The sequence below is a fragment of the Typha angustifolia genome, chromosome 10 (genome assembly GCF_048772165.1).
Source record: "Typha angustifolia cultivar Huaian chromosome 10, ASM4877216v1, whole genome shotgun sequence".
Classification (NCBI taxonomy): Eukaryota; Viridiplantae; Streptophyta; class Magnoliopsida; order Poales; family Typhaceae; genus Typha; species Typha angustifolia.
In genome coordinates this window covers 7,582,419-7,704,314 of record NC_133248.1, presented here as the reverse complement: position 1 = coordinate 7,704,314, position 121,896 = coordinate 7,582,419, and the positions used below count along the sequence as shown (strand labels likewise).

Genomic DNA, 121,896 nt, shown 5'->3' with positions numbered 1-121,896 from the left:
TTGAAAGTCCTAATACCACCTTAGAACCAAAATCACTTTACCATCCTAAAATTTATTGAGAATCACTACCCATTCATGCACTTTTAACTAAATTATAAATATAAACACCGCTTCTTTTATGTATGCAAAGGAAAAGTTCAAATTGACTTACTGAAACAAAACAATAAAATAAAATAAAAAGATAAAGTGCTTTTTTGTTCAAACCAGTAACTAATTTGTTTCACTATACTTCACTACATTTTGATTAAGTTGCAGCTCTTAGATTCTTTTCTACTTTGACCAAAAGTTTGGTTAAATGTATTCACACTCCAGTACTTTGGCATCTGTTTCTTAACTCTTTATACTTCTGACTGAAGTAAAATTATTTAACTTCCGTGCGAAATAATACTGCGAACAACTTTGAGCAAAAAATAGTTGACCAGCAATATTTCCACCATTTCTTTAACTTGATGGACTAAAATACCCGTCTATCATCTCACATAAACTAGAGAATAAGTTAAAATTCCACCTCTAATTAAGTGTAAAAGAAGAAGGAAAAGGTGTTGTTATTTAAATAGATTATAGTCTATCAAAAATAATGGGGTATTTCAATAATTTCAAATTCTCTATCAAAGGTGTCATCTTTACTTTAGTCATAACTTAAATATAGAAAAATAAGTATAGGAAGATAAAAAGATTTTATGCCAAAACACACAGAGTAAAATGTATTTAACCCTTTTTATTATCTTCCCTATTATTTTGTTCTCTTACTAGAATAGCATGTAAGCTTAAACTGGTAATGTAATTTAATAGGATCAGATGGGCTGTCATGGATCTACTGTAGATAATTAAGCTGACAAAAAACAAGCGCAAGATCCAAGAATAAGATGAAAAGATTTTAGCCAGATGAACTCATGGAAAGATTCCTCTCAAGAAAATATAGAAGTCATGAGAAGATTTCTCACCAAAAAATAAAAAAAGTCAAAGTTGGCATTACTTTCAGTTTCCATTTTTGGAGTCATAGTTCAGCATCAAACTCAGTGCCAATCTATACAAGTGGGTGCCACTAGCATCTACTGAATGCCATGTTGAGATCTTTGTTTACTCTGAAGTCTGAAGATACCATTGCCTGAAGAGGACAAATCTACTTGCTAAAAAAGGAATCGAGTGGTTAGTAAAGTTAAATTGGCAGAAGATCATGGCCATTTTTGTTGCAGTAGGGCCATTGCTTAGTATGTCCGTTTGCTTGTCATCTTGAGCATGGATGAGTTTGATGTGTTAACTTTCAAATTGCAGTCTGACATCAAGAGAGCTAATTAACAATGCATGATGGAGTGACCTTATGACATGATAGAGTTCTCAGAGGATGTCATTGTTGGTAGTCTATGAGTGATTACACATCAGCTGAAAATATTAGTCTAAATTAGTCTTTCAAATTTATCTATGCTAGAAGGGTCGTATAAGAACCACAATTTGATAAAATTTCAGATGATTAATTCTGATGCAGTGCAGACGGAATCACAGGAAAAACGATAGGAAGAATATAAAAGCAGAGATCTTTACATAAATGAACTTGAGAAAACTGGGGGGTCACAATAGCTTCCTACTGGTGATAAAACAGTTTGAAGGTTAGAAAAATAAAAAATTGAAACTACTTGCCTTTCAAGACTAACCTGCTATAATTTGCTTCCTAAGCTTGCAAACTTGTGCTTCTATACTACGAAAACCATAGAACTGAGCTTGCTTCTTTGGACAGCAAACAATGCTGCAAGGATGTGTTCTAAAAGCAGACAGACAAAATTTTGATCATGAATCATCATTAGCTCCATGCATTGCTTTTGCCCAAATTCTGTGCAAGGAGAATGTACCGCATCAGTTCTGATAGAAGGAATAGTATACAAATGAGGAACATGATCCTGTAAAACTACTAATTAGACTGCATGCGTTAATTATAAATATACATGTCAGGCAAATACAACCCAAAGCATGAGGCATGAAATCTGAAAACAGATTACAGTGTCATATGCAGAAAACTTATCTTCTATTTTTTAATCATCTAGTGCTTGAACAAGAATTTCACATAACATGACATGTGACAAAATTAGCAGTTCACATGATAAAATATAGTGATTAAGAAGCTAATAAGAAAGACAATTTATAGATAAAAATAGGACCATAATATATAGTAAGTTAGCAACTAAAGTTGCAGGATATAAAACAGAAATTCAAGAGGTACATCAGACTCCAAAAGTAGGAAGCAAAGGCAAGAAAGCTATCAAAGTCAAGAAAGGTAGTAGATAGAACATAAATTTTTAGGGCTTGTTTGATTTGAGGCTAAACTCCGAACTTAATTAGTTGATCTTATTTCTTAGTCTTTAACTTTTTAAAGAGTGAACTTAGTTAGGTATAAAATAAAAATAAAAAAAATAAAAAAATTTGATTACTGAACTAGGTTAGGGATCCTGAACGAATTCAAAGACTCCCTGAACTCAAACCAAACGGGGCCTAAGTATCTTGTACACAAAAGACTTGAGAAAAAAGCTGAGGCTGCAAGAACTAAAGTATCAATGATCATTTATCTGATATCAACAGAAAAATAAAACAAAATAAGTATATTAACACGAAATTGTAGCTAAGAAGAAGCTAAAAGTCTAAAAGTTTTCAAGTGAAAATAACTGTGGTGTCATCACTGAACTAACTTGTATAAAAGGCCACAAAAAATATCTAGAAGAGCATCTGTCCATTTTTGCTATTAGTAAGAACTCAATATTATGATATTATCAGAATTATAGCTTTCAAGATCTGGTTAAACTGCTTAACTGGTTGGCAAACATCCTGAACCATAAAGAATAAAGTTATTATTAATTTGATCCAAATCTAATATTGGGTCAAGTAATGGGTGGCAAAAGGTATAGCCTACAGCTTAAGATCTTAAACTTCAACAAACCTCATGCTAATACCTATTCAGTTACAGATAGAATAACTCCACAAAATGAGTGCATGCTTGGCAGTTGAATTCAATTGCTTCAAACCCAAGGTAAAACTTTTGCAATGACAGAAAGAACACTTACAAGACATCACCAATTTTGAGGCCTAAAGCTCTTGCTATATTAGGCTTATTAGCTTTAAGGAATACTAATGATTGCAAAAACAGATATGTGAAATTCCACTTTCTAATAATAAAACTCCAACCTAACACATTTAGAACACTTCTGAAGTTGGATATCAATGAATATTAACTCCCCTCAAATAATGCTTACCTTCCACAGAATGTGTATTCCAGTATTTAGCCCAATGCAAATGCATACTGCATCATGAGTAACTTGGTCTTCTTCTGGACAAATGGGAAGCCTCCATATGTATTAGACCATCCTTAGGTGGTCTCAGGGAGCACAAATCTATAGATGAGTATTTATTGTACTCACTGACTCTATGATGTATAGCATGAGTCTAACCCAAACTACCACGACTGGTAGTATTATCATTAGCAAATAGCAACAACTTACTGTCAAGCTCTAAAAGTACATGCCTAGAGCATTTCATAACAGTAATGGTTAACCGATGGAAGTTCTATCTTTCCACAAGAGGCAAAAGGAATTTACTGAAAGAGATCTCACTAAATTACATATGACTGATATCCATCAATCTTGGAATAGACAATGCCCTAGGCAGAGGGAGATCAGAACAACAGGGTATACACATAGATATTTAAGCTAAAGGCAGTCTTGGTGGACTGTAGGCACTTAGAAGTGATGACACTCATGAAGAGGTAACAAGAAAAAACTCAGGATTCGGGGAATTTGCATCAGTTCAAAGTAAGGAAAAAGATGAACACAGCAGTAACATGAAGGCAGAACCCAAATACAGGAGCTCATGATTAGAGATTCACAAATACTTCGTCTATGAGTAATTACAATTTACACTATAAAAGCAGCTATGGATATCTTTTCCATGTCATTAATCATCAATCCCATCCATGCAGATATGCAGAAATATTACCTATACAGATCATACTGTTATGTAATAGCATAGAATTAGGGGGAAAAAAGAGAGGTAAATATCCTTTCAAAACATGAGATTAAGTTACAATATTAAAAGTTGTCAGTAGTATTGTGTGATCAAAAGTCAAGCAAGTACTAAGAGACTTTACAGTTTATAGCACAAAAGGAAGTAAAGGTAAAAGAAAGGTTGTCACTAAATCAGGATAAATGACTACCATTATGTGTAGACAAACTTATTGGAAAAATAGAGACCGAAGTACAAAATGATCTTCTTACAACCTCTTTAAATTTAATCGGAGAGGAAGATCACCTCCACAACTCATCAGCAGAACTTATAGTCTGGCTTGGATTGAGAAAAAAAAAATTGCCACAAGATAAGCCAGCAGCTTTGGCTAGTTACGCAGATTCTTTCTAAAACTATGCTTCAACTCTATCAATTGAGTGGATTTCCTCCTCTTCGATTTCCTTGACTGCTGCTATCAGGCTGCGGGTTATTCCCTTAAGGTACAACCCACTCTCTTTCATCTCCTCCAAAAGCTTCTCTGATGTGTGCCAGTCCATAGCCTTGAGGCAGAGAGACTGTATAAGATTGTTATACTCATTTGTATTTGGCTGTAATCCATCTTCTTTCATCTCCTTCAAGCATTCAAGGGCCTTTTGAAACTCCTCCAACTTGCAGTAACCACGAATGAGTATGTGGTAAGTAACAGGACTAAGCTTCGGATGTCTCTTTTTAGCTTCACGAAAGATTTCATAGGCTTCATCCATTAGACCACCCTTTGCAAAACCACTCATAATCACACTATAAGTATAAACATCTGCCCTCAATCCTCTGCTCTCCATTACTTTAATTAAAGATTTAGCATCCTCCATTTCCCCTTCTTTAGAGAATGCAGTGATGACATAGTTGAACACTGCATTACCAGGAGCCGGCCCTAAATTTACCATTCTCAACAGCAACTTCTTTGCCTCCTTCAAGTCTTTGATCCTGCACAAACCATGAACAACTGAACCAAAAGAGTTATTTGCATACTTTAGAGCCTCCCCTTGATAGTCTTCGAGCAACTCTAAAGCAGCATGGATGGTTTCATCATTTCTAGATAGCGCACCCACCAGAAAATCCAATACTGACCGTGGTACAGAGATCTTCTTCTCCATTGCCATTAAATAAACCAAATGGGCCTCTTTCACCTTCTTACCTTTGCAGAAGAAAGAAATGATCTTACCAGTCTTCTCACCATCAGGAAGGCACCCTGAATTAAGCATCTTCTCACAAATAGCCCAAGCAGCATCAATCATAGATCGCTTCCCAAGAGCTTCGATTGTGAAACAGTAAGTATCCCCATCAGGACTACACCCAAACTCATCAAACTTGTCAAAAACCTCAAGGCCAGCCTTGGCTTTCCCCAGATTACAGAACATGGAGATCAACTTGTTAAGTGTATCAGTATTAACCAATCCTTTCTCACTCCCTATCTCCTTAATAAAATCCCACAACATGTAAGCTTCCTTCTTGGTGAGCTCCGCTGAATTACTAACCGCACTGACAAGATCTCCCACGGTCCTTGGCGTTTTTACAGATTCATAAGTTGAGGAGACTAATCGGAAGAAAGGAACCAATTTTTCACTTGAACAAACTGTAGTCTGAAGCACTTTCGAAAGGACCTCCTCATTAAAATTAAACAACAGCTTAGTGAAGTTTCTTTCAAAATCTGTTCCAGGGCATTCAAGTGTCTCCCTAATAGACTCAACTTCTTCATCAACGTTGATCTCATCTGCTGCTCCTTTCACTTCTTTCTCCGCAGCGAAGATCTTCTCGGGATCATCCGCATTAACACTCTCTTCCCACAAGGAGCTAAGATTGTCCGGGTCGCCCTTAACAGGACTAGGGTTTTCGCCGCCATCCTCAAATGTAACAGGAGAAGCATGGGACTCTTCAAGATTCAAACTTTGGGTTTCGCCAGCTCCAGAATCGTCAACGGTCGAGCTAGGGTTCTTCCCATCGTCATCTAGAGAGAGGGATTCGTTGGTGGAGGAGAAGAACTTGGGGTTGTGGAAGCGGGTGGGGTTGGAGAAACCACGTCGGGATGCGTGTGGAGGTGGAGGAGGGACTAAGGTTAGCGTTTTGGAAGGTACCTGAGATGGGATCTGAGATAACCTCGGAATCGAGGAACGGAGAAGGAAAGCTCTGGTTTTGGACCTCCACATCTTCTCTCTCTCTCTCTCTCTCTCTCTCTCTCTCTCTCTTCTCTCTCGGCGTCTTTGGAGGCGGAGAGTAAAGCAGGGGTTTTAGGGTTTATGGTGCTGTTAGACGAGTGCAGGCTGAGTCGACCCCTCGAGGCCTCGAGTCTAAGAAAACGAGAAGACAAGCCCTTCGTTTCTTTTCCATAATGACCCAAAATATTAGAAATATATCACTTAAGACCTTCCGTAACGAATCATTATACAGTAAAAAAGAAGCTTAAGTGTTATTATATACTAAAAAAAATTAAGGAGTTATTATAGAAAATAATCATAGTTCCAAAATGAAAGAAACTTATTCAACAGAAATTAGAGGAGTTTTTGGGTTATGTGCAATGTCATTCGTCTAATTTTTATAGGTTCTGTAATTGTTCATGATATGGCAATTTTTGCCGCAATGCCAACAATCATCTCTTTCGGTAGATTTGGACTTACTTCTTCACGATTTAGATCTTCCATGGTTAATTGATCTCTCCATTGATCTGTCTCTACTCTCCATATTGTGAGTCGTCCTTGTTACTTCATTGGATGTCTTCTCCAGATCTCCTCATTTAGTAGAATGCTAACTACATCATCATACTTCAAAGTAGATGATCACCGGGAGTTGCTTAGGTTATAACTAGTATTTCCAACTCTCTTGTAGGGACAACAAAATCAATAATGAACAAATCTCGTAGTTGAACTTAATATAGTTTGAGTTTAATTGATTGGTGGTATGATACTACTAGAGTTAGATCAAGTTGTATCAAAATGAATAAATTTACTTGAGAAATAAAGCTTTCTATCAGAGTGTATTCGAATGCCTATACGCGTTCGTAAAGACAGAGAACGGATTTTACATATTCGAACAGACTCGGTGCGTTCGAACACGCTACGGTGAGAATGCTTTTAGGGATTTATTTAGTTATTTGGGTCAAAAAGATAACCTCTAAGTATTGTGGAGTGCACCTTAATTGGATTAGTTTTGGAATGGATCTTCTTACCCCTTACCTCTCTTTATCTATTTTCCTTCTCATGCCCTAACCTTCCCGTCAACCCCTAGCCGACCTTGGTTAGATCCTTCCCCCCTCGTCTGTCGCTGCCATACTTCTTCTAAGAGCGACCCCTTCTCCCTCCTCATTCTATTTCTCTCCTATCCGCTCACATCCCCATCTTCACATTCATCCCACTTTCATCTCCTTCCACCATCATTAAAGAGCTACCTTCAATCCAAATACCCAACCTAATACCCTCATTAGTCTGGTTCGTAATTGTGGTATCAGAGCCATCAATTCTCTAACCATGACTAACACAAGGTCGATGGTGAGGTGGGGGAGGATGGATGTCAACTCGGACCCAGACCCGAGCGCACTAGCGACCATGAGCGGCACCAACAATGCTAGCACTGGCGCCATGCCAAGTGCGTCTCTTTCCATGCCATTCGATCCTAATGTTGCAGCGGTTATCTAGCAAATGATGGATTAACAATAAATGATGATGAACCAACAGTAGTGAATGCCAGATGCCCTTATGCAATCCCTATGCAAGGAGATCCGAATGATATCATGCAGAGGATTGACGCCGGAGGAAGTCGTCGTAACTACACCAATAGCCAACCCAATTCCACCAACAACAAGAGCTTTCCTGGGGCAAACAGATGTGTTGCTGTCTAACCCTCCTAGGCTAAGGATGTCATACCAGGCTCCATCGGGGGTGAACCATAGCATAGATTGAGGAAAAATTGAGTACCATGAAGGTAGAGGCGAACCGAAAGCAGCGTGGCCATATGATGATGAACATGAAGCTGCTCACAAGGAAGAAGATAGGAGGCGTCATGGTTCGGAGATTCACATCCTTCATTCGCCAGTAGTGAGGATGAATTTTCTAATAGACAATGGATGCGATTATGGCATCTGCGTCAAATGACCCGCTCAGTTGGAATTTCCAAAATTTAAAGGAGGTAATCTTATTGATTGGATTTTTTTTATGCCGAATAATACTTTTTATGTCAAGGCACGTCAGAAGAAGCTAAGGTACCTATTGTGAGCTTTCAGTTAGAAGATGCGGTCTTACATTGGTACCAATCGGTACATGCCCACCAACCGTTTGACAATTGAACGACATTCACTTTTGCATTAGCTCGACTGTTTGGGACTATTGGATACAAAGATTATGGGGCTACACTCTCCAACTTGACACAAAAAACTACTGTGCCAGCATATCAAGAAGATTTTGAGTGCCTTAGTAGTCATTGCTCTCCAAGATGGCCGCAAGAAGCATTGAAGAGCACATTTTTGGGGGAGCTGTGCGAGGAGATAAAAGCCGACGTCCATGCCATGCAACCATGAACTTTGATGGAGGCCTTCAAAATTGCCATAAAGATCAAATAAAAGTATATTGCTTTGAAAGGGGCTATAAGGACAAGTTAGACATCGAAAGACAGCCGATATATGCCACGGATGACGTCCTTAATCGGCAGCTCCAATTCCATAGCGAGACCACCGACCCCCGCCCAACCTTGGGACAGCGAGGTATCCTGAGACCGACGACTGACTTCAGAGGAGGAGGGAAGCAACCTAAAGGCAAGTCCTTGGCACAAGTGTAGATGGATGAAAAACGAGTCAAGGGCTTGTGTTTTTGGTGCGACAAGTGCTACACTCTAGAGCATCGATGCACCAAGGCTACGAGCAGTGTCATGTTGATTGATGGCTATGATGATGATGCTAAGGGAAATGTTATAGAGGAGGTAGTCAAAGAGGAGTTTGAGAAGATAGTGGATGAGGATATGTAGGCCGAGATCTTGATGCATGCATATTTCGGTACTAGCGTTCCAAAGATCTTACGGGTGGATGAGCTCGTCCAAAAGCAATGTATACACATCTTCATTAACACGGGGAACACACAACTTTTCGGATAAGAGATTTGTACGAAGTATAGGAATTGGGGCCGAGCCCATTATCGGATTTGATGTGACCATCGACGATGACACCCACTTTAAAGCTGACAATATTTGTCGAGAAGTGGTGGTATGGGTACATGGATATAGTTTCACTTTGGACTTGTATTTACTAGTACTTTGAGGGGCGAACATTGTGCTAGGCACTTAGTGGATGCAGAATCTTGATCCTGTCACATTTGATTTTTCACAAATAAAACTCACATTTTGAAGAGATGGGCGTGTAGTATGACTAGAGGGAGTTCTCACACAGATGAGCCCTTTCTTATGGTTGTTAGTAAGAGTTCCACGGATAGGCGAGATTGCCTACTTCTTTTAGCTAATGCCAATGGAGCTTGAGATCGTCTCTGACTTAGGTATTCGCATCGATTTTGATTGCTTATTAGCTAACTTTTCTAAACTTTTTGAGACCCTACGAAAATTGTCGCTTGTTAGGCATGCCAATCATAGGATCGAGATTGTATTGGAGGCCGAACCGATAAATGTGGAGCCCAACCATTATCCACATGTCTAGAAGGAGGAGATTTCGAGCCTGATTGCGGAGATGTTGGAGCATGGCATTATCCAACTAAGTTAGAGTTCTTATTCCTCACCGAATTTGTTAGTGAGGAAGAATGGAAGTTGGCGTTTCTGCGTAGACTACCATGCGATAAACGCCATAACCGTCAAGGACAGATATCAAATACCCGTTATAGATGAGCTATTGGACAAGCTAATAGAGGCTTCATACTTTAGCAAACTCGATCTTCGTTCGAGGTATCACCAGATCCAAGTGCGTGAGGAGGACGTTCACAAAATAGCACTCCGATCTCATGGCGGGCATTATGAGTTTCAAGTAATGCCATTTTGGTTGACCAACGCGCCAGCAACATTCTAAAGACTAATGAACAATATATTATGTCCACTCCTACGACGGTATGTGTTAGTATTATTCGATGATATTTTAATCTACAGCAAAACTTAGGAGGAGCACTTTATTCACCTACATTCCATGCTAGCGCTCTTGATGGACCACTCTCTCAAGGTGAAGTGGAGTAAATGTCTACGGGGCAAGCAACGAGTGGAGAATTTGAAACATATCATTTCGGCCAACCCGAGCAATGTGGCATGTATGCTCAGTTGCACGAAACTAAGGACAGTGCGGGAGTTGCACAATTTCCTTGGCTTGACAAGTTATTATTGCATATTTGTGGCCGGTTATGAGAAGATCGTCACACCACTGATAGGTTTGTTGAAGAAGGATGTCTTTGAATGGACTGATGCAGCGACAAAGGTATTCGAGGAGCTGAAGCTGACAATGGTGACCGCTCAAGTGTTGGCACTAACCGACTTCACCAAGTAGTTGGTGATTGAGTGTGACGCATCGGGCGCAAGCATATGGACTATATTGTTGCAGTCTAAGAGACCTATTGCTCATCTTAGCAAAGCTTTGACATGGAGATCACAGTAGTTGTCCACCTATGAGCGAGAGATACTCGCTATTTTGCATGTAGTGACGAGGTGGATACTATATTTGATTGGGAGACGATTTGTGATCCAGACAAATCATTGGAGCTTAGCTTATTTTATAGGGAGCAAATTCACACGCTTGCGCAGTGAATTCACCAAGCTATTGGAATATGACTACGAGCTACAATACAAAAAAGTAGCGAAGAACAAGACAATGGATGCGCTATCCCAATAGCCCTAACTAGCCGAACTAACGACCTTGACCATACTTGTCTTTCCCTTCTTGGATGATATACAAGAAGTAGGTGCTACTGATCCGAATATCTTGAGGATCTTGCAAGAGATAGAGGATGGATTGCTATTGGACCATGGGCGTGTCTGAATACCAACGAACGTGGGCCTCCGGCAAAAAGTAGTGAAGCATTTTAATTCCGCTCCTGAGGCAAGACACGAGGGACTCATACGGACTTGCAAAAGACTACGTCAGAGTTGTACATGACCTAGGGTACGATAGGAGCTGAGGGCATTTGTGTGTACTTGCGAGGTGTGCCAACAGGCAAAGACCGACTCCTTGAGGCCAACAGGATTGCTCCAGTCTTTGCCCATGCTGGAAAGGATTTGGGAGGACATCTCCATGAATTTCATTGAAGGCTTATCTTCCGTGAAGGGGTACTCAATCATATTGGCAAGTTACTCTACATCCGGTATGCAACCCTAAGTTAGCGCATCAATATTTTGTGCCATTCCGTGTATTAGAACAAGTGAAACTAGTGGCATACAGATTGGAGTTGCCGAAGGGATCTCGAGTTCATCCTGTATTTCTTGTATTGCTACTACGGGCGAGAGTAGAGGCGGATTAGGTGATGGGCACACATATATCCGATCCAATTGAGGAGATATAGGTATTCGAGCAAGTACAAGTGTTGGCAAGACGGAGGCAACGCTGCGAGGGGTGACTGGAGATAAAGATATTAGTGGAGTAGCTCAGATGGCATTTTGACGAGGCAACATGGGAGTTTGAGGATGACATTGTGGAATGCTTCCCGGACTTCTCACCTTGAGGTCAAGGTAACGGAGTTATGGTGGATTGATATAACTAGAACTGGATCAAGTTGTATCAAAAGGAATAAGTTTGCTTGAGAAATAAAGCTTTTTGTTAGGGTGTGTTCAAACGCTAGAGACTCGCGTTTGAACGCATCATTCGAACGCCTACACCTATTCGCAAAGATAGAGAACGAGATATGCGCGTTCTCAAAGACTGAGAATGGGTTTTGCGCGTTCAAATGGCCTCAGGCGTGTTCGAACATGACGTGGCAATAATGCTTAGTTTTTAGAAATTTATTTTAGTTGTTTGGATCAAAATGGTAGCCTCTAAGTACTGTGGAGTACACCCTAGTTGGATTAGTTTTGAAATGAATCTTCTTACCCCTTATCTCTTTTCATCTCTCTTCTTCCTTGTGTCCTAACCTTCTCATCGACACCTAGCCAATGATCGTTGCCCTATTTCTTCTAGGAGCGGACCCTTCTCTTTCCTCATCCTATTTCTTACCTATCCGCTCTCATCCCCATCTCTACATTCATCCCACCTTCGTCTCCTTCCATTATCATTAAAGAGCTACCTTCAATCTAAATATCTAACCTAATACCTTGTTTCTTGTACATCTTACCCAATATAGTCATCAAAGAAGAAGTTGTTATCTGTAAAGCCAGCAATGTCACTAGAGAGAAGCGCACCATTCTATATGCTTTTCGATATAGAACCTTCCTATCCAACTTGCACATGTCCTTTGTCTTTTTGTCTTTCCTATTACTGGTGTATAAAATTTTCTCAAATTAGGATAATTTTCAATCTGCATCTTTCAAAATCCAAATGTCCCATTGAACTTCTTAATTCTCAACTTTCCATTCTCCACACAGTTCTAGAGCATTTATAACCTTGCTATGATATTATTTATTAAGAATAACATAGGAGTTAAGGTGAAACGAGTATAGAGAAAAGCACAAATCAATTGCATAAGAGACACAAAACTTTTTGCACGGTTCACCTAATATTTGCTATGTCTTTGTCGATTCACTATGTAAATTATAAGAAAAGAAATACGATGGAAGAAATCACTCTCAATCTTAACCAAGAACTCACATTCTTTCTCTTCTTCTCTCTCTACAAAATTCACACATTTCTATGTTTGCACCTGAGCCCTCTACTTAGACATGATCAAATGGCCCAGCCCGCCCATGCCCGGCCCGGTTTGGACCGGGCTAAGCCCGGCCCGGACCCGGTTTAGGCCCGGCCCGGCCCGAGCCCGAACTACCCATGGGCGGCACGGGCCAGCCCTTTGCCCGCCCGACCCGGCCCGAAAGCCCGCCCGTTTAGCCCGCAACTAAGCCCGCCCGTCTGCTACAGTGCTTTGCCCGTTTTGCTACAGTAATTTACCATTGCTGCAGTAAAAAAATATTTTAGTATTATACCATTTTGCATTATTTTAAGCAGACTTTTCAAAAATTTTAATTTTTTTAATTTTTTTTAAAATAGAGGAATATAAATATTTAAAAAAAATAAACTAATAGTTAAAAAAATTCTAAAAATAGCTGAAATATGGGTTGGGCCGAGTGATTGATGGGTTGGACTGGCCCGGCTCGATCTCTCACGGGCCAACGGGCGATAACGGGCTAGACTATTCTAGCCCGGCCCGAGTGATTAATGGGTCGGGCCGTGAACAAAGACTTAAGCCCGCTTGGCCCGAAAAGCCCGGCCCGAACCCGGCCCGGCCCGCCTCCGAAAAAGAATTCTAAATAAATTAGGATTTTCAAATATTCTTAAAGCCTCTAGAAATTAGTGCAATAACTTTGTAAAGATCCAAGTCTAACTAGGTCTCTATCTCATAACAATTTATTGTTGATATAAGCTTGAACAATAAGCATAAAAATAATTCAGCTTTTCCATAGTTATCAAAGTCTTCTTATTAAAAGTGTTTATATATATGGAAGAAAAAAAATGTCTATTATCTTAAAGAATGTTCTAATTTTTAAAAAATTGTATAATAAAAAGCATTTATATCAAAAAGATGTTATTTGCAAATTTATGTATGAGATATATATGTTGGAGATTGTGTATATAAGTTTCTGTGAAGTGAAAATAAGTTCCTGAGTCTCTAAATTTATTTATGCCAATTGGTGATTCCTAGTCTCCGAAGACAATGCTAGACGTGATCATCGGGCGGGCCGGCCGAGTTCGGGCCGAGCTTTTTGGGCCAACCGGATTTAAATATTTATTCACGGCTCGACCTACCAATCACTCGGGCCGGGCTAGAATATTCTAGTCTGTTACCGTCCACTAGCCCATTACACTTGGGCTTGGGTTGGGTATAATGGCTCTAGCATAATACGTTAAATATAAAAATTATTTATATTTTATTGGGTCGAGTTTAATGGGCTTATATGAAGATATTTTAGTTATCTTTCATGGAAACATATATATATATTGATATATAGTTTACTAAATATCTAATGTGGGACTAAAATAATTATATAAATATGTATATATTATGGGTTAGGCTATAGATGAGAGTAGTGGATCGGGCTTTCGGGCCGGGCCGGACGGGCAAAGGCTTAGCCCATGCCACCCACTACCATATCGGGCTCGGGTCGGACCGGGCCTAAATCGAGCTTAGTCCGGTTAAAACCGAGCGGGTTCGGGCCGAGTTTGGATAAGTCGAGCCTAATGATCATATCTAAACACTGCTTATCCTATTGGTAGATAGAGGGGTCAAATTGAATCAAACTACTATTTCTATTTCTATGAAGTTAGTAGGCATGGAAATTTTATTAACTCCGTTTACTTTATAAATAAGACCAAATTTTAAATAAATATTTTTCTTTATTATTATTAAAATAAAATTTTTATTCTAAAATTAGCTATTTTTATGTTTGGCATATATTTTAAGAATGTAATCATTACTATTGATAAAGTAAATTACATGAATGTCCGTTAATTTAATATTGATGGGATAAATTATAAAAATAATATAAGATATAATTTTAATAAATAGTATTTATATTCTAGAATTAAATAACGATATCCACCCGATACACTTGCCGCACGCAATGAGCGAGTTACGGTACTCGTTGGCCGGTGAAAAAGACACGCGTGGCCGTGCATCCTTTGATCTTACTCTGCCTCAAAAATATGTACCAAATATCGTTCATCCAGCCAGCGATTTGTATTTATCTGAACAATTATCTGAGATGCACTAGTTACCTAGGGTCCCACCGCACAATCCTACGTGGTGCCTACGTGTCAGAAGTCAGATATATATTTGCAACTCGTCCATTTGGGGTAGTTTTTGGTGCCCAGATCTACGCAAGTTGGAGAGTCTGAAGTATAAGAAAAGCTTCCCAAGGATAACTATAACTTCACGCTCCATCGTTTGTCCGCAGAGTGTCTGCAATCGTGTATGCGTGAAGTTCCTACGATCGGCTACTTCGCGCTCTATCGGGGATCGGGCCGTTCCGCCAACTAAGGGATGTATTAATTTCTCACATCCATGTTTGCATACGGTCGCGTTTAGCTACTCCTAGATTCCCTTCGACAGTGGTATAATACCACCCATAGAGCATATATATATATATAGAGAGAGAGAGAGAGAGAGAGAGAGCGAGGAAGAAAGAGGGGAAGAGAGCGCGGTAGAGAGATCAATGTCGAAGGCTTCCGTTAAAATCCTGACTCTCTTCTCCCTCTTCCACTTCGTCTTCTTCCTTTGCGTCTCCTTGCTCTCGCCATTAGAAGCTTCGGGGCAAAGAGAGTTCGATTACTTCGTGCTGGCTCTGCAATGGCCCGGGACTCTCTGCAGGACAACCCACTACTGCTGCCCCTCCAATGCCTGCTGCCGGTATTCTCTTGCACAAATTTTCCATCTAATCCTTGTGGTGGTGTTCTGGATTCTGTTTAATTTGCTTGATTTCTGAGGAATTCTGGTGATTTCCTGAATTGGGGTTATCTTGATTTATTCTCAAATCGGTTCTTTGTTAGTTTGCTTTTGATCGCTGGCGTTTGCTTTAATTTAATGTGGGAGCTTTTTTTTTTATTTTTGTTAATTTAATTTTTTTTATATATAAAAAGAGGATCATTTGATGCTCGGATAAGATGAGAATGAGGATGGCCCCTTGAGATGAAATGCAAGTTGGATTAACTGGTTATATAACCAGTTGACCTAAAAGCTTAAGCTGATACATAACATACCTAACAATGTGTATCATGTCTTTAATATGCTCCTTGCGTGCAGCCCTTAGTATTGCACGTGGAGAGAAGATAGATAGTAGAATGTGCAGCCTACTTATAACGCAATACTAAGATTTAGGAAATAAAAGCGGACTATTGAGATTTGAAAACATTACCTCTAGAAAAAGTAGCTATCATGCCATGTTAGATAACCAATTAATCCAAAATCTTAAGTTGTTAAGTAATGTACTAACGATATATTTTATGCTTATTACAGAGCAGAGAACGGAATATATTATAATTTTTGGTTATAAAAGTGTTTTTTCTTTGCAAGGTTTAACATAAAGTTCGTCGTCTAGCCCTATAAAATATAAATATTATTATGTTAAAATTTTGACAAAACTGTTAACATATTTTTGACCATTGATTGCACATTGGATTTTGAAAAGCTAATCAAATGTTGGACAAAAAGTGGTGTCACAAGAGACTTGGTCTCTAAGAAGAGAATATCAGGATCATGACTCTTCGGGGTGAATTAATTTACTTAATTGAACTTATTCCAGATGAATCTGGATGAACTTATCGACCATATTTGATCTCTTTTGGATTCTTTTCTGATTGTGTTTTTCCTATTAGAGGTCACCTTAATTTACACTACTGGATGGACAGGATATGTGCATTGTTCTCAGAGTTTTGTGAATAGGATTGATTTCTTTTTTCTATCTTGAGCTGTTACAGATACCAGATCTTTCAAATGTCATTCTACGTCTTATATTTTTTTCCATAGTGAATTATTTCTTATGTTAATGTATTACAATTCCCTGTTGGATAGAGGGAAATCTTTTACTTTGCACTCTTGGAACCAATTACTTTTATTTCAGCTTTCAATTTTCGTTAGCCACCTCTATCCTCAGTCTTTTTTCTTGTTACTTTGCAGGTCAGAGCCTGTCACATGGTTCACAATTCGTAAGTATATATTTTAGTTGGTAACGTTACTTCTTGTGCACAGGAGATATCTTTAGTTAGTCTCCTCAGGGACATACTATGAATTTTCTTCATGATTATTTGCAACTTTACTATGAAATTCTGGCAAGTCTTGCTGGCATCAAATTAATTGAACAGGAGCAAGAATCTTTTGTTTGTCCAAGTTGACTAATTAAGTAATTATACAAGTTTTTCCTCTTTTTATTACAATTTAATAATTTATGTTTACCAGATAAGGTTCTAACTTTTTTCCTTGATAAAGTTTTGCCTGATCATGTTTAGAAAATGAGATAAAGCAAACGCTTGATAAATTATTTTGAACTTTTAATTCCAGCTTTAAGATAGTAAAATGCTATATATAGCTAGTTGTGGTACGTTCTTATAATACGATTGAGGACCTTAATAATATCTGGTCGAAACTTAAATGATGCATCTGTGAAATAAAAGTAATTTGTCCAACATGATCTTCAATATCTAAGTGCACAGAATGTGATATTCATGTAGAGAAGAACAAGGAGTTCAGTGAGGATATGCCCTTGTGAACCAGTTTATAACTTGGAAGGGCTATTATAAGATTATTTCAAGTTATGTTAAAACTGCTTTAGGTGGGAAGTGGGAACTAATTCATTGATAAAACCTTTTGTATTAGATGGACTCTGGGCAGATTATGATGATGGGAGCTGGCCAGCATGCTGCACTCATTCTGAATTTGACATAAAAAAGGTATAGAGTTCCATCAATTCTTGAGATCAAAAGTTTTAAATTCAATAATTTCCTTTTCTCCTTATCCCACATACAAGTAGCTCAAATTTTGTTATTGATTTGATCTCTCTTCTTTTATCTGTGCATAGATCTCATCTTTGATGCCAGTACTTGAGAAATACTGGCCTTCCTTATACTGTAGCTCTCCATCACGTTGCTTTGGCGGAAAGGGGCCATTTTGGGCACATGAGGTAATATTTGAAGTATTAATTATTTGATTGTTCTTTTCACTAAATCATGATGTAACTTACAAGTTCTGTGTTCTTGTGCATATGCTGGTTGGCTACCGGATCTTGGCAGTGGGGTAATGTTACTCCTTAATTTTCCCAATTAAGTGTTTTTTTCTTTCATTAGTTAGTTATAGATTAAAGTTCTGCAAACTAATACTTTCTGCTATTAAATTGTTTAGATATCTGAATGTTATGGTATACTATAGAAACTATTACTCTATTAGGATTGCAATGCAAAAAATGAAAACAAAGGTTCTCAAATACATGAGGACCTGGCAAATGAAGGGCGCGAAAATAACAAGATGTATGCAACCTTACCTTCATTATTTGAGAGGTTGTTTTGACACCCATCAAAACTTGGGTACAAGGAGGCGAGCCTTACCATCGCTGCAAGAAATGAATTACTAAAATAGTTTGAAACTTTGAATGCACCTATATTTCCATTGTTTAATAAATGTACATGATAACAATCACACTAAAGCATTAGTTAACTTTGGCTCAAGATTGCCCTCATTACGAGCTTGAATACCATTCAAGGCAGCCAAAGCACATAACATAGCGGAAGTGTTCAAAACCTCTTGTGAATGCAGCAGCCATGGCCTAAGTGCCTAACAACTATATGTACTTACATGAAGAAACCAATCAAGGCTGAACTTGTTTGAATGCTATTTTAAGGAATTGTTATTAGCTAGGTCTCTAGTGCCAACATAAACTTTAGCAGGTGTCAAAGAATTTGCGCATTCTAGTGATGCGTGCCAATGAACAGGTAAAACCTGAAAGGAGCTGACTGAGCAGGATTTCTTCTTAGGCACCTACAATTCATGTGATTTGTTAAGTTCAGACAAAAATGCACTTTACATCACATCTGCAATTAATCTAGACGTTATGGTTATCATTGACGAAAGAAGGAATAAGTATCCCTGTGAAGTATGGCAAACATGATCCCTAAGCATTGCCTCATTTCGTCCAATTGTTTCTTAACAGGGTTAGGGTGGATTAAGTATATAGTTCAAACTGTTCAATTATTGTGTTCACTTTCTACTTAACCTTTCTGTTGTGGTTGCTGCAGAAAAGCATGGGACATGCTCCTACCCTGTAATACAGGATGAGTACAGCTACTTTAGTACAACCCTTGATCTGTACTCCAAACATAATGTTACGGTAAGTATGGATTTGGAGCACTTGATTTTTCTCTATAGCTGTAGCTGTTCATAATGTTATTAAAGATTTTAAGGTTGGTATGAGAAAGATTCTCTTTCTAAAGATTAAATCATTTTTCGTACGACTTGAGTGCCACCTTGTTATTTCACGTTATTGTTGAGATTCTCACTAGTACAAAATAATAAATTATTTAGACGTATTAAATGCTTAACCAATGGAATCAGTGGCTCATGTTTCCATTTATTCATTTCCAAATGCCTGAGAATTTCTTGCCATTTTTCTCTTCTTTAGTCCTCCTGTAGTTTGATTCTTTTTTCTTTTTAATATATTTAGATAACATATAATCATTCATATTAGCTTGGAGTTTGCTCCCAACAATATAACCTTCCCTATCCTATCGCATTGATCGCGTGAGCCTCTTATTCATTTTCATTTGATCACATTAGGGGAGCAAGTAAAAATAGAAAAACTCACATTGGGTAATCATACTCAAACTATATTGCCTAAGAAGACATTGGCCCGATACTTACTACACCATACTTTACTAGCAGTTGACAAGTGCCATCATTCTTATATCATAAATATTTTGGCCACTATATTCATCTTACATCTCTTATTTCATTCAACTAAAATTTCAAAATTTGTTTGAACTAGAGGTTTGATTTAAGGTATCGATCGGATCGGTCAGATCAGCCATATCAATCACCCAGATAAGATCAGACTTTTTTTAATTAAGCAAAATTCTAAATATTATTTAAAAATGCAGAAAATTTTAAAAAATTTAGAAAATATGACAAAAGAATAATAAAATAAGAATTATTCATATATGAACCCAAAAAATAAAAAAACCTACTAATTTATCAAATGTCAAAACTTCAGTAAGTACCGAGCTAATTTTTGTAAATCTTTGTAACTGTTGTTATCATAATTATCATAAGTTTGTAAATAATAATGTCTAAGACCTGGTGCTCCAAAGAGTGATTACATCATATCATGATGCTCCAAAGAAAAAGAAAGAGAAAAAGAGAAAGAGAGAGAGTTCTGGGGACATCAACAGATTATGCCCCTGTGTTGGATCTAGGACAGATTCATAATGGACTTGGCCCGATTTAACCAAAACCCATCGATCCCGATCTAGATCGGGATAGGCCAATCCGGCAAAAATTGGTTCGATAATCATTTCACATTAGCAGTAGAAAACTAGTTCAAAGTGGCAAAATATAATTAAATTATTCACCTGGATAATGCTTTAATACATAGATATACCCATTCTTGTGGATGCTACTCTACAACTCTATATGGTATCAAATCTGCCAAATTTTCTAGGGTTTTGTTTTTACTAACATATATTCCATTTGCAGAGAATTTTGGACAGTGCAGGAATTCTGGCCACAAATAGTGAGAAATATCCATTAGAAGAATTTGTTGCAACTATTAGAAATGCTTTTGGGGCATCACCATTGCTGGTTTGCAAGCATGGCTCAGTGGAGGAGCTTAGATTATGCTTCTACAAGGATTTTAAGGTGAGCACTTACTTTTTCACCCATAAACTGCTTCTAATTTGTCATCATCCGTGTGCATATTAATTGTATATACCAACAAACATGTAGCATATTGAGCTTTGACAGGTCATCTGCCAAAACTAAGGTGTTCCTCTAAATGTTTCTGTTTGATCAATCAGAGTAGGATATGCCAGTGTTTTAGTGATTGTTCACAAAAGTACTGTTTTGCAGTTTGCATTATATCCAAGTTAATGGAAACAAAAGCATGTCTTTTGTTCCAAAGATTCTTTAGATAGCTAGGGAATTTTCCTTGTATTATCTCTGTCGAATTGCTTTCAGAAAATCCACAGTTTTGACCAAAGTAGTGAGATCTTATATCACATTCGACACTATAAAAGTTAGCATTGCTTTCACTATAACACATGACGTGAACAGTCAAGTGGGCTTAATTCTGCTTGGTGAATTTGTGTCAATGTTTGACCAACTATGGGGTCTACTTATCTATTTCCTCATATTTGGAGGCATAGCGTCGAGTCCATGACTTAACAAACCTGAGAGTTTCAGAAAGGTGCTATGACAGATATATGGTGTCAGCCACTGGTAATGGGATGTTCCAAAAATTCCATAATGGTACTTTGCTCATTGGTCATTCCTAGTTGTACATATCTCTGCTGGAAGCCATAAGAAATTTGATTATGCATTGGGATCTTGTGCATCCGTAAGTTCTTCCAATGTTCTTTTTCTTAATGTCTATGTTGATCTGGGAGTTTTTTAGTATTCAAAGTTGTTTGAATTAATAATTATTTTGTTGGTCTCCAATTATTATCCAATGAACATCCTTTGTTGCTGTATCAAGGCTGATCCAATTCATCACTGGTTGAGTGCAGTGCCATCTTGTTATTTACAATGTTGTTGAGGAAGTAAAGCTTAACTATAGTGGTATTACTCATCTTTTTTCAGCCTCGTGACTGCGTAATGGGATATAATATGCTTGACGACATGTCCAACTCAAGAAGCTCTTGCCCTAGATATATCAGCTTGCCAACTTATAAACCTGCCTGTGAGTTCCTTTATTTCTGCACTTGTTATATATTAATTGATGGTTATTTACCTTATTCATCATCTTAAATATCTAGTAAGAAATACAAATTGTTGACCATTTTCAAGCCTCTTGTTGATGCTCGAATTTATGACCCATCACCATTTTATTAGCACTTAAACCTTCCTCTGTTTCATTCGTGTGAAAGATAGGCCTCCACTAATCTTACTGTTTCATTACAATTTCAGCAATAGGAGAAATCACCAGGCCAGATGATGTTGAAACTTTCAGATCTCTCAGTGCAGCTTAAATGGAACAGCTCATTTGGAACCTTCTGAACTGGAGACACGCTGACACCTGTTTAACACTGTTAGGACATATAATCCCAAGGTGTGACCTGTGTCAGTGTTTATCTTACACATGAAACGATGTGCAAGCATTTCGTAATATCTTGAAAATAAGTAAATCTGTAGATACTTTTATGACACCACACTCTGTGCAGCTACAAACTTTCCAGTTGCGTATCTTGTTTGAAACATAGGTCTTCACGGAGGACAACTGATCCAAGTGAAAGACCACTAAGAATATTGAGTCATCAATGGAATGTTTAAAGATTTCTATTTTAGAGTGGATCACAGTTAGTGAGGAATATTAAGTGTATATACAGTATGGAACAAGAAATAGAACTTCCAAATAACTCCAGTAGTGTTCCCATCCAGTCATGTTCTCGGTGATAGTTCCTCTTTTTTTTGGATAAAAGTTAAGATGAATTTTATAGCTTCGATTCTGACGGCTACTTCTGAAGGATTTAGTAGCAATAAACAGCTATATTTGGCAGCATATAGTATGATCAGCCATACCTGCAGAATTTCTGCAATTCCAAATGCACTCAGCCGCCCAGCCCTTGTCATGGGAACGAAGTAGCAACACAATCGATAGATATCTTCCTACGAACTTGATAGCTGCATCCTTTGATTATAAGTTACACCAAAATTTCCTATTTTTATCCAAGAAAAACTATGGCAGCATATAGTATTATACTATTATTCTGCCTCAGTATGACTTTTTCGGTCTACAGAAAGTTTGATTGATTCCAATTGAAACATTAGGAACGATCAAAGTTTTAGGCATCGAGAACTAGAATTCTTTTTACCAATAAAAAAAAGAAAAGAAAACCAGATTCCAGGAAAATACTGCCCCTAACTCTAGCCAAGTCCCATCAACCAAATCAGAATTCTCAGTCGTTTCGATTTGATAAACGAGCAACATTTCAGGAAGCATGTCAGATTCCTAAGAAGCTGTCAAATAGAATTCTGGAAGAAAAATTACATTTATCCAGAAGTACACCAAACCATAGACGCAACAGCTATCAGAAGAAAAGAGTATCACCTAGATCCTGCAAATGCTTGACAGCGGCGGCTCCAAAATAGAAATACCAGGAGCTCAACAATGAAGCAACTTCTTTCTCCACAGACACAAAAAATAAATAAAGAAGCACCATCACAAGCTTTATAAACTTACAAGATTGTAACAAGAATAAAATAGTCCTTATTACAAAAGGTTAGTTTGTGAATGATGGGGCATCTGTTCCCGTTCATATGATTCTTTAATAATGATAGCACAGGACCTTCAAAAGTGCAGAAGCTTACAGGACATGAGGCCCAGAGAGGCACCAAGGAAGCATTGAATCCAAATGATGCGGCTTTAAATGAATCAAATGCCAATAAGTGTCAGCCCTCAAATATAACTGGGTTCAACCCTTTCTTCTAAAAAAACAACAATGTCAGCCCTCACATTGTTCTCTCACTTAATTCTCTTGAAATGGTGCAGAAGCTCTCACGGTGAAGCAACAAGGCTTGTCATTGCTCACCAAGATCAGAAAGTCCCATATAGTCAGCTCAGCTCATCTCAGCATCTATCCAGCCTCAGATATGCTGAATACATCAATCTGCATCAAGAAATCAGAAAAATAGGATGTACTTTTAGCAAGCTAACAACCTAATATCACATATTGTTATCAACTAGTCATCCAAATAAATACTGTTTAAATCATGCATTGTTATAGAGCCCATTAATCTGAGTCCTTCTAGTTAGTCGTCAGAAATTGCTAAAAGACAAGTCTTACCAACTGCATCAGATTTACTCAATTCTCACTATCTCTTCCAGAACAAGGTAGACTAGTGAGACAAATTTACCATGTGCAATGAACTTGGGTCTTGTTAATACAAGCTATTACCAAACTTCACAAATATGTTGTCTTTATAAATCATTCTTTCTCAACCAATGAAACTTGCATTGGAATATTTTATCATGCAATGAAGTATTCTGCTACAGGGTAAATTGTATCCAACCATTCATTGTAATAACCGGAAAAAGGAAGAAGATAATAACGATAAGGATGATAATGCACTTATCCTTAACCCATATCGAACTCCTATTAGAAAATAGAAAAGAAACTAAACCCATATCTCTTTAGGATTTATCTCCTCATATATAGATATATAAGCACTAGGGTAATGAAAAAATATACATATACATATATATATATATATATGTATGTATAAGAGAAACCTTAAACATTGTAGAAAGAGAAGGTGCGACTCGGTGGCGGACTTTGGCAAAGTATAACAGCAGTTATAGTACTAGAAGAAAGAAAGAAAGAAAGAAAGAAAGTATGCTGCTATAGTATGCTTGGTCTATAGCAGCAGCAGGAAGGGTGAAAAGGAGGGTAGAAGAAAAAAGAAAAAGACCGAATTGGCAACTGTACCTTTTAAAATAATTTTGAAAATCAGATTTTTACGATAAGTGTGAGGCAAGTTTTCTTGCTTATTGCTTATCAATTCAAAAAAATTAATAGTAATGTTCTTTTATTAGATAAAATTTGTTAAAAGATGCTTGAATATTCATAATCTCTTTTGATAATATCTTTTGTATGTAAATTTTATTGGTTTTACAAAAACGGTGATATCATGACCTTTATATCAAATACTTTATTTGCTATTAGTATTCATGATTAAGACTGGAATTTTAATATTAGGATGATCTCTTTCAGATAATTAGACAAATCCAATTATTAGATATTTATCTCATTTTATTTTCAGCAAATAAGATATAAAAGTTTATCATGATATTAGAGTATTTTATAAGTTCAAAATTATTTGATTCAAAACAAATTGACGTCTAAGCATTATTTTTGTTTATGCATAATGAATTCTTTGATAAAAATAAAGAATCTAGATGTAAGTGATCATGATTTGATTTGGATTGACTCAATATGAATTGCACTGATGAAAAAAATATTTGGAACTCAATTTGAGAGATAAGTCTAGAGAAAAGATTTTTGCATTGTATTGTTATAACGTACTACCAAGTGACTGGCGAAATTAGAAAAAAGATTCTCAAATTTTTATCTGTGGTGACTCTAATTTTACTTAACAACCAATAGAAAAATTAGTATGGCATTGCAGAGGTACCTACTATGACCCTAAACAACTCGATTATTTAGAAAAGTCATGAACGTCATTCTAATGGTGATTGATAGTGCAATGTCGCCATATGTTAGAATATCCATTAAAGAGACTATAACATTTTGTCAGTTTGTTGGATATCTAAGATATTAATTTTGATAGATATAAATTCTGTTTTCAGAGTGATTTATTTAAAAATACAAGTTATTGCATTATTCATAATTTATGCATTTTGGGAAAATTCCAAAAAATGTATTCATTTTGAAAAAAATGTTATATATGAGTTATGATCCCTTGTGCATTATATTATAAATTTATCACTTGCTGATTTTTCTATCCTTAAACATATTTGTAGACAGAGTGGAATTACTTGTCGAGCGTCGAGCTCATTAGGCATCTATATTTTTTTGAGTAGGTCAAAATATTTTAAAGTTGGACTCTGGAGACCAAGCTCGAGATTGAAATCCTCTACATAGGAATCTATGGATTAGTCTTAGTTATTTAAAATTTAATTATGTTAGATTAGTAGTTTTGAATCTTATGAATTATTTCGGTATTAATTTAGTTAGATTAATTTTTAAATTAAAATTGTTTGACTTTATTTTAGTTATAATAAATTTTCTTATCACTGGCTTCATATCTCTTGGGATTATTTTTTCAAGTTACATGGTATATCATGTCTCTAAGCAGGGTGTAACATTCACACTCTAGCTATATTACATACTCTTGTCTATTTATCAATTTGAAATTATCAATTTATCATATATCAACCAAATGACTAGTTTCATCCGAGTGCGACCTCTTACATATTGGAGGATAATTGATTCTCATAAGATTTTAAGATTTTTAGGAGAATTATGGTGAAGAAAACCATAACATGAGCAATTACAGCTCTCGTCCTATAGAGGAGCTCAGTGTTTGAATCTCCATGTTAGCATTATTACGTGATGTAATGCTTTGTGTAGTAGTTCTAGCAGTTCTTTAGTCCCACATCAAGAAAAGGGCTGTCAAGCTCAATGAGCGGCTCCGGCTCGGCTCAGCTGAAGCTCAAGTTTGGCTCGGCTCGATCAGAGCTGAACTAAGCACAAGCTGCTAAAATCGTCTCGAAATTAATATCGAGCTGAGCCTAAGTTGGAGCCGAGCCTAAGCTACACCCTTATTGCCCAATACCTAATCTATTTCTTATTCAAACAGACAATGTTAGTAATTTTAAAGTTTCTTCTGACCAGAGACAAATTTAAGCAAGTTCCTTATTCAGCCTTTACTTCTTTCAGGATTTGTTCGCCTAAAAATTAAAAAGCTTAAGTAGAACATCCAAGGAAAATTGTGAAGTTGTCAAAACTATTAAACTAATCTTAGATTATCCATATATGAGTGCCAAGAACCAATTTAATCTTCCAAAGGGAATGATAACTTAAATGATAAATAAAAGTAGTGTTGCATGACCATAAACCCTCTAAGTTCCAGTAATTGATATCTTATAATGAAGCTCCTTACAGAAGATATTTGACAAATATGAAAAAATGGTTAAGAGGTAACTTCTAATGTGGCAAACTTTCATACAGTTATGCCATTTTCTATTATTGCTGCTTTTTTTTTTTGGTTAAACAAGATAAAAACTTAATAGCTTCTAAACCCCAAGGGTGTGATTCGAACTCGTAATAGTATTTAAACTTACTCAAAAGTCAAAACCACCTTATGTAGTTGTGTTCAACTACAGAAATTGATTGCATGACCTATAACTTCAAAATAATACTAAAAATGATTCATCATATGCATATATTGAAAATGAAATGCATGGCGAACTGATTCATAAGAAAATAACAGTAAGTGGGGCAGAAATCCTGCAAAATAATTCAAACCTTCAAATTTAATAGAGTAAAGGCTTGCATATGAAACGTAGCAGTCGGGAATAACAGCAATTATGAGTTCATCTTTCATGTCCAACTGACCTGAGAACAAAGAAGGTAAGAGAATTCAACACAATACGCATATTATTTAAATTATCTTCAAACATAATACAAAAAGGGAAAAGCCTGGAGAAAAGACAACAGCAACTGACCAGTCATGTCTGCATGTGTGCCAGAAAGAGAAGTTCAAATGCTGACTTTCAGCATCATAAGAAACAAAAAGATGGTCTTATAGTCTGACATAAGACCTCATGTTGAAATGGGAACTATCACTGCAAGCAAACCCACTTCATCCATGTTCTGAAGCAGTGGATGGAAAGATGCTCTGGTATGTCTGCCTGCTTGACAGATAGCAAAAAATCAGAAATAGAAAATGGGAATTAATTGTAACACCTTTCTTAGCTATATTTCCGTTAAATCTAATAAATATGGTTTACTGTTATTCACATATTTGAACCATTTTTCCAAGTGACGAAAAAGTTCTCCTAACATAGATAATGTAGTCACATTATAAAATTCACTTAACAAGTCAAGGAAGCTAATACTGATGCTTTTCAAGAATAAACCATACAGCTAGGAAGCATAGATACTTCCAAACTATAGGTGTATCTGAATCAGACACTGCATCAGATTGGATACTACCTTCAAGTATCTTATTTATTCAATAAGTAATCGTTTGCCCTCATGCACTTCTAATAAGCTACTCATAGTACACTCAAATTAAATATCAGTATGAAAGTACCATACATGTTAGCATATGATATTTTCTTAATTTTTTGCAAAAAGATAACTTTTAGTACTAATTTTGACTAGATTGACTTGTAGGGATTATCATGCCTACAATTCTATGATTAAATGATAGCATATTACTTCATTGACTTGGTGCATGTGGAAGAGGCAGCATCAATATTAAACAAAACTTGCTAGAACCTTATATTATATCTAATTTTTCTTTTACATATTCAAGAGCAGCTTCAGCTTCATTGTTAAGGACTTAAGGGGCATCCATTACTGTTCATAATACAATTTTATGTGAGAAAAAAGGCCCATATAATCAAGACATCAGAAAACTGTCTCTTTTAGTGCTCACTATATTCCCTGTGTTCCACAACTCAATACCTCCAGTACTATGCTCATTTAGCAGCAGGATCCTTGCTTATCTCCCTTTTTTCATTCCATTTCTTCTTGTTGTATTTCTTGTTTCCTTTCACAAACCAACAAATCTCTCCCTCTCCCAAACTATTTTGACCAGGCATGACCTACACGGGCTCTTGGATGTAAACTAAAGCTTAAATCTCCATGTACTTCATGCACACATACTATCAATGAGATTTTCTATACTAACCTTTGCCTCATTATCTTTGTGTGTATGACTAACATTTTGGGTTCAGAAAACAGAATTTTATCTTCAGGATTACATTCAAAATACAAAATTCGAGGACCTTGGATTAGGTTATTATTATTTTGCTACCTGTGTCAACTTTAGATTCAGACAAAAGTCAATCAGATCTAATTAACTGAACCTGCATCACTCTGCAAAAGCTTGCAGAAAGCATCTTCAAAGCCTGATTTGGTGTAAGATAACAAAGAGAATTTTTTTTGAAGAATTCCTAAAAAGACCTCTAAAAACTTATTAAAGAAAGCACATAAGATTATAAAACAATGAATGCAACAGAACAATAAGTATTCACAAGAGTGAGATCATCAAGCAACACAACTTCAGTTTTTCCTACTTTGTACTCAAATAAGGAAAGAAAATCTAAGATATCAAAACAAAAGAAAATAAGGAAGTGGAACATCAGCTTCTTCCTCAACTTAAATGAAAAAAGGGGCAAATTTACTGCAAGGAATCATTCACTGCTTTAACTCCAAATGCTTTAGTCATTTTGCCCCTACTACTCATTGATTCGATTTAATTGGCCATGCTTACAGATGGTACATATCTCAAGTGGGTTGTGCCAATAAAGGCAAAGCCTCATTACCCCCACAAAATGCTAGTAAACAAATAGTGATAATACTTACCAAATAAGACAAAAGAATGGACAAGAATAATGCAGTAAAATTAATGAGTCCAAGAAGATGAGAAAGGAGATAACGTACTATATTCCATACAGAAGAAAAACCATCTGTTGAAAGCCGCCAACTTCTCCCTCGTGGTTGCAAGCCTCTCGATCCATTTGAACTTTCAAAATCCACCAGCTGATCAGGACCACCTTCATCATGGTCATACTTCTTTCTCTTTTTTTTCCTGTCCCTTTTTCTCTTCCTATGAATGCTTCTAGTCAGGTCTTCATTATCAGTATCTGAATGGCCTCCAGATTGTATTATTGTGTAATCATCAGCCATACGGAAACCTATTCTGTTTTCAGCAAACAAAGATTCACACAATTCTAAGGTTTTGTAGTCTTTTGACAAGTGGTAGTAAAGTATCCAAGACTGAAGACCAATGCATTTAATTGCCTCCCGCTTCTTCATCTCGACACATTCTTTCATAAGAGCCCAATGATCAGAATCATTAAAATCCATGGCACTTCTTAAAAGTTCTTCGATGATTCCCTTTTCTTCCTCATGCTCTTCATCACTCATGAGGCGTAACAGCTGTCTACCCTTGGCAATGATGGCATTTAATAGGAGAAGTTCATCAACAGAAGTACAGCCATTATGTGTTGACAAAAGAATTTCAAGCCAACAACATGAGAATCTATACTCCTCGCACTGTGAATTTGGCCGAATACATTCAGTGAGTGACTTAAGGAAAGAAAGAAGCCTCTGTTCATCAAGAAGAATAAGGAGATGCTGAGAAAGAGATGAGAATTTCTCCTCCATCAAAAAATCTTTGATGATTACCCATATATCTTCACATTTCTCTTCATACATCAGACGTACAAATTGATCCACAAAATATTTTGTATCAATGCGCAAAATTTCACCATCTTTCACAGATTCAGCAAGCTCATCTGAAGACCAAAAATCTGGGACATATTCAAGAAAATTTTCCACCGTCTGTAGAACATCAAGATCATAAAAATAATGAGGCTTTGTGGCAACAACTGCTGGGGATTGCCCATGCTTCCCCTTCCAAACAAGCTCCTCCCAACAGATGTCACGATTCACAAATGCAAATTGGGATATAGCTCTAGCTCCCTTTTTATGTCCTGATTCACCTGGAGCAGCAAAATTATCAAACCATTGCATAATGCGCCTCGTGTTTCCTGTGATTCATAAAGAAATATATAAGCAATCTAAATTTAAGTCATCATGATTAGCCTTCTAGCATGGAAGAAGCCACTAAATGACATCAGCATCGGACCAGAAAATACCAAAAAACAATAATTGTTTTATTAGTTGCTGAAGAAACTCCAAATATACTAGAAAGAATTCCCCAACAGTATTACAAAGGTAACCAAAATAAAGCCAAACTAAACAATTTGTTATTTTGCTGTAGAAGCTCAAAATCATGTTGATAATTTAACTACTAAATCAATGTCCTTTGATGAATTCTAATTTTATCTGACTAAGATGATACCTCTTAAAGTAAAAGATGCCTCCAGCATGAAGCTCAAAGATACATCCTATCAGTACCAGAAATAAACATTACATAAAACAGCAAAACAAGTTGGAAATAGAACATAAAATACAATTAAAAAGAGAAAAATTATAATAGTTCTTTGGCTAAAGGTATGCCCTTGTGCAAAAAGCCTTCAAATGTCCCATCTCCTTAGGGCACTTACATATTTTGTGTTACTTTGTAATAGAAATATGCAGTATAGATTTAATAGCATATTGAAATTGATCTATCAATTGGGAAAGAAGCTAACTCACCTTCAAAAAACTTCTCAAGCAGGTAGCACTTCTTTGCAATAATAGCCCCAACCTTCTCTGGTCTTTTCTCGATAATCATTTGTAGCAAATGAACAGAAACATCTTTCTTTGAACTCTTGGACTCCAATAGGTCAATGAACAATTCACGCTGATCACGTGGAGTAATAGAATGGATGCATGAGATGGTGTTGCATAGCCATAAGCGAGCCTCGTATCGACCACCCGACTTTATCACTGACCAGATAAGAGACTCCACTTTCTGCAGAAGAGAGATCCTCTCTTTTACAGCATTTACATCGCCACTGACAGTCTCTGGTTTGTGCAAGAACAGAAGAACCATCTCCTACTTATGTACTAATCCAACCTGTTATCTAGATAAAGGGAAAAGAAATGAACTAGACAATATAAACGAGGGGAAAAAATCAGAAAAAGAAAAAGAAAAGGAGGATGAAGGAAGCATCCAAAAGACATTAATACAAGCATGCTTACCAAGTCGATAATAATATTCTCATAGTGAATCAGATGATTAATTTACAACCATTAAACATATCCTACAATGCAATCAGACTATAAACAAATGACTCCAGAAAATATTATAAATTTGACCATCGAAGAAAGTACCTCAGAATCACACAGAACAGTTAGAACAAACTATCTTAGTTTCAAACCCCACCAACCCCAAACACACACACACACAAAAACACACACACACACAACGATTGTCGATCAAGAATTTGGGCTTGGAATCAACTAGAACAGATATTATGCAAATTTCACCGGCCAAATCGCTTCCGTTGCTCTTCTTCTCTATCTAAATTACTGAAGAAAATATCAAAGAACGGGTCGGAATCACTTACCTCAAGTGCTTAAAAGGTATTTTTTTGGGAGGAATCGGAGGATTCGGAGCAAGGAGAACGATTTGTAATCCGGAAGCATTACGATTTACGACCGGTTTCTTCTCAAAACCCCCCTTATGCCTCGATTGGGTTGCTCCAACTTTAGATGGGCTACAGCTGGGAGAACTGGCCCAACCCAAGAAGAATTCCTTTTTCTCTACGCATATTATAATTTGGTCACTTCTACATAGATTCCATTTTAGAAGTGTTAATAGAAAATATCAAATCACCCTTTTATCCTTAGCTTTTCTCTTATTTTTATTCTCTAAAAAAATAGTAAAATAATCCGTAATAAATGTGACAATCGTATATTATTTTTGAATGAAAAAAAATCTAATTTTGAAATTTTTTTCATATTTAAAAGTGTCAATGTGTCAAAAAAAAAAAGGTTTATATAAAAATAAACTACAAATCAAGGGGTCTAGATATAATTGTCTCTTATTTTATTTTATTTAAATTGAATTCAAAGACGTAGAGGGAGACTTCTTAATTTTAAGTATATTGGAAAAAAAAAAAATATATATATATATATGGGTTCATAATTATGTGTTTACCTACAACACGAAGATAATCTCATAATTATACGAACCAGTGATGCGACTCGGTCTATATTAGCTCCACTCGCAATATTATCTAGTTGAGTTTCAGGGGGTGTTCGAACATAGGGACCGTGTTCGAACGGGTATGCGAATGTCTGCATGTGTTCACAAAAATATAGAACGCAAATTGTGCGTTCTAACGGAATCAGGTCATTCGAACGCGATCGTTCAAACGCATGCACACGTTCGATCGTTCAAATGCCTACACATGCACTGTGGTGAAAGTTGTTTGTTTGTTAGGATTTTTTTAATTTAGTTGATGGGTCCCTAGGGTGAGCCTCTACAAATATATGGAGGAAACCCTAATTGGAGTTTAGTTGATAATTACAATTGGCATTGTGTCTTTATCTCCTTCTTAATTGTCTCTAGCCATTGCACCCTTTTCCCCCTCCCTTCTTCTACCGCCTAAGTCTTTGGTCGGTTTTTTGTAACTCCTAATCCCCCTCTTCTACACTAACTTCTCCCCTTCACACCAAGGATTTAACCTAGTATCTATTTAGCCATTGAAGGGCAATCAAGCTAGCGTTTAATTGACCTTCGACTAGTGTTCGGTCGATATCTCAAGATCTAACTGTTCAAATCATATGATCTAAGATTCGTTGGAAAGATCTTTTCTAGAGCGACAACATATCCAAAATTCAAGAATATCCATCAGTTAAATTATTCGCAAATCCCCTCGAAAGTTATGAGCCTAATCGAATCCAAACTATTCCGGATTGGATTAGGTCGGTACGTGAAAGGAAGAAGAAAAGAAAGAAAGAAAGGAAGAAAGAAAGAAATAAAGGAAGGAAGAAAGAAAGGAGGAAGAAGAAGAAGAGAAGAGAAAGAGGAGGGAAGTGCGGACCCGAGTTGGCGAAGAGGACATCGGTCGCTGCTGGCCGGCCTCTTACCGATGGCTCGGCTTTGGCAAGCCTGAGCTTGGGTATGTGTGTGAGAGAGAGAGAGAAAGAGAGAGGGATAGGAACTCACCGACGCTTGCGGAGGTGGCAGCGGTGGGTTCCAAAGACGACGACGACGACGGCGGTAGAGTTGGCAAGAGAGAGAGACTGAAAGGGAGAGAGAAAGAGAGATTTAGAAGGAGAGAGATAGGGAGAAAGAGAGGAGGAGGGAAGAGGCTCACTAGCATCAGTGGAGGTGACGATGACGGCGTTAGAGAGAGAGTGTGTGTTGTTTGGGAGAGAGAGAAGAGAGAGAGACCGAAAGAGAGAGGAGAGAAGAAGAAAAAAAAGAGGTAGTGGGGAGGGAGGTCGCCGTGGCAGCGACGAGGCACATGGCACCCTCCACGGAAGCTACTCATGCAGTTGCAATAGTCAGCCACATCGTGCCATAAAATTTAGGGTCAAATTTTTATGACTTTTATCCTTGAAAAGCCTAACCCTGGCTAGGTGGTGGATTTTTTATTCAATCTCTCTCTATAACATGGCCTATCACATTTTAGCTAAGATTCTAGCCTATAGAATCAAGCATTTCCTACCTAGGGTTATTACTTTTGAGCAATCAACCTTCATAGTGTTATGAACCGGACTGCAGAGAGGTCTAGATTGGGTATTTAGATTGAAAAAGGCTCTTAAATGGTGGTGGAAGGAATGAAGGTGGAATGAAAAATAGGGATAGGGATACATGCAATTAGAGAAGGGATCAGGCGAGGGGGAGAAAGGGGTTGCTCCTAGAATAAGTATGATAGCGACAGATTAGGGGAAGGATCTAACTGATATCGGCTAGGGGTCGATGTGAATATTAGGGAAAAGGAGGAAGAGAGAGGAAGGAGATAGGGAGCAAGAAGATTTATTCATAACTAATCCAACTAGGGTGCACTCTACAATAATTGGAGGCTACTCTGTCAACCCAAACAACAAAAATAAATCCCTAAAATGAAATATTCTTGCCGCGACACGTTCAAACCCGCCCGAGCCCGTTCGAACATGCAAAATCCGTTCTCTATATTTACGAACGCATGCAAGCGTCCGAATGGGCACGCTCGAACACGAGTCCTTGGTGTTCAAACGCCTCTTCGACAGAAAGTCTTATTTCTCAAGCAAATTTATTTCTTCTAATACAACTTGATTCAGCTCTAGTTGTATCACATAGCTGGGAGATATATCCATGATAATATCTTTATTGCTCTAGAATTCGTTCATTCAGTGCATAAGTTCCCTAGTTATGTTGATTATATTATCCTCAAGATTGATAAAAGGCATATATAAGAATTTCACGGAATGTTATTCTAAATGTCCTTAATCGTATGAACTTTTCTTTTGAAATTTATTAACTGGAGTAGGGCTTATATGTCCTCGGTCTCTTATGCGGTCATGGTTAATGGGTTCCTCTCTCAATATTTCATTGACCACAAGGGCATTCATCATGGGGACCCTTTATCCCCATATCTCATTATTATTGTTACTCAATTACTTACTGTTTTACCTAATTTTATGGTTGACTAGTAAAATGTATCCTTTTAAGCTTGGAAATTTTACTTTTAGTCATCTAATATATGTTGATAATCTCATGGTTATTATTAGAGCTGATCCTACCTCCTATTTTTCGCTTATGAAGGTCTTTAAGCAGTATGATCTTTTCACTAGTCTTAAAATTAATATGTCTAAATCTGAGGTTTTCTACCTCCTAACTTAGACTCCTCCACTTCTAATCATATCCTAAATATTTTGGCCATGCTTATGGGTTCTACCCTTTTATATACCTTAGTACCATGAATTTGTTTGTGGCCAAGAGATGAAGGAAAGATGGCTAGCGCTATAGGTAGGGGTGAAAACGGGTCGGATTAACTCCGACCAACCCGCTATCCGATCCGACTCGGATCGGATTCGGATAAAAAATTTCTATCCGACTCGGATTCGGATACGGATAGAATTTTTGAAAAAAATTCGGATACGGATTCGGATATGGGTCGGATAAATTTTTCGGATTCGGATACGAATATCGGATATCCATTTACCCGCATATTTTTTTAAATGATTTACAATTTTTAGTTTGCTTATTTAAATAGTAAGTATTAATATTATTACTAATAATACATTATATATTATTTATAGAGATTAATTTCTCTAATTTTATATATTTGACATACAAAAAAATTATTTGTTGGAAAACTTTTAATAATTTTGTGTTAATTATATTTAAATAAAATATTATAATTATTTTAAATTTAATCAATATCCGTTTAAGATCCGATCCTTTATCCGAAAATTATCCGTATCCGTTTAGTTAGGATATGGTTTTAAATTTTGCTATCCATCTAATATCCGTATCCGAATCCGTATCCGAACTAAAAATACGAATCCGGATATGGATTGAGCACTATCCGATCCGTTTTCACCCCTAGCTATAGGGCTAGTGTCCCTTGGCCAGGTTGATCTTGGTTGAAGAAAGAGGTGGTATGAGTGATGTTTTCATATGGATCTAGGGTGACATGTGAGAGAGGGAAGTCGACAAATAGATGATAATCAAGGGAAGAAAGGAGGAGAGTCTAATGTGGTAGGGCTCTCACTTGATGATGGTTGGCGGACAAGGGGGTGACCTTGTGAATAGATGGTCAATAACGATAATGGGCTGATATAGCTAGAGAAAGAAAGTCATGTAGAAGGTATGAGAGGGATAAGGAGGGAGGATTTCATCATGATTTTGCGCTAGATAGAGTTTGAATATGTAAAATATATGAATGCAAAACAATTTATAAAAGAATTGAGCTTAAATTAAACTTGGACCCTGCTAAGTGAATTTACAAAAAAAGTGAGAGAGAGTACCAAAAATCAACTCATCCTTTTCCTGATTTAGACATCAATGTAGGAATCTTATTTTTTCACCAACCCGAGCTCTACCACGGTATAACCTTTCTTCCCTTATGCAAGGTTTTTCTCTTCCTCTCCCCTTCCCTAGCTTAAGTGCTAAGGGAGGGGAGGACTTCTCATCCCACTCTCGACACGGTTTCTTTCCCCTCTCCTATTATCCCCATCACCTTCTGTACCCCTCTTTTACTTGGCTTTCTCAATTTTTGTCTTCTCCTCTATGTGCCCAAGTTGTGGTTCCCTCTTAAAATTTCTCACCACCTTCCATCGGGTTTGCCTTCTCCAATTGATCCATGCTCGACTGCCTCCTAGTGGATTGTTCCTTGTTAGATTTAAAGCCAATGGAGACTCCTTGCTACCTCCACCGCATGGCTTGTAAGTTTTTTCTTTTGTTTCTGCTATTTTCTTCTTTCTGATTCTTTCACTTTCTATTAGAGGGGGCCGCAGCGATAGGCAAAGACTGAACATTATCTAATCCAAGTACTATTCTTTGATCATTATCTAATTCGACTATTATTCTTTCTCTATTTTCGTTTGTTTATTATGGTGTTGTGTACCAGAGCTATGTAGTTTTATTATACTCTTGTGCTTAATATCTTATATCTCTTTGTTGTAAATAGTATTTAATCCGACTATTTTTATTTGTTTATTATGGGATTGTGTATCGGAGGTGTGCATGTATCCCATCGTCCATCATCACTTCTTCATTGCTGCGTGGCCGTGGACGTTAGCTTCTTTGTTCCTGGGCTAATCTAAGTAATTTTTCGTTTCTGTGTTTCGTAAGTTACTTTGTATAAGTTGAGGATAATTTTCTAGTCTCTTGTCAATTAATAGAGCTATGTATCTCTTGATAATGGAAGGCCATCTTATTCGAATGAAATATAAGAATAAATATGCATAAATATTTATGCGGCCGATATTTTTCTATATAAGCATAAATATGCATAATATATACAGTGTTGTTCTGTAATACAACTTATATTATGGGGTTGTATCTGGAAAAGAACTCATTAAAAGAAAAGTTTCGTCACCAGTAGAGTAGGACAAGAACCGAAGAACGTGAGGCGGGGAAGCGCTCACCAACGCTCTAGAGGAGCCACACGACCCCATCTATGATCACCAGCGCCACATCCGGATCTCCTATTGGCGGTCCGGAGCCATTCAATCGGATAATCCTCTCCTAGGAACAAAACCCATGTCCCACTTATTAGATCATCTTCCCAATTCAAGAGGCACGAGACAAGTCACAATTCCCACTCCTTCCACTCTAAGATGAAGGTTTCCTGGCCTCAAAGGTCCGAATTCTAGACACTCAATTGAAGAAATGCTATGATGGTGGCACCTTGGCTTCGATTTCCTTGGTGGGTCCTTTTGGGTTTGTGAGATCGAGTTGTTTTTGGCCAAAAGATGTCAATTTGATTGTAAAGTTTGACGAGAATGCTGCCCGTTTGCTCTGCCGCACCGAGCTGTTCTTTACTCTCTTCGGTAAAGAACTCTTATTTAGTTCCTGTTTCATGAGTGGCAGTGTACTATGTGGTCTCTTCTGGCACTTATTTTGATTAAAAGGGCTTGTGTTGATATGCTTAGAACCAGAAACAGTTCTCTACTTTAGTTTCAATGTCATATGTCTCTTACAGTTCCCTCTTCTTGTTAAAACAATTTATCCAAAGTATTACTTTTTGTCATCTCTTGACCATCAACTTCTACGCTTTTTAATCAATTATATTGTGTATTGTACAATTACTATGCAGTATTGTGAAACATTACTGAAATTGGGTTATTCAGGCATTTGGCTAAATGAGTGTACCTTACTCTATGTTCTGTAATATCAAAAAGGATAACAGGTGTATGATGGTTATTTGCATAGATCCTGTCATCTACTCCTGATATCATAGAAGAACAACGAGTGTTTTTCTTTTTTTTGCAAAGATTGTGCATGCTTGAAAATGGTATAACAGCACAACATCTCATTGTTATCTAAAACCTCTTATGTACAGGTATCCAATCATGTAGGAGTGAGATTTTTTTACCCCCTGAGGAAGAGTATAGATGATAGATCCATCATTGAGGATAGACACTTCTTTTGCATGCAGCATGGTCTTTTTTCCCATGACATATCCTTTAGAGCAAATGCTGCCAATTCTGTGCCCTCTCTTATTGCAGAAAGAACGAACAAATCAGGATCTGTGGATTCCTCAATATTCTCTCCTTACCCAAACGAATCTGATGACATAGTACGTGGTTTTCCAAATGGATATTTTGACAGTGAAACCGAGGACTCCTTTTACTCAGCACGAGAAATTGATGAATACATAGAGAGTCCAAATCAACCTGAGCCCGAAGTGCTACACAGTGCATATGGCAATGATATGACAGATGAGATAAGTGGTACCAATGTTACAGCTGAACCACTGGCACAAATTTTGGATCAACAATCTACAAACCCTCCTAGTGGAGATGATATTACAAATATACCTAATTCTCTTGATCAAAGTGCAAATGCTATATTTGAGTCCACATCTGCTGGTTCTCCATTGGCCTCAGATGCTTCACAAAGTTCAATCTCTGAGAGTTCAGTTCCAGTTTCTGCTACTCTTGAGGGAGCTAATAAAGAAGTGTTAAATTTCAAAGATAATATTGAACATTCTATATCTCAAGTTATTGAATCTATACACACATCAACTGATAGAGCAGAAGAAACTTTGAAGAGCACATATGATGAACTTACACTATCAGTTACTGATGCAGTTAAAAATGTGACAAAATCATTTGATAGTGCAGTAAGTGGTTTATTTTCTTCGGTTGATATCTCCAAGAAAGAAGCTGTGGGTGAGTTGTCAGACTTTTCAAGTTCATTACAAGAAAAACTCCATGGAGCAGGTTATGTGTCTATCAACATTCTCAGACGGACAATTTTTGCTGTGGAGGATTCTTTGGCAAATACCGCAAAAGTCGTTATTAATTCTTACGGAGCAGCAAAATCTTTGCTTCCACCAAATGTTAAGGATGTCTTGAACTTATCTGAGGAGAAAGCTACACAAATCCTGAGTCCTGTTGGATCTGCTTTTCAGAAGGTAATCTGAAACACTACTTTAACTTTTATCATTTTATGCCCAATACAAAATTTGTACTCATGACATGATGCAGGTATATGTCATCATTGAAGGATTTGAAAAGAATCTTGGTTTGGATCCTAATGATCCTATCATTCCGTTCATACTTTTTTTAGGAAGTTCAGCTACTATAGGGTAAATCAATAGTACCTTTTTTTCCCCTTCATGCGTAATTTAGTTATTCCCAAGTCTTTGCTTTTGCAGATGTATTTTACCCTTAAGATGCTTTTCCAGGATATCTTACTGGGTGTTTACATATGGCGGTTATTCTGGTGATTTGTCACCTGAATTAACACTGGAGCTACTGAAAAATGATGAGAATGCAGTACTTATCGATGTTCGGCCTGAGGCAAGAGATTGTAAATTTCACAAGCCTTTTCTTTCCTTGTATCATGTCCTTTATGAGATTTTTTTCCTTAGGCAGTTTCTCTTCAATGGTTCTTCTTGATTCGTATTTGCCTTTTCTGAAATCTTCCTGTATAATACAAACTACTTAAGCTCAACATTCCCGGTTCAATGCATGAACTACTACTAATATGGATATAAATCCTTAACAAGGTAAATATAGCCTTTTAGATGATACATATCAAGTTTCTATAGAGACACTAGTCAAGTTCTTATAGCTGTGAGCTTTCCTCACACTTCATTATCCAATTGATTATCTTTAATTACATCAGTTGATTGTCATTTATTGCTATGTAGGATCTGAGGGAAAGAGACGGTGTTCCCGATCTTCGTCGAGCAGCTAGGTCTAAATATGCGAGCGTGACTCTTCCTGAGGTTTGCTACTCTACTTTTGTTTAGGTGGTCAGAGTTATCATGCAATAAATGTCCCATTGATTTCTTATTTTCTTCTAAATATCTGGCAAGTTTATTTTTGTGGTTTGAGTAAAGTGACCCTCAAATTTCTCTCTCTTCTAGGACTTGGCAAAGAAGTTGTTCATAATTCCTTTGAGAAATAGAACCTAGTCAAGACTGGTTGGAGATCTCATAGTTCTAAATTTCGGCCAATTCCAAGTGGGATTGGCCGAAATGGACGGGATTGGTGATCCATGGCCAATGACTGGTTTCGGCCAGGTATTGGTGGGATTGGCCGATCCCACCCGATACGGGCTTTCCCTCTCTTCTCTCACTCCATCTCTCTTCTCTCTCTATTTTTTTTTCATTTCTTCTCTCACCAATGCCCCATCTCTCTCATTTCTCTCTAGTCTCTCCCTCTAGTGTCTCTCTCTTCTTTTTCCTCTCTTTCTTTTCTCCACTCTCTCATTTAATCTCTGAAATCTGTTACAGTAACAGAGAGTAAGATAGAGAGGCAAGAGAGAGAGTGGAGAGAGAGAGATTGAGAGGGAAAAAGAGGAAATGAAAAAAATAAGAGAAAAAAATTACCTTGTTAAAGTAAGAGAGAGGGAGGAAGAGAGAGATTGAGAGAGAAAGAGAGAGAAATAAAATTTACCTTGTGGCAATAAGAGAGAAAAAACGAAAGAATATTAGAAGAAAATAAATTTGCTTTGGCAATAATAGAGAAAGGGAGGAAAAGAGAGAGAAGGGAAAAGTGAAGGGAGAGCCAACTCGGTATTCATCGTTGAATAAGTTAATGTAAATTTTAGTTTTTAGACTTCATATGTTAATAATTATTATTTTCTTATCATTTTTCTAAATTTTTAGAAACTTTTCTATATTTTTAAATAATATTTAGAATTTATATGATTAAAAGATAGTCCGATATGTATCGTTTTTTCAGATGGCTGATTTCGATCCCAATACTGAGTTTTGGAACCTTGGGAAATCCCAAATTTCTTTTTATTTGCTTTTGCTATGTATTAGTCAATAGGAACAATATTTTCAAGCATAAGACAGCATTGCTAGATTCTTCCTTTCAACTAGATGAATCTTTTCATTATATCTTTTAGTGGTGTAGAATGGTTTAAATGATAGTCCATTGCTTTTATGGACATCTTCAGCTAGATGGTTCGGTAAAAGGAAAGCTAAAAGGTGGAAGACATATTGATGATGCTTTAATTGCAGTTGTCATCCGCAATTTGAAAATTGTTAAGGTATGAAAAATTATTTCTCTCCTATGCATCTGTCTCATCGGATTAGTTCTAATTGATATTTACCTCTCATTTTCTCAATTTTCCAGAACAAGTCAAAGGTCATTATTATTGATGCTAGTGGTGCTCAATCTAAAGAAATTGCAAGATTCTTAAAGAGACTCGGTGTGAAGGCAAAGTTTCAAACCTTCTAGTTTATGGATATGTTTCAATGCTTCTTTATTTAACTCACTTCTCAACTCGATTTGTTATCTTTTCCATCTAATGTCCCAATTTGCACTACAGAGATCTTATTTGGTTAAAGGTGGCTTCCAGTCTTGGGTAAACAAGAATCTCCGTGTCAAGGAACTTAAACTGGAAACCGCATTGACTGTCTTGAATGAGGTAATATGAAGAAAAATCAGCATATAGATTGCAAATATGCTTTCTACTATGATAGTTTTTTTGTTGTTTGCCTCCTAGATTCGGAAACTTGCAATAAACCTTGCACATGCAAGATAATAGTTAGGTTACATGTTCCTCAATCTCTATAAATAGTGATATATATCTTTTATTTCTGGACTTCCCAGATGCCAGAGATATTATAGTTTTCTAGGAAATAGGAGAATGTCCCCATTAGATGTGAAATCATGTTTCATTTGGATCTACATTAACTGTACCTTAGACAGGAAGGCAAATCTATAATTTGTAAGTTATCATCTTTCTTCCTTATCTAGAGGACTTGGAGAGATTATTACTGGTTTGTGTGAGCCTAAACTACAAGACATAAAGTGCTTTCCTACATGTGTCAACTTGCCTTGTAGTTCCTATACCAAGACTGTCGTTTGATTTTTCTCTGTCCAGTACTTTGGAGTTGTTAGAGGTATGATATATGTTATGGTCCATTACTTAATAGCTTAAGATTTTGGGTCAACTGGTTAGCTAATATGGTATCATAGCATGATTTCTAGAAGTTTGGAGTTTAAAACTCGTCCAACTCCATTAAATCCCTATTTCTATTATTTATTCCTTTGAGATATAGAGAGTCACAGTTTCTATTATTTTTCATCTATTCACATATAGTATGTAAGAGTCGGACATAAGAAGGTGCGCTAAAGATATAATATATTATTATTACCTAACAACTTAAACTTTTTGGTCATCTGGTAATCTATAAAAAACTGATCTTAGGTTTATAGCCAACTATAGAAATCTGTCGGTTCTTTTGGAGTCTTCTCATTTGTGACTGCTGCTTTGACCTACCCATTTTGTTTGGAGTAGGCTTTGATAATTGGATGATTACGGTGATGCTGTACGGAAATTTGCAGGGACTCGTACAACTACTAATGCTATTTTGTGGATGTATCGCATCTGATATATTGACATGGCTACTTTGGATTATGCAGGAAGCAGAGGCAATCCTTGAGGATATTAAGCCTACTCCAGCACTTGTTGCCGGATATGCTTTGGTGTGCCACCCTGTTCTTTTACTACAGTACATATGTACTTGTGATTAATGCAGTTTATTCTACCATAAAGATTGGTGATCATAAGTTCAGTTTAAGTATAATCACAGCTCGTAGTTTGTTGGTACACATTGATTCAAATGCTTTAGACTTCATCCACCAAAAAGTATTACTGATTATGGGTGCTTCTGGCAGGGCATTGCCACAGCCATCTATGCTTTACTAGGTGAGCACTTATTTAAGAAACAATATTGGAATATATCTTATTGTGTGAAAAAGGTTCAGGTAGATGATCTGGTTATAGTTTGTCCATACAAATTAGACAAAAAATTGGTGTTACAATGAATATGACTTCCTTAGTTATCCAGCTATTTGTTGATATGGTCTCATCCAAAAAGAGCATACATATAACTCCTCAAATACATAACTTTGAACATTGTTTGTGCACTTGGTTTTATTAATTAATCATATGTACTCTATATACTGAAGACATTTGTTTTCCAGTTCACAATTTCACATATTTATCTACCATTGAATTTCAACTATGAGAACATTATCATATTCAATAAATTACACTTCCAAGGATGCATGCATCACAAGGCTGCATGCATGTCAGGTCATATTGAGCTTCAGATTACATATATTTGACAATGTTGTTGAGGACTTCAGGTCAATCAATAGCATCTCATCTGAGCCTTTGTAGAGATTGCAATGCTGCATAAATTCCATCAGCTATCCCAAATGGATCCCTCTTTATTAACTTTTATTCTAGGGTTTGGAAGAAATGAACTAGCAAAACTCTGTCTAGAGATAATAATATATGTTGTAGCTAGAGAAACCATGTTTAACATGGACTTCAATTTTCTTCGTTTGACTGCAGAATGGGAGAAGACACTGCAAGTGATTGGTATCGTGGGTCTTGGGCAGGTAAGTGATTGTCTATCTTAAAATTATAAAGAACCATCATTTTTCTGGAGCCTAAAAATATTATGAAAAGGGTCCAAGAAAATGAAGTTATTTCTCAGATATCTTGTACTGTTGGTTTTGAGCCTTTTGACTTTCTCAAAGATTTAAGAATGTTATACAATCGTGATTTGTGAACAATTCAAAAAACAAGATGAATGTAAAATTCTAAATCAGATGGTGAACACAAATTCTACTTGTAGAAAATCAAGCTCAATTACATTGTTCATTAATAATTTAATATCATAGCTGCTATTAATATGAAGCCAGGTGTTGTTTGATAGATTTTGAAAGACTTCTGCCATTCCTTTTCTACAATAATTGTTTTCTAATGGTCTTAGAGAAACTTTAGTGTTTTAAGAAGTTTACTAGGAGTTCTATCATATGTTTTCCTTCCTAAGACAAATGGATTTCACATGATGATTAATCTGAGTCTTTGACCCAAGGAAACTATTCTCATTGACTTATTCCCTTGAAAAGGACTTCAATTGCCCCTTACCAGTTCTCAGAAATTTCATTACTCCATCCTGATAGATGTCCTTAACAGCTTAATGGATGGTGTGTTTGTCAAAAGCCTAAGAAGCCGCTACACTTGCGCTGCCTAGCAAAGCATTTGGTAAATGTGCCATATGTATGAGTGATCAAGAGAACCTATCAAACTGTAAGTTTATGTCCAAAACCCTCAACCAGACAAAACCATGAGGCAGCAGGTAGATCCCTGCATAACAAACTGTGGTACACTGATTGCAGTCTAGGCTTCTACGTAGATCAATCCTTATCTGAGGCTTACCTTCTCTAATTCCTGCAGTGTCAATAAAATTTATATTGCATGCCTAACATGTAGAAAATCCGACACACCCCCAGCATTGTGATCTTGGACTGATGCTGGAAAGCTTTGGTATGTATATAGTTGGTATGTGTTGTACCAAGCTAGAATGTTGACTGAATAGTTTTGATATATCAAAAAACAATCTCTTAACCTTTCTAGGGTCAAAATTAAAGTCCAACACTATATATTAGTGTAACATATTCAATGAGATTCTAATCTCATGGTTTTCCTAATTTTTCTTGGATCCTCTTTGTTGGGGCAAATAACTTAGGAAAAACTGAAATTGTTCTTTGACTTCTAAAATTTGAAGTATAACTTATATAGATCAAGTATCAGAAGACCAAGAGGTATCAAAGAGACCCAATTAGATTTCTTTAGACCAAGATATGCTCAATTCTAATTGCGCATATCTATGAGTAGCATGAATGGGTATCAAGATACTCTGCTTGTATTGGTGCTGATAATATATGTATTAACTCATGCCGATTGTGCCGACCAGCACAACAATCCACGCTTTCCCATGATGCTGCCTAATAGTCTCACCATACAACTCCTTAGGAGACCTTTTTGTGGACACTGGAAAATGGATATCTTGAACTTCCAGCAAGTTGTTTGATGCCAGAAAAGGTCAAGTAGTGTGTTTAGTTGCGGTGGCAAATCCTTGTTTAGCTTCTTTATTTTCTGTGATGATTGATCTGCTCAACTCTTTCAAAATCTTATCCTCACTATTCTGTCCCAACATTTGTAGAAATTATTAACTTGAAAAATATAATTGGTACCAAAATATAGTCAGCAGTGAAACATGACATGATGGTGTTCCTGATTTTTAAACTTCAGTTACACTTCAATGTCTGGAGCATTATATTCATCAACAATATTTTCTATCGTAACATATGCCAGAATGGTGTCTAGTTGAAAGATGTTTTAGCTATGTGACCATTCTGTTTTACCTATCACCATGTGCTAATGGGCAGTACTTCCAAATATTTGCCAGACTCTCTATCGACGACTGGCAACATATGAGGATGCAGAAGATTTGAAGCAAGATGTGAGGTAAGTCTCCTTTTATAATGACATTATCTGGGAAAGAATACTATATTGTTGTTTTCTTTTGAATGTTGTGATTTCGCCTGCATAAGTCCTTGTCTAAACAAAATTTTCAAGAAGCTGATTCCTCTTGTCACCACGGTAGGGTTTCTCAGTAATTACACTGCATGGTGGTTGAACTATTGTCAACAAAATATAGTACGACTGCTTTTTATTTATACTGATTTTTGTGAGTGTTAAAATAACTCCAGATTATATTTCCAACTTCTGCTGCTTTGTATCCATGAGCAAACTCCATCTGGCCACTGATGCTACCGAGACTGCTTCTGTCTTATCTTTACTCTCACATTAGTTTGTTATGCTCATCCTCATCCATTCCTACATATGTTTGTAATGATGATCTTTTCTCTTCTTTTTATCTTTTCCCTTTTGCAGGTTGTTGCTTGCACCTGTGAGATTGGGGGCACAAGCATTTTCATGGGCTGCTGGAAAATTAGAACCAAATAAGATTGGGCTACCAACATCACCCTCGACTACAGCTGTTCGCGATCGGGTTGTACAAGCCGCTGCGAAGCATGAGTCTCAACCATCAGATGCCGAAGAAAACCAAGAGCTGCCAGGTGAACCATCTGGGCAGGCAAACATCACAGAAGCATGAAACTAGGGGTGAAGCAATTGTACATTGGCACTACTCTTACTATTTGCTATGTGAGTGATAAAATAGAATGAACTCTGAGTTGGAGGGAAATAAGTCTGCTTAGAGATTTCAATTGTTGCATATAAGGTTTTAATTGCCCATATACTCGCATTACTGCTATAATGTGTACTGTCAGGATTGGATTCCAACTTCAGAGGGTAAAATGAATAACAAATTTGCACCTTTACTTACTGAGCCGTTGCCCTGCTCTTTAGAATAAATTCAAGATTTTTAGACACGTTAAGTAATTCAAAAAAAAAAAATTTCAATTGAAAAGGTTCTTTTTATCTTTTTCAAGTTTTCTCAAGTTCCTAATTGATAGGAATCACACGTATGCCAACAAGCAGTCTACTTCCAAAAGGAAAGAGAAAAAAAGGTTAGAAACGAAAAGCATTTCTTTCAAGAAGTCAACTTAGTTTAAGAATTAAAAAAAAAAAAAAACGCTTACCAAATATAATTTGCATCGGGTACCAACCAATAATTCTTTCACTGCTGGCTCAATTCAACAACTTAATTAGATTAGCAGAACATAACATTCCTGACATTAGTTTCATTGCCACAATAATACCGTCTCCATATTTTCTCATGCATAAGTTTGGTAATCGAACCGGCTTGTCCTAGTGACAATCGAATTAGAAGAGAAAAGGACAGTCGAATATGCCTGTCGAAAAGTGCACTAACAGTGAACCAGTAAAAGATAATAATTGTACTATTTTGAAAGTCCTAATCAATCTGTAGAGTCTTTTATCATTGTGACCTCTTTTAGCATTATTTATTAACTACAGCTGCATACCTCAAAAACAGCAATTCTTTACAGTATCTCATCAGGTCCTAAATTTCACTCTTACTACACAAGGTCTTCTATATTTCTCCTCAACATATAGGTCCTTTTCAAATAGGCATTCAGTAGACACCTATTAATCATGTTCAACTATGTACAAAAGAAAGCAGCTATTAGTATCTCTTTAGCTGCAAGCAAAGATCCTGGGCCTTCTCGTCCCATGTCAACCAATGTATAACTCTTTTTACAGGGCAATAGCAACTGCTGATAATACACCAACAATTCACTTTAGCTGTATGAGAGCTCTCGCATGCAGTTGTATGTTGATTGAAGTATCCCATCCTACCAGAATATATTTGGAGCTCAATGTAAAATTCTCTACCCCATTGGATAAACTGAGATTGCTTTGAAATAAGATCCATGAGTAGACCCTTTTACTCCAAGTGCCACTACTTATATATGCGGGAATGATTTGAACTGTAATTTACGCAATTTCTATCTGTCATTAGCAATATTCTTCTGGTTTCTGAGCCTGTGGTTTGTTTCCGTCAATTAGGAAGTTGCTTCGTAGAGACTTTTGCTTTTGGTCTCTGAACTACCTTCAATTTCTTCATTTTGAACATCACCTCTCATTCATGGACCATCTAGCAAGGTGATTTCATTCTTTCTCAGCTATGACAACAAAAATGTCCCTGGATGACCACCTTCGCGGTACACCCTTGCCTGGAGGATTGATGATGGCACGCTCAGCATTTTCAAGACGGTACCCAATTACAATCTCTTTCCTTTGTCTAGCACGTAAAATAATTTCAAAGAAGTTCATCTCTTCCTCCTCCTGAAGGTAGAGATCAGCAGACCGTATCTGCATTTCATTTCCCTGCTAAGTGAAGTGGTTAGTCACAGAGTACTAATCAAATTTAGTCCAATAGCTGAGTATAAATTGAATTAAAGGTTAAAAGCTTAGACTAAACTTAAAAGTGTTCTTCTGTTTGTGTCTAGTTTTCTTGCAGACAAATCTCTTGGTTAGTTATATGAAGGAAAGAATGATTCTAGAAGGAAAGCTAGTCAGTACCTCTTTTAGTAGCAGTATTGCTCAATATGTAATGCAACTAATTTACTACATGTCAACCACCTTCCCCTTATTTCATCAGTCATGTACTATAAAATATGAATCAAACTTTCACCATACTATAGCATCGCAAAACTTCCCTGGTAAAAGAATAGGGAGATGGGATTTAAGGATTACGTGTTAAAGAAGTTCAAGTTTAGTTTCAATTAAAATGTTTACATGATGCAGTGCTCACTGCATACGTGGCAGATGAGCATAATGATGGCTGACCATATAAGTATGGTGAAAGTACACAATTAGAATTCCTTGTATGCAATCTGGTTTCTAATGGAAGAAATTAAACAATGTATATAACTGCTGAGTTATCATGAATTTGTATGTTTAAAACTTTAAATTAACAAATTAGGATCACACTAGTCATCAAAGAGGTGATAATAAGTCTGAATATACTTAATTTATCTCATAATTTCTTGTGCTTAAATTTGTACATAAGAATAATATGTATGCACTATAAAGAAGGATGATGTTTCTACTTTCTACCATCTTGATTTTGTGGCAAACACCTTTCTTCTCCATAACTCAACTAATTACAGCACATTACATTCTTTGAAATCATTGTGCGCTATGGCCAATAATTGTCAATACTAACTCATAATTGCTTAAGAGAAGACAATATATCAAAAGCTCAACCATAATAATGGAAATGTCATTGAATAAATCATTCTTAGTTTGAGGTGAAGGGTCAAGACAAAATTATCATAGTAAGATAATACTTCCTGAAACAAGATATCCCGAAAACAATGATGCACTTATGCAGCTGAATATACTATTTAATGGCACATTCTGCTATTGACACATCACATATCATGTCTGACTAGCAAATGGAGCTACCAGGCAAATCAGCGAAAAGAAGAGTAAAACAAGCTACTGATGATTACTCTTTAACTTGCAATTTTCAGTTCAAGATTCATGACTTACTTTTGCCCTGCAAGCCATAACTTGACTGATCTACAAGATAATTACTTGGCAAATAATTATTGGTAGTACCACCATGAGGACTTCTTACTACTTCCTAGTTCCTAAGAGGCTAGGAGCATATGACTACCATGACAGAAGGTCTATCCTTTTTTCCTTTCATTCCCTTTGAATATTTAACATCCTTGTCAAGCTAATGTATGTACTGGTAAGCATTAGTTTTAGTATTCTGCGCCACAATTCATGCCAAACATTATGTACTGTTTTCTATGCCAGCATGGGTCATACCACTTAAATCCTTGCTGGTAAGAGCACATGCATGCATACATATCTTTGAACTTTTATGCACACAAACTGAGAGTTTTTGATCAAACTAGCCCTCTCCCAAACTGTATTTATCAAACTAGACCACATCCCAAATTTAATACCAAAATGAGTATGTATTACTATGGCCGTCAGTAAAACGCTGATAAATTTAGCGTTTTAATTTTAAATGAACTCAACGTCTTATCCTCTAAATAAAACGTTGAACTTATCAGCATTTTCTTTTTAAATACAAATGTTGAAAAGTTTCGCGTTTTACTTTTTTTTAAAATGCTAAACTATTCGTCATTTTTCTCAACAAAAGATTGAACAAAAAATTTTAAAATAAAATTGGAGGAGCCATCATTCTTATTTTGAGATTTTGAGCGCTGCCAGCTACAGTCGCAATGCTATTCCAACACAGATGTTTTCCATATCTTCATAACGATATATTTTAGAAACCAAGATGGATAACTGAACAGAAAATTATAATGATCTAAAATTTTTTTTTCTAATATTTTTATCTATATTTTTCTCATTTGAGGTCCAATTAAGCTATGATTAACTCTTTCATCTTCTTAATGATATATTATATGTCCAAAATAAACTATTATTTAAATTATGCCCTAAAATTAACTAAGTAGTTGACCTTTTAAATTATTTTTTCTTTGATAAACACTGAACTGTTGAGCATTTTATATTTTCATAAAATGCTGAACTTTTAAGCATTTTATGTAAACATAAAATGCTCAAAAATTCAGAATTTTATTTAGAAAAAGATAAAATAAAATTTCATAAACACTGAAATAATTCAGCATTTTTCAGGTGAACTTATTACCGATATTATTTTTTTAAGTAGAACGCTGATTAAATCCCTTTTGATATAATTTGGGGTGAGATCTAATTAGGTATATAAAGTTCTGAAAGGGCTATATTGGTAAAAAAAAACTCCACAAAATGAATGCTACAATGAGGTGGCTTTTTTTTAAAACTTTTAGGTCTCGTTCACATCTAGAATAAGATTGAAATAGGAATAGCGATTGTTATTTGTTATTACCAAAGCCCATTCACTTCAAGAATAATTATCTATAATGTGATATAAAGTGAAGATAGAGAAGGAAAAATTACTAAAGTAGATTGATGGGATAGATGAAAATTAAATTGCTATACTCTATATATGCAATGCTATGGTGGGGCGCTAGGTGTGCAATGCTAAGGCAAGGTGCTAGGTATGCAATGCAAGGCCAGGGCGCTAGGTATGCAATGCTACGGCATTATATGCTATTAGGTATAAAATGCTACGATGCTTGGTATATAAAACTAGGGCGATAGGAATGCAATGCAAGGAGGGTGTGGATAGCATATGCAATGCTAGGGCGAGGCACTAGGTATGTATTGCTTTATATTTTATCAGTACATATGCAATGGCTATATATAAAAAATATTATAAAAAGTATTATATTTTATAGTCGATAAGAACAAAATTTTATTCTACATGGAAAACATGTTTTTCATTTTATCTAAAATCATGAGATTATTAATATTTACACTTTTATATATTTATAGGCGAAGGGAAGATTTGATTAGGTTAATACATAATTTAAGTAGTTAATGTATTATTTTATCTTTGAATAAATAATTAGCACGATAACATATTGCTTTATTACTATTAGACTTTTAATATTATTAGTACATATTAAAAAAATTTAATAATAATAGAATTGATAATTACATTTTTATTATATCAAATTAGACTATATATTATTAAGAATTTTTTAATATTTATATTTATATTTTAGTATGCAGATATTCAAAACTAATATTTAATAATAATAAATAATATAAAATGTACTTATTTTCACATAATATTAAATTATTGATATTTATACTTTTTAAGTTGAATTTTATTTATTTAGTGTAAAAGAAAATCATTATAAACATCAAATTATAAATATATTTTTATTTTGTCCAACTAAATATTATATTATTAAGCAATTTTGTAATATATACTTAATTTTAAGAATTTACTATTAAAAATAGTTTTAATAACAACAATAATAATACTTAATATTATTATTATATGATGTGATGTGATATTATATAGGGTTAAATACATTCACTATATGCGCAAAATCACGTTATCCCTCTATAATTTAAAAAGTCTAAAATTAGTCCTTATACTTATGAGTAAAGTGAGACAGTTAATATTTTTGTCAAATTTAACTGAGCATCATGACTATTTTGCTCATTCAACGTCATTATCTCAAAAATCTATATGTCTTGTCTAAAAAGCATGATAGGGGTATTTTAGTTATTTTAACATCGTTCAATTAAATTTAATAGAAAAATTAACAGTCTCATTTTAATCATAAGTACGATGACTGATTTAAGGCTTTTTAAAATATAGGAGGGTAAAGTAATTTTAGGTATAAATATAGGGTGGTAAAATATATGTAACCATATTATGTATTATAAGTGTTTAAGAGAGATAAAGTGATGAATTATGATAAGATGTTTAGAGAGAAGAGAGAATAGTAATAAATTATGATAAGACATTTGAGAGAATTTATAGTCAAATTAAAAGTAAATTAGTAATTGCGTTAGTGTGTGGTATAAAATATAATTTTGATAAATAGTATTTGTATTCTAGAATAGGGTTATGATATTTAGCTGTTATTCCGGAATAAGAACTTGTATTATGAAATTAGGAAACAAGATATTCTAAAAGTGAATGGGAGCTTAGAAATTATGATCAAATTGGAGAACAAACAACTTTCTTGGCAACTTCACACAATTTAACTTTTTGTTGTTATAAGCTTATAATAGTATCTTAAAGATAGAAAGCCTTATTATCTAAGTACAATAATGTTAAGAAGAAATATTGTACCTCTTCTGCAAATAGTTCCTCCAATACATCATTTATTTGGCGGTCTTCTGCAACCATTGCTAGCGCCATGCTCACCAGTTCATTTGATAAAACATAATCACTGATCTTTGACATGGACAATAAATTCTTTGTCCTGGGATCCAGAATTTCACTAATTATGACAGATTTAACAGATGCTTGCTGCATTTCCCCAATCCAAGAAACTTGGGAGAAGCTTCCTCTATGAAGGTGTGAGACCACAGGAAGTCGCTTTGCCTGCCATTAGACTTCTTAGGAAATTTTCAACTTCAATAATAAGCATATCTGACATCAGTAACCACAAATGTATTCTTTCTTCACAAGATTACCTAGCAGTATTTCGTTCCATCAATAAACATTTCAAATAAAGAACTAGGCCAAAGTAAGGAACTTAATTCTCTTCAGTCAGCAACCTAATAACTAAAACCAGGAAATTTTATCAGATAAAAGGGCCAGATGCATATGAATGACTAAATTTCAACTAAGAGAGCTACATAGCTAATGTTATATATGATATTAGACCATGCTTTAATGTAGTTCTCTATTTCTCAGTTTCTGTTCATTTAAGAAATAAAGAAGGAACGGCACTGTCAAATTGCAGAAAGACTTCAACTTAATCAAGTTAAAATATTCTAGATGGTAACTTTTACACTTCGGTGAAATTATATCCATATAATATCTATAATGTTCCCTGGGCATAACAAACAGGGTCATGCACTCACCCCCGTTACATGAAGGGCAGGACTTTGAACATGTAAATGACCACTTGATCTATCTGTTTAAGCACTCTTCTGTTTGTTTTGTGCCTTCTTTAAGTTTATCCTTTGATTACTGCCTTGCCTGGCCTCATCTTCTTTATGCATCAGCTTTTTTTTTAAAAAAAAAAACACATTTAAATATAGCTTCTCTCTTTTAGTCTTTTTAACTAGAATCTTCTTATTAGTTGCTACAAATGACCATGTGGGAACAGAAAGGAAGGGATGAGGGTGAAGTGGTAAACAGCCTCCATGAATTATGAGGGAGAAGACAACAAAATATCAGCCTCATAATGGTTACATTAGCAATGATAAATTGAGAACACCTTCAGCAATCACACAAATAGTTATCAGAATATACAGCAATGCGAGTGTCCTCCTAGTGACCTTGATAACATGAAGAACTTATAAATTATAATAAAAATACCATGTGAAGAAACACTAACAAATGACGTGTAGAAAAGAAAATAGATTTTCTTAGATGAACCTGAATATCTCTGATGAGCAGTAAGGTTGCAAGAGACCTTGAATCAGCCTGTATTGCTGAGTCTTCAACAGATTCATCAGCCAAAATCAAAATCTGCAAGTATTTTCCATCAATAAGCTCAATAATGAATGCTGCAGTATTATTAAAGTAATGAGCCGTCCATATTATATATGACTGACTTAGAAGTTTAAGGTATTAAATAGTATAGGAGTTTCATTTAAAGTAACTTACTGAATTAAATGATTCTAGGGGAAGACTCTCTAAATTCCGACGAATGACTGCATTTCCCTCCCGGTTGACCAAAGTTATATTTTCAAGGCGACTTAAGTCCAGACCGCCAGCTGCTAGCTTTCCAGCCCTCTCATTCTCAGGTACATCATTAAACATCCACAACTCTGATCCTGGTGCTAGAAAAGCATCCAACACCTGAGGAATACATTTAACGACCTAAATTTTCTCAAATTTCTGAGGACTTCAAAAACCATATGCAACAACGGAAAAATGCAGAGACCATTAATACCCTGATCCATTTAACCTAACTTCATTTGTTAGTAGCTAAATTTCAGCATATAAGAACAAGAACTTTGTTTGAGAAATAATTATGCAGCTTTACAAGGAAAACTATCTTACATAAGGTATTTCTGGTGTATAAGGTCTCTGCCTTATGGTCCATCAGCATTAATGACAGTCTGCTAAGGGACCTCAAAGACCTAGTGAAAAGTTTTCTAAGGAGCCTCACAACCAAAATGCATTGAAAATGGGTTGAGAATTTGTCTAAAAGAACTATTTGTATACATGGTGGTACAAGCAATGTAAGGCAGACATGGTATGGGGAAAGCCAAGGTACCACATAGCAAGGATGGTTGTGCCACAGACACGGCACGGCACCGCACGACACATGCCGCAAGAGAGGGAGAGAAAAAGATAAGGATAAAAAGAGACTACTCACCTTCACCCTTCACCGCTCGCCATCGACTTTGTCATCGTCCTCATCATTGCCGCTCGCCGCCGCCCGAGCTTGCACTGCTTGCACCCAACACAGCTACGACCAGCGAGCAGCAAGAGACGACGAGCTCAATGGCGAGCAGTGAAGCTGCTAGGAGGGATGTCGTGCAGCATCTCTCGTGTACGCAACTAATATAGTAAGTGTTGACTAGAATCAGCACGGCTATCATTGCCACTATCACATAGTGCCTATTCAGTAAGTGTGTGTGCATCACGAATGCAATCCATCATAAATATAACCACAATAATTTAGTGTTGTGATCCGGACTTGATGTGGGTGGTGGAAAGGGCTTGGCGATGGTGAAACCGGTTCAGGGTTGAGACATATTTTAGGCAAAACTTTAAAATTCGATTTTAGACGATGTAGCCATTGGATAGACCTAAAATTTGGGTATGTTGTCTCTCTTAAAGAGAGATTTCCAATAAACCCAAGATCGTGAAAATCAAATGGGTAGATAGTGAGATATTGATCAAACAGTGGACGTTCGTCGGAGATGGCAGACCAACTTGAGCTAATCTCTAAAGTTCTTTGGAGACTTCGTGGGTGGAGGTAGTAGAAGGTAGGTTTAGAAAAGAAAGGAGGAGGAAGAAGGGGGAGATGGGGTCCGATCCTCAAAGGGGGGAGGGGGCTTAGAATGACGAGGAGGAAGGGCGGCGCCTCGGTGGTGGCTGGCAGTAGCAGCTAGGATAAAGGAGGGGTAAGAGAGAAAGGGGTTTAGAAAGCTAACTAGTAAAAGCTAAGTTTGGGTAATTCTCCAATATCCCCAATATGGGTGCTCATCACACTATTTGATGGCTACCCTAGACCTAAGTCAGGTGGGCCCATGACTAGGGAGTCTAATTATATAGTGCAAAATTTAACATAACTCAACCTAACCAAATATCTCATAACTCAACCCAGCCTAATGCAGAAAATAACAATGCACGAAATAAGATAAAAAGGACTCGATCTAACTAACTAGTCCCTCCAAGTCAGCTTATAACATTTAAATATAATAAAATGTGAAAACATATGATAAAAAAAAGTAAAACACACAATAATCAAGAAAGAGAAAAAGTAAAAGACAACTTCTGAAGACTTATTTAGGTTTTCTGCAGAACATCATAGCATAGTAAAGATCCCTTCGGAACTTCCAGTAAGCTAATACAAGAAACAAAATTTGAATTGCATAAGAATGGATAATAAAATATGCACACACACACACAGGAGACACCAGTGCCCAAGTGTCTTATGTCACTACTCATTGACATATCACACTTAACGGATTTATAACTAATTATAAGTTATAAAACAGAGTAGGCAGCTTGCTTATCATTAGGCAGTTAAGGGGCTGCATCAGCATAATCAGCTGCATGTTGGTACAAATAGATAAGATGTCCTTTATATCATTATTTCCTTTCAAACAGTGCAGGAAATGAAGAAAAAAAAAAGTACAATGACTGGAAATCTGCAGCTAAAGGATACCATAAAATTTAACAAAGTGCAGATATATTAAAGGACAGAAGAATTCCCAAATCCACTACAGCTAACTTACATAAGATAACTAGAAATGGCTATATAAGAATATAAGATAATATGCAATTATGAGGAAGTCGAAGGGATTTTTTTCTTCTACTTGGTGAATCCTTCTCAAAAAATGGGATTTCAACTTCGTGAGAGCATCAAAGAACTATAATTACAATCTTTTCAATGCAACACAAGATCTGCCTCATGATGAAGAAAATCCCCTACCATATAATTTCCCAAGAACCTTTGACCACAGAACTTAAAATAAAGGAATTTTTCTCATTTTGCACCCCACATTATGTGTTTCTTGAGGTTTATACCCTATCTTTCACTATTTTTATTTGATCCCTGCATTTTCCATAATATACCAGTAAAAGAACCCCTCAGCACCCCTCATATTGGTCAATAAATTTTCAAAACACACCCATAGTAGGGTGTTTTCTGTGATTTAACTAAAAAAATGTAGGGGTGGAAGGTAAAATTAACCATAGTGAAAAAGACAAGGCCTAAATCACAATAAACACATAAAGGATGAAAAATGAAACATTTCCTGAAATAAAAACAGTGCAAGTTCCTGAAATAAAAACAGTGCAAGTTCCTGAAACAGAAACAGTGCAAGCATCACTCTAGATCATCATAAAGTTACCATAATCATATCTTCCATATCTCTGCGCCAACCACAAAATAGTATAGTTTCTGGAGATTTTGGAAGAACAAAATCTTTGGGAAGATAGCCTCTCCCGACCTGCAGAATAGATGCAAAAGAAAATGGAATCAGGGGTTCTGAAGATAGAACTTACCACTATCATATCATCTATATCCCGCCGCCATCCACAAAGTAGAATCATCTGTGGCTGTCTTGCAGGGTGAATAATGTCTATGTAAACTGCCTCTTTGACCTGAATGATAAAATTATTTTTGCTTCCATAAGGTTTAATTATCTTAAGTTACACGTTTTGCAGATTCTGTGGGATTAAACTGACGTGGAAAAAACAAGATCTCCTTGCCAATAAGCCAAATTGCTTTCCTTTTCTTTGTTAGCAAAGCTCAAATATTATACAGAATAATTTTTCTCTGGCACTTATATTTCCATGTTAAGATACAAAGATTATTCTCACATCCACTTATCTGAAAAACATATCTTAAATTTTAATGTCAACTTCACATAGAAAGGGAAGCTCCATGCGTGAGGCTATCACCAATTTAGGAAGTTAAACTAAAAAGGCACTAAAACATTGTACAACATAAGTTCTAATAAGATTAAATTTACGAGGAACTATATCTAACTTACTGGTTCTTGTATTTCCTAATTTACTACAATACTTTAAAGAAGTATTGTAGGAAACTTATCTGACAATGGACTTGAGTCTGACATAGATCAGCATATTCTAATTTGAGGAAATTGAAAAATGGACCCTTATTAAGGTTTTTATGATACTTAATTCCTGGTTTGTTCCTTATAAATGTTACTAATTTCTCAATCAATTTTACACAGATAGTCCAATAAGAAGCTGATATTGTTGAGGTGGGAGGCACAATTTGATTAACATGATAAACATGAAAGCATGGATTTCATGTGCCAAATGGCATGTTATTTGACAGCACCACAATCTTGACATTACACAAGGCATGCCAGACCACGCCTAGAATTCTGTCAGCATGGTACCATGCTTCCTGGCACATAACACACATAAAACCTTGCATGAAAATAATCGAATGTTAACGTGTTAACTTGAAAACCTTATTGCATGTTCCACTGCACATTCTTTCACAAACTAAGTGAATGTGCCAGGGAATCCAAAGATCACCTGAACATTCTTGAAATGTGAGAGCACTGCTAAGTACTAAAAGCCTGCAGCTTATAGAAAATGTATACTATATGTATCTAAGAATCACTTGATAAAGGAAGTTGGATAAAAGTGCCCGCAATATGATTGTGAGTCTTGTGACTAGGTGTCATAAATGAAAGTTGAAATCCTTTTAAAGCACCCTTTCTTTCAGATGCATTCCCAGTGAAATAATAGAACATGAATTAAAACAATTCCAAGATGAAAATTTTGTACAACCAAGTCATAGTCAATTTGTGACCTTTTTGTAAACTGCAATACAGTTGATAGCAGTCTTCAGCTCTGAAATTTAAAATTTCAACCAACTTTAAAAAAATTCAACAGAAATGTATGTGTTTTAAGTAATATCAAGCAATCTGAATTATCCAACTTAAAGTGTTCTGGTCAGAGCTTTGGCAAGTCTGTTTTGTTCCAGCGAAAATTAAAGAAGATCAGGTTGAAAGTTGAAACCATTTTTAAAGCTAGACCTAACTGACAAACAAGAATTATACAAGCATAAACTACAATGATATAAATTAATAGATCTACGTATCAAACTGAGTCAACTGACAATCTTGGTATCATCCAATAAAAGACCTAAAGATATTAAAGTTTCCAGACCTCGGTTTCTACAAGATTTTATATTGTAGTTGTCTAAAAAAATTATTTTTTTAAAGCACCATGATATTATGATAACTTGATAAGGCACGTCTGATGACATGAATCAGAACATAAGTAGGCAAAACTAGATATGCACGAAAGAGATTTAGTTGTGGCTCTAGTTCTCCTAGCAGAAGATAAAGAAAAAGAAAGTAGATAAATAAGAAAATGACAAGAAATAAATAACAAACAAATACAAAAAGAGGGAGAATAGTCTTTGTATGATCATGGCAAAACGTATATGATGAATATAGCTCTTGAAATAAGAGAAAGCACTACCCAATATTTGGATAATTTAACTTTCAGTAAACCTCCAGGGAGATACAGAAAATAAGAGTCCTAATAACTGATAGTACTGACCAATTGGACAAATTCACTAATGATATTGATTTTCTAAAATAAAGATATCACCTTAGGCAATGTTGTTGGTGCATAGGTATCATCATCTTCAGCAATTACTAGTATCTCATCCCCCTCTTGTAGAACATAGGAATCATCAGGATTTAAAATGATCTTTCCACCATAAGATGCCACCTTTATACCACAGGGAATGGCATCAGGAAAACTGATTAGTACATCTTCAAAGCGCATTCCATCCAATTGGGGCCATCTTTTGATGTAGAATTCACAGTTTTCAAACCCAAGTATATCCTCCCATATCTGTCCAAGACCATTTACATGTTTAAATAACAACGCAAAGCTACAAGGAAGCAAGCATGAGAAAAGGATCTACATAAGAACAAAACTTAGGGCCTCAAAAGAAGCTATCAAAACTTTGACAACAAAATCACGTACTTTGAGTATAAATGTTCGATCAATAATTTTAGATCCTTTTTCACAAAAATACGAGTTGGCTTATTGCTTTTCACAAAAACAGCCCACTTTTACTAATTTGCATATCTTTGCTGGATGAAACTATTCTTATTTTTCTTTTTACAAAATTGACGTCAATCCTTCCTCACTTTTCTTCTCCTCCTCCTTTCTTCCACCTCTTCTCTTGGCATGGTGTCCACTTTAATTGGCAGAGCCCTCCCTCCCCTCTTCTCCTTCTTTCCACCTTTCTCTCTCTTCTTCCCTTCTCTTCCCCTTCCTCCTCTCCCTTTTTTCCTCTTCCAACATCTCTTTCATTGTTGTTGCATCAGTGGCACGACGACTACCATGAGGACAGTATGACAGGCACTAAAGCACAAGACAACGACTATAGTAGCAGGACACCTCTACATCCAACTGCTATGAATCCATTGCAGTGTGGCACCCTGGAAGCAGCCATTGTTCTGCCCCTTCTATTGCAGAGGCAACAATGGGAGAGAAAGAAGTCAAAGAAATGAGAGGAGAAAGCTGAACAGAAGACAAGAGTAAGGAACCCATGATGGAGGAGGGAGAAATCCACACATCTACGGCCGTCCTCGTCGGCTCTACACTCTTTGTAAGAAATGGAAAAAACAATTAAAAGGTGGTTGCAAGTTTTTTAGTCAAATCCACATTGAAATCATAATTCGATCTCTCTCTATAAATAAAAACCCTAATTTTACCTTCTTCCCTATCTACAGCCTCCCTCTATCTCCTCCTCCCTCCTCTCATCTTCTTCTTCTTCTTTTATTTACCATCAAGACCACTTGTGGGATCAAACCATCGAAGCACCATCAGAGCACTGCCGGAATCGGAGTCCACCACTCTTCTCTTTGGTTAGTTCTCTCACACTCCTTAAAGTTAATTAAAGTTTAATAGGTTAACTTACAAAATTGGAGTTGCGACTTCACCGATGAATCATGCCGCCGCCCAATGGCTTCGAGTCGAAGTCGCTTCGCCACTGAAAGCTTCACGTCATTGGTCTCGTACTAAAGGTGTTCTCCTTTGGAGCCCTCGTGGCTTGAGTCGCCGTCGAACATGGATGGGAGGCCTTCCACCGCCAATCACCTTGATCGATCTACCCTCTCCTCGTTCAGGTCATCGAGACCGCGAGGAAGGCGTTGGTGCGGTCAGTGGACTGTCGACGACAGAGATCATCGGTGACCTCTTTTAACTTCCTCTTCTTTTCTCTCTTTCCCCCTTTCCTCTCGTCGATCTCCTCAAGGAAGACGATGTGGTCAGGCTCGGGCTCAACCCAAGCCGACCTAATTAGATTTTGGATTCGGGTCTAGATTTCAGATCTAGAAGGCTTGACCCAAAACCTAATAAGTCATGAATTGCATGCTAAGCCCATAAATAATAGTGGGTTTGGACCTTAAGCCCAAACTATTTAGTGGGTTTTGGTAGGCTGCGGGCCAACCACAGCCTAGCCAAACCCTTTGGGCTAAAATTATTCTATCTTAGCCATTTAATTAGTTTTAAATTTTAGAAATTATGATATTGATTAAATTAAAATATGTTATTTGTTTATTATTAAAGGTGGTGATTTTTTCTAGCACGTGAACTAGATATTTCAGTTATTTGACCTAAACTCAGGTGAGTGGATTCACTCAAATATTTATTCATCTTTTACTTTGTCTTTTTTATCAAATTGTGTATTTCTCTATGCAAATTAGATATCAGATTCCTGCATGCAATTTAGTTGTAATATTTATGTGTGCAAAATATATGACTCAATGCATTGTTATACTTCGTGCAAAATAGCAATTTTAATAACCAAAAATATTAGTGCAAAAACATAATTGATATTTTGTATAACTTAGAAAATAGTCTTAGCATAGATCGCTTGTGACTTTTCGTGGTTACTCAAGTCTACTTAAAAGTCCAAAGAAAAGTCCTATTTTAGATCACTACAGTGATTTTCTTAGGTAACTCTGGTGGGGTTAGGAAACAGTCTAAAGTTAGATAAAAAGACTTCCTACGATAACTCTAATTTCTCTCAATGATTAGAGGAAGAGACAAAGTGAGTATATCACATAGTAACACCTCCTAGGGACCCTTAAGTGAAGAGACAAGGTGCATTTATCACATAGTGTCACCTCCTAGTGACCCTTAAGTGAAGAGACAATGTGTATTTATAACATAGTGTCACCTCCTAGTGATCCAAACTGGATCAACTATGAGGAAAACACCCGAACGTCATCTCAAGATGAATTTTAATTGATGTGGATCCATATGGTATTGACCAAATTAAGACATGATTAATATTGAGAGAAATTCGGCATATTGACTTGAAGCATGTTATGAGTTATGATTTACGCTATTATTACCTATGTTGTTATTATTATTGTCGTTATGAACATGCTTAGTAAAATTGTCATTTTATATTGCTGAATTTGAATTTATTTAAAATAATCCATTTTGAATTTATTTGGTTTTTAAATAGATTCTACTCACTAAGCTATAATTGTTAGCTCATGGAATCTCACTTCTAACATTTTAAGTATTGGTCAGTGTGGCGACTAAGCGAGATGCACCAGGACTCCACCTCCATTCTCTAGCCCTTTTTATATTTCAGTTCTATTAGTCTTTATGTTTTAAATTATCTGTTAATTCAGTTTAATTAGAGACACATTGGTAGTGATATTGATTATTTTCATTATTATCGGATTACGTTTAGTGTAGTCAGTTATTCATATCAAATTCTGTCATTCTGGACTTGGCGAAATTATTTATTAAGGTTTTGCGTATCTCAAGTGTATTGAGGTATGTAGCCGATCATGATTTTAAAATCGGATCACAACAATTCTTGGTATAATACATATCTCCCCTCTTTCATTTCGTGTATAAGTCTTGTAATCACTAGATCTTGAATTTCTAAATTAGCTTTAAGGTTTTCTCCTAAGAAAAATGATGCAGGTGAATGAGTAGAAGTATTTGCTATTGAGCATACTCAAGCTGGATATAAAATTAATGCTATGACATGCTACTTTACTAGATAATGTAATATATCCTTCATTTGAATGTGTCACTACCTTTATTTTCTTATTAAGCACATTCTCCATAAAAGAATAAACAAATGAAATATATAAAGTCTTGGCTTTTTTTCTCCATAATAATAAATAGAAGTAGTAGTGTATCATCAGAAAATTACCTGAGCAAGACCTGGTTGACGAGCACATTGTATCATCAGTCGACCAATAACATCGTGTGCAACAACAGTTTCAATAAGATCCCCACCTACAAGTTTAACTAATACCTCATTATCAAGATCACTAAGTTCCACCACTATATGTCCTCTTAGCCCTTCTTTAACCCCAATTAAGCTCAAAACAGTTCGTAAAGCTCGTGCATCACTCTGAAAATAAACCATGCAAAGGAATGATCAGGAAAATGGCTATCAAAAGTCTGATATATTCAATTTCCGAGAGGACTACCTGGTCAGCATTTCCATCCTCAGCTAAAACTACAATTGCACGAGCCTTAGAAACAGACACCTTTCGTACAAAATGCCAATTTAGTAGGAATGAACATTTGCAGAAAAAAGAATATCATGATCACAAGTATGATCCAGCTGAGAAATATTTTTGATGCTCAAAGAGATATAAAAAAATAGAAGGAACCATAACTAGTTCACAAGTTCTATTAAGCACACCTTTTTCAGGTCAGCAAGAATTAGAGGGCTTCCACTTCTGCAAATTACAGATGTCCCCTTAAAGTCGAATTCCATTTTGGCAATATCTGATTCCATTTGCTCCTTGTCTCTCTCAGCCATCACTACCACAATGCCACCACTCAAACTCTCATTGGCTATAGCAAGTTGATTCAGTAAAGACCCCTGTTTCCGAATAACAAAATTTAAATCATGTTCTAAATTTAGATAAATATATGCATGATATGATACTTCAGATGTGTTCAGCACACAAGTTGCGGTGTCTATTAAACAAACTCAGTCTGGTACTCTGGTCATTACATTGTTCAGGATCAAGCCTGGTTGGAGTTATGTTGGCCTGGCCTCATAAAGGCTTTGGGTCGAGGCTCTTGCCAAGCCTGAGATATGTATATTTGGCCTCACCCAGGTCCGGAACTTTTCCCAATCATATATCATGCCATAATCTAGACATAATAAAAGTGAAAGAAGAGGGCAAACCAGAGAATGAAAATAAGCATTATCATCTATACGTTAATATCATCAATTTAACAGTGGTGGGAAAGGTGCTACGGTCATAAAAAGATACTGCATTGGGAGTTTTGCCTGACTCATGAACTTGGATGAGCATCAAATTGTTAGAAAGGAATGGTGAGGAACAGGAAACCTGCCTGTGAATAGGCATTTAAGGTTGCTCAGCTAAAGATGTGCATCTTGATATGACGACAGACACAAGCAAGAAAACAAACATATCCAGGCAGTATAAAGTATATTATATATGTGCATATTTGATTTGTCTATGAATGTGTGCATCTTTGGGAGGAAAGAATGGCATCTTATAACATCCAATAAAATGGCGTCCACTAGGCATGCTGAACCTGGGTAGCTCTAGTAGTTCTTATTGTTTGATATGGATGGTAAATATTTATATATAATGATTAGCTAGATGAAAATTAGAGACAGTCTAGGAAAATAAATTGGCGACACTGTCCCTCTTCACTTATTATGACAAGTTCATGCTCTCTATAAACTTTAGCATTGGAGTAAATAAAATCAACGATGGCACGTGGCACGGACCATGCCAATCACCGACCGGCACGGCGCGGCATATGCCCCGGTATTTGCCCGTCGTACTGTAAGAGAGGGAGATAAAAAGGTAAGAGACTACTCATATTTGTCACCATTGCCGTCGCCGCTCGCCCAAGCTCGCACCCCCGTCGGGTGCGCCCCTCTCTCTCTCTCCCTCAGGCTAGGCCACCTAATGGGGGTGCGAGCTTGGACAAGTGACGATCGGCAACGGCAAGCTCTACGACAAGGTCGATGGTGAGCGGCAAAGTTACTAAGAGGGGTGCCATGCAGCACCCCTCGTGCTACGTGCTGGTACATCGCCGGCACGGCCATCCATAAATAAAATCACATAGTTTTTAGATAAAATGAACAAAATGACGAACAATATAGTTGAATATAAGATCAACAAGTGAAAACATAGAAAAATTGGAATTCTCCTTATAATCAAAGGAAATACTGCATGAGGAATATAACACCATAGGTTTCAAAATTACCAGCTTGTCACTCCAACCAAGGATTAGTGTGTGATTCTTTTCTACCACTTCACTTTTTCCCTTCCTTAACGAGTCAAACTTCTCAGAAATTGCATCAGAGACAAGCCCAAGCATCATGGCAAATATCAACATTCCACCAAAACTTATGCTGATTGAAACTAACTTAGGACCAACACCAACAGAATTTGCATGATTACCAGAATCAGCTACATAAGTCCAAGACAGCCACAAACAGTCTGCAAAGCTATGATCTGTTGCACCAAAAAGTGCCAAACCACCAAGACATATCAGCAACAGAGTTGCAAATAGTAGAGCCAAAGGCTTCGCATATGGATGGACTGATAAAAATACATCCACACGATAAGCTAACTGCTTGTTTAGGGGAACTTCTTCAGACTCTGCTGACTTCCTTAACATTGACAAGCAATCAATATACTTGATAATAACTAGTGGGATGGACAGCATAGCAAGTGACAACACTATAGAAGAATTCTTTAGACTTTTGTACATGTAACTGCTCTCATGTGATACAATCTCATCAATATCCAAGTATGAATCTACAAGACGCGACTGTAGTCTTGATTTGATGACGACAAGCTGGTCCTGCCAAAGAAAATGTCTCCAGTAAAACTATTTGGATAAAGCTAAATAATATCATCCTAAATTTATATATTTCTGCTCAATACTGCATAACCAAAAAGTTCTGCTGGAATTTCAAATCTAGAGACTCCTGATTGCAATTATTCCCCAAAAATGTATCCTTTCCTCCTGATAGAATGTTATAACATATCTGAATGTTTACAAGAGATATTTGCTCTTAATGAATCAGCATATTACAAGAAATCAGAATTTTTTTGTGTATCAATTATTTCCATTTAAAAGACCCCTCCCACCTCCTTGCTGTTTGAAGGTTCTCAAGTCTCAACCATAGCGACAATACAATCAAGACATAATAGTTGCTATAAAACCAAAAAACCTAGAATGGAACGTATAGAAAAAAATTGCAACATAATGGAGTTAGCAAACCTATATCATGGTAATGAAGAAGCTACATTCCTAGATCACTGTGCTGACAGTAAGATCTCATCTACCATCTCAATCTTAGTAGTTTGGAAACAAGACAAATCTGACAAATGGAAATAAATAAACATAGGAGATAGAAAATGTTCATTTACCTGTAAATCTATAACCTGGTTCTGTAATGAGAAGTTCTTGTGCAGAAGTGAAGCAAAGCACATGATAATGAGCTGCAATCATAAATTCAGTGTAAAATAACAAAACAAATTACTAAAGTTAAAGTTGAGTTAACATATAACTGCCTGGAAAGAAGAACAAACTATGATAAATGCAGTTGGCATCAGTTCATATAATTCAGGCACAGATTACAAAAGAAAATCCATAAGTTGACCAATGAACTATTATCCTGTCCTCAGTAAGTATCTGCCATCAACAAGATTCTGGAAAACCATATATAGGCAAATATTGAATTTATTTCAGAGATTCCATATAGACACTAACATTCACAAAGAATAACTTTATGTGAAAAAAATAAATGATTTTCTTCAGTTTTATGATTTAATAACAATCAACCAGTTAGATAACGAGTGCTTGAAACTAATAGATAACAATAGATTGTATGTATAAAACATACCACCTTAACTTTGCATCTAAGCTCTATTGATTAGATTAATGGTCTACCAAGACTTGAATGAATTGAAACTAATTTCTCTCCATCTATGGACATTATTCCTACATATGGAAAAAGAAAAAGTCACTAGTAACGACAAAATAGGAGTCTGGCGTAACAAAAGGAACCTATTTGGAAACATGAAGAACACAAATTATTGCTCATAAAATCTCCCAGATGGCATGTGATGCAGAAATAAAGAAGTCTACCCCTATGAAACGCCGATATGGCATTTAACCTCCCGTACACATAACTGATACATTTCGGATATGATTCACGTACATCTCCGGCCCATATTGGATACAGCTACTGAGAATCCAAATTTTAAAAAAAAAATTACTGGATACTGTGAGGACTGAGAATACAGCTTAATACACTGGGATACGATAGAGGGATATAATAATGTAAAGGTTCATCCATTACCTATTTCATGTGTTATATTTTGAAGGTGTAGTCTGATGTTGGAAAGGCAAACCTATATCAGCATTATAATATTGGTGTAGCGGGTGAGCACCATTATCCATGTTATCTTTATCAAGTCACAACATCCATGTAGAAAGGTAGGGCTCCGCATCACTTCAGCCCTACAACCGTGAATGTAGGAAATTTCTACAGTAATGATACTCGGCATTCTATTATTAGCTACAAATTACTAAAACATCTGATATCCAACACTTGGCTGCGAAGTGCTTCACTGCAGAAATCTGCTTGTTTTATTTATGTCAAAAGTAGCAAGTTAAAAGCTCCACAAAAATATAGATAGAACAAGAATTAATAGTGGTTGTAAATGGGATAAAAATATTTTTATTGATTTATTATAGGTGTATCCTTGTAGTATCCATATTTTCTTTTTTAAATTTGTCGTATTCTTGTATCATTGTATCTCCATAACATATCCATGCTTCACAGGTCTGCCCTTAAAAGGAAATCCTAGAAGTCTCCAGTTACTCGCACTAATGGAACATCCACTCTCATGTATTCATTGGACCTATAAGTAAGCCCAGATGAGGAAGTATAGGAAACACTTAAAACATTATGGATAAAGCACGCATGTGCCTTTTCTCCTTTTATCTCTACCAAGAAAAAAGCAGACAGTCACTAATAGTATCTGAAATGTTTAATATTCATAATCACAACTCCAACAGAGCAAGGTAGATCAAGGCAGCAGTAACAAGGTTACAAACTAATAATTAATAAATACATGGATATATGATATCAGCCATATCTGACTAAAATGAATATAGAAAAATGATATAGTTGTATGTGTCAATGTACTTGGACCAACTTGCCATCACATCCCATGTCTATCTTTATTCAAGCAATTAAACCACTTTAAACTTACAAAAGTAGGAATCATTATGTATCAGATTAAAACTCAATCGACAGGAGGCAACAACAATTCAGTATAGCTCAATATTAAAAGAATGCAACAGCTAAGAAGCCTTGCATTTTCCATATGCCTTTTGCAACTCTACAGAATAGGTTTCTTTGTGATCCACCATCATAAGAAATGTGCTAATCTTTTCAATAATACCATGAAATACCAAAATCCAACAGCCTCTGCTTCACAGCAGGAACCAGTATCAGAATACTTGCAAAGCTAAAACTAGTCACTCTTCGAATAATTTTCCTGAAGTATCATGATGTGTAAAGAACCCTACAAGACTAACTTGATGATCAAGACCACATTAACCTAAAACAATCAGTAAAAAACTATATGCGCTTGGTCCGGATAAGAAATAGCACTTCTGTAATATTACTGCAGATAATATCTGACAAGCTAGGTACCAAGTATGCATGGGGTATGAGCTACTTATTACCTTCTCATTACTTCTTATCAAAGCTGCAACAGTACAATCTCCTCAAATAGCTTTGTGTTGGCTTTCTAAGTGCCCAAATTTGAGATTTCCATATTCTAGAGTTTGTTCTCGACCTTTCAAAAGTAAAATGTATTTTGAAATTCTCGTCTATAGAAGACATGCTTAAACAATTGAATTCAGCTTTGGGCTGGATCACTCGATTGCCTAGCAAATTTAATCGGCTCTTGTACCAAACTTGATAAAGAAACTTTAAATCAAATAATCCTCCTCTCCTTCCTCTTCAATCTAATGCACTACACCAGTCAAATCACACTTCCCATCACCACTTCAACTAAAAAATAGAGTAAAAATCTGACATCGTGGCCCGTTAATAAGCTGAGAGGACAAAAAAGGCAATTAAACCATATAACATTGCAAAGGGTGAAGCAAAAATCTTATTGGAGAATCATCCAACTGGTTTTACATAATTGCCCTTGACAACCTGTTTAAGTTTCATAATTGTGACAATATTCTTTAGAATATCATAATTGATATTGAAATCATAGGACTCTTTCAGAAAATGTCATTATGGCCCATTTTGAAGTAGCATTTATGGAATATTCTAAATGAGTGATTGTTAAAGTTCGCATATGTAGGATAACCAAAATACCCTTCTTTTTGAAGTTTAAAATGCTTAATATCTCTCATTAGGAATAAAGAGATATCAGCATAGTTGGATCTTGATTCAGATCCTCATGTACTATAATACAGGTATCATAGATAGTTTTGGACAGGTTTCAAACAATCTTTAAAGGAATAAATAATATATTTCTCATCTCGATTAAGTTTTAACTGTTGTTAGTAAGAATAAACTGACAGAAGAGCATTTTTAAGGAATCCAAATATTTTAATGGCAATTATGATACTTGATAAGCTTGCAACTATGAAAAAAAAAAATCCCCCAAACTGCAGCCTAGTTTCACGTGTTTGACTGACTAGCAAAATGACCTTACTCGATTCAAAAGTTTGCAACTCGCAACCGTTGCTAAAATAGAAACCGACAAATTAATAACTATGACAAAACCGAAAAAGAAAGACAACTTTTATTTTCCTCGATAATTAAGAGAATTCTAACAAATATCTAAAAAATTTCACTAACCGCCGTGGAGACCGCCGCAGGCCATCCGATCTTCCCCGCTCCTAACTTCACACCCGTCGAATTATGCTCCATTGCGCTCTTCCCAGAGTCCGATCTCGTCTTCTCATCCTTTTTCAAAGTGACATCGAAGCAAACCTTGCGGCGGACCCCAGCATACCTCTGATCCCTCCGAGGTATCGACGGCGGTGGAGGCGGCTGGGATGACGAGAAAGATCCAGACGATAATCCCGAGGCTGACCTCGCCGGCAGTGGCGGCGCCGCCGGAGGCCGCTGCGACCTGGAATCGCGGAGGTAGTGCTTGGAAGCCCTTCTGGTGGAGGGGAAAAGGGAGGGCTTTCTAGGCTTTGTTAGTGTTCGGAGAGGGGAGAGATAAGGCGGGGCGGAGGGGAAGAACCAGTCTCGGTGGAGAGGAGGCGGCGGCGATGGCTCCGAGTCGAAGGAGGACATGGAGGGAGTTAGGGAGAAAGATGATGAGAAGGCGGCCAAAACTTTGGCTAATTTTGACTTAATACTGGTCTTTGTCTGAAGTCAAAGAAAAACAAAACAAAACAAAACAAAAATAGATTTATTACTGTATTAAGTTTGGGGTGGTCTTTTTCGCTAAATAGTTTAAGAGAGGGCTAGTTTGGTAAACAAATTCCACTTCCAAGTTCCATGTGGGCCACGAAGGAAAGAAATAGCGCGCGAAGAGCCCCATCCGAAAGCGCGGGAAAGATCTCAGCGCGCGAAGCGGAAGCGGAAGCGGAAGCGGAAGCGGAGGAGAGCGAAATGGAGATGGAGATACAGAAAGAGGAGATCGAAAGAGTTAGGAAGGAGGAGGACGAGGAGAGATGGGAAGGAGGCGGCGCTGCATCGGTGCTTAATCTCGCCTCAGGTTCCTCGATCTCCGTTAGCTACCACCCTAGCTTCGGATCTCACGACGATCTGCTCCTAATCGAAGTGGACGACAAGGTCCTCCCCTATGTGCTCGGCGGACGGTAATCTCTATCCCATAAAACCGTACTTCTTTTTTCTCTTCCAATTTCGTATGTCTGCGGATTCTACGACATGGATTTTCTACGATGGTCATTTCTTCGAATAGTTGATGTGCAAAGATTGTAACTTTAGGTTGATTACGGAAGGATATCTTATGAATCTTCCTAAAGATAAGATATTTTAGCTTGATTTCAGTATACATGGTGTGCATTGTACGCGTGATGGGTGTAGAATTCTCTTTTAATATTACGAGAGAAGGATTTATTATGTGACCGAGGCAAATTCCATATAATAATTCCCAGTAACTTCTCTTCGAAAAAAAAAAAATAAACCACTAGTGAAATGGACCACATTTTACTTCTGTTTTGGAAGCTTGGGTTAGTTATGGAAGAATGCCTTACTTGATCTTCATTTCAGTACATGCATACTAGACTTTCATCATCTGATGTTCTTATAGTTTTTCTGTTCTACATTATTTAGAGTATGATTTCTTTTGTGAAATACAATGCCAAATAGGAACTTTGAGTACCCTATTAATTGCAACAAGTTACTCCAAAGAAAATTTGGGTTAGGCTATTAAGTAGCATTTTTAGAAACAGAAAATAATAATTTGAGGCTTGATTTCAGTTTTGAAATGCTTAAACACATATTAAACTTATGTTTTGCACATGTGGACAAGTAACCGACTGCCAGGTCCATGTGAGAATTGTGGTTTAGTTTTCTTCCTATTACATAATTTACTGAGAGGAGATAAATGAAATATATGTATGTTTATTTCACAGTTGTTATTCTCTTCACTGATTAATTTGCTATTTTGAAGTCAAGGAGAATCTAGGTGAATGCAGACATTTCTTTTTGGGTGGGATTAACCTATTAAGAATTTAAATTGTTCCCCCAGATAGAAATCCAATTCATCAGCTAGGCTATCAGGTCTCACCTAAAACCCTCTTCTCCAATGTAAGTATGACTGGAGCGGAAAAGAAAAATTATTATTGCGATAACAATATCCTTCTCTGCTAATATTTTATAACCTTGGGAAGGAATCTATTAGCAACCTTGAAAGTGTCAATAAGATCGGATGACATGAAACATCGTCAAGTCAAATTATTGGATTAGGAGCTGTACACAAATTGGGACAATCAATGTCAATTTGCAATCCTGAAACATCATCAAGTGTTGAGAGGTTTTTCTTTGTTTGCTCGTAAACATACCTCTTTAAGAGTTCTCTTATGTTTCTCCTTCCAAGTTACAAAACTGGTACTTGCTAAAACAGATACCCTATGTACCTTCCCTCCTCAGACCTCAAACAGCAAGAAGGCTCTTGCACTAAGATGTCTTATTTATACTTTGATAATACCGAGAACATTTTTCTGTTAAGTTATATATCATGATTCTTGATGTATTATTGTGTTTTCCATCTATTAGGGTGACCGTTCGAGGGCAGCCTGATGAGGAAGCTGTTCTCTGCACACCTTGTGCAACTTATGCTATGAAGTTCGTTGGCACATCCAATTCTGTATTTCTGGTACCGCCTGGAGAGCCAGATCCTCCGACTGTAAAATATGATTGCAATGAAAGTGTGGCAAATGATGTAGCAATGCCTGATGCTGTGGCATCTGTCCTTAAGGTGGCAAAAGGGAATATTGAATTGGTCCAAGCTGCTCCAAGGCTTGACAAACTGAAATCCCTTCTTAACAAGAGGCCTTACAGATTAGATGAAGAACCAAATGATGATCACTTGGACAAGAATTGCCTGTATACATGGGAGGATCTTCTTGAACAGATTCAGGCTAGTGAAGAGGAGTTGAGAGATGGATTGAGGTCCCTTGCAGCTGTTGAGGTCGATGGTTTCTTGAGGATAGTCGAAGCTAAATCCTTATATGAAGTACTAAAGATGATATTGCACAACTCTGTTTTGCATGAATGGCCTTTAAATGCGCTCCCTGAAGATGATGTAGCACAAGTGTTAGAATCTGATAAGTACCCTCCAAGAATTGTTCTCCACTGTCTCAAAATGTTTGGTAACAGGGTGGAGGGAAGCAATTTGTGGAGCCTAGATGAGAAGCGAGTTTGTTTGCAATTTGCAAAACAAATCCTGGTTGGAGGAAAGATGAAGCTGGAGAATTTCATGGAAATATGGATGCGAAGCATTCCTTCAGGAATGTGTGCAGACCTCAAAATGCTCGAGGCCGAAGTGTTATTCGAAAAGCTTGGAGTTGAAACATGGATACGTTCTTTCAGCGTTGGAGTTCTCCCATCTAATCCAACTGAGCGTTTTGCTGCATTGTTTAAAGAGCGACCAAAGTGGGAATGGAAAGAGTTGGAGCCTTACATCAGGTTTTTGTGCCAATCCTTCTTAGATCGTTCCTTTCTTTCTTTTCCTACTATGAACTCTTCTTGTTCTTGAACTGTACTTCAAATTTACATCGCCTTATTTTTTCCTCCTTTATTCTAGGGACTTGCGCGTGCCTGGTCTCTCTTCAGAAGGTTTACTTATAAAGTACACTCGAAGAACACAATCAAGTGCAGATGTTGAACCCATTTTCAGCGCAAGATAGCTGTTTTTCAATTGCACTTACTTTCACCTCTGATTTCCCACAAATATTCCTGTCAAGTTTGCAGGCATAATTAAGATGCATTAGCGCTCTATCTTCCATTTTGCATCTTATTATTGCAGTGACAAGGGTAAACAATTCATCATTCTTTTCTATCTTTTGAAAGCTAAAAGGTATCTGTGTGCTAGAGCTGCTTGAATAGACGGAGAGAGGTGATGATATATCTTGTTCGAAGTATCAGCAACTGATAGAGAGCAGCTTTTGAACAATTGCTGTGGTTTAATAGTACTTCAAACTAATCTGCTTGCAATCAATATCAGTGGTTAATAGAACTTCATAGAAAGGCAGAGGAATTCGAAGCTTTACCCCTCAGAGTTAGCAGTGGAAACAAGCATAATTGCAGAAGCTGGCGAATGTTGTAAGAGAAGTAGTGGTTAGCATAGAACGCAAATTGGTCTTCCTTTTGGCTCAAAGAAAAACGATGAGGAAATAGTCTGGCAATGTTAGCCTGATTGGGTTCAGGTCAGGGTAATGTAAGCACAAACGCAATTTGTTTAGTAAATACGAAATATGTTACTCGAGTTATAAACAGATTATTGTCTAATACATTTTGTTTGAATATTTTTGTTTTATAAACAAACTATTCAGGTGATAATAAATTATTTAGATCATAATAATCGGATTATTATGTTATAAATAGATTAAACAAGTTAAGGTAATAAATATGAATTGAATATGTTCGATCATTAAATTAGGTAGATCAATTCCTAATTTAAATATATTAAATTCAAACCCATTTAAGCTTGATAGAAGAATGTTACAACTTAGAGGAAATTTTACAAATTACACCTTACATTAAGACGGGATTTTAATAATTCGATTACTACTTTTTTTTTATAATTTTATTTAATACTTTCTGCTAATTTAAATGATACTAGCAAAGAAATATTTCGTTATAATATATGAAATAATTTGTAAATACATAAATTACCCAGGAGTAGAAAGGAGGAAAAATAGTACTGAGAATATTTTAGTAATTTAATCGATATCAATTAAATTATAAAGAAAAATGAGGGGTCGAATTATAAAATCATCAAAGATGAGATATGAATCATAAAATAGGTAAAATATAGAGTGTGATTTGTAAAATGCCCTAACTTAGAAGTCTAGAAAATTCAATGCACAAAACACTAGGGCTTATTACAACTAACTTGTATTATTTTCATATATTAGAAAAGACCTCAAGTATTCAAATGAATACCATGGGTATCGTTATGTGAAAGATACGTAAGGCCAAAGGGCACAAAATTGTCCCACAAAGAAGAAAAAATTATGAGCTATCGAGATTGCCTAATCAACTAGTTGCTTGGTTAGCCTCCCAATAGCAGTGACCAATCAAAACACAAAACATAAGAGAAAGAATTTAGAAGGTGTAGAATGTCCAAAAAGGTGTGATGCCAACGCTAAAGAGGAGCTTGCTTGCCGTTCAAAATGGAGATAAAAGAGCTAGACAATCCTCCTTAATGGAGAGATTAGTGAAATTTCTTTGTTTGATTTTGATAAGGGTTATTTAATGGCCTCCACCTCAAGAAGATATTCTCTTGATAATTCTTAACCAAAAATTCAATACTTATTGTGTGCCCACTAGGCTTAAAAGCACCATCAAAATTTAGTTTAAAGAGTCTTTAGGAGGTGCAATCCATATAAAGTATTCTTAGCTGCCAACATAGGATAGTTGGTAAAAGATATTCTAAACCAATATTCACAACACACATAATGGACTATTATATAATTTGACAAGACTCACAAATGTTACGACAAACTATCAAGATACAACTAAAACAACTAATACACGAATATAATATAATTTGACTTGTATTGTACAAATTATTGTCTAATATAATGGAATACAAATATATCCAATAATATAACTCAATTTCTATATAAAATTTTCTATATCTTTTCAATCCTAACTCATCTTATCTTAAGTTTAAAATGTATATTTAAGATACTTACCTTATGCAGAATGTGATATTAAAAAAAGAGTAAATTATTTACTAGATAATTTGAATAAAAAAATAGCATCATGTCATGAATAAATATATAATAAATATCAAGTTATGACTGATCAAATATATAATTTTTGTCAATATATACATAAATCTTCAGTCATATTATTATCATAGTTCTCTTAAATATAATATATATGATGCATGCCGATTATAACCATGCTACGATATCAAATTCAACCATAATGATATATCATCACCACTCGAAAATTATGTATATAAGATGATAATAGAATCATATGTATTTCTCAATATCTCAATCATCAACGTTATCTCTGAATGATATTATCATATTATACCACTGTGCACGGTCCACAGTACCCAGTCTCATTATCGTGCTCGAAGACTCAAAAGCTTACTCTCCCATTCATTAAAGATATTTTAGTCATAATCATATTTTGTCATTTGCTAAAAGTACCAACATCCATTCAGACCGAGCACCTATTTAGTCGATATACTCATATATAAGGATAACTCACCACATATCTCGGCTCAATAATTCTTTTGAGCCCAATATTTTTTAGAGCTTGAGCCGAACTTGAGGTGGGCTTTTTAACGAGCCGAGCTCGGCCTCACAAGGTGACGAAATCTCTTGACATTCTAGATGAGAGCACTAGAATTTCGCTACACTGCCACTCCACTGGTGGAGACCTGTGATTTTTTTAATCCTCTTTACTTGGACGTTTTCAGATGCCATCAAGGAATAAGATAACAGCACCTTCTTTCACGGCATCCAACAAAAGCTCATTATTCAAAGCAATATTGTTATACATCAGAAGACTAAAAACCCCCAAAACTATTTATTGTTGCACCACAAACGTCACGTAAATTTTTTCCTAACACTTCACTGGAAACTCCAAACATTTCAATGGAGAATAAACTACAATTAAACACCACACCTCTCACTTAATTCAAACCTTTTTTAAATTATACATCAATCAATCACAATGCAAACCACACTCAACGCCATACACGGTCACTGGAACGCAATCTATACTACTTGCAGCGCCTCCACCCCGCCCCAACCGGCAACGACAGAGTCGAGTCCACGCTTCCAATCGAGAGCGTCGACCGATGCCTCGCCCCCACCACCGACGACCGACTCGTGTCCTCCTTCCCCCTGCTCCACCCGAGGCCGAAGGAGAAGCGCTTCGGCTTCTCCTCGTGGTGGTAATGGAGATGGGTCTTGACCTTGGCCTTGGCGGATGCGGTGGGGGTCATGTAGTTGGGGACCGCGAAGGGCGGGCAGCTCGTGAGGCTCTCGTCGTCGCGGAGGGTGGTGGGCTTTGGTCTGGATTTGAGTTTGTTGGGCTTGGGTTTGGGCTTGGTGGAGGTGGAGGTGGCGGGGCGACGAGTGGGGGTGTCGATTTGGGTGGGGCTAGGTTGGTGTTCGACCAAAGTCCACCACCAGGGGAAGCCATTGGAGAGGACGCCGTGGGCCGACTTGGGCGTCGTTGCAGAGTTCAGCAGCTGTGAGGGGGACAAGCACACAGATTAAAGACAAAAAAAACAAAGTAATCCTTCCGTTAAAGATGCGATTCTATTTTTGCACTGCTTTTAATTCTTTGAAGGAATAAAGTATATAGGCGTGAAAGGCAAATCATTTTGCTACCCTTAACAAAACTGCTTTAGATTGTTAGTTTGGTCGTAACATAGGCTCCTTTTTAGTGAACAAAATGGAAATGTAGTCTGATGGATTGAATTCCATCATTTTTTTGGAAGGAAAACAAGTTTAGAAGGAACTAAAAAAAGAAAAAGAAGTAACAATGAATGCAGTAAAAGTACTTGGTTGCACTTCATGAACAAGATCCCCCCCTCTCTTGTGCGCAAAGCACAACTCTTCAGTAATTGGAGTGAAATCTTGATTCATATATATATATTTTTTTTCCTTTCCTTTTCTATTCTTTTCTATAGGTTCGTTTATTCATCATCCTTAACAAAATGGAACCTACTAAGGTTAGACATCTCTTTCCAACCTCATAATTAGTTTTGATGCAGCAAGATGGCGAGGTGTTAATGTAGTATTTACCTGGTGGGAGTAAGCATAAGCCAGGGCCCTCTCCCTCTTAATGACTGCCTCCACCTTTCTTCTCATCCTTGCTTCTAGCTCCTCCTTCGTTAGCACACTATCATCCCATGTCTCCAGAGCTTCTGCGTCTGACTGCATCACACACACCATCAAATTACTTTTGTTCAAAGATTAGCTCATCAATTTTGTCATATTCTTAGTAATACTCTCACTTGGTGAGCAAAACTCCACTTGCTAAAACTGCTCTGGATCTCCATTTCTCCCTTTCGTTGTGCTTGCTGTTGGTGCTGAAGACTTCTTGTGTCCATCATCTGCAGCCGTCTTGCACGTACCTGTGATTGGACTCGGACGAGCATTTGCATGCACCTCATGGTGTTAATGGTCTGCCGCTTCACGCTCTGCCCGCGCATCACACCTTGGAGCCTCATCAGTCCCTTTAGAGCTCGGTAGTTCTTCCTTGCCTGCATGGATAGAGAGAAGATAACTTACACTTCTTGGCACATAATACTATTGGGCGTCATATGTGCAAGTTTAGTCTCACACTCAATAAAAAATGTATGAAAGGTTGATGTAGATCCTATGTCTGCATGATTAAGGTTTTGGAATTAAGATCATGATTTGAGGAGATATTGAGACAGGTTCTCCTGCCATTTAGGTATATATCACCATTTTGGGATCTTTGATTCTATTGCCTAGTTCTGCTGTGACTATGGTTTTAGTGTGATTGTTGTTAGATAACTAATTAAATGCTTAAGTTGTTAGGTAAAGGCTCTTACATAGGCGTGGCAAAAGTTGACCTGATCTGATAACCCGACACAGTAATCCAACTTTTAAATAAGTTTTGGTTTAGTCTAATTAAGTTCAGAGCGTAAACGAGTCAACCTATTTAACTCGATTATTAAACAGATTATGTTCGTGTTTATTACCTCGACCCATTTAATTTGTTTATGACCTGACCCATTAACTTGTTTATGACATGATAGCCCATTTATGAGCCGATTAACCCGTTTATGCCTAAACTAGTCTATTTACAATGCGAAAAAACTTTGTTTACAATCCAAAAAAAAATCTATTTATAACTCGAATAACTTATAATTTATATTACTCGATAATTCTTTTATGACCCATGTAACATATTTAATAAATGGATAGTATTTGTGTTTAATAATTTTGACTCATTTAATAAATGAGTTATGTTTGTATTTATATTTTCATGATTTGACCCAACCTAAACCCGAGTTAATGATTACCTCCCTTATTATCACATGTGGCCTTTACACACTAGATATGGATAGATAAAAGATGCTAGAATGTGTGGCCCCTCCACACCAGCACTAGAATAAATAATAGAAAATGAAACTAAACTGGGCTAGATGAGGTTTAAACTCATGACTTCTAGAAATCTGACTCAATAATGAAGTAATGTACATTAGATAGTGATTTGATTTGCCTTTCCTATTTTTTTCCCCTGTTTGGGATCATAGAAAGGATCCACTTATTAAATTTTGTAGCTACTAGATAATATGAGAGAACATACCATGTAACCTCTGTAGACTGATTGGATTTTTACTGCAGAGTATTGAGCATAATTTGGTGTTATTCTTGGTCTTGGTGCAGGTGTTTTGAGCATTTGAGCCTTCTTTGAAGGCACTTGATGTACTCTGATATTGTGCTCCCTTTCAATATCAACCTTCTTAGGAGGTAATTGATGTAGTTGATAGTTCTGAGCACAATCAATTCTTTTTGGAGGCAGTTGATAGATCTTCTCATGTTCGACATCAACCTTCTTAGGAGGAACTTGGTGAATCTTGTCATGTTCAACCTCTGTTTTCCTATGAGGCACTTGATGTATCTTGTACTGGTGTTCCCTTTCAGTATCCTCTAGGATTTGCTCAATGCTGCTTGGTTCTCTGTAGAGGGGGATGAAAGAGTTGATCTCTCCATGTTTCGATCTCCCAAACGCCCACCTTTTCTTCTCTCTTGTGTTTTTCTTTTCTGCAACCTGTGCAAACCACCACTTAATATTATATGTGCATATTGTAACATTCTACCTTAATCTCGTGGTATAGCTTATCCTATAGTAGATAATATGTTTCCTTTGATCTTGTCAAATTAGCACTTTCTTGATTTGCTCATGATTTTTTCTTTTCAGGATATAACACTAATTTGTGATCATTCAAGGGATGGAGAATTGGAGACTCCACGAGGAATTTGGTTGAGTAATTTGTACTTGTAACCATTGCATAAATGATGAAAGCCAAAGTTGAATATGCTAGCAGCTGAATACTTACATTGCTCACTATGTCTTTAGTAGTTGATGTGAAAGCCCTTTTAAGTGCAGAAAACCAATTCCCTTTCTTCCCCATTTCCTTGCATTAGTACTCTCTTCTTACAAGCCTGGATGTAAGAATTAGCTTAAAGGTTAAGGTACAGTACTTAAGCAATCATAAATTAATAATTCCCATGAGCTCATTTAATTTGTTGGAATGCTGCTGCATATAACATTCTGCATGTCTATTTGTTGGATATGCTTGCATCATTTTACATTATTCTTTTCATGAATCAGGTTGTAATTTGATATGTTGTGACTAACATGTAGGCTTTTGACTTGCTGTTCTATCTTCACCCCATGAAAAGAGTACTTTCAATTAACAGAATTACAAGGATATAGAACAGTAACCAATTCCCTCCATGTTATCCTGTGTAACTTGAATATAGACAGAAAATTGATTTGATCAAAAGTAAGTTCTTTACAAGAATTTGTCTATCGATTAGAGTGAGAAAATGCAAAACATTACAGTACTTAAGTTGTTGCACAATGACAAGCTAAGACTTATGAACATTGAAATTCCTGATGATTTACACTACAATGATGTTTCCTTGGTAGAATTATATTGGAAGAGTGAGCATAATGTGCTAATATTCTGGTTCAGTGACATTTTCCTCATTAAAGATTGTAAGGGATATATTAAGCTACTTTTGCATTTATTTTCATGTCACAAGACTCACAAAGTGACTTCCTTATTTGACATGCAAACTAAGTATCTGAATGATGGTCCATGTAAAGAAATATTACATCTTGAAATATAATATTTTTTGAGATATATCTTTAGTTATCTATTGCCAAAGCTGAAATAAGCAATACTCTTTTTTTTTCCGATATGTCTTTATATTCTGCACTTATAGAACAAAAAATTTGTAAAGATAGAATAAGAAGAGTGTGGTTGGTACCTTTGTTATGTTCCAGTAACCATCCCACAAGGTAAGCTCATTTTTGTTGGAGGAGAGGAAGACATAAGAGAATTTAGTAGCTCCTGCTCATTCAATGCAAATTTCCTGAGCTCCTCTGACTTCTTGATGTATATATATGTTGTTTGTTTTTTCTCCTACAAGAAAATTGGCATCTGGTTCTTCCTTGCAAGGATTGGGGTAGCTTTTCTCTCTTTCCCTTTCAACTTTTCTATGAGTAAGGGGTTTTATAACTCTCTTTCAGATTTGATGATGAAGATGGTGGCCACTTTCTCACTCCATGACTGCCAACCAACTTTGCTTGATCAGAAAGCCTTGTAAGGAAGCACTGCAGCAAAGTGCACTTGAGAGGTACTGTTTGGTTGGCCTGCTTTTATTCTTAGAGAAATGCATAACAACAAGGAATATAAACCAACTTTAGCCAACAGAAAACTAATGGGGTTTTATATTAGGCTGTCAGCAAGATTCAAAGTTCCAAAAGTTGATGCATCCTTTGCTTGCATTAGCCTTAAAGTTGGACTTTAAACTCTTGAGATGGTGCCTCTAATTAACTGACAATTAGGTAAAATATACTATGGTTTCCCAAGCTGGAAGAGATCCTTCGTTAAGCAGGCTAGATGTCAATCCTTTATTGGGCATGTGAGTAGCATGTGCTTGCTTGAAAGGAAATTCCCTGTCCAGAATGATGAATTGCTTCCCCTTGGGTCCTTCTATATTCACTACTCTTTGCTTCCTTAATTTAGAGAGAGAGAGAGACTTTTGCTTGTAAGGTACTCAAAACAATTGAAAGGTAATAGCCAACAAAGTGGGGGTTGTTCCCTTATCTAAATCAAGCTGCTTAGGTGTGGGGTTTTATTTCTATCTACTCTCGTAGGCCATCATTCCCTTTGTCAATACCAGTCTAAATCACAGCTAATTTGCTCCATTTTTTGATCCCTTTATTGCTGGATGCTTACACTTGTCCTGACATACAATTGGATTTAAGTGGTAGCCTCCTAAATATGCCCCAACCTATGGTCCTGTTCATATTCCTTGTGCAATTTTGGACGAAATTTTATGGAGCCAACCTATGAGCACCTTGGCTTTCATCTCTTCAGTTATGTGGCTCAATTTATGCAAGTAAAGAGAGCAGTTCTATGGAAGGGATGAAGGCCCCTCCACCAAACCATCTCAGGCATTACATCAATTAGGTGGACCAGATAAAAGAATTAGTTGGCTGATGTGTTTCAACCAATCAGAAGACCAGCCAGTTATATTGTTTTTCAGGGTCTTTAATTCTTTATGAAACCTTATTGTCTGCGAATCAACTCCAGATCGAGCTTTAAACTGAGATAAATATTCAAGAATAACATTTAGTTGGTGTTTGGTTGTGGAATAACTTTTAAACTAGTTTAGCTATGCTAAAACTTATATTTGTTTAGGCTGTTATGGTGTTTAGTTATAATTAATATAATAGTGTAACAATTATACTTGATATGATATAAAAAGTAATAAATTTAGGAGATATTTATAGCAAATGACTCAAATAATTTTTATAGTGAATGTACGAGGAGAGGCGAGAGAGAGAGAGAGAGGGAGAAAATGGTTAAAATGATAGTTGATTGAAGCGATGTCTTTTCAAGTATAAAATATTAATTAAATTTAATTAGTAAATATAAATATTGGAAAAGGTAGGAATTAATAAACTAGTATTAAGATATTGTTGTTTTGGTTACTATATTACTTTATATCTCACTATACTTATCCCCCAACCAAACTTGATGGGGAGTCTAATAAAAGGTTCCCCAGCGTATTGTTTTGATCACTAGAGTCTTATTGAATTATATCAAGCTCAGGTCAGAAATCTAAACTTGGAATTATGGCATTACCATATCATGTCTAAAAGCAGGTCAAATTCAGATCTACTGACCAACTTGAGCCCTAAAATGAGACAAGAACTATTCAAAAGCCTACTCATAATTGGCTGTATTTTCTGAATCCCAGGCCTAGCCCTTTGGTCTATCTATTAGTGAGAATGAACAATGAGAATAACATTGTTGCTGGAGAAGTGCTTGTGTTTTGTGTTTTCTAGGCGTCGTATTTAGTCAATTTTGCTCATTGTAGCATAGTTATGGATAAATCAATCAGACGTGGTTCTTCCATCACCACGTTTTCCAGGTGAATTTTAGGATCTATTCAATGGAAGGAAGAGGAAGTCAATGATCCAGTAGTTGAAATATTAGTATTAACAATGCCAATGGAAGAATTTGATGTGAGGGAGCCATAATTACTTGGCTGAAAGATGTGATTGATGAAGGTTTAATTTGGTGACAACAAAGTAGATAGAAGATTGACAAACAATGTGGAATTAGCTTGGATTTGTGGAGGAAGAGGGTAGTGATCAAGATCTACACATGGACATGATCCATAGGTATTACTATTATCACCAGTTGAAGACTAAAAGGTGTTTCCTTTTAGTACACCTTTTAGTACATGCTAAACAGTACAAGCAAAATCGTGTAGATTTAGATCTACATAGTGCATTATTTATTAATGATCACATCATTGACAGAAGGTGCCTTTCAATTACGTTAAATAACGTCTAGTCCAACTTAAAAGGAGCTGAGTAGTTCTAAATTAAACGATAGAGAATTTGAACTGGATTCCAAGGATAGGCTTTTTTTATATTCAGCTGCTTGTGATGCTATCAAACTTTTATAAGTCTATATTAGATCTTTTATTACCATTTGTTGTACATTGTGGTGCATGAAGGTACTTTTCTATTTATGAATGTCTTTAGAGACATAAGATTTATATTGAGATTCCAAGTTGCCGTCCAATATAGAAGGTGAAATAGTCTAAGAGTTTGAGATACATTTTCGAATTGCAAGACTGGCTAAGTTATGAGCAGTGGAAGAAAATAACCAATTGACGTAATCGGCCTGATCATTAACTAGTGATTTATTGAGAAGACATCATGCTCTGAGCCCTCGTAGCAAGCCAGAAGGAAGAGTTTGGGAAATGCCGAGCTTTCAGCATCAATGCTCAGATGCTTCAAGGGCAATTGAGAAGACGCTAACTTTTTAATTGGGTACCTTCTGCATGACTAAAGAGGTCATGAGTTCGACTCCAATTCAAATAATATTGTGGAGAAATTGTTTAGTGGTTTCATGGCTTGGCTCAACGGCTCGACTCGGTTAATGACTCGGTAGTGCAGTTAGCTAGGAAGAGCAGCTCGACAGTGTTTAGTTCAAAGTAAATGTACGGTGATGCGTATAGCTTGAAGCTACACTAGATATCTTACTATATCAGTTAAAAGCTTAGTAGAGCCTAAGTGCTCTCTGTATCCGGAGATGGTTAGTCTTTTTCCAACTCATATCTAGCTTTAGGGCTCATGAATAATTAAAACATGTTTAGACTATGTTTGGTTCGGAGCAATTGTTTGACGAAGCATACGACTAAAAGCCTATATTATATAACTTACTATATTAATTAAAAGTTTGGCGGAGCCTAAGTGCCTCTATATCTGGAGAGGGTTGGTCGTTTGTCCAGCCCATATCTAAACTTAGGGCTCCATGAATGATCAAAAAATTATTTTTTTAATAAACCATTTGTTTACATTAGAAATGCCACTTGGGCCTTTCTCCCCAGCAATATAATTCCACCAAACATCACAAAGAAGTCTATTTAGCTTTGAGATGGTGGTCTTGGGGGACAGCATGGTCGACGTAAAATAGATAGGGGCTGAGCACAAGATTGATTTGATTAGAACTAGATGATCAGCGTGGGAGAGGTTTCTAGCTTTCCAACTTGGTAGTCTTCTTCGGTACTTGAATTCATTTTCTGAAGTGGAATTGACTTTGGGCAGATACTTTATTATAATATCCACAAAAGATTGACACAACAGTAGGGATTAGCCAGCCTGCTTTTGAATTCTTGTCTAGAATCCTTGTGCCAATCTTTGAGTTTAGGAAATGGACGACTATTACTCATAGTATGTGATCATTCATTTTGTTTCTTACTTTTTTAAAGCAAGAAGTATGAGACTACTAAAAAGGGATCATAGTCAACCACTGGGATCACAACTGTTTATTTATTTATTTCTTTAAGAGAAATGAAATGAAAATTTAATGGTGTTTAATTAAACTAATGCCGTTGATATTGAAACCTTAAAAACAATCATACAATATGACTTCTATTATTAGTTCATCCTTAGGTGCGCATTTGTATTTGGCTTAGATTGAAGGACAAGTTATGTGTCACACCACACCCTATATTTTCATGATTGTATGATGGTTTGCACTCTATATATATTTTTAATATTTATATTTTGGGCCACCTGATTTGGATGTTATTCTTAGAAAACAACCAACTAAAGTGTATTAGAGAAAGAATCTTTCATTAGAATCAAACATGATTGTTTGAGATTACCAAGAGGGATTGAATGTTTCCAGGAAGCCATACTTGATCTTTTCTTTTTTCTTTTTGATACCTTTTGTTTTTGGTTAAGAAGAATAAATTTTGAGTACCCAGCAAGATACCTAGAACATCCTTATACAACAAATTAGCTAATCAGAGCAGTCCTCAAAACTTCCATCTCAGCTTGAAATAGGTCTTCACCTGTGCCTTGGATTGCACCCTCAAGGAGCTTCTGCCCTTGACCCACTGATGGATCAAAGCTGTTGAGCTTAGGAAAAATACCCGGAGGTGAGAGCTATTTAGCATTTCTTTTACTAGTAGGCGGTTCCTTCCTGGGTTTAGGGTTTAGGGTTTCGGATTTTTGATGGGCCTGGAAGGACTCAACCGCCAATGCAACCGGGCGATACTGAATTTGATTAATGACATTAGATTTTTATTGAAACACAAGCTCGTTGTGGCTTTTCCAAAGCAACCACATACCATGAGGATTGAGGAATGAGACACCTCAACAATGTGAGGTCTTCTTTAGTGAGATTTGATCCTTCAAGGGTCCAGTCCCCTCTGCTTAAAACCAGTTTTTGATACCTTTTAGTTCATCTTTCTTAACTTGAGGTGTTTTTTTAGAATAACTTCCTATATACTGAAAAGGTAGAGTGTGAACTATAAATCTGTGAGAATATAAGTTTGAAAGCTAAGTACTACTTAAATCCTTATCTTCTATTGCCTACAGTGTTGACCTACAAAATTTTAGAGGAAGAGGAAAGATAATTCAGGACCATAAATTCAACACTATGGGTTCCGTGTGTGTGTGTGTGATCTAATCTAATCACTGAACTCATCTTGTTCTTTGACCTCTAACAGCACTTCAAAGCACTAATCAAGAACCTGGTCTGTTGATTGTATCATCAAATTAATGGCGTTAGAGTTAAATTGCTCATTGTAGCATAACTCTCTCTTAATTGCAAATTGGCTTCCTCTTAGCACAAAAAAGAACATTACCCTCTCTCTAAAAGGATGCTTAATTGTGATTAGCACGCGGATTATGCATGTTTTTTCTATCTCTTGTCAGGGATTGTGATAAAGTTATCATACTCCTTTTCTTATCAAAATCTATATAAACTTTTTATTTGTGCTTAGAACTTATAAACTAATTAAATGAGGCCTAAATTAAATAATAATAAAAAGAAAAAGAAAAATAGGTGTTGGATTCACAGTCCAAGTCCAAAGTCTATATTAGGCTCAGGATGACACATAATGATGTACCACCTTACTTAAACATAATTAGTTGAAATGAATCTTAATATGGATTACCTAGCCAACCCATGGAACATATTTGTTCTTAAACATGAATTTTTATTAGGGTTAATTATAATTAAAAACCCTAAACTCTTGACCATTTTCACATATACTAATTATTTGTTTTTTTGTTGCACATTGACCCCCTCTGCTATTATTTAAAACTTCTCAAATGCTCCTTCTATTAATTATCTTTTAAATTTTTTTAAGCACTCCGATGATTGGTTTACTCTTTAGAGGGAAGAAAGAGAAAGAAGTGAAGGCTAAGATGGTTATTTGATGTGTTCTGTCTCCACAGACATGATCAAACTACCCATGAGCGGTACGGCCAGCCCTTTGCCAATCCAACCCGGCCCGAAAGCCCGCCCGTTTGGCTCGCAACTAGGCCCATCCGTTCTGCTATAGTAGCCCACCCATCTGCTACAGTACTTTGCCTGTTCTACTACAGTAATTTACTATTGCTACAGTAAAATATTTTGGTATTATACCGTTTTGCATTATTTTAAGTACACCTTTAAAAAAATTTAATTATTTTTTAAATAGAGGAATATAAATATTTTTTTTAGAAAATTAGCTAATAGTAAAAAAAATTCTAAAAATAGCTAAAATATGGGTTGAGCTGAGTGATTGGTGGGTCAGGCCAGTTCGGCCCAACCGGCTAGCCTGATCTCTCACGGGTTGACGGGCGGTAATGGGCTAGACTATTTTAGCCCGGCCCGAGTGATTGGTGGATCGAGCCGTGAACAAATACTTAAGCCCGGTTGACCCGAAAAGCCTGGCTCGAACCCGGTCTAGCGCGCCAGATGATCATGTCTAGTCTACACTGCCAAGGGTTGGAATACTAGTAGTTTTAGGGGTAGATTATAAAATGATGATAGTTAGCAGATCCAGGTATAACTAATCCTTTATATTATTCAATACTATAATATTTTCATTGCCCATATATAATAATCAATGTTCTAGATCTGTTCTTATTTAAGAACTGCATCAAAACTTATTGAACTGATCCTTACCTTTGATGAATTTGGTAAATGGGCAATTATTCTTCCAAGGTTGATTTGATTCTCATCTTTCAATATTTGTTTCCTCTATAGGAGATTCAAATTCTAGTTCACTTGTGTCTTCTCCTAGTCTTTTGATCCTTTCCATAGACATATTAGTACTCCTTTGACATTGACAAAGGTTTCTTCTTCTTCTTCTTCTTCTTCGACCAATTCAAGAGCAGACATTTATTATCTCAGAAACATAAAAACAAACTATCTCAGAAACATTCTTTGTTTTTTAAGAATGGCCTACATCATAACTAGCTACCCAATTACAGATGTGACCAAAAGAATATAGTTTTATTTTGATAGATTATGATAGAAAATTCATCAAATATTAACTCCAACATTCACAGAGAGATTTAAGACTCAACTACTGAATAATAGTGGTGATATGAACAACATAACCTTATATAGGGAATTTAGAATATTTACACTATGACTTCTTTTAAAAATTTGCTAAAGTTTGGGGCTCTCCATATTATCTTACAAGAGCAAGGGAAATATAGTTCATTTGTATCATAGAGATCATTATGATTACTATAGTTTCAAGTAACTAATATTATTTTTTAAAAAAGAAGACATTTCTTCTTCCACGGGCAAAGTAAAAAATTACAAAATTACATAATACATTACAAGTTATTATTCTTCGCAATTATTACTCTAAATGAGAAATACATTTAGGAATTTTTTTCGTACTATTTTAATTGGTATTAGTTTATGGATTGTGTAGTGCACAAACTTCTACGTTGGATTTAAACAAACAAAAAAAATCTTCACGTGTCTACCCTAGTTTTGCTAGGGTTTGACGCATGCTCTTCTCCTCTCTCTCAAAGGGTCTTCTTCTCGCCTCCAATGATCTTCCCCCTCTCCTCCCCTAGCTCGAGTGGCTAGGGGAGGAGAGAGGCCTTCTTCCTCCCTATTTTTCTTCCCTTTTAAAGCTTGCTCTCCATCCTAAAGCTCTCTCTCCACCATCCTTATCCTCATTTGTCGTTGCCCTCTCCTTGCTTGTTGATGTCCTCTTCTTTGTTGCCCACTTTGCCTCCTTTCTCCTCCATTCTCGCTTAGTTATCTCTCTTGAATGAATTCTATATTTTTGCCATTGTTTGTCTGTTGTTGCCTGCCTCCGCTATCCACTTGTCGTCGTATGTCTTGTCTTCATTCTCCACTATCTCTTCTTTGTTCTCTCTTTGCCATGTTCTTCCTAACTTGCCCCCTTGATGTTGTCCCTCGCCGCTGTCTGCCCTAGAGTTCCACCTTCCCCTTTTTCGGTTGGACTTAGCTTCCTTCCCTAACCACCACCCCCTTCTCATCCTCCTCTTCCTTTCAAGTTTCATCCCCAATCGACTCATCTCTCGCTCCATGGTCAATGATAGTTTTTAGTCCTCTTGTCATGGGTGTTAGTCTCGTTTGCTCGTTAGTCTATTTATATTTCCTTTCTTTTCTATTTGGTATATTGCTATTGTTGTTGGTCAAGTATCATTTTCTAGCCTATTGGAGATTCACAAAGCTATGTACCTTCAACTGTTGGATCGCAATGGAACCGTAAGAAAGTTTCAAACCAGTCTATATGCTTATGACTAAAGTGAGATTGTTAGTTATTCCATTAAATTTAACCGAGTATTATGGCTATTTTGCTTCATTATATCAAAATATGCATGTCTTCTCTAACAAACACGATATGAGCATTTTGATTATTTTGACATCATTTAGTATTTCAGTTAAGTTTAATAGAAAAACTAACGGTTTAATTTAGTTATAAATATATGGACTGGTTTAAGACTTTTTAAAGTACAAAAGAATAACATAATTTTTAGGCATAAATACATGGGGATAAAATGCATTTAATCATATTTTTTTCTTCAACACATTGTCTCCTCCTCCATTCTCTAAAATCCTAACCCTAATCATAACAAATATTAGTTCCATTACTAGTCCCAATTGCACATAATCGTTCTAGGGGCATAATAGTCATTTCATAACTTTGTTAAAGCAGAGTGTTTAGAGTCAATTTGTGAGAAAAAAAGGGGTAAAAATGAAAATCACTTGTAGTTGAGGGATCAAAATGTAATTATCTTTATATCAAATGCTAATGTCTTTTTTAAATATATATATATATATATATATATATATATATATATATATATATATATATATATATATATATATATATATTTTGTTTACAATGACCACTACAACACGCAGGTAGAAGCGTACACACCCAACAAGAGCTTGGGTATGATCTAATTTGAGTATAAATTTCTTCGTAGAAGATATATAAAATGGATTGTATTTGTGCACTTACTTGGCTAGTTATAACTAATGATTTGATCGACTTGTTATCTATTTCTCACGAAGGTTAGTATATATATTCAATTTATATATTGCGGAGCGAGCGAGGGAGGGCTAGCTCATATGTCTAGAATAAATTAGCTTATAAGCCTATCAATTTTAAAAAGAAAGTTTTTAAATTTAATTAATAATGCACTGAAATGAGATTAACTTATAGGTGAATATCTTTCTAGACAATGTTTATTGTATGCCTAAGCACTTAACCTTTAGTTTTAAGTTAACAAGCCTTCAATTAGTCTTAGTTATTGTAGATACAAAATAAAACCCTAAATTGTAACAATACTATACACAAAGTTTATATTATTTAAAAATAAATATTCTTATTTGGTGAAAATATATGGAGCAACACCTTGGGTTAAGTTTAGTTTAACATGTATATTTTTATTTCAAGTAGAATAATTTGTTTATTTCAAGTGATATTTTTATATTTTCTAAATCTTCCTACCTCACTTCTTTGATTTGATTCTATTTTATTAAAGCTCAATGCTTTGATTTGTCTCTAAGCTATTTTAAATTTTATAATTAAGTTAATTTAATAGCCGGATTATATTATATCTATCTACTAAACGTGGTACGACTGGATAATTTTTTAGTAAATTAAGAGTTATATTTATAAATAATTAAAAAAGAGCTTTATTTTAAAATGATTCAAAATGCAAGGTGTGATTTATAATCTTCTAAGAAAAAGATTATGATAGACCTTGTCTAATAAAGTTTTCTCTTTAATTAACTACAATTTTTTTTCTCTCTTTCAAGTTCAAATGATCAACAATAATTTCCAAAATTGAGTGAGTTGTTGACCAAAATACATCTATTTCTTATTTATTTATTTTTTAAAATAGATCATTCTCAAATTTAAATACTAGAATGGATCTATTTTACTATAGCCGTAACTAAAATACTTAACTATTTTACTTAGAATAATAAAACGCTAATTTTATCAGCGTTTTATTGAAATACTTTGATAATGTTTCATATCCCTTAGTCTAGAAAGATATTTAATTAGAAAAATACTTAATAGTTTGGTTTAGTGATTTAATTAGTGCTATGCCTAGGGGTGAAATCGAGTTGGATTATCTCCGACCCGACTCGACTCGACTCACTATCCAGTCCAATTTGGATCGGATTTGGATAAAAAGTTTCTATTCGATCCGGATATAGATTTGGATACAGACAAGATTTTTGAAAAAAAAAAACTTGAATACAAATTCTTTTGATATAATTTTTGGATTCGGATACGAATATTGTATGTCTGTTTATCCGCATAGTTCTTTAAACAAATTATAATTTTTAGTTTGCTTGTTTAAATATTAAATATTGATATTATTACTAATGATGTGTTATATATTATTTGTAGAGATTAATTTTGCTAATTTTATATGTATTTGACATGTAAGAAATTTTTTTTGAACTCTTAATATTTTTTAGTTAATTATCTCTAAATAAAATATTATATAATTCGTTTTAATTTAATTAACATCCGTTTAAGATCTAATCCTCTATCTAAAAATTATTAATAGGTTGAACACTATCTTATCCGTTTTTGCTTCTAACTATACCTATTAGTATTTAAATTTAGATATTGTCTATTTTAATATATAAAATTAAAAAAATTTAACTTCGAAAACTCAAATTGCTTTACGATTCAACTAGGCAGCCACGTAGGCAGCACTAAAAGGGGTCCCACTCAATTAATATTCGCCGGTAAACATCGGCACTTCCTCTTTTGCCGCATTTATTTATTCAAAAATAACCCCTCACACTTTCTTTTATTAATATTAGCCCCCCCGCATTTGCCGTCTCCCTCCAACCAACTCTTTTGACCCCCCTCCACTCCCCCCCCTTGGCCCTTCCTCATTTCTCTCCCTCCCTCTCCCTCTCCCTCTCATGGCCTCTCCCTCCTGCTCCTCTTCTCCTTATTCTCTTTCCTCATGGACCTCCTCGTTCCGCGAAACCCTAGATATCCAGTCTCGGAAACCCTAGCTTCTCATCGCTTCGCTCCCATGGCGGCGATCTCCGCTGGATTCCTCCTCCCGTCGTGGTGGGAGATCGAGGTCACCTGCGCAGCGGCGCTCCTCGTGATCGCGCTCTACTCGTTCTTTGAGAGGCTCTCTTCCAGCAGTAAGGCCGCGGACGACGGTCGGGGGCGCAGTGGGAGCGGTGAGATGGTGGTCGGAAGAGAGCAGGTTATGCGGGAAGCGGACGATAAGGACAAGGTATGATGTAGCTAGTTTTGATTCATATGACGTGAATCGGTGATCCATTTGAGTATGCATTATTTGGCGTTATTGATGTATAGAGTCAATTGATATATACTGTCAGAATTAATTGTATTTATTTTTATTACATGAAGTTGCTTACGTTTATAATATTCGAAAGTTCTATTTTGTTGAGAAAGCTGGTCCCGGTGAGTTAGAATCAGAAATAATGCATTGGATGAAATTTCGTTATTTTTCATGTTAACGAGTAACAATAAACTTAGCAATGAAAGCTAGTACTTACTTGAGGAGAGTCATTTATTTGATAGCTGAAGTAGTTGGTCTATGAAGGATTTGATATACAATTCTCAATAAATGTTACAATGAAAGCTAGTACTTACTTGAGGAGAGTCATTTATTTGATAGCTGAAGTAGTTGGTCTATGAAAGATTTGATGCATTCCTCAATAGATGTTGCAGTGGTTGAAGGTGAATATTTCGGTAGTAGAGATAGTACTAATTCTTGAATTGTTGTCACTAGGCAGGACCTTTAGTGAGGATGTGGCCTACTTCTATTTGTTGATTGAACTAAACAAGAAGGATGATAGTGAGCTAGTGGATTGACTGGAGGCCATATGTGAGGAAGAAGGCCTATAGATGGCAGCGCAAAACCACATTGAGGATGGGGTTTTGTTTTAATGAAAGGTAGAAGGTGGGGCCTTGCTATTTGGGTTTGGAGTGCACTGGATGTGTTGTTAAAGATTGCCAAGGATGAATGAGTTGTGGATGGTCACTATACAGGATACAAAGAGGGCACTTGGAGTTTGATGTAGGTGATGCATTGTCTGCTCCGCTTCCAAAAATTAATGAAAAAGTGTCATGCTAATAGGACTACTGACTTGTGCTGATTTCAGGAGAGGTAATAAGGATGAAGTATTTTTACTTTATGGTTTGTATACATTAGGATGTTGTTGGTCACATTAATGGTCTATAGTTAAATTTACACATCTACCTGCAAACTTGAACGTGGTCTAACTTCTAACTTCCAAGCAGAACTTTATGTCTTATCTACCAAAGTATTTTTGAAATAACTGAAGAAAGATTTTTCATTAACTAGTATCTTATTCCCAAATTACAAATCTAGTTAACTAATTTGTGAAGATAAACAAGTGATTTTAAAAAGGAGAATTTTGATGAAGTATATCAAGTGTTTAACAATTAAGTTAATGTGATTCGGGTCAGATTAAATCACTTCACGGGACATTGGACTCACTGGTTGAGTTGGTTATTTTAACTTAGTCGACTTCTATTTCAGTTGAGTTGTTTATTATTTTAGCTTGTTATGATTTAAGTCATTTGATTAGTCGGTTGGGTCAAGTCGGTTAGCTACCTATATAATATATGGGGAGCAACTAGGTTGAAGATTATTAGATAAATTGATTGAGTCTATATCTCCCTCTCTCTTTCTTGCTCTCACCCTAATTCCCTTAAACCTTAACCATCACCCTAGTCAAGGCCGTCAACCCTTCTACCTCCTTCGATCGACATTTCTGTGATTAATCTAGATCTACCTTCTGAGAGCAGGTCCACATTATAAGTTGTATTGCTTTAACTTCCTAGAACTAGAAAACAGATTACATCTTAAATTGGTCAATTTTATATTTTTATTTATTCGCACTCAGACTTGACCATTGCTGAGAATGACATTGTCTGCCTGCTACTTATTTGGCTGAGAGTACTAATATTCTAATTGACCTAAAACACTTACTTCTAATATAGTTACTTGTTAACTAATAGTGTAACCAGAAACCTATTCACAGCAATGAATTTGAGAAACCTTAGCCGCTGAACCACGTGATTGCCTCCCTATCCTTCTGTTGACAAAAGCCTTTCGCGCTAGGGGTTCAATTTCAAGATATGAGATAGAGTTTGATACATAGATTAAAAGAGAATTGCTTATGGTAGGTAGAAGTTTCTCTTCTCCTGCTTTTAAAGTATATGAATATCCAATGTAAAGAAGAGGATGCTCTTTCCATATTTAGTCTATCTTTTCCGGTCAACGGGCATCTACTTGAATGTTTTGATTGAGAAAATTTTATTTACTACCCTATTCAACTTTGTGCACTAGTAATTTTCAAGGTTCCAAAAATCGGTATCGGGATCGGGATCGGCCGTCCGAAAAAACGATACGTATTGGCTGTATCGGATCAGACTATTTTAATTAAATAAAATTCTAAATATTATTAAAAATGTTAGAGAAATTTCTAAAAATTTAGAAAAAATTATAAGAAAATAAGAAATAATAATTACTCACATATAAAGCCTAAAAAGTAAAAATCTCTTTTTCTCCCTCTCTTCTTTTCTATCCCTCTAATTGTTAGTCTAAAGTATTCATTCTCTCCCATATTCTTTTTTTTTTATCTTTTTCTCTCTTTTTCTCACATTTTTTTTAATCTTTCCCTCTCCCTCACTCTCTTTTCCTTTTTTCCTCTCTCTCATACCCTTTTTTTTAATCTTTCCCTCTCCTTCACTCTCTCTTCTATTTTCTCTCTCTCTCATACCCTCTTTTTTTTAATCTTTCCTCTCTCTCTCTCACTCTCTCTCGCTTTTTCCCTCTCTCTCTCTCTCTCTCTCTCTCTCTCTCTCTCTCCTCCTTTCTCTCCCTCACTCTCCCTTCCTCTCTCTCCCTCACTCTCTCTCTCCCTCTCTCTCTAGCTGCTGCTGACAGCAGTAGTTGTCAGCTACTGCTGTCTGCTGACAGCTGCCTGCTGCAGCCGCCTGCCACCTGCAGAAGGCCGAAACCGAGTGGTTTCGGCCTTGATCGGGATTGGCCGAAACTCGAATCCTTGGTAATTTTGGTATATTTGTTGTTTAGTCTATTTGGAAGATGGAAATTAGGGCATATCAAGAATGTTGGATGAATACTTTACTGTTATGTGCTCACTACACTTCTAACTTTTAACTCTTAAAATGTTTACATCTTTTGGTGGCCATATTAGCTTTCACGAATACTGGTGCCAGGGGACTTGTCCAGATAGGAGTTTTTTGAGTTTGGTTGTACTAGTAGGATAATGAATCATGTTACTTTGTCCTCCTTATATTTCATTTTGTTAAATTGCTCAATATGGTGTCGCATGATAGTTCTTCTGCAGAACCAATTAATTATTTTTTAGTCCAATGAAATAATTCTTTCATTCATTTGACATGCAGTTCTACACTTATTTTGTAGATGAGTCTATTAAAAGGAGATTTTCAAGGAACTTCTGCATATGTTGTGAAGGTAATTCTTGCTGGATAGAATTAACATCTTGAATAAGAGAACTGTTGATCTACTTTTTTTCGTAGTTTATAATCTACAGCAATCACATCATTCTTGTTTATGCTTAGTCTGAAGTTGTGCTGGGTCTCTCTTTTGAGTCTTGGTCTTATGATGTTTTTTCTGTTCTTTCCATATGATGGTCTCAATCTGTTTTCTGCTTCAGGTGGAACTATTGGCTGCCAAGAACCTAGTTGGCGCAAACTTGAATGGGATATCTGATCCTTATGTCATAATTACTTGTGATGAACAAAAGAGATTTAGGTGTTTACAGTAATTCTTTTTCCTATTTCTTGTACTTTGAATTCTTTATATTGTCAGTGACTGAGTTGTGAACTGGTTGCATTAGTGGTTATCAATTTTCTCTAAAATAGTTACAGTGAGCTGGCGCTTCTTGTTGTTGTAATGGATGACTTGTAGGCTAAGCCATCCTTTTATTTGGAAGGCTGACTTGATGACCATTTTCTTTCAGCAAGGGACAAGCTGATCAAAGATTATTTTATAGAAAGTAGGGTAGGTAATAGTCGTGACTCTTGACATTCTGGGGTGTTTTAATTCATTATTTTATGACTTTATGGCAATTTGAGTAACCTGTCTTCTGCAAATCATTAATGTCATTGGAAGACACAGTCACCTCATACCTGAACTGCAATATGTGTTTATAACTTCGTAGCTGGGACAACTTTCCAGTCAAAGCCCAACTCTCTTAGATATCTATTAAATAACTAAGGAAGTTCAAAACTTGTATTAGGTTTCTAGTAACTTCCTGATATAATTTTCTCCATTGATATATGCATATAATTGTTTTCACATCTTTAGTTTTTCACTACTATAGAATGTGTTATATTCAAGTTAGACATGCCAAGTTCTTCTTGTCTGTATATTTGGCCCGCGAAGTAACTGAAATTGTCCTCTATTATGTTCTGACATTACTATTTTATCATGTTAACACAGTTCCATGGTTCCTGGATCCAGAAATCCAATGTGGGGAGAGGAATTTAATTTCATTGTTGATTTTCTTCCTGTACAGGTTATTTCAGGTCCCTATTTCTAACTTTATTTAGCTTATTGAGACATCCATGCTACAAACAAATCATTGAGTAACTTTATTAATGTCTTCATTCAATCACTTATCACTACAAAAAAATTTAACGTCCAGGTTGATGGTCTATTATTAGGTTATAAATTTAAAATTCATGGTTTAGCATGTTGGATGTTGTTCATATATCTCAAAGTAACTGCTTGTGACAAATGTTTCAAATGACTATAGGCAATGGACATGCGGATAAGGGACCCACCTAGATGCTAGAGCCATTGTGCAAGGCAATAAAACAGAAAATCTAATAATTTCTGAAATTCAACAAAAATAGAGTAGTGGTTTTTATGCTTTATTGCCAGCTTTGAATACAATGCTTGCTTACACATGAATTGGAATTGTCAAAATGACTACATCAAGCAATGAAAATGTTACAAATTGAAGTTTACAACATGACAAATTTATTATCTTATTTCTCGTCTTCCAACCCTTTGCCTTATAATATCTTCTTAACAAAGCTTGTGATGGCATAATGTTTCAGATAGAAATAAATAAACATAACTTTCTTTAATAAGTCTATCAGATTATTTAAATTGTATATACATATCTTTAGATACATCTATACACATATGCAGCCATATACATATTTTTAGAAACATCTATACACATATACATAGTTGACACAGACTACGTATTTTAAATCTTTGCACTGAAGTTATTTTTCCAAATTTATCATCGGACAACTCAAATATAAGGTCTGCCAAATTCTTGATCTATTCCGTTAGAAATGTCAAATAGATGAAAAGTCATTTAGAAGAGAGGCACTTTTATTCTTTCCAATTCTATACAAATTTATTTCGCTTTGTTCTTATTGGGTCTCTTATTTATTTCTTATAGATAAATGTAACAATATATGACTGGGATATAATATGGAAAAGTACAGTTCTGGGATCTGTATGTATTCCAGTTGAAGGTGAAGGCCATACAGGAGTCATCTGGCATTCATTGGACAGTGCGTCAGGACAGGTACGATATTGCTTTTTGATGGTCAAATCTACTTAGTGTTTACTGGTTGTCGAGTCATTCTGATGTTTTCTTTTTCTCAGGTTTGCCTTCATATTAAAACCATAAAGCTTACTGAGAGTTCTTCCAGGTTTTTTCTTATCTTGGTTTGCTGGCTACCACTTTTTCTGTATGTTTGCTACTGAACTTTTATCTGTACTAAGGACCTTTCCTTTGTTCTGGGCCTATATTATTGTCCAACATCTATTGACTTTGTTTTTCTTCAGGATTGAAAGAAAGAAAATTATAATCCACCTTACTTTTGTTAGTTAATGCTTGTGTGTCTATGACTAATGTATTGTAGCTTCTTGCATAGGTAGTTCCTCTTTTAAAATTTTGTGCTTCTGGCTGATTATCCTCATTAGGTGTTTACTTGTAGATCATCTAATTTCTGATTGACCTGTATGTAAAAAGAATGTATTGCTATTAGGAGACATCGAAAATATAATTTTGATAGAAATTTTTTGGAGTTTACAAATTTACGGACTAAATATGGAAATGATACTTGAACTCAAGTGAAATGTCCAAGTTTATCAAATGGTCTGGTGAGGCAATGTAATTTAACCAAATGAATTGTAGGAAAAAAAAATTGAGTTGAGAAGAAGGGTGAGGGTTTCTGAAAGCAAATTGATGTGGAAAATTCAACTCAGTCTCATATTCCTATAAACTTATGTTAGTTACTAGGGAACTATTCATCATTGATTTAAATTCACAAACTCATCTTAAAGGAATTGTTAGCCCTCGAATGCATTGCTTCTGCCTTGTTCTCCAATTGTTTAAGTCTTTAAGTCATAGGAGGGCTGTATGATTCCATTGCCCGCATTAGCTCCTTTTAGGATTTTGCATTATGTATAAGGTCACCACCCTATCTACTGTAATTTCTTCTTGTAAATCCTTTCTGGGCTCTAACTTTGTCTCTCTCCCTCTTTCTCTTCCTCTCTCCCTCTCTTTTGTAGTTAGTCTACTTGAACTACTAGTAAGTTATAATTTCTGGATATGCTTTCTAGGTAGTACATGTTAGGATCAGAATATATAGTTTTCTGCAGTCTGTATCATTGTCCTCTCATCCTTTGTTGGTGCTTGTCCTAACTTGCCAAAAGTACAATCTTTGCTGATTCTGCGATTCTATCTTTTCTATTGACCACACTCATTCCTATCAATATTATTAGATTATCTAATATTTGAATCATTTTGTTCCCTAATCACCTTGAAACTTGGATTTATAAAGCATGATAATCTTGTAGACATCATATATTATCTTTAACTCAAGGAGCTGAGCAAGGATGTGATATTCTGGAAGCACATCTCAATGTGTTTATTTAGAACTAGTAGATTTAGGTATCTTGTGCAACAGAGCCTACAGGTATATGAACTATGGATGGGCGTGTCGGTCGGCACTTGTCGTGCCGATAGCGTATCGGCACATGGCACAACGGGTGCCGCACGGCACCTCTCCTAATAGTTCCGCCCTCGCTGTCGACCTCGTTGTCGATCGCCATCACTGTCGCCATCGCCGTCGGGTGCCCTAGCCCGAGGGAGAAGGAGAGACCGAGAGAGAGTGAGAGAAATTGAGAGAGAGAGAGAGATCGAGAATCCGATCCGCAACTTAAGTTTTAATTGATTTCTCTCTCACTTTCTCTCAATTTCTCTCTCACTCTCTCTCGGTCTCTCCTTCTCCCTCGGGCTAGGGCACTCGACGTGCTCGGGCGATGGCGATGGCGAGCGGCGACGGCGAAGGTGAGTATCTCTTCTTCTTTTTTTTCTCTCCTCTTACGGCACGGCCGGCAAGTGCCGTGCTGGCCGGTGGTCGGCAAGGTCTGTGCCTGTGGCACGGCCATCGTTGATATAAACATTGACCATATAAAATGCCTACTCTATCTATTAATGTTAGAGCTGGTGAATTTAATCATCTATGGATATGCATGCGAAACACTTGAAGTTGGTGCTTATGCCAAGTGTCTTGGTACAACTAAATGGTGGCTGAAGTGTTGAGTATTATCTGAAGGTGAACAGTCTAAAGACTGTGGCACTAGCTCTGATGAGGAGCCCAAACACTAGTTCTTGCTAAATTTGACATTGGTGAATGCTACCTTTTCTAAATGACACTGTCGCTGCCATGACAGCATGTGAAGAATCTCCAACTAGTGATCAGTAATCTAATCTCATTTGTTTGGGCCATCAGCAAGTAAAGTAAGTGGGATACTTTGAACTAATTGGTAAGCAGAAACCTCAGGGCTAAAATAGTCCACCATGATCAGCATCATGAATGGCCATACTATGGCATGATCCGTGCTGACAAACGGCCGGCACGGCATGGCACGTGTCGCAGCACCTGTTGGTCGTGCCGCAAGAGAAGGAGAGAAAAAGAGGAGGGAAACTAGCGGTGCTTCACTCTTCAACTTTGTCGTTGCCGTAGTTTGCTGTTAGAGATGGGACACGACAACGCCTTCATCGACGGAGCTCTCCAGCACGACGAGTGATGATGGCGACGACGGAAGCTTGATGGCGAGCGGACCATCACATTGAGTCACTCCCTATGTTTATTAATGTTGGAATAACAAAATAAAGGCCTTCTATGTTATAGTATATATATGTATTGGTATAGGCTGAAATTGATTTCATAGGTTCTCATTATGTTTTACAGGCATGTTTTCTCGGTCGTCCTTATTCATGCTGTTTTGCTTCCCTGCTAGGATATAATCTTATTGAGTTTCTCTTCTACTTGTCATTGCATGTAATTGCTTACATTTTCATCATCAGAAATTTCACTCTTGCAAAAATTTTCATTTAGGTCTTTAAAGGGCTTTGCTGGAGCTGGTGCTCGGAGAAGGATTTCTTTGGATAGACAAGGTCCTACAGTTGTTCATCAGAAACCTGGTCCTCTGCAAACGATATTTGATCTTCCTCTGGATGAGGTAAGATTGCCATCATTGAATACGAGAAAGATTACAGCATCAAATTCTTGGATAGTGATCAATGTTTTAAAAAGCATGCGGCACCTAAAGGGGTTTCATAGCACGGATGGCGGGTGACATGTGTCCAAGGCAGTGTCTTAAAATTATGATATAATTCTACTTTTCCTAGGCTATGTAACTTCTATGTAACATGAAAGACATAAAACTATGTAATTAAGTTAGTCCATCACAATATTGCCTTAACTAACTAATTAAAAGTTGACAATTCATTAATAATCAAGAAAAGAAAATTTTATTGCTTGCTTGCTTGCTGCTAGATATTTAAGAAAATAAAAAAAATATCCTGCAGTGAGAAGACTGTTACATGAATTTCCTGCTGCAGGAAATTCTGCCATCTTTTTGCTGCAGAAACTTTTGCAGCCTTTGACTGCATGGTGGAAAAAAAAATGAAAAAGATGTGAAAAGAAGGAAATATAGTATCATATAATCAAAAAAATCAAACTTAAGAACTGTGCAAGACTATGGGAAAAAATCACACAAAAAAAAAAACAATAAAAAGGTGCAAAATAAGAAAGAAAAGAGGGTCAGATGACTGAAACACTATTTCAGTCTGCCATACTGGGCACCATATCTAGTGCCACCACTATTTCAGCCCGCCATATCGGGTGCCATGGATCAAAATGCCATTTAGGGCCGCTAAAGCAAAAGCGTAGCGGCCCTAAGGCAGATTCCACCGTGGTGGCCACCTCAGCCTTTTGTTTAGAACATTGATAGTGGTAGATAAATGGTACTTGAAAGATTGTTGAATGCCATCAAATTTCACTGACACTGGGCTGTTTTGTTCAGGTTGCTGATCATAGTTATTCATGTGCACTTGAGAGGTCCTTCTTGTACCATGGTCGCATGTATGTCTCGGCGTGGCATATTTGTTTCCATTCAAATGTCTTTTCAAAGCAAATTAAGGTTAGATAGGCACATTCATTCTCACGAGGGAATGGTGCAAAAGCTCACTGTCTAAAAGATTTATATACATGAGTTTTAAGTATCTTTTTTCTTTCTTTTTGATTCAGTTAATTTGATATTATGAATTTCATTTTCTCAGAATTATTTAGTGCATATTCTGGTGAACAGCAATGAATAACTGCCCTACATTTAATTTACTATTAGCATCTTCTGTCGGTACATAATTGAATTTCATTCTATGCTGTAAAATCATGTCTTTCGAGTTTGTCATTGATATCTTGTTTATGAACCACGAAGGTGAATAAAAGACGCGGGTACAACATTATATAGATATGCTAATATGTCAAATCTGGGAAAAAGAAAGAAACATTGCCGCTCTTCTAACAATATTCTTTTCCTTTTGCCCTGTACCATTTCTTTATTTTTTTAGTTAGTAAAGAAAATTTCCGAACTCTTGCATCAGTTAGTAATTTAATGTTGTACTCTAATTGTTTTTCTAAGAGCTTAGCCTACTATATGTAGGTGGTGGTTCCCCTTGGAGATATTCATGAGGTGCAATCACTATCTCTTTTCTTTCTATTCTGTGTAAAAAATCTAATGAAATGTTATTATATATGAACTTGTTGCATTTCTTTGCTACTAGCGCTGCAGATCAAACGGAGCCAACATGCATTTATAAATCCAGCAATTACAATAGTTCTCCGCATGGGTGCTGGTGGACATGGTGTGCCTCCTTTGGGAAGCTCAGATGGTAAACTGTTTTTACTTCATATCATGGATAAAGCCAAATTCATATTTCATATATTATGTTTTGACTTGTAAAGATTTTGAGCCACAAACACAATTTAAAAATTGTAGCACTGCAATTTTTAAATTGTATATTTTGTGAACAGAAGTGTGTTGTGAGTTACTATTGTGGAAGTACATGAAAAGGGTAAATGTCATAGACCATATGAAATGTTTTATTTTGTTTGAATTATTCATCTTGTTGGTAATTTTGATTACATCAAGCACTGTCACTGAATGATTTCAGGGTATTGTTTATATTCTTATACTGCACACATCCTGTTCATTTTCAGGGAGAGTCAGATATAAATTTGCATCATTTTGGAATAGAAATCATACGTTGAGAGCATTGCAACGAGCAGCTAAGAACTTCCGTGCAATGTTAGAAGCTGAGAAGCAGGTACTCACTCTAGTTAGCTGGTTGGCTGTTCATCTTGTTCATATATATTATTATTAGAGTTTTATCCTTATTCCCCTTCTCTACCCTCTTCTCCTACTCCCTTCTTCTCTCTTTTGTGGTGGATTCCAGGCTTCCTTTATCCCCCGTAATATATGTGCATTTGATTTTCTTTTCTCCGTAGCTTGATGGGCTATATTCTATCTTTCCTCCATAGCTTGATGGGATATGTTCTATTTTTCCTATCTAACCATGCTAATATGAAAATAATACTTGGAGACAAATAAAGAAATTCACAGTTGCCCTATTTTTTCTTTCTGGGGTAAATCTAGGTACCTCCTTATCTTTTTTTGTATCAGTATGCTTCCTCGTCCCTAGGCAACATCACCTATTTATTCAACGCAATACTTTTAGAGTAAGGACCAATATAATGAACTCCTGCAATAGCAGTTTATAATTTTATACTCTCTTTATGAGGATCCACTATATTCCTTCTGCAGTAGGCAAGGTTTAAAATTCAAACACGTGGTGGACCTTTTCATCAATTTCACATACTCAATCTGCATATTTTTGTTTGATTTGAGTACGTCTTGATATTCCATTATTTCTGCTGGTTCAAACTATTGACATGGACATTAATTCATTTGGAATACTGACCTCTATCTGATATTTTATATTTTAGGAATGGGCACAATCTGCATTGCGTGCACACAGTAGCTCTACTAAAGGGACTAGAAGCCAGATAGAAGTGCCACAAGATAGTGTTGCTGTGCCTGGAAAGTCCCAACCTTTCATTAAAGAAGAAGTTCTAGTCGGCATATTCAATGTACCGCTCTATCTTCTAGGCCATGATAACTTTTATTTTTGAGGTTAATAATATAAAATTGTTTTGTTAATCTTCTTTCAGGATATTTTTCCGTGCACTGCTGAGCAGTTCTTTGTTGTGCTACTGAGTGATGACTCAAAGTTTATTGCTGAATATCGCTCTGCTCGGAAGGATACTAATCTAAATGTAAGTAGTCTACTTATAGTGCAACAAATAACTCTCACATTATTATTTTAAAATTTTAAATTCTAAGATTTGTGAATTGTTAACTTTATATATCTTGCGTGTGTATAAATGTAAAGGGTTCACCTTATCATGGTCCGAAAAATCGGGATAGGGATCGGCCTTTTGAAGAAACGATAAGTATTGGTCGTATCGGTCGCCCGAATTGAATTAGACTTTTTTTAATTACATAAAATTCTAAATAATATTTAAAAATACAGGAAAATCTCTTAAAATTTAGAAAACATGACAAAAAAGATAAAAAAAATAATAGTTATTCGCATAGGGCTCTAAAAATTAAAAAAAGTATTAATTTACTTAAAAGTCAAAACTTTAATGGCTTTTGTAAAATCCTGTGGTCATCGTCATCATAATCACTATAAGTTTATAAATAGTGATGTTTAGGGTCTGGTGCTCCAAAGAGATTGCATCATTACATTCATATTAAATGGATCTTGTTGTCTCTAAGAAGGATAATTTTATGTGTATCTTGTGTTAGAGGACACCGAGGAGGATAATAATCAGCATGTGGATTATGTGATGGCTTCAAACAATGAATATTTAATAAACCATAGTCATAGGAAGCAATATTCTGATAACGACATCACTGATATGTATGTATATCCTCAGTTTCTTTGTCTTCAATTCTTATATCTTCTTGACTTTTCATAGCAAATATGAAAGGGACAATCTTACCACCAGGTTGACACTAGTAACTATACTATTTCTCGCTGTTAAACGAGTCGTACTAGTCTATATCCAATGCCTTATGTAATCGTGGTTTATCTTTATTATCTAATAATCTATCTTCCATTTCTCTGATCTATAGAGTCAAGGGGTATTTATAAAAAAACATGATTTAAATCAATCAACTGATTATTTTCTGTCTTTCTTTTTAAATTTCTCGAGGTTCGAAAAATCGGGATGGGGATCGGCCATTCGAGAAAATGATATGTCTAGGCCTTATCGGTTACTTGGATTGGATCGGATTTTTTAATTACGTAAAATTTTAAATATTATTTAAAAATGCAAGAAAATTTCTAAAAATCTAGAAAAAAGTTTACTAGAAATAAGAAAATAAAGAAAGAAAAACTATAGTGCAATAAAAATTGAAAAGAAAAGGAGATTAGAAAGAGAGTGAGTGGAAGAAAATCAAACAAATGAAAGAAAAATCATGATTCAGTGAAGAAGAAGAAGAAGAAGAAGAAGAAGAAAATAGAAGAAAAAAGGAGAGTGAAAGAACTGAAAAAAAATCAAGAGAGAAGTAAATAAATAAATTATATATTGGAGTTCGTCAGAGTTCACCGGAATTCGTCAGAGTTCGCCAGAGCTAGATCTATCCGTAAGAGAAACAATGGTTATATGGTAAAAAAAGAATAAAAGAAAGAGTGAAACAAAGAAAGAGAGAGTTCGGATCCGAATTGGGTTCGGCCGATCTCGATCCGGCGAACCATGAAAAGTTTCTCTCAATCTCATATTATAATGGCAAAAAACTAATTTCTCTAATCTCTCCATTGTCAATTGATTACTTGTTGTGGTATGGACTAAAAAAAATGTAATCAAATTTTTTTCACACTGTGATGAAGACACTTTGACTTAAGATCTTTTTTGCTATTAATGTTGAATTTATGTCTTTTTCCGTTCATAAATGGCCTACCATTCAGTTAGACTGTTATGAGATATAACTATAGCAACTTTAGTAATACTCAACTGGCTGGCTCTCAATCTAAAATTTTTTCTACCATCAGTCATCTGTCTAAGTAAATTAAAAACTGAACCATGATTATATATAAAGTTTGTCAATCTCTGACTTTTATATATGACTGTTAATTCTAGAATCTTTAGCAATGTCTTCCAACATGAGATCAATACAATGTGCAGCACATGGTGCCCAATATAAATGTTGTCTTTTTATCATAAGTAATTATTCAGCAACCTTATAATTTGTCTCATTATTAGTAACCATTTGGACTACCTTTTTTTACTACCTCATCTATCAACTGAAAATTAAATTTGCACTTTTAAAATGAGTAGTAACATTCACAGACTTTAAAAATATTATTCCTATGCCTGAGTATACAAAAAAAATTAATTATATTTTTTTATTCTGTGTAGTTCACCCATCACACATCAGTATCCAACTAAATTCATTCTAATACTTTTTAAATGTTTAATATAAGTGTGAAGCTTATCTACCTCTAACTCAACATATTTAGTATCAATAGCTTACCTACCTCTAACTCAAGCTTATCTATCTTTTTTCTAAAAATATATATTTATCGGTCCAATGTTTTTAGACTTTCTTGTAAAGCCCATAACACCAAGAGTTTCAAAACTATTGTCCCCATATTTTCTTTCTTCCAGTATATGAACTAATTTAGACCTTTGAAAGCTACTACTAGGTCTACTACTGCTTTTTCTTATCTCTTCCTTTTGTATTGCGTCTTTCTGTAATTTTTCTTATCATTTGTCTCTGCTCCTCATCTTCTCCACTCTGCCACTATTATCATCATCAATATTTTTCATAGTTATGTATAAATTTTTGACGAATCATTGACTCTTTTTTTTGTGCAGTTTATTTATTCTTTTTTTTTGCCTATTAAATAAGTCAACATTTTTCTTTTAACTTCCAAACTAACTTGAGTGCAAGCTATTACAATTTCTTGGCTAAGAGAGATGTAATGTTGCTAGCCAATATCGGTATCTTGTGACTTTTCTTTTGGAGTCATTTTAATTTTAATGTAAACACTTAAACAGATATCAAATTAAAAATATAATTAAGAATATTAAATAATAAAAGTTTTGCTACCTTCAAAATAATTCACCAAATATTTAATCACAATTTCAGCAAATAAATTAATTCAGCAAATATTTAATCTCAAATTCAGCAAATATTTAATCACAATTTCAGCAAATTAAATAATTCAGAAAATATTTATCACAATTTCAGAACATTAAATAATTCAGCAAGAATAATTTGGATTTTTGAAAGTTACTACGTGAAAAAAAATCAGTAAAGAGAAGAAAAAGAAGAGATTAGAGAGAAGAAAGCTGAAAACAAAATATTCTGCTAAGAAGAGATTAGAGAGAGACAGAGAAAACCAAAAAAAGAAAGAAAAAGTGATAAATTATGGTGCAGTGAAAGAGAAGAAGAAAGAGAAGAAAGAGAGTGAAAAAAATTAAAAAACTGAGGTATAAAGAAATAATATTAAAAGATTAATCTTTGTTTGTCGGAGTTTGTCAAAGTTGGATTTAGAGTTCGTCGGAGCTAGATCTAACTTAGAAATAATAGTAGGTGGTAGGGAGAGGAAAGAAGAAAGAAAAGTGAAAGAGAGAAAGAGAGAGTGAGAAGAAAAATGTAAAGAGAGAGTGAGAAAAAAAAAGTAAAGAGAGAAAGAGAGAGAATTCTAGCTTGGGGACATTAATAACTGATGCCCCTGGTTGGATCTGGGTCAAATCCACAATGGATCTGGTTTAATCCAAGGGTCCAAAACTGGCCAATCCCGATCCGGCAAACCCTGCACCTTATCTCCTAGGAGGATTAAGGTCTAAATTCACATGTATCCATGTTAGTTAATGGAGCAACTAATCGAAGATACTTTTTGTTAGACATGTTCTGCGACATCTAGCCTAAACTTTAAGCAGACAGACTAGATTAGACTGTGCAAGTAGAGCTACTTTGCTGAAATATATTACTTGTTTTAAAAAAAAATTGAAACTGATACAATGCATATATATATACCCAATAATTGTTCTTGCAATGACTTGTCATAATAACATTGTCGATTGCATATTAGTCAACTTTAGATGACATGAAATCAATGATTTATATAGGTTCGGACAGTCCTTATAAATTTTTTCTCTTTACAGATGGGTCAGTGGCATGATGCTAATGAGTATGATGGTCAGGTCAGAGAAATAACATTTAGATCATTATGTCATAGCCCCATGTGTCCTCCAGACACAGCCATGACTGAGTGGCAGCATGCAGTTCTTTCACCTGATAAAACAAACTTGGTGTGTTCTCAATTCTTTTTCAATTTTTCTTTAATATGTTTGTAGCATTTGCAAATTCTTCTTTTTTCCTTTGACTGAAGTGTACTGTATATATGTTCATTTTGGTTTTCAATTTTTCATACTTTAGGTCTTTGAAACTGTGCAACAGGCACATGATGTTCCATTTGGCTCCTGCTTTGAGGTACATGATACTCCTACTCTTTTGATTCATGTTGAAGAACTCGGTTTGTTGTTAAATTATTGTAACAATCCATTGCACCCAAGATAAAGCTCTTTTGTCATTCGAGGGCATTACTCATTGTAATAGTCCGACCAAGATAAGGAGGCTCGTGCCAAGTGCCAACTAACCTTATAGCCTTTGCCAATCGATCTTATACAGCTTTTATGGCAATTTTCTTTGTTGTTTCCTTTTTTCCTTAAGTTGGGGATTCGGCAAGAAACTTTTAGAGGTTTGATGTATCTAAAGAACGATGTAAAATACTAAAATATTGTCGCATCTTTTGGAACCTTCTCATCTTTGAGCTGTTTGCGACTTCGCCCTGTTACCCACAATGTTGGAAACTTGGATGATGATTATGATAATGTTGTAACTTTGCAACATGTAAATTTTTTCAGGTACATTGCAGGTGGTCACTAAAAACAGATTCCTTATCCTCCTGTATGCTTGATATCAGAGTTGGTGAGATATCTATTTATCTTTTCCCTTTACCTCTTTTCTCATTGTTTATCTGCCTTCCTCATTTCTAATTTTAGTTGTATTGTGCTATATGGCACTCTATGTTTAAATTAAGCAATTCCTTCTTTATAGGTGCACATTTTAAGAAATGGTGCATTATGCAGTCTAAGATTAAGAGCGGTGCTCTTGACGAGGTATTCATTTCTTTTTCCTTATTTAGTGTTAGCTTTATAGTTTGTAGCTTTTCTGTAATACATACTACCAGCTGCTTGTTCCTGCTGTATGCTGGAGAAATTCGAATGAAGTTTATCTTAATTGAGTAGGCATGTCACTTTTGCGTTTGCTGGCTGGCATATATCTTTTGTGGGTACCTATTTGAAGTGACATACTGACTGTGCAAGACTGTTTCTTCCAATGTCTCTTCTCCCTAGTATCTTTGAGCTTTGCTAATTATTAACAAATGGTTTGATTTTTTTAGGTTCTTATGTTGACATTACGTTATAGATGATCTGCATTTTAGAATTATGCAAAAGTCCTTTAGTTCTCCTGGACTCAAATACTCAATTGCTACTGCTTTTTAGGCATAGTAGCTGGACCTACCCAGCCAGCCACCCAGAAGCTTTCTTTTATATTTTAAAGGCACCAGACTGCATTCAAGCATATTTCTAATTTATTGTCATGAGTCATGACTAAGGTTCCAAAATTTAGTATTGGGGTTGGGATAGACCATTAGAAAAAAAAATGATACATATCAGCTGTATCAACTATATCAATTGTATTAGCTACCCGTATCGGATTAGCCTATTTTTAATTGCATAAAATTTTAAATATTATTTTAAAATACAAAAATATTTCTAAAATTTAGAAAAAATAAAAAAAAGAAAAAAAACTAGTCACATATGAAGACGAAAAACTCTCACTAAAAAACTATGATAAATTTCGACTTAAATTTGACAAGGTTTTATAATTGTAAATTACTACTGTAGAATAATAGTGGAGAGAGAGATCTCTCTCTTTACTATTATTTTGTAGCAGTTAGAAAAGAGAAGATAAAGATGGGTGAGAAAGAGAAGAGAAATGAGAAAAAAATTTACTCGAGTTTTTTAGAGTTCAGAGTAGTTGATTATTTGGCACCGTGAGGTTTGCAGATATCCATATTCATATTATAGGAAGACCAGAATGAGATTACTGACCGATTTTGGGATCCATGGTCATGACAAATTTTGACAATATGTGGAGTATTTAGCTTTTGTCTCTTAGATGCACAAGCCCATTAACATTATAGATATAGGAATTATTGTTAAAAGACTAAAGAGTAAAGGGTAAAATCAGTGCTTTTGTTGCCTCTTTTTTCTTTGTTGAAATTAGCGGCTGTCAGCAACTTAATCCCATGTATATTCATGGTTCCAATCATTATTTTGGAATGTTCTATAGCTTGTCCACAGTCCCTTTCATGTCATAAACTCATGATTGTCAAATTACCCTCCTCCCCAGAGAACTACCTGTAGCCATCTCAGTCCCAAGGCCAACTGGTTTTTATGAGTCCAAACTGGCCATATAGCTTCTCATTCTCTGGGAATCTTCTTGGAAAAATTTGATCATCCTGCTTAATTAGCTTTCACCTTCGTGACTCTTGTCTGGTTTGACATTCTATTCTTTGTAATTCTATCGAGCATTTCCCACAGTTGGCGAAAAGCATCTTTCCCCTGTATCCTGTCAGACAATTTGAGAAGTTTATATTTTAAAGAAATGGAATGAAATCCTTAGCTTTGCCTACAATATCTAAGCTGAATAGCTTTGTGCATCAAGGACTATTTAGGCTTTACTAGATTGTTTTCAATTTGAGGTGCTACTTGGTATGATGGTAAGGCTGCCCCTTTTACATCAAGGAATTCATGGATTCAAGGCCATGTATATCTCTTCCCTCCACAGTACCTCGTGTTTGCAGGAGTCTAGTGCACTTGGGCAGCCTGTTCTTTTTTTGGTTAGCCAGCTTCCAATTTTATGTTAGCATCAATACAAGTCCTCCACATTAACTAGATTTAGTCTTTGAATCATTATGATATAGATTAAGAGTTGCATAAGACGAGTTAGGGAAGGGTGTCCTCCACATTAACTAGATTTAGTCTTTGGATCATTAGGATATAGATTAAGAAGTTGCATGAGTTAGGGAAGGGCTGCTTATGAGAGTAGGAAAAGTACCTTTTCCCTATTATAGAGGTGTACCAAACACCTATTTGGGGAAACAATGGTTTTTATTTCTAATCTCTCTTTGTACCAGCTGTCTATTTGGAGCTCCACAAACATGTAAACATGAGAAAGTAGACCTACTACAGTTACAATCATACTGGTTTCCTGATTGATTTTTAATTCGGTTTCTAACTTAAGTGTTTTGAGATTCCTACAGTATTTCCTAATCGGAAAACCAAAAGGCTTAATATGACCATATAAAAGCTCTAACCCTTAGAAGATGATGTGTGAAAATCCATAGCCAAGTCTCTTTTATCTCTCTCACCTACTATGGGGACCAGCTCTCGTCTTCTTTCATTGGATTGGCTGATATCCTTCTCTTTTGCTCCAGTAAGGAACTCTCTCCTGTTTATCCTTTGTTCTTGCTGCAGTCGTCCATTGTCTCCCTCTCTATTTCTCATTTTTTAATCTTTCTCCAGTGTTGTCATGCTGCATCACCCTGTTTGTCATTGGATCTCTTTTCCCATTGTCATTGTTGTTGTTCTGTCAGCTCAAGTTGCTGTTTTTTTCTCTTCTTCCTCCAGTCTGTCCAGCAAGATATGTCTTTATTAGGCCAATTAATGTTGTCAATATCCAAACTATCAGAATGCGACAGCAATGGATAGACAATTTGATGTTCTGTAATCTGCTTAACACATCACAAGTAGAACTGTGGAGCAATCTCTTTAGTGTGTACTTTGTGGGATAGAGAAATCAACAAAGAGTTTAATTTTTGTCATGTTTTTAAGTGTTCAAAGACGGTGGAGATATGCCACTGAAATTGAGGAACTTATGGAAGATCTTGTTAGAAAATAAACCATTGGAAGAATCTCTATATGATCTTGTTAGCTTTTGTGGGTGTCAATCATTTTTTTAGTACTGTTTTATATTAGTTTTCTGTTGTGGTATGGATGTGTACTGGTCACAACCTTGGTAAAATGTATATATGTAGCAAGTACAGTGGTCTGCAGAGGTTGTTCAACACATGCATACAAGTATATAATACATGAACACCTTATTGAGTATAGCTTTCCTGTCTCACTACACTACATTCTTAATGCAAATCCATCAACAAATGAACATTTTCAAGTTTTTCTTTCTCTGTTGGCAGTACAAGAAGGAAATGGGCCAGATGCTCGAAGTTGCACGCAATTATCTTCTTAACCTCAATGTTTCCAGCCAAGACAGTGATGGAGCATCTGGAATTCCTGCCTCAATTGAAGGATAGCTGTAGAAGAAAAGCAACCTTATTTTCTACAGAAGCTACCAATTTGAAAGTTGCCTTCATTGTAGTGCATTTTGTACGCGAGTTCTGATGTCCAACCATTTGACATCCAACAGTATTGCATCTCCCTGCTGCCTTGGTACTTAAGCAATATCTTCACGTAGCTTTGCACCGAGCAGCGGCGGAGGTTTAGGTTTGTATATTTATCTATATAGAACATCATTAAAACTGATGTACGGGTTTGAAAAAAAGAAAATATAGAGAAATCCTTTTTGTGCTCTTTCGTTTGTTGTGGGAAGACAAACATATTGTCCATTGTGGTTTAGGTATTGGTTGTCTGATTACTAATTAAAAGATGTACAAAACTTCCTTACATGTCTTTCAGTAATACTTGAATTGATCTGAACTGTAAATAAGCCAGGTCATGAATCTCGATCTTTTAGTCGAGCAATTAAAATTCAATATAAATTTGGAGCTGCACTATTGTTAGCTTTAAATTTGGATCCCATTATGGCGCTCCATTGGAACAAATTCAGTTCCAATTTTAGAGATTTAGAGTGGAGGTGCTCTTAGACTATTTATTAGAGAGCTCGTAGCATGCTCAAACATACTAAGAATTTGTGTTGAGGTTTACAGATTTAGATTTTGAACCTCTTATTGATATCAATTCCTCTACAGCTCACAACTTTTCGGATCACGTTTTCTTGATATGCTGCCATCCAATGAGACACCTAAATAAGCATCTTTTGTCATTTATTTTCATGTGAATTGGCTATTATTCTCTTGTAGTAATCGAGAAATTTGTTTTTATATTTTTATCTCAGTCACATCAGATTTTATAATCAAGAAATTTGTTTATGCCTCTAGGGGGTTATGTATAGTGTTTCCATGAAGGTAAATGAATCATCCTGATCACTTTACAAGTGTCTAAAGAGGGGGTTTCAATATGAATCATTATAACAAAGTGAAGCAGTTGACTAGAACTACCAAGTGTTTCAGAAGAGACAAGATCTAGAAAGGTTTGTATCTCTGAAACTAAGAGCTAATGGTTATAGGGCTAGTTGAGTTGATACTAAAATTGCCCTACTTTTCCAGAGCAATACTTTTCTTGATAAAACTTTGCGCTGGGTGGAGGCATCAGGTGAGAATATTAGCAACCAATATATGCATGCAACTGCAACCAAATTTTGTCTAACATATTTATATAGCATTACTCGGAGAATAAATCACATGAAAATAAGAACAAGGACCATAGAAAGCATAGAGCTCCACTAATATATTGAAAGGAAAAGAAGATATTTTCTTATCTTTAATTTAGTCCAAATATAAAGTGTTTTTCCTAAATTTTTTTTTTCTGAAGCTAATACGCGAACAAGGAATATTTTTTCCGTCCAACAACTGCAACAATGATAATTTTCACCAAAGTTGTCCAACTTATGAACATTTCGCCCTTAAAAAATGGAGAAATTAGAGATGATAGAGATGTGGATTACATCTGATTACATAGGTTTCCACCAATTTTGGTATGCATATTATGGTTTTTCTCATTTCAACACATTTGGTTGTGATTGTGGATAACTTTGGGAGGCAGTGAGTAATGCAATGCTTACAAACACTTTACAAGTAATTTATAAATAGAATAACAAGACAGCTTACCACTCCTCGATAACTTCTCTCTCCATACCATAACAATATTATTTTTAGATTGGTTATAAAGTGTTTACTCAGTGCAAATTATCACATATTAAATGGATAATGGGTTTAATCTTAGATTGAGATTAGTATCCTTCTATGGAGGAAGAGGATCTTTGAGAGCTTTGAGATTGGTTTGGGCATTTTGATTTTTATTCTTGCTAATTTGATTTGTATTTCTAATCATATTAGGTTGATTTTATTTTTATAGTTCGAATGCATTGTCATAGAATTAAACGGATATTTATTGTTTTTAGTTGCATAATTTTATGATTATTATTCTTATTTTATTGCCTATTTGTGATTCAATAGGAAATATTTATTTGTTAATTTTGTGACAAGAGAGGAGATAGGTTTGAGTTCATAAAAATAATATTTAACTAGCATGTTCGTTTATATATATATATTCTAAATTAACGTGGTAAATAATTTAGAAATTAAAGTAAAATGATAATAATTTTCTGCAGGGATAGCAAATAGGTATCCAATATCAATTCGGGTCTCATCTTTGACCACCCGAAAACCGGTTAACCACTTAAGGGGTATTTTGGGAAATACACAAACAGAAGTAAGCTAGGGTTTCTCTTGGGCGTATAAAAATTATCGCCTCGTCGCCCCCTAGGGTTTCTTCCAGAGGAGGGCGGGTGATCGGAAGCAGACCGAATTTCCCCACCGAAACCCGAAAAGATGGTAGATTTCTTCTCCATTTTAGATGTTAATGTGTTGAGCTGATTCAATCTTTTGACTTGTAGTAGGATTTTACTGCCACTTTTTCGCCGATCTAATTATCGATGGGATTAGTTAGGCGATCTTTCGACGTATATTTGATTTTGGCGTTTTGATGTTTCGTTTGTGACGAAGATACTACGAGCGGATCTCAATCTCTTTATAGTATAAAAAAAAATGTAGCCTCGAAGTAGTTTTATCATGTCTGGGTTTGTGCATTCTATGCGGTTTCTTATGTTTTTCTTGTTCCTATTTGTGAGATTGATCAAATTTAGCTGTCAGATGTTGGGTTCCTCTAATGATCTTGGTAGTGGAAGTTTGGAAACTTCAGTATATCTTTCCTTGATACGTGGATGTTTCTTTAGTTTGTCCAGTTTAGATGCTGGTTAATCAAATTAGATGTTAAATAAATATTATGCTTATAGTTCAGCTGTTTACATATTATAGATTTGCAAATTTCTCGTTTGAAACGGAGGAATCGTTTAATTTGGTTAGAAGAAAAACACTTTTGACCCAGTTCTCTAATAATCTGGTTAGCTAATTCATGTTATTATACTTGTGGGGAATTTATCTTGAATAAGGTGTTGAACATGAGGATCAGTAAACAATGAATAATTTCATATACTGATTCCTTTTTGCTTCATTTCTTACAGTATGGAAACATAGTTCTCTAGGCGTATCAATTGTTTAACCATGTGATAATTTCATGCACACAGCCTAAGCAGATTCACGAGATTAAGGATTTCCTTCTCACAGCGAGAAGAAAAGATGCACGGTCTGTGAAGATCAAGAGGAGCAAGGATGTTGTCAAATTCAAGGTCCGATGTTCAAAGTACTTGTACACACTATGTGTGTTTGACGCTGAGAAAGCTGATAAGTTGAAACAGTCTCTTCCTCCAGGTTAGTTGTTCCATAACCATTCTTATGATGGAAATGAGGTGCAAAATTGTAATAGATACAAATGATAAACAAATAAGTGCATGTTTCCAAACTAATGGACATATTATGACTTAGGATTACTAATTTTATTATTTTTGAAGTGTTGCACTTGCATTTTTCTGATTGATACCAAAAGGTAGAAGGTTAGGAATGACCATATCAGCCTATATGCATAAAAGATTGATTAACAAATGACCAAGCTAAAATAATTAGTTGTTAATTAGTTAACTTATTGTCGCTAATGTTTTATCTCTAGTCTGTTCCCTAATGACCAATACAGTTTGGTTTTGTTTCTATAATTGTATAAATAGAGTTGGCCACCTTAATAGCTTTAAATGGAGCAGTTCATAGGGTCCTGCAGAGAGATATTCCTCTGTTGTATTGCAGTTCAAAAAGACATCTTATATGCTAGTTCCTTTTAATGACTCATTTACTTAAAAATTTGATTTATAATGCTAGTGAATAGTTCTGTAACTATCATGAGTCTGCACGTGTGTTTGTCAAATAGTAATCAACGATTAGTAACTTTAAGTTGATTTAATTTCGCAGGTTTGAGCGTCCAAGATGTTTGAAGGTGATGTCAGAAATAGTGTCATAAGATGTTTTCTGAATGGGCGGCAGAAGATATTGCTCAAGTATTTACTCAAGCTTTTGTATGCCTACTATGTTTTGATATTTAACTCATGGATCATTTAGTTCTATTTGGAATTTTGGAGGGATTTTGTTCATGATTTATTTTCAGAGTTAGTTGAAACTCTTGATTGAATTCTGACATGTTCTTAACCCGTGTTGGAGTCCTTTCTTTATGGATGTCATGTTGAGTGAGTTCAATTACTTCAGCTTGTAATGGATCAGTTGCAAGCACTGGAACTTTGAGTGCTCTTAAGATGCCGACTTGGTAGGTGATTTAAAGTGAGTAATTTTGAACCTAAGCAGGTAAACATGGTGGTCTGTGTGTCATTGTCATCGTTAGTAATCTTTCTTCAGATTTGAGAGATGGAATATGAGAACTAGAACTTTAGCATATGGTGTTCTGATGCTGTGCACTTTGTAATCATTTTTAACCCGTGCATAGTGGTATGAGCTATCGAAATATCATTATACAAGGAAAAATAATGTGCTTTTATACAAAATAAAAATTGTTGATAAATATTTTAAGCTCTAAATTTAAATAGAGAAGTGTATTTTAATTAATAATATGTGTTTAATTATTTATATTTTGTTTAAAAGTACAGTTCTGAAAGAGTCGAACTGTAAATACTGTCTAAATTATTTTTAACAACAGAATACAAATAATTAATAAATCGCTCTCGAAAGGTGATTTATAAATCGCTTCTTCCGAGCGATTTAAAATAATATGTTTTAATTTAATTAAATAATTCACTTATCTTGGAAGGGCATAAATTTGTAACTAAAATTTCATTTGGGATATATAATATTTCCGTCACGGAGATAAAAGAAAAGTGAACATAATGATTCTAATTGTTACAAAGGTATAAAAGATATCTATAAAATATCCTTGAAAGTGATTTATATACTTGAAAGCATTTTATATAGAAATAATGGTGGAAAAAAAATTTGTTTTCTTAAAGACAATAATTCTTCTAAAAGCTTTTCAGTATATTAAAAAATTAATTAATTTACTAAAATTCTTGTGACAGAAATATATTTATTGTAATAATTTGAGAAATGATTTGTACACTGTAGCAGTGCTACTGTGGTCAAAAACTCACCAAACAGATACATCCTATCCTAGTAAATTTCCAGTCATTTTTTTTATGACTAAGATTATATACTAGCTAAAAGGCTACCTTGCCCTTCTCAAGTTCTCTGGCATTTTTTCCACTGTATCTGTATGCAAACAAGAGCACTAAAAAAAAGCCTTTCAAAATATTATAATTGTCATAATACCTTAGTTTTAATGAAATATTTTTATAATATTTTTAACATATTGTTATTGAAGTTAAGAAACATAAAAATAACTAATAAATGTCCTCCTTTTTGGATGACATTGGTGTATCTCTTTTTGAAGATGACAATAAGAAACATGCTTTCCTTTTATCTTGAAAGAAAGTGAATAAGTTTGACATTAAAAAGTCTAAGCCTAATTATTTACGAAAGAGTAGAATATAATATTTATTATCAATGAGTTTTATCTTGAATAGAAAATATTTTTGTTATATTATGATAGTTTTTGAATCATTTTAAACAATTTATACAAGAGCACGGTGATCTTTTTTTTAATTTAAGTTTATTATTAATTGTGATTAATTATATTCAACTAAAGCAATGATATTTTGGAAAGAGATCAATAATTTAAAGAATACAATATTAATTAAGATATTTTAAAAGTTTTTAGTGATAATTATATAAAAATCACTTATTTTTATCGTATGTTATTCTTTTACCGTAAGCTAAAAAGAACTATAAATATATAAAACTATTTGGATTTTGTTCTTAGAATAGTTACTCTCAAATCTTTAACTTAAAATAAAGTATGCTAAATAGATTTTAAAAAATTGAGTGTTTGGTTGAAATTTAGAAAATTATGTCACTATTTTTTTTTGATAAATTAGAATATAGTGTTATTATTATCTTTGATTTGATATAAAAAAATTAGTAAGTTTAGAAGACATTTGATATCAAATAAACAAAATGCCCGGTTGATAAATGATAAGAAAAAGTAAAGATAAAAATGATTGAAAAAATAGTTGATTGAAGTAATATTTTTTTAAGAGTAAAATGATAATTAGACTTTGTTGGTAAATATAAAATAAGCTAAGCCCACAAACACTTTAGATGTGGCATCATCTTATCCATCGATAGTGATGACCGTGAAATATAAGAAGAAACTATCAACGAATATTATATCACGTCGATCTTGTTTGTAGAATATTTATAAAGTATTTATAGGTATAACATTACTCATATAAAATATTTTGATGGATAAGGAGAGGAGAGGAGAATGGATTTAAGTAGGTTGCTCTTAAACCCATTTTACCTTAATCTAATATTTGGTTACTATACTAATTTAATGTTCATTTAACTAGTGTAAGAAAATTCTTATTCTCAATCCTGATACCACCTATATTAATCAAATAGAAATAGAAGAGAGAAAAATATATTTGCGATCAAATTCTAAAGTATCTCCTTAGACTTTTATTTGTGGTACTTAATTCTTTTACGATTCTAATCTATATGAAACCTTTAATTTTTCAGTTTAAACTAACGGTAAGATAAAATTAAATTTTACCTAAATATTATCTATAAAATACTTATAATACCCAAATATAAAAGTAAAAAAGATTAAGAGTAAATAAGCATTGAACAAACCAATAAGAATAAATTCAAATAATTAAAATGGCTTACGATGAATGAATGGATGAGTGTTTCTTAATTCAAAAACCAACTAGGATCAGTTTAATTTGGATATCATTGAGCTATCACTTCTTTTAAAAGATAAATAAAAATAAGCATAATACTCAAAATAATTAATTTTTAATTAGTTGCTGTGAAAAAAAGTATTTTAGTTTTTATATTAAAATTAAAGTTTATATTTTTCCCGGATGGAATGGAGGGTTGGATCTAAAACCGACGAGCAATGATATATCCAAAAAAGATAGGGTGTAATTCATAAATTTCCCCAAGAGAAGAAGACCTTATCCTCTCTTCGTTCGTTCCCCCCTCACCTTCTCCTTCGTGTTGGTTATCTCATGGAGTGCTTGCAACTCCAACCGATGCTCCCAAAATCCCTGAACCTTCGCCCCGCTCCCTTATCCTACTCCACTAGGCTCAGGACTTGCCGCATCTCGTCCATAACCAAGTGCCCGTTCTCCTCTTTCCTTTCTTCACGGAATCCTCCGGACCCATCTCGTCTTCCTCTTCCTTGTGAGTGCGCTTTTATTATCTTAAGCTTTGGGCCTGTGATTGCTTAATCTGTTCGAAAAATTAGTCTTTTCTTTTATTACTTGGAAATAGTTGACACGAATGATTCATCTGTGAAGTGCCTGAAAAATTATCATTTTGCAGTGTTTGATTTTATGGATTGTAGTTGAAGTATGTTTTTGGAGTTAAAATTTTCGCATCAGGGGTCAATGATATAACATGTTACTGTTTTGGTGACTTGGTTAAGCCTCAAATTTGGCAGGTAAATGTAGAAATAGATGCATGCATATTTTCGGTGAGCAATTACTGTTGAATGAGTATTGGAATTGGATGGAAGCTTAATACGACATTCTAGCTGCTTTGGTTATTTGCTCATTATTCCACTTGGATAAATTCTAGATATAATGGACGATAGTTTGATACAAACAGAAAATTGGGTGCATGGTTCTGTTTATATGTGCTTTAGTGTAGATATTGTGAATTTGTTTCTAGTAATAGAATCTAAGTAAAAAGAGAGTGATCTTATGCCCCCCACCCCCCTGGCAGCTTTTATTTTGTATCTTTATTGATGATACTTTTGTTCCTGGATGTAATTAGTTTGGAAATTCAGTTATCATGCCTTAGTTCCAGTGGATCATTGGTCAAATTCCATCAGTTTGTTATCTGTGTTATGTCTCATTTTATTCTTCTTTTGAAACAATCCAGCTCAATTTGCAACTCCTGGAAGCCAGTCAAGCGTAAAGACTAATTCTGAGACAGCTGAATGGGCCATGCAAGGTGTGTTACCTTTTGGAATTTTACATACAAATGATTACTGTAAAGTGCTTCTCAAATCCAGGATCATTTTGGTAGTGCATCAGTAATTCCATCATTGGAACAGTTCAACTTATGGTGAACGAATCTCTCTATCCATAGAACATGATCATCTCAACACAAATAGCCATTTCCCAGCTAAGTCTTATGCTATTAGAGAGACCAAGCTAGTGTATCTCTTTCCCAGGGTGTCAAATGAAGTATGACATGGTTATAGATCAAGAATCTTGTCTTTTCTCTCAGAGTGTCTAACACATCATAGTAAATATATTTATTTACTTTTATGTAATGACATGGATGAGCTTCATTGTTGTGGTTAGGCATGCATCGTATCATACATGCATGTGGGAATGGATTGCCATGTCGATCTGCAATGTATTGTGTTAATGAATTATTGGCATCAATACAAGGAGGGGAGTGTCTTGATACATTCTTATGCCCACATTTGCCAACTTGTGCCATGCTAAGTATTGATTATTGAGTATCTTACTTCAAATAGACAGAATTTGGGGTCTCTTTTGTCACCCTTGATACTTTTTTTTATCTTTTCGGTCCTTAATCTATATAAATTACACCTGAAACTTTAGAAACCAAAGGTAGATTCCTCAAGTTCTTTGTCTAATTGAAAAAAATCTGAAAAGATTTAGAGGTTGTTTCTAGGGCATATTTGAGACTATTAAAGTGTGCTAGTGGCATACCGGCTTGGCACAACATGTGCCTTTTGTATAAGCGATGACGATCCAAGGTTGGCAGGCCTCTTGCCTTTGGCTTCACAATCTCAGTGGTCTTGTACATTCTATTTAGATTTTTCTGCAAGTGACATGCAACCATGAATAAATTTGGCACATAAAAGTATGGGATAGGCTAGCATGAAATGAGATGAAATGATCATCATCCATGCAGAAGATTTTTATTTGTAAGTGATACTTAGATTAATATGAAGCCTCTAGTCTCCAGTATTAGGCTCATATTTGGGATATAATATAAGCATTGACTGATACTTGTTTCCTTGGCATAATTGAGCAATATGTTTCTGTCATCAATCGTCTTCTGATAGTCTGACAAAATTGTAGATGTACTTGTTTTCTTAATTATTCATATAAAGTGCTTCTCAATTTAGAAATACAATTTAATCTACTAATGTTTCTATTATTATTTCTGGAAACTACTGACAGATTTTTATGCCTTGCGGAAGGACGTTGAAGTTACTGCAGAACGTGTTGAAGAAATTAGGGCATCTGCTGGTTTAGAATGGCTAGAAGCAGATCTGGCTTCACTAGAAAAAAAATCTGCAGATAGTTCTTTATGGGATGATCCTTCTAAAGCACAGGGAATATTTCTTGCTTTGAGTGACATCAAAGAGAAGATCAAGTTACTGACTGACTTTAAATCACAGGTTTCACACTCTACACAATGTTACTTGATTTAAGAAATTTATGTCATGCATGGAAGTTATTTTTACCTTTGACTAATGGAAGATAATAGCTAACTTTGATGATCATAAGCGGATACAAATTGGCAATCATTGTAGTATTTACTTTTCATTTTTAGTCAGCTTAGTCTCTTAGCATTACCATGTACTTGGGTAGTGAACCTTAGCTTTGTGGGTATTCAAGAGAGTATCCTCCAACTTGGGTTAGTTGGGTCGAAATTGAAGGCTTTTTGTTTTTTAAATTACCCATCTTCTAGAGCTTCCAAAACTAATCTAATCTATCCACTACCTTGAGTTGTTACTCTTTCAAGTTTCAATCTTAACCTAACTGAACGGTATCACAGCCTTTTATCAGTTTGCTATCAGGTTGACAAACAAGCATATTAAATTAAGATGTCTATCCAATCATCAGGACTATATATATTTATATATGGAACAACAAATGTTTATAACTCAAGGTAGTTAGAAGCCTGGAGTACTAATCCAATTTGTTAGTAGCCAATAATGAGACATCCAAATTGAGAATCCCTATGTGAGAAGTCATGTAAAATGTGAACATTACCCAAAATGAAAAACATGTGCTTTTGTTCCTTCTTGCATATGAATCACGTTGACTCATTACCTGAAAATATTATTTATTTAGCCTCAGTTAATTGAAGGCATAGTAGACTATATCAAAATGGTATGATGTTATGCCATAAGAAAGTTTAGTTTTGTCTTTAGCTTGTTGAATGGGTTAGAGATCATTGAAATATGATAACATTTTGTTTAAGAATTGTGTATCATTTTAACGGGCTCGAGTCCTTGATTCAGATGTCAGTCCAGTGATTTTGTAGTGAATAGGACCTCCAGTCCTAGGGCTAACACTTCAAGGCAGATGTCATAAAGGTAAAAAGTAAGTGTACTCTTTTTTGTCATATTTGGGTTCAACCCCTAGGCAAATCTAAATTTAAAGAAATTCAAGCTACGATGATTATCAGTTTGGGTTGAGCCCGCCCAACTTGCACCACATTTTCTAGTGTGGTTATTTGTGATTATGGTGAGAATCTCTAGATGATTATTGAGACAGGTAGACTTTGAGAGAAATGAACTGGCAAAGTTTTGAATTTTGTGTTTTACTATATTAAATTTGCAACACATTTCTCAATTACCTTTGCAGTTTCTATGCTAATTATGGAAGTGGCTTTAAGAGTCCAAAAATATCTTACTAATAGTTGAAATGATTGCAAGTCTTGTTGGCTATAAATCATGAATAAAATTGGAAGGATCGTTCTTAGTTGCTTTGTAGGAGGATGAATTTAGTAAATAACATTAATTTGCATTTCTTGCACAGTTGCAGTGAAGAAACAAATAATTTGCGTCTACTGATTTCAGTGGTCATCGATGCAGGTTGAAGAAGCTGAAACAATAGTGAAGCTGACTGAGGAATTGGAATCCATAGATACTGGTCTTCTT

General features: G+C 35.7%; 11 protein-coding genes across 23 annotated transcripts in view; 7 read left to right on the top strand and 4 right to left on the bottom strand.

The window, feature by feature from the left end:
• Positions 1-934: 934 nt before the first annotated feature.
• On the bottom strand, positions 935-6,334 carry LOC140768786 (small ribosomal subunit protein mS80 (rPPR6)). 4 transcript variants are annotated; one of them, XM_073109199.1, is made up of 3 exons: positions 4,260-6,334; positions 1,653-1,857; positions 935-1,383 (listed from the first exon to the last, which is right to left on the bottom strand). In XM_073109199.1, exon 1 carries the CDS (start codon positions 6,186-6,188, stop codon positions 4,398-4,400), a length of 1,791 nt encoding a protein of 596 aa, XP_072965300.1. In that variant the 5' UTR covers positions 6,189-6,334; the 3' UTR covers positions 935-1,383; positions 1,653-1,857; positions 4,260-4,397. The 4 variants fall into 4 exon arrangements, with proteins under 4 accessions (XP_072965300.1, XP_072965297.1, XP_072965299.1 ...); XM_073109196.1 differs by having other exon boundaries at positions 936-1,383; positions 1,653-1,828; XM_073109198.1 differs by having other exon boundaries at positions 936-1,383; positions 1,653-1,828; positions 4,291-6,334.
• A 3,828-nt stretch (positions 6,335-10,162) lies between these two features.
• LOC140768420 (uncharacterized mitochondrial protein AtMg00860-like) lies at positions 10,163-10,498 on the top strand. The gene has a single exon (XM_073108684.1). It carries the CDS (start codon positions 10,163-10,165, stop codon positions 10,496-10,498), a length of 336 nt encoding a protein of 111 aa, XP_072964785.1.
• A 4,737-nt stretch (positions 10,499-15,235) lies between these two features.
• LOC140769162 (ribonuclease 2-like) lies at positions 15,236-22,126 on the top strand. The gene is made up of 9 exons (XM_073109762.1): positions 15,236-15,494; positions 16,761-16,789; positions 17,457-17,530; positions 17,659-17,760; positions 17,870-17,873; positions 18,869-18,960; positions 20,322-20,483; positions 21,423-21,522; positions 21,750-22,126. The coding sequence occupies exons 1-9, from the start codon at positions 15,301-15,303 to the stop codon at positions 21,809-21,811; spliced, it is 819 nt and encodes a 272-aa protein (XP_072965863.1). The 5' UTR covers positions 15,236-15,300; the 3' UTR covers positions 21,812-22,126.
• Positions 22,127-22,775: 649 nt separating this feature from the next.
• LOC140769176 (uncharacterized) lies at positions 22,776-31,723 on the bottom strand. 3 transcript variants are annotated; one of them, XM_073109782.1, is made up of 6 exons: positions 31,558-31,723; positions 30,701-31,071; positions 28,979-30,042; positions 27,031-27,216; positions 26,831-26,920; positions 22,776-23,449 (listed from the first exon to the last, which is right to left on the bottom strand). In XM_073109782.1, exons 2-4 carry the CDS (start codon positions 31,038-31,040, stop codon positions 27,148-27,150), a joined length of 1,473 nt encoding a protein of 490 aa, XP_072965883.1. In that variant the 5' UTR covers positions 31,041-31,071; positions 31,558-31,723; the 3' UTR covers positions 22,776-23,449; positions 26,831-26,920; positions 27,031-27,147. The 3 variants fall into 3 exon arrangements, with proteins under 3 accessions (XP_072965883.1, XP_072965882.1, XP_072965881.1); XM_073109781.1 differs by having other exon boundaries at positions 22,778-23,449; positions 28,979-30,090; positions 30,701-31,064; positions 31,558-31,722; XM_073109780.1 differs by having other exon boundaries at positions 22,778-23,449; positions 28,979-30,090; positions 31,558-31,721.
• A 4,361-nt stretch (positions 31,724-36,084) lies between these two features.
• On the top strand, positions 36,085-46,335 carry LOC140768053 (uncharacterized). Of its 2 annotated transcripts, none has more exons than XM_073108135.1 (13): positions 36,085-36,373; positions 37,996-39,072; positions 39,146-39,246; positions 39,346-39,460; positions 39,814-39,891; positions 41,073-41,165; positions 41,252-41,335; positions 41,448-41,546; positions 42,548-42,610; positions 42,803-42,833; positions 43,488-43,534; positions 45,394-45,452; positions 45,882-46,335. In XM_073108135.1, exons 2-13 carry the CDS (start codon positions 38,086-38,088, stop codon positions 46,102-46,104), a joined length of 1,980 nt encoding a protein of 659 aa, XP_072964236.1. In that variant the 5' UTR covers positions 36,085-36,373; positions 37,996-38,085; the 3' UTR covers positions 46,105-46,335. The 2 variants fall into 2 exon arrangements, with proteins under 2 accessions (XP_072964236.1, XP_072964235.1); XM_073108134.1 differs by lacking the exon at positions 36,085-36,373 and adding an exon at positions 37,083-37,483.
• A 644-nt stretch (positions 46,336-46,979) lies between these two features.
• LOC140768228 (probable ion channel CASTOR) lies at positions 46,980-69,618 on the bottom strand. 5 transcript variants are annotated; one of them, XM_073108421.1, is made up of 12 exons: positions 69,122-69,617; positions 65,652-65,723; positions 64,477-65,079; positions 62,921-63,103; positions 62,703-62,762; positions 62,420-62,623; positions 58,828-59,076; positions 56,731-56,829; positions 53,650-53,844; positions 53,419-53,511; positions 52,159-52,413; positions 46,980-47,801 (listed from the first exon to the last, which is right to left on the bottom strand). In XM_073108421.1, the coding sequence occupies exons 1-12, from the start codon at positions 69,566-69,568 to the stop codon at positions 47,583-47,585; spliced, it is 2,679 nt and encodes an 892-aa protein (XP_072964522.1). In that variant the 5' UTR covers positions 69,569-69,617; the 3' UTR covers positions 46,980-47,582. The 5 variants fall into 5 exon arrangements, with proteins under 5 accessions (XP_072964522.1, XP_072964520.1, XP_072964523.1 ...); XM_073108419.1 differs by lacking the exon at positions 56,731-56,829 and adding an exon at positions 56,577-56,675 and having other exon boundaries at positions 69,122-69,616; XM_073108422.1 differs by lacking the exon at positions 56,731-56,829 and adding an exon at positions 56,577-56,675 and having other exon boundaries at positions 64,477-65,073; positions 69,122-69,616.
• Positions 69,619-69,767: 149 nt separating this feature from the next.
• Positions 69,768-73,210, top strand: LOC140768975 (uncharacterized). Its single transcript, XM_073109468.1, has 3 exons — positions 69,768-70,098; positions 71,522-72,433; positions 72,552-73,210. Exons 1-3 carry the CDS (start codon positions 69,776-69,778, stop codon positions 72,652-72,654), a joined length of 1,338 nt encoding a protein of 445 aa, XP_072965569.1. The 5' UTR covers positions 69,768-69,775; the 3' UTR covers positions 72,655-73,210.
• A 2,242-nt stretch (positions 73,211-75,452) lies between these two features.
• LOC140768460 (protein IQ-DOMAIN 13) lies at positions 75,453-80,169 on the bottom strand. The gene is made up of 6 exons (XM_073108738.1): positions 79,981-80,169; positions 79,041-79,146; positions 78,287-78,751; positions 76,962-77,210; positions 76,750-76,881; positions 75,453-76,190 (listed from the first exon to the last, which is right to left on the bottom strand). Exons 2-6 carry the CDS (start codon positions 79,113-79,115, stop codon positions 75,717-75,719), a joined length of 1,395 nt encoding a protein of 464 aa, XP_072964839.1. The 5' UTR covers positions 79,116-79,146; positions 79,981-80,169; the 3' UTR covers positions 75,453-75,716.
• Positions 80,170-90,901: 10,732 nt separating this feature from the next.
• Positions 90,902-111,234, top strand: LOC140768459 (BAG-associated GRAM protein 1-like). Of its 3 annotated transcripts, none has more exons than XM_073108734.1 (18): positions 90,902-91,303; positions 94,514-94,564; positions 94,767-94,864; positions 95,555-95,630; positions 96,534-96,662; positions 96,743-96,789; positions 99,490-99,613; positions 100,460-100,576; positions 101,099-101,128; positions 101,228-101,327; positions 101,656-101,762; positions 102,442-102,585; positions 102,667-102,771; positions 106,678-106,824; positions 106,952-107,005; positions 107,440-107,503; positions 107,633-107,694; positions 110,841-111,234. In XM_073108734.1, the coding sequence occupies exons 1-18, from the start codon at positions 91,019-91,021 to the stop codon at positions 110,955-110,957; spliced, it is 1,857 nt and encodes a 618-aa protein (XP_072964835.1). In that variant the 5' UTR covers positions 90,902-91,018; the 3' UTR covers positions 110,958-111,234. The 3 variants fall into 3 exon arrangements, with proteins under 3 accessions (XP_072964835.1, XP_072964837.1, XP_072964838.1); XM_073108736.1 differs by having other exon boundaries at positions 94,495-94,564; XM_073108737.1 differs by lacking the exon at positions 90,902-91,303 and adding an exon at positions 91,891-92,203.
• Positions 111,235-113,223: 1,989 nt separating this feature from the next.
• LOC140768680 (large ribosomal subunit protein eL38z/eL38y-like) lies at positions 113,224-115,094 on the top strand. Its single transcript, XM_073109042.1, has 3 exons — positions 113,224-113,336; positions 114,089-114,272; positions 114,861-115,094. Exons 1-3 carry the CDS (start codon positions 113,334-113,336, stop codon positions 114,881-114,883), a joined length of 210 nt encoding a protein of 69 aa, XP_072965143.1. The 5' UTR covers positions 113,224-113,333; the 3' UTR covers positions 114,884-115,094.
• Positions 115,095-117,979: 2,885 nt separating this feature from the next.
• LOC140769075 (peptide chain release factor PrfB1, chloroplastic) overlaps positions 117,980-121,896 on the top strand; it is a 9,271-nt gene continuing 5,354 nt past the window's right edge. The window contains exons 1-4 of the mRNA XM_073109625.1: positions 117,980-118,199; positions 118,902-118,973; positions 120,185-120,405; positions 121,831-121,896. The exon at positions 121,831-121,896 is cut by the window's right edge and continues 138 nt beyond it. Of these exons, the coding sequence (XP_072965726.1) occupies positions 118,025-118,199; positions 118,902-118,973; positions 120,185-120,405; positions 121,831-121,896 (534 nt within the window). The 5' untranslated portion in view covers positions 117,980-118,024. The remainder of the gene's footprint in view (positions 118,200-118,901; positions 118,974-120,184; positions 120,406-121,830) is intronic.

What these genes read in the sequence shown, in the direction of transcription:
- LOC140768786 (XM_073109199.1), bottom strand. Translation starts at nt 6,188, where the DNA reads ATGTGGAGGTCCAAAACCAGAGCTTTCCTTCTCCGTTCCTCGATTCCG.
- LOC140768420 (XM_073108684.1), top strand. Translation starts at nt 10,163, where the DNA reads ATGGACCACTCTCTCAAGGTGAAGTGGAGTAAATGTCTACGGGGCAAG.
- LOC140769162 (XM_073109762.1), top strand. Translation starts at nt 15,301, where the DNA reads ATGTCGAAGGCTTCCGTTAAAATCCTGACTCTCTTCTCCCTCTTCCAC. An exon ending in CCCTCCAATGCCTGCTGCCG is followed by an intron (nt 15,495 to 16,760) that starts GTATTCTCTTGC and finishes GTTACTTTGCAG; the next exon opens with GTCAGAGCCTGTCACATGGT. An exon ending in GCCAACTTATAAACCTGCCT is followed by an intron (nt 21,523 to 21,749) that starts GTGAGTTCCTTT and finishes TTACAATTTCAG; the next exon opens with CAATAGGAGAAATCACCAGG.
- LOC140769176 (XM_073109781.1), bottom strand. Translation starts at nt 31,040, where the DNA reads ATGGTTCTTCTGTTCTTGCACAAACCAGAGACTGTCAGTGGCGATGTA. An exon ending in GCTTGAGAAGTTTTTTGAAG is followed by an intron (nt 30,091 to 30,700) that starts GTGAGTTAGCTT and finishes TATGAATCACAG; the next exon opens with GAAACACGAGGCGCATTATG. An exon ending in TTTCTTCTGTATGGAATATA is followed by an intron (nt 27,217 to 28,978) that starts GTACGTTATCTC and finishes TCTGTCAAGCAG; the next exon opens with GCAGACATACCAGAGCATCT.
- LOC140768053 (XM_073108134.1), top strand. Translation starts at nt 37,436, where the DNA reads ATGCTGCCCGTTTGCTCTGCCGCACCGAGCTGTTCTTTACTCTCTTCG. An exon ending in TTGGATCTGCTTTTCAGAAG is followed by an intron (nt 39,073 to 39,145) that starts GTAATCTGAAAC and finishes GACATGATGCAG; the next exon opens with GTATATGTCATCATTGAAGG. An exon ending in CGAGCGTGACTCTTCCTGAG is followed by an intron (nt 39,892 to 41,072) that starts GTTTGCTACTCT and finishes GGACATCTTCAG; the next exon opens with CTAGATGGTTCGGTAAAAGG.
- LOC140768228 (XM_073108421.1), bottom strand. Translation starts at nt 69,568, where the DNA reads ATGTCCTCCTTCGACTCGGAGCCATCGCCGCCGCCTCCTCTCCACCGA. An exon ending in GTCAACCAGGTCTTGCTCAG is followed by an intron (nt 59,077 to 62,419) that starts GTAATTTTCTGA and finishes GGTCTTGGACAG; the next exon opens with ATATGGGAGGATATACTTGG. An exon ending in CACCAACAACATTGCCTAAG is followed by an intron (nt 56,830 to 58,827) that starts GTGATATCTTTA and finishes TTTATCATTCAG; the next exon opens with GTCAAAGAGGCAGTTTACAT.
- LOC140768975 (XM_073109468.1), top strand. Translation starts at nt 69,776, where the DNA reads ATGTGGGCCACGAAGGAAAGAAATAGCGCGCGAAGAGCCCCATCCGAA. An exon ending in CCCTATGTGCTCGGCGGACG is followed by an intron (nt 70,099 to 71,521) that starts GTAATCTCTATC and finishes TCCATCTATTAG; the next exon opens with GGTGACCGTTCGAGGGCAGC. An exon ending in GAGTTGGAGCCTTACATCAG is followed by an intron (nt 72,434 to 72,551) that starts GTTTTTGTGCCA and finishes CCTTTATTCTAG; the next exon opens with GGACTTGCGCGTGCCTGGTC.
- LOC140768460 (XM_073108738.1), bottom strand. Translation starts at nt 79,115, where the DNA reads ATGGGGAAGAAAGGGAATTGGTTTTCTGCACTTAAAAGGGCTTTCACA. An exon ending in CTAAAGACATAGTGAGCAAT is followed by an intron (nt 78,752 to 79,040) that starts GTAAGTATTCAG and finishes TGGTTTGCACAG; the next exon opens with GTTGCAGAAAAGAAAAACAC. An exon ending in CTTATGCTTACTCCCACCAG is followed by an intron (nt 76,191 to 76,749) that starts GTAAATACTACA and finishes TCCCCCTCACAG; the next exon opens with CTGCTGAACTCTGCAACGAC.
- LOC140768459 (XM_073108734.1), top strand. Translation starts at nt 91,019, where the DNA reads ATGGACCTCCTCGTTCCGCGAAACCCTAGATATCCAGTCTCGGAAACC. An exon ending in TTCTAGTCGGCATATTCAAT is followed by an intron (nt 102,586 to 102,666) that starts GTACCGCTCTAT and finishes ATCTTCTTTCAG; the next exon opens with GATATTTTTCCGTGCACTGC. An exon ending in CACCTGATAAAACAAACTTG is followed by an intron (nt 106,825 to 106,951) that starts GTGTGTTCTCAA and finishes TTCATACTTTAG; the next exon opens with GTCTTTGAAACTGTGCAACA.
- LOC140768680 (XM_073109042.1), top strand. An exon ending in GAAACAGTCTCTTCCTCCAG is followed by an intron (nt 114,273 to 114,860) that starts GTTAGTTGTTCC and finishes TTAATTTCGCAG; the next exon opens with GTTTGAGCGTCCAAGATGTT.